The sequence below is a fragment of the Ochotona curzoniae genome, unplaced genomic scaffold, assembly GCF_017591425.1.
Source record: "Ochotona curzoniae isolate NIBS_2020 unplaced genomic scaffold, NIBS_Ocur_1.0 patch47, whole genome shotgun sequence".
NCBI classification, from domain to species: domain Eukaryota; kingdom Metazoa; phylum Chordata; class Mammalia; order Lagomorpha; family Ochotonidae; genus Ochotona; species Ochotona curzoniae.
Genome location: NW_024467025.1, coordinates 329022 through 444270, shown reverse-complemented (window position 1 = coordinate 444270; position 115249 = coordinate 329022). Strand labels below are relative to the sequence as shown.

At 45.2% G+C, this 115249-nt stretch overlaps 3 protein-coding genes and 2 pseudogenes across 7 annotated transcripts; 3 read left to right on the top strand and 2 right to left on the bottom strand.

Annotated features, from left to right (window-relative positions):
* Positions 1-37164: 37164 nt before the first annotated feature.
* Positions 37165-59241, bottom strand: LOC121168047 (thrombospondin type-1 domain-containing protein 1-like). 2 transcript variants are annotated; one of them, XM_040997817.1, is made up of 4 exons: positions 58828-59241; positions 54193-55161; positions 41897-42055; positions 37165-39838 (listed from the first exon to the last, which is right to left on the bottom strand). In XM_040997817.1, the coding sequence occupies exons 1-4, from the start codon at positions 58883-58885 to the stop codon at positions 38466-38468; spliced, it is 2559 nt and encodes an 852-aa protein (XP_040853751.1). In that variant the 5' UTR covers positions 58886-59241; the 3' UTR covers positions 37165-38465. The 2 variants fall into 2 exon arrangements, with proteins under 2 accessions (XP_040853751.1, XP_040853752.1); XM_040997818.1 differs by lacking the exon at positions 41897-42055.
* Positions 59242-63353: 4112 nt separating this feature from the next.
* LOC121168034 (vacuolar protein-sorting-associated protein 36) lies at positions 63354-94116 on the bottom strand. Of its 4 annotated transcripts, none has more exons than XM_040997798.1 (14): positions 93974-94116; positions 85895-85963; positions 82134-82204; positions 77437-77551; positions 74969-75058; positions 74347-74433; positions 71547-71579; positions 71358-71435; positions 70586-70720; positions 69602-69667; positions 68542-68606; positions 68039-68123; positions 67093-67169; positions 63354-67004 (listed from the first exon to the last, which is right to left on the bottom strand). In XM_040997798.1, exons 1-14 carry the CDS (start codon positions 94067-94069, stop codon positions 66911-66913), a joined length of 1161 nt encoding a protein of 386 aa, XP_040853732.1. In that variant the 5' UTR covers positions 94070-94116; the 3' UTR covers positions 63354-66910. The 4 variants fall into 4 exon arrangements, with proteins under 4 accessions (XP_040853732.1, XP_040853733.1, XP_040853735.1 ...); XM_040997799.1 differs by having other exon boundaries at positions 94001-94096; XM_040997801.1 differs by lacking the exon at positions 68039-68123 and having other exon boundaries at positions 93974-94096.
* Positions 79956-80091, top strand: LOC121168036 (annotated as a pseudogene).
* A 4793-nt stretch (positions 94117-98909) lies between the features above and the next one.
* Positions 98910-110938, top strand: LOC121168046 (cytoskeleton-associated protein 2-like). The gene is made up of 9 exons (XM_040997816.1): positions 98910-98986; positions 99957-100041; positions 101122-101200; positions 101305-102143; positions 102557-102761; positions 105578-105748; positions 107076-107142; positions 109215-109470; positions 110287-110938. The coding sequence occupies exons 1-9, from the start codon at positions 98917-98919 to the stop codon at positions 110537-110539; spliced, it is 2025 nt and encodes a 674-aa protein (XP_040853750.1). The 5' UTR covers positions 98910-98916; the 3' UTR covers positions 110540-110938.
* Positions 99479-99597, top strand: LOC121168052 (annotated as a pseudogene).
* Positions 110939-115249: the final 4311 nt, after the last annotated feature.

Below are 115249 nucleotides of genomic sequence, written 5' to 3'. Positions count from 1 at the left end.
GAGACAGAGAGGAAGATCTTCCGTCCGATGATTCACTCCCCAAGTGAGCGCCACGGGTCGATACTATGCCGATCCGAAGCCAGGAGCCTCTGGAAATAACCAGGCCTAGAATCCCCAACAATTTTTGGCTGGTTGTTCTCCCAGTGGTATAACACTTGCCCAGGTACAAAACAAACTAGGCAGTTGTCTACAGCTGTGGGTAACCCAACTTTCTAAACACAAAAAATGTTTAAAAATATATTTCATCAATAAATATTCTTATAGGGCTGGTACTGTGGCATAGCAGGCTGAACCTCTACTCAAGGAGCCAGTATTCCATTTTGGTGCCAGTTCAAGTCTCAGTTGCTCTGCTTCTTATCCAGCTCCTTCTTATGGCCTAGGAAGGCAGCAGAAAATGGCCAAGGCCTTGGGTCCCTGTACACATGTGGGAGACCCAGAGGAATCTTTGTCTCCCAGGTTCGAATCAGTCCAACTCTGGTCATTGCAATCATTTGGAGAGTGAACCAGCAGATGCAAAATCTTTCTGTCTCTCCATAACTCTGACTTTCAAGTAAAATAAACTTCATAAGTCATGAGAGAAATGCACATTAAAACCACTATGATAAATCAATACAGAGCTGTTCAAATGTTAACGTTTAAAAAGATTGATCATACCAAATGTTGACAAAGGATAGAGAAGCATTTCTCTATCCTTTGAAAGGAAGACTTATAGAGAGGAGAGAGAAAGATATAGAAACACATATCTTCCATCTACCAGTTCACTCCCCAAATGGCTACAACAAAGCTGAGCTGATATGAAACCAGGGGCCTGGAGCTTCTTCTTAGTCTCCCACATGGGTTCAGGGGCCCAAGAACTTGAGCCATCCTCCACTGTTTTCCCAGGGCAAAAACAAGGGGCTGGACTGGACTTAAACCAGCACACATATTGGGAACCAGCACTGTAAATGGAAGCTTAGCCTACTAGGCTGGATTGATCAATCTATGTATACATGTATGTATCCATCTACCTTTACTGTTACATTTCTATATTTTAATGTAAATAGACAATTTTTTCTTTTTTGTTTTTTAAAATTGTTTTTTATTCTTTTATTTTGATAATCTATGCATAGTTGATTCGGGCACAAGGAGTCAAAGACTACAGGAAAGTGGGTAACCACTGTTTCCACATTATTGTTATTATTATTTCTTTCTGTATCTGGGGTAAGGAGGGAGATAAAGGGAGAAGCCCCACCCAGCCTCCCACCCCATCCCAGGGTCCCCAATGTGGGGCATGCTCCCAGGGCACTGCTCAAGTGGTTTCGACAGTTCAACAGTTCTGAATTGCTGCCAATCTCACCATTCCAAGCACAGCGAAATCTCTCCAGAATCCACTGGCTGACATTGTCCACCTTAGAGTCTCCATTTGCCCAATTTTCACTGCCAACACACGGCTGGGGCAGATGATCCATTTATTCTGTCTTCCATCCTCTATTGTGGTACCAAGTGTCCTACACAGGCTCTGATGGACCGTCATTTTCTCCATGTGCACTTGGATATGCTGTCCAGTGCTCCATCTAGTCTCTTAGGAGGTTCAGCTTTGACATATGCACTTAATGGTCAGACCATGGAACCTGCAGTTCTCTTCATGATCTCACAAGAGATCAGCAGTTCAGCTGGAAGGATTCCCATAGAGGTGATCCCAGACCTGATTCTTGTGTGTGAATGCCAGTACAGGATCCAGCACAGTCTGTCGCCCAATCAGCTTATGCATATGCTGGTGGTTGCATTTGCTGGGTCAGTTCTGTTTCCAGACCTGTCTTCCACATGAACCAATGGGTGTTGCAGTCAAGCCTGATTCTGCCCAGCACACACTTGGTCCTCTCTCAAACCAGTGGGAGCTGCAGCCTAGTTGGGGTGATTCCCAATAATCCCCACCAGGCCTGCCCCCTACCCTGGTTCCCGTGCTTGCCAGTATGTACAGCAGACTGGTCCAGTTTGTCCCACATCCCATTCAGCTCTTATACATGTCAATGGTCCCTGAAGCCTAGTTCAACCCAACCAGCCCTACTTTCCAGCCTAGCCCATCCCAGCTGGCACCCCGTCCTAGCTGTAATGTGTACTGGTATGTGTTGCAATCGAACCTGAGCTGACCCACACTCTGTTCTGGTGCTTGGATTCACCAGTGGGTGATGTGAACCAGTTCAGCCTGGTCTTCCCCCGACCTATGCCAAATGTATGCTGGTGAGTACCTTTCCCTGGCCTGGTTTGGGTTGCTCTCTATTGTGGTTCTTGTGCTCACCTTCAGGGATTGTGACCTATCAGAGGAGTTGCCCAGGCTCCTCCATCAGAACCTCTCCCATTGCCAGATCTCGTGCATACCAGTGGGTCCATGAGCCAGCCCTACTTAGTCCACTTCCTGTCCTGGCAGTAACAATGGCATTTCCTGACTGACCTTCACCCAATTCCAGTTCTTACTGTTGGATGTTTCAGCCCAGCCAAGACTTGTCCATACCCAGACACAGCTCATACATGGCTCAGCAGGGGCAGAGACCTAGTCTAGTCCATCCTACATCTACCCTGGTTCTCCAGAGCACCAGATGGTGCTGGAGTTTAGCCCAGTTCAGAGCACCCAGCCCCAGTCCACACTTGTGTCAAGGGATACTGCAGCCATATCCAGACCTGGAATGCAGGCCTCAGTCCAGCCCCCACACTCACCAGTGGGAATCCCAACCCAACCAGGATGTTCTCTTAGCTCCCCAACCAGGCTTGTTCCCAGCCATAGATTACACAAATGCCAGTAGTTGCTCTGACCCAGCTTGGCATAGCCCCTCACCTATCTTGGCTTTTGCCTTAGATGCTGTGGCCTGTCATCCCTGGCTCATGCAAACCAGTAGGTGTAAAAGTCTAGCTCAGCATGACCTGTGCTCCATCCTGATTTCTGTTCTTGCTTGTGAGCTAAGGTTTGCTTGGCCCTGCCCAGTCCACCCCCTTCCATAACCAATCCACACATTAGCCAGCCATTGGAGCTACTTTGCCCAGCTTGCCCGACCCCCAGGCCTGGACCATGTGATCATCAGTGAGAGTTGTGACCCACTAGGGGAGTTTCCCAAGTTCCCCCACTTGACCCACTCCCAGACCCAGATCTCATACATGCCAGTGGGTGTTAGGCCAGTGCCCGGCATAGTCTGCCCTTCCATTTTGGCCTTGTATGAGCTGGTGAATGTTGCAGCCCGGCCCACCCCACACCCTGTTTTAGGATGCACATTCGGGTGCTGCTGCCTTGACCTGCCCAGACTGTTGATTCCTTTACCCATGAGTGATGGCCAGTTCCATGGTCACACCTAGCTCAGCCCATCACCATTCCAACTCTCGAGTTAACCAGCAGGACTCGTTTTTCCATAGGGTTTGGCCCACACATCTCCCACAGAATCTACCCCTGGATCTGGTTAGCATCATTGACCCTGCCTAATGTGATCCATCCTCTGTTCCAACACTCAGTCAGGTACTGGTACCTAGCACAGCCAGACAGGCCCCCAGCCATAGCTTTTGTGTGGATGGGTGTGTGGTGGTCAGTGATGTTCTGCACAAACAAGCCCATCTCAGGACTCAGGGCTAGTGAATCAGTCTGACCCATACAGATGTTCCAGTTTCTCCCCTCCAAACCACCAGGTCTCAAGCCCTTTGCTTACCTGCAAGTACAGTGGCCCTGTTGTTGAATGTCCCTCAGGATTCATTCCTCACCGACCAGCTCTGACATCTCCAGAGCACCTGATCCTTCAGAGCCACACGAAAAGGCCATTCACCCACGCAGTGCCCAGGCCACAGCCTTAGCACCCCACCCTGGCACGACTCAGAGCTCCAAATTCATCCTAGTCTCTCTCCAGCTCGGCCAGAATGGGTCCGAATAGGTCCTCCAGGAAGGACAGGGCATCAGGGCTTGGGGGGCCTACACTCGCCTAAGCCCTGAGAGCCAGGACCCAGCAGAGGGTCAGGGGTGTTGCTACCTGGGCTTGCTGGCACCACCTCGGTGTGGGTTCTGCACGTGAGGTAAGCTTCCGGGCTCCCTCTGACACGGGGTCACGCCAGGGCCCGCGTGGCCCTTAAAAGGCTCTGGTCTTTATGGTGGTCGCAGCGGGCAGCGCTCAGTAGGGGCAAAAGTCGCCCAGGCAGCCTGCGCAGGCCGAGAGCTCCCTCCACAATCATTAAGTCCCCTTGACCCTTAAGACGACAGGGTAGAAGCACAGCTCTCTTTCTGGAGAACCACTGGAAGTATGACTGGAATGCCATAGGATAACTGCTGGAAGCTACTTCCTGGGAATCCTCCGCCTGGTGGCCGGAAGTGGGAGTGCCCCTGGTTCTGGCCTGCTTTGGTCCCGCCCCTGCCATGGCCCCGCCCTGCTGTGCCCCACCCCCGCCGTCTCCGCCCCGCGGGCCCCTCCCCTGGCCCCGCCCCGCCCCTGGCCGTCTCTGCCCCTTGAGCCCCTCCTCTGACCGGCCCCGCCCCTGGCAATCTCCTCCCCGCGAGCCCCTCCCGTGGCCCCGCCCCGCCCCTGGCCGGCCCCGCCCCCGCCGTCTCCGCCCCGTGGCCCCGCCCCTCTCCCCGCCCTGCCCCTGGCCGGCCCCGCCCCACTGTGGCCCCGCCCCTGGCACGCTGCCCGCAGTAGGGGTAGGGGCGGGGCTGGGGAGTGGGCAACTCCTTCCAATCGGTGATGGGCGTTAACCGCCTGCTAAGCTCCAGGCGTTGCAGCGAGCTCCATGGACAAGGTCTGGCCTCTCAGAGAGGCTTTGGTGACCAAGTCACAAGTTACCTCAATGTAAAGACTGCTGGCATGGAGGACCACAGCGCTTTCTACACAGAAGGACAAAAAGTTTCCTAGAAGGTTTCATGATGAGAAGTTTCCATGAGATGGCTCTGGACCCTCTGTGAAGGGCGACTACAGCCCATTTGCTAAAGTCGCATGAGCGATTTCTACGCAGCAGACTTCCAGAAAGAACTTAAAAGGAACAACACCGATGGGTCATGGGTCAGTTAGGAGGCTACTGTGCAGCCGAGCAGACTGATGTCCAGGACCTGAGAACCAGCATGGCAGGAAGGTTCAGCACCAACACAGACTCAGAAGCAACAAAGAAACAAAATCTGGGAACCACTAGCTGGGTGGAGAAGGACACGACGGAGAAAACATGTGTCCTGGGAGTCTTCCTGGCATCGCTGAGTGCTGGGTGCTGACCCTGGAAATAAAGGAGAGTCAGGTGGGGGCAGAAGGAGACATCAGTGGAAGTTTGGAAGATTCTGGGTTTAGGGAACCAAGATAGGAATTTTAGCAAGCCATCCAGTGTATCAACCGGAAGCTCAGAGAAGAAAAAAAAAGAAAAAAGGAGCAGATGCTTGAATGAGTAACTCAGCTATGAGTATCTCAGCTAGTAGACTTGTGAGAGAAGAGAGCAAGAGCCCAAGGGCACAACCACCTGGACTGAGAGACCTAGAGTGTTACATGCTCACGGGACAGCCATGTCTCACAGGATCCTAACTGGGTGGGCATTTGGCACAGTGCTTAGTTGCCACTTGGTTGCCCACATCCCTTCTCGAGAGTGCTTGGGTTAGAGTCTCGCCTCTGCTTCCGATCCCAGGTTCCTACTCATGCACATCCCAACAGCAGGAAAGTGCTCAAATACTTGGGTCCCTGTCACCCATGGAGGAAATTCCTATAGGATACTCGGCACCTGTGATTCTGGTCTGGCTCAACCCTGGCTGCTGCAGCATTTGGAAGGTCTGTGTGTCTCTCTTTCACAATCTGTGCCTTTCACATAAGACACTAAAAAATACATAAAATAAGCCTCATCTGTTGTCTGGAGGCAGTGGAAGAGGCCGTCACGTGGGAAAACAGATAGTTTTGCCTTGCAGGGGATACAGATGCTTGGGGAATCTTTACCTTGAATCTGGTTGAGTATGAAGCAATGGCGAACAGCTGGCACCTGTCATTCTGACTAGCTCTGACATCTCCAGAGCACTGGAGCCTTCCGGGCCACATGAACAGACTGTTCACCCAGTTGCCCCACCCTGGCACGACCTTGGGTGCCGAATTCCGTGGCTCATCCTTGTCCCCCTCCAGCTCTACCAAAATGGGTCTGAATAGGCCTTCAAGGAGGACAGAGAACTGGGCGTTGGGGGGCCTACGCATGCCCAAGCCCTGAGAGCCAGGACCTAACAGAGCACCAGTGAGCGGTGGTCCAGGTGTTGCTGTCTGACCTCACTGCCTTTATGTGGACTCTACACGCGAAGCAGGTTTCTGTAACCCAGGCAGCCAGCTCAGGCTGAGAGTTCTCTACACGTGCACAAAATGCTCTTGACCCTTAAGACGACAGGGTTGAGCTGCAACTCTTTTCCTGGGAAACCTATGGAAGCTCTGGGCAGGTACAGGGCCTTGGAGGAGGAGAGGGCAGTGCCCACTGACTGAACGCCAAGACAACCAAAGGGAGGGAAGTGTCCCTTTGCTTCTCTGCCCAGATCCAGGGAGCAGACTGCAGGCTGTGCTCCCAGAAAAGAACAAGACAGCTGCTTGGAAACCCGGTGAAGACACCTCTTTATCAGCCAGGCATCTGGGGCCCTTATGCCCCTCCCTACATTCATGACTGTGAGAAAAAAAAAAAAATCCTGAAGAAGCCCAAGCCACTTCCCCTAAATGCAGTGGGACACTCTACTTCCTTACTTTTTCATGGGGCAGTGCTTTCCTGTCACTTCGCCTCCAGTGAAGATTGTTAAGTTTTGCTTGCTGGCTGGCTGGCTGCTTATTTCTATGCTAAGCTAAGGAAAAGACCCCACAGGGCTTCATCAATCACTTACCTAGCATCTGAAATAGGGCGACACTGCTTGTCCTATCCAGATGAAAGAAGACTTCATGCCATCTGTATTCCTTTCCTCATGTAGAGCCACACCCCTGCAAGGGACCCTTAGCCCTCTGTGGCTCTGCACAAATGGAGGCCCTGTGGCCAGGGCCATTCTGCGGTCCAACCTCCAGAGGGATTATATTATTTAGGTTGGTGATTTTAGGAAACGTGCTTGTTTGGGGCAGCGGAGGCTGTGATCCCCCAACAAGCTGTCTTTACTATCACCTCCCTCTTCTTTTTTAGAGCATGGGCATGAATGCCTCTGTTGAAATGAAACCTGGTGGAGGACTGTCTCTATAAAGAGGCTACCAGATGTGTGTGATCTGAAACTCCCCAACATTGTCAACAATAATGGATTCCAATTCTCCCACTTCCAGCCTATTCCTCCTTGGTGGAGGAAGACTGAGAAGGCTGGGCACGCCCGTGAGTATTCTTCTTGGATCTGAACTGACTCATGTGGCCCCTTGGATGACCCCTCTACATTTCCTAGATGACTCTGTCTCCTGCTTCAGAATCCTAGCATTCAAATGACTCCTCGACCCCCTGCCGCTGAGACCAGAGCAGCCCAGGAGAGGCGAGGGCGCCCTTGGAGCTGTCCTCAGAAGCTCCAGCAATCAGAGAGTTTCAGGCTCTGTCCCCCAATCCCCCCGTTGTCACCAGCACTGGAACTCCTTCCTCTCTATCACTTGGGAGGAAGAGAATCCAAAATCGCCAGAGAGAGGACCCGGAGTGTGCACCCTTGAAGAGCTCCTTGTCTGTAGCTGTCAGGACTTTCCTGTGTGCCCTTGGGAAGAGATCCGCAACCCTCCCAGGGATGTCCCTCTCTTCTCCCACATATCACTGAACAGGTTCCCACCAGCGTGCTCTCCACTTTGATTTGGAACATCAGGAGAGGAATTTGTGTGCCTTTTGCTCTCTTTTCAAGGCATGTACTTGTGAAGAGATAGTTTGGGACCTGCCACTTAAATGTGTAGCATTATATGTGTAGGGATTATAAAAATATGATTTTATGCTACAAGAGGAGGTACTTAGAGATAAGTTTCTGGTTCAGTTTGCCCCAGATAGAAGGAAAAAAAAAAAAAACCCTCCTCAAACCCACGATGACACTTCCCGACGCATGTGAAACATTACAAGTTCTGCCTGGATCAGTTCATCCAGGCGGCTAACACTGTCTATTGCAACCAAGACCTAGAAAAGGAGAGGCAGAAAAGTAAATCTCTGCAGAGAGATTCTGACTGCCTTGAATGCAGCTGCTTTAGGCACAACCCAATGCCAATGGGCTTGCTTTAGCTGTGGAAGCCAAGATACTTCAGATACAAGTGCCCAAAGTTAAATGCAGACTCTTCCAGGACCATGCCCCATCTGCAAAATGGGATCATTGAAAACCACAATGCCCCCAGTAGTGAAAAGAGCTAGGGTCCACAGACCAGATCTTCCCATGCCAGTCTCAGGGCCACTCCAGGTTCCCAACAGCTGGGTTCATCCTGAGAGGTTCTGGGTTTCCCCAATTGGAGGCTCACAGGCAAGTTTCTGCTCGACACTGGGTGATGGGTTTTCTGCCATGTCCTCTTCACCTGGACCTAGGTCCTCAAGAAATGAGACCATGTGGGGCATTATCAGGTCAACTTCTAGAGCTAGCCTCTGGCCTGCTCCTGGGCTGATCTCCACTTTCACCAATCTTTTAAAAAATAACCTCTAAACCCCCTATCTCTCTTTTGAAAAGGGGCATTTTAGCCAAGGTTTGTGCGAGTCCTGCCCGCTGGTGTCCGTGGTTATGTTCCTCTGACTAGAGTAGATGGCACTCTTGCTGAGCAACAACAAATTTGGTTATCGCACCTTTCACAAAAACAGAAAGGGAAAGATGCCAGAAGCAGTTTATTTAAAAAAAAAAAAAGTTAGCAGCACGACTTGATAATGAAGAACAAGTCTGTATCTACAACCTTTTTGCACAGACCACTGGTGCTGGAGACCAAGGTGAAGCTCTGTGGACTAGGGTCCACAGATGGGCAATAGTCCAAGCCCACAGATGTGTGGGCTTCAAAGATACCCTTGAGACTGAACTTGGGTCTCATTATTGCTTCCTGATCATCAAGCATTGGCAGGTTAACATAAATGAGAGTCCAGCTTTCAGCAAATATCATAGTGGATTGAAACTGTTACTTAAAGGAAACGGAATTAAAGTTATGAAAAAGCTTAATAAAATGTTTTATTATTCTTGGGTATAACCTTTGTTTTCCTAAACACAGTATATGTTTTTGAGTGGGCTAAAGTAGGGATAATGTTAAAAAAAAATAAGTCACCAGCAGGGTGAGAAGTTGCCTTCTTTTACCTTTTCCTGATGGATTCATATAAAACAGGTCCAAGAGGCTTGCAGTAAGAAAAGGGCTTCTGTGGGAGAATGGCCACCAACCCCACCCCAATTCTCCCAGAGGGCTCTTAAGTTTAGGGGTTCACGTTTTCTCATTTGTTAAATTACAAAAGTTTACTTTGACTTAAACTTTTGCATGGTCTTTTAAAAGATTTTCTCTGTTAATTTGGAGACATTGAGATTGTGGAATGAACTGAAGCAACTACTGTGTAGGAAAGAGAGTTGTAGAAAACGCTAATGGCATGAGACTTTGTTCTTACAAATGAAAGGCTAAAAAAAAAAAAAAAAAAAACCCCACCCATTTTGACAGAAAAAAAATTGACAGAGAAACTGAAACAATAAGTATGTGGCAAAAGGTTTGTGAAAGTCAAATGCTGTACAAAATTAGTTTGGATGAGACTAAAGGGAAATTTGAAAAGTCAACTCTTCTTAAAAAATAAGATTGCTGGATTCAGTCACATGACGTATGTGACTGTTCTACAAAATAAGTTTGTATTCTGATATCACGTGCTAAGTCTTCCAGCTAAAATTTTTCTGTGTTTTGCAACTTACCTAGGTAACAAAATTTAATACATTTCAAAAATGCTTTATATTTTCTTTTACATTTATTAAGTTTGACTGATTTACATATTTAAGTCTTACAGGCGTTAACTTTATAATCCATAGATTTGATTAAAATACTCAGGTGTAACTTGATTTGGCCAGATGACTTAAACCTGCAATGAGTGTTTTACATCTGATGTTCTAAGCTTTTGACCTTAAGGCTTGCAGATAGAAAACTAAAACTCTGAAAAGATAAGGCTCTCACTTAGAAAGTGTAATTGCTTCATGCCCTGTGTCATACAGAGTGCTCTAAGATGGTCCCTTCCCTGTTATCATTTCTACCCCTGTTGCTATCGAAGTGCCTGGAACAGACACCCTGACACACCACACCAAGGTGGAAAGCTAGATTGCTATCACCAAGACTTCTGAGAGCAACGCACCTACCGATTTACTTCTCTGGAGTCCACTTGCTTCCAGCCTGCAAGCCACTGGAAGGCTTAAGGCTACTCTTTAAGAAAACACCTAATGGAGAAACATTTTCTTATGTGGGCCACATCTTGTCACTTCCTGCAATTGTCTGTGTTCGCAGTTGTGGTTCTTATAACCCTTGCTGTAGGCTTAATCGCAGTCTTCCCAAATGACTGGCAGTGAAAAACTTATTAGCACTTTTTTTGATCTCTTCTGGATAGGATCTTTCTCTGAAATCGCAGTGTCTAACCTTGCTCCCCTTCCATGGAGTCTCCCATACAGCCCATCATGACTCCTTCTAGAACAATAACTTGCTCTGTACCTGTAGCTCAGTGTTGGTAATGCTATGGCCAATCTAATGCAATAGAGGTGATCGTCATCACAACCAGACTCTCAACTGGCTTTGCCCTGGAAAGACTGGAGCATTCTGCCTGCTCATCTCTAGTCTCATTTAGGGCTTTACATAGTTACCTTAAATTTTAAAGGAACTGACATAATTCCTCTTGGATAACCTGCTTCTGCCCCTTGATAGGATTTCTAATAATAATTTGTTGTGTGGTTATATTTGGCCCTTGTATATTAAATTGTCAAGTTTGCTTCTCAGAGAATTAAGTCCATCAAGCATGCAGATAATGCTCCATATGGCAGCCCAAATAAACACGACTTCCACCATGGCAGCCTGGACGGCCTGGACCACGGCTCTCAAGATTCCACATCCCAAGGGCCTCTTTCCTGATGTTGCCCCATGACAGCAGGAAGTAGCCAGACAATGTCGTCGCTCTTACGCCCTATAGCAGTAGGATGTGGGATTAGAAGAAGGGGGACTGAGTCTGGCTTCATGGCCTTGGAAGAGGAGAAGGAAGTGCCCACTGACTAAACACCATCTCACAATTCACTGTGCAAAGCAAGACCTTGGACTTGCCAAGACAACCAAGGGGAAGGGAGTTTCCCTTCTGCTTCTCTGCCCAGATCTAGGGAGCAACACTCACCAGTTGTGGGGGTCAGGTCTGGGGACAGGTCAGACATAATCATGGAATCCATCCCGTCACCCCCCGCCCCACCCTCCCAATACTCATAGTACTCAGGTTGGGAACAGGCTGGGCTGTTCCCAACTGGAAGATGTGAGAACCAGGACAGGATTTAACACAGACTGAATTGGACCACAACACCAGCCAGTTCACATTAGGGCCTGAATTATGGGCAGGACAGGCTGGACCAGGCTGCAGCCCCCACTGGCAAATGTCAAGATGAGGCAGGCCATGCCAGACTGGGCCACAGCACCCACTAGCACACATAATACTCAGTGGGGGGGGAGGAGTGAGCCCAGTATAGGGGCAGTTCTGGCTCCTCTATCCTGCTGGGGCACTACTCCTGCTGGTAAGCATGAGAACTGGAACCAGGGACAGACCAGGCTGGGCAGGGCTACAACATCCATTGGCCTGCATGTGAGCTGGGTAATGAGGAAAGCCAGGTTGGGCTAAGCAACAATATATATCCACTGGTGCATGAATGAGCCAGAGTTAAGTGCACGCTGGTAGGATTTTTCTGGAAATAGCATCAACTGGCAAGTGCTGGAGCTGGTGATTAGTCCTGTCAAGCTAAATTGCAGAATCACCTGGAAAGTATAAGATCCAGGGCTGGGAGTGGGCCTATTAAGGAAATTGTGGGCATCCCTTTCATGGGCGGTAGCTCCCTTGGTGAACATGAAAACCAATACTGGGGGTGAACCTGGCTGGACAGACAATAGTACCCACCAGCATAAATGTGGCCTGGAAAGTGGAATCAGATGAGCTGAGGTAGGCTGTAGCATGCATTGCTGCATACAAATGCTGAGTGGAATGTGGGACAGGCTGGATCAGTCTGTTGCACACACCATCATATGCAGGAACCAGGATTGGGGTAGACCTGGTAAGGGTTATTGGGGTCACTCTGACTAGGCTGTAGTTCTTGCTGGTACATGTGAGAACTTAGTGTGTGGTGGGAAAGTTTGGTCTGATCACAGTATTCATTGGTTTGCATAGAAATGGGGCTAGAGACAGAAGTGACCCAGCAACTACAAACACCAGTGTGTGTGTGTTTGTGTGTGTAGGTTAGTGTGGGTGACAGATTGAGCTAGACCCTGTACTGGCTGGCACACAGAAGACTCAGGTCTGGGGTCACCTCAGATGAGGTTTTTTTTGGGGACTCCCCTCCAAATGAACCACTGGACTCAGACCTCCAACCATGGGAAAAATCATAGCATCTGTGGTCTGACCATGGAGCGCAAGTGTCAGAACTGGGCCTCCTCAAATACTGATGATGGAGCAGTGGATGGCATGCCTAGATGCACATAGGGGACATGACAACCAGTTCACTGAGGCCTGCAGAGGATGTCTAGTACCGTGTAAGAATAAATCGGACAATTCTCCCAGCCAAGTGTTGACAGCAAGAATCTGGGCAAATGGAGACTCTGCGGTGGACTATGTCAGCCAATGGACCTTGGGAAGATTTCCTCATCCTTGGAGCAATGAAATCAATAGCATTTCAGAATTATCAAAACCACTTGAGCAGCACCCTTGGAGCATGCTCCATACAGGGGACCCTGGAATGACATTGGGCGGCCATCTCCCACCCGCAGGTATTAATACAGTTGGGTTGCTGGGTGAGGTTTCTCCCCTTCTCCCCTTCTCTGCCTCCTTCCACCAGATACAGGAAGAAGAAAAAGAAAATTGGGAACAATGGTCTCATCCACTTTCTCCTATTCCTTAATCCTTTCCACCCTAATCAGTGGTCCACACGGGCATGCATTCCTCTCAATTATGTAAACATCATCAAAAATAAAATTAAAAAAATTAAAAATTTTAAAAAAGAAAGAAGAGACCCTGACAATGCATGGGCACCTGCTCAAAGTCTATAAATATGGTTAATTCTCACTATTAATCACTGCCATTAACAACTGATGATTAACTCACTTCTATTACTAGGATATTTTACAGGTTTTAGGATATATGTGCCAGAAACTGGGGGAAAAAAGGCCACATATTTATTTTACAACACAATACAGATAACTAAGGCTACTAGCACCCTCTATTTTCTTTTGTAATTATTTTATTTTGATAATCTTTACATAGTTGATTAGGGCACAAAGGTTCAAGGACTACAGGAAAGTGGGTAACCATCATTTCCACATTATTGTTATTTTTTTTCCTGTATCTGGGGTAAGGAGGGAGATAAGGGGAGAAGCTCCACCCAGCCTCCCACCCCATCCCAGGGTCCCCAATATGGGGCATGTTCCGAGGGCACTGCTCAAGTGGTTTCCACAGTTCAACAGTTCTGAATTGCTGCCAATCTCACCATTCCAAGCACGATGAAATCTCTCCAGAATCCACTGGCTGACATAGTCCACCTTAGAGTCTCCGTTTGCCCAGATTTTCACTGCCAACACACGGCTGGGGTAGTTGATCAATTTGTTCTGTCCTCTGTAGTGGTACCTAGTTTCCTCTGCAGGTTCTGATGTAACAACCTCTATTGAATACTCCAATATTCTACTACTGAATCCTTATGCTATACCTACCATATATATTTTTATACATTAATGAAGCACTTTCTAGGCTCTCCACTTCATTTAGAAGGTTTATTCACATCTCTCTGCACCAAAACCACAATGTTTAACTTAAAATTATAATACTCATGTTTTTAAACTATTTTTTAAAAGATGTGTTTATATAAAGGCAAAGTGTGTGTGTGTGTGTGTGTGTGTGTGTGAGAGAGAGAGAGAGAGAGAGAGAGAGAGAATCTTCTATCCACTGATTCACTCCCCTGATAGGCACAAAAGCCAGATCTTAACCAAGTTAGAGCCAAATCGGGAACTTCATCTGGGTCTCCCACAAGGGTGGCAGGAACACCACTCAGATCATCATTTGCTGTCTTCCTGGTCACATCAGCAGAAAGCTGCATTAGAAGAGGAGATCTGACTGGCACTCCAGCATGCAATGTCTATCTTGCAAACAGCAACATAACCTGCTATTCCACAATATCAGCTCCTGTAATATTTAAGGGTTTTGTAATCCAGAAGGATAGCTCCCCTATTTGGGTGTTATAGTCTCAAATTTCTCTTCCTCCTCATGGATTGTAAGATCAGCTTGCCCAGTATCATAAAACAATCCTCACAAAGTCTTCATTGGAATTGCATTATAATCGTGCATTAATATTGACAAAACTGACATCATTATGATCCCATAAAAACAATGTTGCTATTGGGAAATCACGATGGACACACATTATGAACCTAGAGGGGAGAACAGAGTGGAGGGGAGGGAATTTGGGGAGGGGGAGAGGAGAGCCCACTGCCAACTAAATTGTATCAAAAAACAATAAAAAAATAACGTTACTATTTTAAATAATATCTCTGAAAATCATCTTTTCTAAGTGGTTGTTTTGTTTCTGTACATGGATTCTATATTTGGGAAATTTATCATACTCCTTTACTAATTTTAATTACAAGGGGACATAGAAAATTATGTGAAGGACAATTAAACTATAAGCTAATTTTATTTTTTTATTTGAGAGACAGAAGGAAAAGGCAGGGAGAGAGAAAGAGAGGGATCTCAAATGCCCACAGTAGTGGTTTTCTCCTGAAATCCACCAGTAATTGTTCATAACATACATTTTCATAAATTTTCTGAAGTATACATAGTATCTTATTGTATTACCACCTTGCTTCACTAGATGGAGATATGAGGCATAATAACTACACATACCCTCTAAGAGGAAAAATAATGTGGTATTTTCAATTGATTTGCAGAAAAGTTAATATTTGTATGATATTATCTTCAAAGAGATGATCCTTTATGACATAAATGATTTCCCAGGTAAAACAGTTGCTGGGGACAGTTGATGAGTAGTTCACTAGTTAGCAGTTCAGTGGGCTGGGTGAGTGGACTCTCATTTATTCACTCGCTCATTTACTCATTTTTTTGTTTTTACTACTTATTAACCAAGCACTTTTGTGGCATTTCACGTGCCTGAGGACATCTTCAAGGGCCTGGGGACACAAAGCTAAAGAACACACGATCCCACTTCTCAATGAGCTCATAGCATCCCTCAGTTTGGGGGGAAGGATAGAAACTGAACTGAAATATATTTGAGGTAGAACTATAGAGCAGGTTAACACAAGGTTTAATGGTGATCCCAGTAAAGAAATGGCTATCCATTACTATTGGGAAGCTATGTTTTACATAAATGTTAAGGGATAAATGACTCAGAGACAATCAAGGATGCACAGAATCCAGTAAGCAATGGTTAGGCAAAATGTGTTTGAAACCTGAACCAAGTGAATTGATATGGGGATGGAAAGAAGGAGATAAAAGCAGAAGTTGAGGAGGCAAAACAGGTCCGACTTAACAACTACATGGAACAGAAGGTAAGAGGATGTCTTCTGGGTGATTTGAAACATTGCAAGGTCAGGAAAGAGATTCAACATGGCAAAGGGAGGGTGAACATGATTTTAACAAAGCACCTCTACTCATATCAATTGTAAACTGCCTTCCCACTCTTCCCGTCTTCTTGAGGTCACTCCATTCTCTGTTGACTCTGGCAGGTGAAATTGCTCTTCCTGCCAAATGAGTCAGTCTCAGTCTAGATTTGTGCTGACATGTATGAACTTCCTGTAAAAGAAAGAAACTAACATGGCATATCTCTCTCTTCTTCTTGGAAACAAAACAATTGTTACCTTGAGTGTTCTTAAATTCTGGGATGGAGTACAGCCCTTACTGTAGGCATTTAAACCATTCTACATGTTAATTGCTTAAAAATGGTTTCTATTTTTTTCAATTATTACTTTCACGAAACATTAAGAGGGATGGACGTTTGTTCATATCGGTCAAGACTCCACTTGGGACACCCACATTCTGCGTCAGAGTGCCTGGGTGTCCCATATCTGCTTCAAATTCCATCTTCCTCTGATATGCACCCTAGAAGGCAGCAAGTGATGGCTCAGGTACCTGGGTCGCTGCCACCCACCTGAAGGTGTGCTCTAAGTTCTGACTTATGGCTTCAGCCTGGTCTAGTCCAGGCATTGCAGGTGATCTGGAAGCCACCCAGCAAATGGAAGAGATTTTCTCCTGCCCCATCCCAACCCTCACCTTTAAGATAAATTTTTGAGAATACTTTAGGGTACATTTAAACAAGATGGAAAATCATTAGCCAGGGTGAAGCAGAGAGGTCATAACCCCAGGAAATAGGAGAGGACAGGCCAATGGCAGAGGGATACCTGGAAATCTTTGGATATGGAGAAGCAGCAGAGAATAGAGCAGTGTTGCAGTGACCAGATAACACCAGCGGTGGTTGGCAATTGGCGATAAGAGCTACATCAGTGGCCAGTCAGGAAGCGGAGCTCATTGGGAGCTCAGGAGGTAAACCCAGGCATAGAACTGCCTGTCCTGCTGATTTGCTTGATTCGACCACAAGCAGAAGCAAAGTGGCAGAGCCCAAGCAGGCAGGTGCAGGAACAGGGTAGACTTAACGATGTACCCCACCACTGCCACACTGAATGCCATTTTGTTTACTGAGGAAAAGCCTGTGAAGTGGGCTGGAGGAACAATAGTGAGCTCCACATGCTCTAAGCTGGGAGAGAACCGCATTTGGCTTAACACATTGCATTGGTCCCACAGAGAAAATAGTACTGACTTGGCATCCTACAGGACCACTCACAATAGGTCCACGTAACCCCCAGACCTAACGGCCAACAGGCTCAGGCCAGGCCTCCACAAGTGCCACATTGGAGGCCATTTTGTGTACTAAGGAGCAAGCAGTGGAGAAGAAAAAGGCTATGTGAAGAAACATCAATGAGCTGCACAGGCACTAAGCCAGAAGAGTACTCACTCCCAGCTTAACATATTGCACTGAACTCACAAGGAAAATAGTGTCAATTTAGCATCTTATGGGTTCCACCCAAAATAGGTCCAGGTGATCTTCAGACCTAATGACCAGCAGGTTCCAGCAAGACCAGCACTGTTGACAACCCAGTGATTTAGGACAGCTGGTGTCTCCCTAATCCCGGGCACTGCTTGAACCGAGAGCAAGGAAAAGACTGTGCAAGCAATGGTACAGCCACATCACAGGATCACAGGGGTGAAAAGTAGTGATCCAGGAGCTGGGGCAATGGAGACTGTGGTGGAAGCCTGGCACAAGGGCCTAGACCTGAAACTCGCTAGAGGGAATGGTACAAGTGACTGAAAACAAAGAACCAGACACTAAATGCAATCAGTAATATTGATCTGTAGATCAGTGGCCAACACAGCTTAGAAACCTTCATTAAGGAGAAGAATCTGCTAACCAGAAATACAATGACCAAGAGCAAAAGAAGAGACAGAGGCACAATGAATATTACTGAAGACTCTCCTGCAAAGCAGCAAAATCCTTTGCCAACCTCAGAGTTAATTGAGCAAATGGGGGATAAAGATTTTAAAAACTTGTTATAAAGTTTGTTAACAACAATGAATACATTATAGGAGTTCAAGAAATTTAAGGAATATGTCACACAGGAAATAGCAACACTGAAATCAAGCAGAATTATTGGAAATGAAGGACACATGAAAGTCTCCATAATAGAATGAATGAGGCACAAGAGAAGAATCTCAGAGTTGGAATCTACTTCCTTCAACAATGGGGAAACAGCCAAAAAGCTGGAAGAGGAACTGAGTCAAGCTAAGAAAGTAGTCAAGAATTGAGGGTCACTAATAAGAACAGAATATCAGAGTTATGGGAGTTCCAGAAGGTGCAGAAAGATAAGCTAGATTTAAAAATGAATAATAGGGGAAAACTTGCCTAATTTGAAGAAAGAATTGGAAAATAAAATTCAGGAGGGGCACAGAACTCCCAACAGGGCTGATCAAAAGCAATCTTTGCTATGACACATGATAAACTGAGCTCTCTTCAGTTGAACACAGGGAAAAGGTCCTCAAATAGCATGTGGAAAAATCAATTAACATATAGAGGAGCCCCAGTCAGACTCACTCCTGACCTCTCAGAGGAAATTCTACAGGCCAGATTCTAGGAGAAAAAAAAGTCAGCTGAAAATAACGTACCCAGCAAAGTTTTCCTTTGTTTTTGAAAATGAAATAAAATTCTTCCACAGCAAGAAAAGCTCAAAGAATATGCGTCTTCCAGACCTTCCCTACAGATGATACTTACAAATGTTCTATTGACAGAGAAAAGTAATAGCACTCACCAAAACCAAAGGCAAACATGGAGAATGTCCCAGTAAAACACTAAATCAGAAAATTAACAGCCCCTTGCTAAAATGACAGGAACAAATTACTACCCATCAATATTAACCCTAAATGCAAATGGCTTAAACGCATCAATAAAGTGTCATAGAAAAGCAAACTGGATCAAAAAGCAAAATCTATCTATCTGTTGCCTACAGGAGACACATCTCACCAACAAAATAAGGCAGAAACTGAAAGTAAAATGATGGAAAAAGATATTCCAGGCTAATGGAAAAGAAAAATGAATTGGTGTAGCCATTCTTATATCAGATAATACAGACTTTACCATGAAAAATATTTTAAAAGATGGAGAAGATCTGTTTATTTTCTTCTCTCATTTCTTCATGTTTTTCAAAAGAACAAATTCAAGTGGTTAATAGACTTATGAAAAAAAGTTCTCAGGTTCCCTAGCTGTCAGGGAGTTACAAGTGAAAACCACCTTGAAGTTCCACCTAACTCTGAGATTTGCCTACATTCAGAACTCTATAAATAACACCTCCTGGCATGAATGTTGAAAGAAAGGAACTTTCCTTCACTGTTGGTAGGAGTATAGCCTAGTACAACCACTATAGAAGTTAGTATGGGGCGGGCCCGGTGGCGCAGTGGCACAGTGGTTAAGGTCCTCGCCTTGCACACCTGGGATCCCATGTGGGTGCCGGTTCTAATCCTGGCAGCCCCGCTTCCCATCCAGCTCCCTGCCTGTGACCCGGGAAGGCAGTCAAGGACGGCCCAAAGCTTTGGGACCCTGCACCCGTGTGGGAGACCCAGAAGAGGCTCCTGGCTTCGGATCGGCATAGCATCGACCGTTGCGCTCACTTGGGGAGTGAATCATCGGACGGAAGATCTTCCTCTCTGTCTCTCCTCTCTGTATATCTGCCTTTCCAATAAAAATAAAATAAATCTTTAAAAAAAAAGTTAGTATGGAGAGTACTAAGAGAACTGAAAATAGACCTGCCATATGACCCAGCTCTCCCACTTCTGGAAATATATCTAAAGGAAATGAGAAAGAGATCTGTAAGCCTATATTTACAGCAGCACAATCTACAATAGCAAAATCATGGAAGCAATCCAGATGCCCATCAAAAGAGCAGTAGGTAAACTGTGTTACATGACTCCATGGAATACTACCCAGCCATTAAAAAGAATGAAATTCTACCATTTGTAACCAAATGGTCCCAACTAAAAACCACTATGCTCAGTGAAATAAGTCAATCCCAAAAGGACAAACATCATATGTTCTCTCTAATAGATCAATAGCCCTTTCAATACTGTTTTTGCTGCATCTCATGGGTTTTGATATTTTTGTTTTTATTTTCATTTCTTCAAAATAGTTTCTTTTCTCTTATTAAATTCTTCATTGATCCATAGGTCATACAGTAGCATCATTTTCTCCAAGAAGGTTTTTTATTTCCTTTTCCATTTCTTTAGCGACACATTGACCATTCAGTAGCACATTATTTAACTTCATGGTGTCGTAAATGTTCTATTTTCTTCCTGTTGTTGATTTTGTTTTATGGCTTTTCATTTAAGGGTATATATAGTAACAGTATCATACAAATGACCATATCCAGATGTAAAGATACAATGCAGTGTGCATCTCTACTCCAAATCAAAGATGAACTTCCAATGAAACTGTTAAGTATATTTTGACAATAGGATGCTGGACTGTCTGTCATTGTCCATATCCACAGTGTCAGAATACACTTAAATAGCAGAATGATGGACTTATGACTGTTTATGTAGAACTATACTAACCAGAGCAGGTTTGCCATGATCCAGTAAATCAGCCCAGACAGTTGCTGCAGGCAGTCAGAGAGCGGCAGAGAGAGAAGAAAAGCTGACATCACCCAGAGCATTTTCCTATAAGCAGAGTAGGGAAATATCACAAAAAAATAAACTTCAAATATCTTGACTTGTTTTTGAAACTCCTGTGTTTTTTAAGGCTATTTTTTGCATGAACTATTTGTTATTTTATATATAATTTAGATATAAGTTATCACTCATATAGTGGCAAAAAAGCCAGAAAGAATTTGTGTATATCTGAGTGTGATCGAGGAATTTTTCCCAACCTCCCTATCCATGCCTTCACTGACCCACATGTCATCTCTGTCTATGTTCTGTATACGTAAATCTGCTTCCAAGTGCTCATATTCCTGCTCCCTGTGTCCAGATTATCTAGCAGCATACAGCGGATAGAGAAGCACTGGGAGTAACTACAGGTAAAATTTGAGGATTAGGATGAATCCAGCAAGCACAGATCACCTACATTTATGGTGCATATCTGAAAAAAATTCAAAAGGTCTAGTCAAAATTGTTTAAAATGTAATGTGAGTATAACAGGTTTATATAGAAAGATCCTTTTCATTTTAATTTTTATTTTTCATGATACAGTTCCACAGGCTCAGAGATTTCCCCTCCCACCCTTCCCCAGCCCCACATCCTTGCCCCTGTTTTCGCCCGTATTGTAACGGTAGTCCAGTCCCTCAGAAGCAGTCACAAACCCCTGCTTCTGCTCTGTAAGCGGATCATGGCACTGTAGGTGTAGATAACGGTAGAAAGTCGCGTATCCCGTTGTTAAGATATGTTTAACAGTTTCATTGTGAGTCCATCTATATCAAAAGGTCTTATTCACAAGGTTCCTTAGAAAATTGGTTGATTCTAGGCCTGGGCATGGAAATTTTAATTGAGCCTGAAGATTGGGTGGCATCAGAAAATAGAGAATTTTTTCAAAACAACATTAGACCCACAATGAGAGAGTATGTTAAAAGGGTTTAAAACCCCACCCAAAGGAACTTCTAAAGGCCAAAGTTGGAACAAGCTGGAAACAAAATGATATTGGATTGTAAGCCAGTAGAACAAAACAAACACTCAAAGCCCACTCACTACACCCTAACACCCAGTCCCAGCTGTGTTTGGCTTAATGGTTTAGTAGTGAAGATGCTCCCATCCCATATCAGGGTAACTGTGTTTGATTCCCAGCTCTGGCTCCCAACTCCAGCTTCCTGCTGCTGCAGAACCTCGGAGGCGGTAGGTGACAGCTGAAGTAGCTGGGCTCTTGCCACCCATGAGGGAGATCCGATTGGGTTGACAACCTCCAGCTTCAGTGAGTCCCAGCCAATGAGGACTGGTTTCGGAAGTAGGGTAGCACATGAGAGCATTCTGACTGGCTGTCCCTACTTCCTCTCCTTTCTTACTCAAAAACTATTGGCTAGCATCACAATAATTGTTGTAGGCAGGATCCACTAGTAAGTCCCCTGGGGTGTTTGGGAGGTGGAGGTGAGTTCAAGGCAAAACAGAATATTAGCACAGACTCAGTGTAACGCCTCCAAGACATAGTTCAGTTACAAAGGGAGATAATAAGCTTGACAGATGGCACCTTAACTAAACAGTCAATGTTAACATCACCAGTGATAAAGTATAACAACATCATGTGCTCCCTGCTATGGTTAGCAGGAAAGGGTACATGACCTCTGTGGCATTCATGCCAACGATCTATGAGCCCCAATCCTAACCATGAAAGAGCTTCTGGAGGTCAGCTTACAAAATACTTACTCGGCTCCGCAATGTTAAGGTCACGAAAGGTAAAAAACGGATCAATTATCTCAGATGGAAGGAGACCAAGGATTTATAACACCTAAATGCAATTGGGATTCTGGATTGCATACAGTACAGATATCCAACAAGAGGGAAAAAAAAAAAAAAACACTGGGAGAAAACTTTCACAATTCAAACAAGGTCTCTAATTTAGTGTTAATCATAATGGCCTCTATCTTACCAGTGTTCCTTGGTTACCAAGGTTTCAGGTTGTTAAACTAGGGTAACATTAGGGAAAGCTGTGTAAACGGGACATTCGAACTTGCTTCGTAAGTTGACATCCTCTCTATCAGCCCAATAGCATTTAAAGTTAAACATCTTTGACTCAAATACTGGCTCTAGCATTTATTGGCTCTGTGAGCTTGTGTGCCTCGGTTTCCTTACGAAACCATGATTGGGACAGTCAATGCTTCAGCCCATCCTGAGAACTGAGGAGTGGCTTGTTTAACCTTCATGTTTGCAAATGACCACTAATCCGCAGCTGTTGAAACAGAGAACCTGAAAAGCAGTCAGAACGTTGTACTTGAGGCATCCGTTTCTTCAGTTCAACGTTCTGACTGAATGCAAAATAATACAGGACTGGAGAACTGTTTCCAGCTTGTGTGGGGTTCCGGGGCTTTTTTCATGGGTATCACACCAAGACGAAAATTACTCACCCAAAAGTGTTGCTGAAGACAGAGAATTCTGAGGCTAGAAGAAAGCTTGACGCCGCAACCTTACCTGTTAGAGGAATCGATAGGAATCATTTTTATTCCAATGCTTCCATAACATCCCCACTGTCTTTTCAGGATTAAAAATATGTCTACCCCATTTCCAAAAAAAAAAAAAAAATTCCTTGTAATAGAGAAATGTATTGTTGAAATTCTCCACCTCTCTCTCTCTAATCCTAGCAACCAGAGAGAATATCCCTGGAATGCTTTGGCAGTTACCAAACAAATCAGCTTGGCAGTCATCATTTCCCTGGATACCCTCCCACGCACCCACACAGGCATTGCTCCTGACCACTGCGGATGTTCCAGGCTCTCTCCGACAGGATCCACGCCTCCTCTCCTCATTGTTGCCTCAGCCCTTCATGGACGCACTGCAGCTAATTAACCAAAGCAGGAATTGAGGTCAGGGAGCCACACCCACAACTCCAACAGCCCCCACCTCTCATGAAGCTCCCCAAGTTCAGCAAGACTTTCCAGAACTCACAGCTCTTGAACATTCCAACTTTTCCCTCTTTTCAAAGTCTTGTTCATCAGAGCCTCCTTAGCAAAACATCTTGCTTTTTGTTTTGTTTTTTAATTTTTCATCCCACCTGGTACAGTTATTAAGTGTTACAGGGAAGTGGAGGCATTTTTTTTTCCCCCCAGACTGGAAATTTTTTCTATAGCTCAAACTCCTGTGGAGTCAAAATTATCCAGAAAACATTCTGGGAGCCCACACAGAGTGGTTTGCTTCCAAAACTACTAGCAGGGCCTGACCACCACATGGTCCAAGGACATTGCATGCTTTCTGTCTCCCTCAGCACTGGTGGCAAGAGAGCTAGGTCAGTGCTTGGTAGGATTATCTGACCCTTTTCTATTGCCTAGAGCTTCACCTAGTTGTTTCAGGCTAAGCCATTTACTGGAAGGTGGCCCCTTAAACACCAAGCTAGAGCCTACCTTGCAGTGACTTTCTTCTCTACCTGGATGAATTCAGCCATCTAAAGTGTTACTCCTATGAGCAGCAACAGAAAAATATGACTTAAATTGTTCCCTGTGGAATTTTCATGTCCACACTTTAAATAGGGTGTCCCACATAGTTTAATGTTTCCTGATGAAGCTTGTTACAAAATTTGAAATGCTCTATGTCTAGAGACTCACCTAGCAGCGTCTGACTCTGTCTCAGCCATCCCAAGCCCACGCTCGTTGGAGTTCTGAGGTCATTCCTTTCTCTCCTTCTCCATTGGTGTGTCTGCCCACTCACTATTACTGATGTGCCTGCCTGTGTACTTTTCAACTACTCTAATCTGATCTAGGCCTGGGAATGAGCTACGTGAGATCATAAACCGTACATAAAACCAGAGTCCATAGCCCCAGTGGGAGGCATGTGAGGTAACCACTCATGTTATTAATATACATGAGCTTTGCATTTGATCCAGAAGAAGTGAAGAAATCTAGAGAGAAATTAAGATGACTCATTGGATGGGGTTCTTGAAAACATCATTTTGTCTGAATGTACATTTTACAATTGGTTCAATATTTGTATAAGCTGTGTAATATTCTAAGAAGGATAAGTCTATCTCTCCACACGTTTCTTATCCTTTCTTTCATCATTTTAAGAAATTATTTATTTATTTTGAAAGTCGAGGTTCCAGAGAGGAAAGGTGGATATAGAGAGATCTTCCATCTGCTGGCTCAGTCTCTAGGTGGCTGTAATGGTTAGCACCTGGCGAGGGTAAAGATGGGAACCAGGAATATTGCGCTGATCTCTCACATGGGAGGCAGGGACACAAACACTTGGGTCACTTTCCGAGGTGACCCAGGGTCTTTTGCAGTGAGCTGGATCAGAAGTGGGGCGTTTAGTGCACCAGGTTGGGCTGCAGCTCCAGCCAGCATGAGCTGGAATGAGAACAGGCTGGGCTGGGCAAAGGCTACAGTACCCACCAGCAAATGCTGAGGTGAGATGGGCCACACCAGACTGGACCACAACACCCACCAGCACACACAAGACTGGACCAGGGTGGAGTGAGCCTGGTAGAGGAGTAGTACGGATTCCCCTGCTGGGCCACTGCTCAGGCTGATGAGTGTGAGAGCTAGAACTGGGGGCAGACCAGGCTGGGCAGGGCTACAACACCTGTTGGCCTACATGTGAATTGGGTTACAGGGAGAGCTAGGCTGGGCTAACTGGTTGTATCCACTGGTACAGGCATGAGCCAGAATAAGGGTGGGTGGGTTGGGCTTTGCCACAGCATCAGCTGGCAAGTGCTGGGACTGGGGACAAGTCCTGTTGAGCTAGACTGCAGAAGCACCTGGAGAGAGTGAATGCAATATCTGGGTAAGGGAGTGGATCCAGTGGGGAGGTTGTGGGTTCCTCTTTGATGTGTTGCAACTCCCACTGGTGAACATGAGAACCAGAACTGGGAGCAGGCCTGGCTAGACAGGTAGTGGCACCCGCTGGCATGAGAGTGGAGTCAGTTGGGTTGAGTTAGGCTTCAATGCCCAATGATGTATATGAGATCTCAATGGAATGTGGGGCAGACTGGACCAGTCCACTGTTGATACTGGCAGGCACAGAAACCAACCAGAGATGGTGAGCTAGTCCAGTGGGGGCTATTGGGGGGTCGCTATGACTGGGCTGCAACTTCCCCTGTGGTATGTGAGGGTTGAGCGTGCATTGGGCAGGGGTGGGCTGCGCCACAGCACCTGTTGGTTTGCTGCATCTGGAAGGCTCTAGAAGAAACTGAGCAACTACTCCAGTGAATTTTGATAGCAAATTTCTGGACCAATGGAAATTTGGAGGTAGACCATGACAGTCAATCAGCCACGGAAGGATTTCCTCATCTTTGGAGCAAAAACATCAGCAGCATCTCAGAACTATCGATACTACGTGAACAGAACCTCACAAAATGCTCCACAATGGAGACCCTGGGATGATACGAGGAGGCAGTTCCTCATCCCCCAGGTAATGCGGTAGTTGGGAGACTGGGCGTGGGTTTCTTCTCTTTTATCACCTCCCTATATGGGGACAAGAGAAAAAGAAAATGTATAAACGATGGTCTGACACACTATTCCCTGATACTTGACCCTTCTCACCCTGATCAACTATGTAAACATCATCAAAAATTAAAACTAATTTAAAATAAAAAGTTAAAAATAAATTTTTTTTAAAAAGTTGAGCAGTCAGGACACCAAGTGATTCCCATACAAGATGCCACTGATTTAGGAGACTACACTGCAACACTGACCCCCCTCTTCTATCATGTTTTTGGAAATATACATCATCATATCTCTTAGTAGGGTCCCTGTTATGCAATGGAACACTTGAACTAATTTCTCCAACTGTAACTTAGTCTTACTCTCTTTTGAGAAGCCAAAGCATAAGATTATACTGTTCTTAAACTGAGCTATATTTCACACAGAATAAATGTACACATCTTCATAGTTTTGACAAATGTATTTACCTTTAGGACCATTACCTAAAGCAAGATACAGAGCACTGAGAGTTCCCTTACGAACTGTCACTCCACCCCACATACCCAAAAACAACAGATGTTCTGATGTCTACCACTTTGGATTCACTTGACCTTGAACTTTATATAAATGGTAACATGCAGTATATACTCTTTCATGTTTTGCTTCTTTTGTTCAGTATAATGTCTGGGAGGTGCAAGCTGTTATGTGTATTAGTGCTTTGCTTATTTTATTGTTGAGTCCGCTGTACAAGTGCATCATGGTTTAACCATTTTTCTGTTGGAATTTGAGTTGTTCAAAGCTCAGGGCCATCGTGAATAATATCCTATGAATATTTGAGTGGTAGGATGAGTCACACAACTGAAGCCATGTAATAGAGCTTGGCACCGTACATATATCTTACATCTATTAATTACTCACTGATGTCATAAGCAGAAAGCAAGACCCCAAAGTGAAAAATGGTGCTAGGAATCTTGGACATCTTTTTGTTTTTCTTCAAAAGCTTCTTTCACTCTTTTTTTTAAAAGATGTATTCATTTTTATTACAAAGTCAGTTATACAGAGAGGAGGAGAGACAGAGAGGAAAATCTTCTGTCCAATGATTCACTCCCCAAGTGAGCGCAACAGCCAGTGCTGTGCCGATCCGAAGCCGGGAACCAGGAACCTCTTCCGGGTCTCCCACGCGGGTGCAGGGTCCCAAGGCTTTGGGTCGTCCTCGACTGCTTTCCCGGGCCAAAGGCAGGGAGCTGGATGGGAAGTGGAGCTGCTGGGATTAGAACCAGCGCCCATATGGGATCCTGGCGCGTTCAAGGCGAGGACTTTAGTCGCTAGGCCACAACGCCAGGCCCCGCTTCTTTCACTCTTAAACAACATTTCTTTAAAGATTTATGTTTATTGGAAAGGCAGATATGTAGAGAAGAAATACACAGAGGAAAGTCTTCCATCTGCTGGCTCACTCCTCAAGTAGCTTCAATGGCTGGAGCTGTACCGATCCAAAGCTAGGAACCAGGAGCCTCTTCTGGGAATGAGATTGTGCCAGCATAACATGGCATACTGATTTATATTAAACTTTTTTATTAGTAGGACAAATACAATTTAAGGTAGTGATTAAAAGTATAGTATGTTCGGCCCGGCAAGGTGGCGCAAGTGGTTAAGGTCCTCGCCTTGCACGCCCGGGATCCCATATGGGCGCCGGTTCTATCCCGGCGGCCCTGCTTCCCTTCCAGCTCCCTGCCTGTGGCCCGGGAAAGCAGTCAAGGACGGCCCAAAGCTTTGGGACCCTGCACCCGTGTGGGAGACCCAGAAGAGGCTCCTGGCTTCGGATCGGCATAGCATCGGCCGTTGCGCTCACTTAGGGAGTGAATCATGGGACGGAAGGTCTTCCTCTCTGTCTCTCCTCCTCTCTGTCTCTCCGCCTTTCCAATTAAAAAAATAATAATAATACTAAAAAATAAATCTTTTTAAAAAAGTATAGTATGTAAATATATGTATCAGGTAACCTAGTCATTTATCAACTATTTTAACAATACTATTACAAACTATATGTAAAACTATTATAATAATTGTAGGTATTATTTGTTTTTCAATGGTGGATAGTACAGTGTGTATATATTTGATCACCACAAACATTACTCACACATTACACTATGATATTAAGACAGCTCCCATGTCCCTAGGCAACAAGAAGTTGTCATTTCTGTTATAGTTTTATGGGACCACCATTATAAATGCAGACTACTGTGGGTAAAATATTTTGCCAAACATGAATATACTCATGAAGACTGTCTTCTGTGGATATATATTTAGCATAGCAGTTAAGACTGAGACAACTAAATCCCATTGAATTTATGGGTTCTAGGCCCAGCTCTGCTCTTGAATGCCCTGGCAAGCAGCAGGCAATGGTTCAAGCACCTGTGTCCTGTCTCCCACATGAGTGACCCAGAGGGAGTCCCTGATTCCTGATTTCAGTCTGGCTCAGCCCTAGCAGGCTCAAGACTCTGTGTGTGTTTTTCCTAACCCCTCTTCTCTCTTTCTCTCTGCCCTTTAAATAAATAAAACTTAAAGACTATCTTCTTTTTAATTCATGTATCATTATCTATAAATATGAATCATTATGTTTAAATATGAATCCTCAAAATCCCATTGTTATCTTTTAAAAAGTCAAGAAGAAAATTCTTGTGATAGTGCAATATTTAAAACTGTCAGCAGGGAACCCATAGCAAGTTCCCAATGCCCCTCCTATTCGAGAAAACATTTTTGTACTGCTCTAATAAAATTTTAATCCCCCCCTCCAGGTATAAAAACTAAGCTGAATTTAATGAGTGATGATGCTGTGCTTCAGATTGAGAAAGCAAGAGAATTGCCTTACAAGTCTCTTAACAATGGATGGCTTCAAACAGCCAAAGTCCAACCAACATGAGACATAGTTTTGCTAGGACTTCCTTGGGCAACAAGTTATAGCAAAGATGAGAACATCTGGACTGAGCAATGGTAGAGCAGAAACAGATGGAGGCCCCTGGGAGCAGAGCTCTGAGCTGTGGCTCTGATGTTGAGAGCTGCCTTTTCCATAGTACTTTTCTTGTTTTCCCAGTAAAAACAGTCTGTCTCTATCTAATTACTTTACAACATAGTTGTTGTAGAGTGGTCCAAGAAAAACGAATATTTGTCTCATGGGATGCTACAGTAATAAAATGTTCGATGTCACTATAAATATCAGTAAGGATTATATCATTGACATTTTGCCAGAAACTCTTTTGTTGGATTTTGAGTGCAGTGTAGTATTTGGCTTACTATTTCCTACTTGCTCTCTTCAACCGCTACTCCATCAGTTGTCCACACATCATTGGAGAGTGCCTTGTTCAAGGCCTGCCTACTTCTTGCTTCTTGTTTTAATGTCCTGTGAGGCAGCAAATGATGGCCCAAGGACTTGGGTTCCTGCCACCCATTTGGGGGACCCAGATGCAAATCCCTGGCTCTAGACTTCTGCCTGGCCCTCCTTCAGTTGGAAGGAAACTCACTACAATAGAACTCATATGTACAATAGAGCTTGGGTTGAAATTGTGGCTCAGCTGTTCACTAAATGTGCCCAGGAGACAACAAGTTATTTAACTTCTCTTTTAGCTCATTTTCCTTATCTGTAAAATGAGACTCATATCTTAAAAGGCTTGAGCTGAGAGTTGAGTTCATACATGTTCATACATATTCCAAACCACATCAGCACATAATAGGCACTGAGTGTTAGCTGTTTTCACTGTAGTCTTGTGGCAAATCTCTGTTCAGACTGATCCTTCCTAGATCATGAAGTTTTTGTCTTTCCTTTAGATGGGCAGTAGGCTAGGATATTGTCTGTGGCTCACACACCAGTGGATAGGATGTGGGATGAGTTGAGGCCAACAAGTGCATGAGTCCTTCCTCTGCCACAGTGACTGTTGGGTACCCTTGAGCAAATCCTTACTCTTTAGGCCTTCAATGGTTCTGCAAATTCCATAAAGTACCACGTGCCTATGCATCAGAGAAGATGCATAGAAAGCTCATAGTGAATGTTCTTATTATCAAGGGGGCACCCACAAATATTTAAAAGCTCTGGATAACTCATCTTAGTGAGTCCTTCTTTCTAAAATCTTTCCCAGGTTTAGCTGTAAATGAAGTCCATGACATAGTCTAGGTAGAGAAGCATACCCACCAGCTCTGAAAGCTTGATTAAAGCTTTGAAGGCTGCATCCCACGTTCTCCCTTCTGGTCTGCTTCATCTAAAGCAATGTCTCTGCTCCAGCGGTTCTCACAGATTTGGGGAATGAATGAAGCCGAATAATAGGAAGTCCTTTGGACTGTGGACAACCATATTGCATAGACCATGTCAGGAAAAGAATTCAGGGGCAGGTGTTGTGAAGCAGTGGGTTAGGCTGCCCCTGGAACTGCCAGACTCCTGAGTCCCTGGTTTAAGTCTTGGTTACTCCATGCTTCCTGCTGAGGTCCCTGGGAGGCAGCAAATCGTGGATCAGGTACTTAGGTTTCTGGAACCCACGTGGGAGACCCAGATGAAGCTCCTTATTCTCAGCTTCTGCCTGGCACAGCTCTAGTTACCACAGGCATTTAGGGAGAGATACAGCAGATGGAAGATTTCATTCCCTGTCATTTTGCCTTTCAAATAAATCAAACTTTTGCTTGTAACAATTAGTCAGGCTAGTAGAGTTTTTGTCTAAAACTCTTCTGCAAGCTGGAATTGGTGCTCAAACAACTGAACATATTGTTTTAAAATGGTTATCTCCAAGAGGATGAGGTTTACGTTAGTAGATATTCAGTCTTTTTGTATGCTTCAAGTACAGATCTTTGTTAAACTTCCCTCACTGAGTAAATTCCTAGATGCTTACTCAGGACTGACGTTTTTCTTACACCATCATCTGGCACCCATGCTAACACCACTTACACCTTTCAGCTGTCAACAGTACAAAGTGCGATGCCCAGCTGGCCTGAGGAACTAATTAAAGCTGTATCTGATGGAGTAGCTGGAGCCATTTGACATTCACCGAATAGGTATGTACAGAGCACCTACAGTGAGTATAATGAGCAATACCAAAATGTCTCAAACAGATGTTTCCTTTTTCTTTTCAGTCCTTATTTTACAAAGAGAATCTGGGCATAGCAAATAAGACATCATTTTTTTTTTAACCTTTTACTACTTAGGTAAACTTTTTGGATGCTACAGCACCCAAATGCAAAGGCCAAGTCAGGTGAGGGACTATGCCAAACCGGGTCAGAACAGCCACTGGCAAGTGTAAGATCTGTGATTGGGAACAGGCTTGGTTGTAGAGCAAAGGGGACACCCTGGCTGGGTTGTGGTTTCCCACTGGTGAGCACAAGGGCCAGAGTGGGGACTGTGATCTGATCTGGACATGGCTGCAGTGTCCCTTGGCACAAGTGTGGACTGGGTCTGGGGTGCCAGACTGGGCTAGACTCCAGCACCCACTGGTGCTTGTGAGAACCAGGGTGGGTGTAGGATGGGCTAAATCTTTGCCCCTGCTGAGCCAGGTGTGAGCTGTGTCTGGGTGTGGACCAGGCTTGGCTGGGCTGTAACACCCAACAATAAAAACTGGAATGGGTTGAAGGCCAGTCAGAAAAGGCCACTGTTCCTGCTAGGACCAAAGGTGGACTAAGTAGGGCTGGTCATTGGACCCACCAGAGGGTGCACGATCTGGCATTGGGAGAGGTTCTGATGGAGGAGCTTGGGGAACTGCTGTGTCAGGACACAGTCCCTGCAGGTAAGCGCAAGAACCAAGAGAGGGAGCAGCCCAGACCAGGCCAGGTAATGGTACCCACCGGCATACATTTGGCACCGGTCTGGGGCGAGCCAGCCTAGGCCAGTTTACATCACCCACTGGTAAATCTGCATGCCAGAATGGAGTGTGCTTTGGGCTGGGATCAGTAGCAACACATGCCAGTTCACGTGAGGGCCAGGACGGGGGCTAGCTGGGCTGGCTGGGATGGGCTAGCCTGTATCCCCATGAGTGTAAGCTGGAACTGGGTGATGGGCCAGGCCTGGCCAGGCCAAGCTCCAGCACCAGTAGTAAATGCCAAGGTGAGGCAGGCCATGTTGCACTGGGCCGCAGCACCCAGCCAGCATACATGGAACCCAGAGGGAAGGGGATGAACATGGTAGGGATGCTGCATGGGGCTTCCCTGCTGGACTGACACTCCCACTGGGGAGCAAGCAGACCAGGCTGAAAAGGGCTACAACACCTGTTAGCTTGCATGTGAACTGGATCAGGGGAAAGTCAGGCTGGCTTGCCTCTTCTACTGGTGCATGCATGAGCCAGAGTGGGTGTGGGTGGTTGGGCTTTGCCATAGCATCAGCTGGCAGATGCTGGCATGAGGGGCTAATTCTGTTAAGCTAAACTGCAGAACCACCTGGAGAGTGCAAGATCCAGGAGTGGGAGTGGGCCCATTAGGGAAACAGTGGTTGCTTCCTTCTTGGGTTGCCACTCTGTCTGGTGAGCATAAGAACCAGGATTAGGGGCAGGCATGGCTAGACAGAGAGTGGCACCCACTGGCACATGTGTGGGCTGGATAGTGAGGCTGGTTGGATTGAACTAGGCTTCAGTGCCCATCAACATGTATGAGAGCTGAATGGGATGTGGAACAGACTGGACTAGTCTACCGTACATACTGGCAACCATGGGGAGCAGGGTGGGGGTGGAACCAGTGGGGATTATTGTGGGTTGCTCTGACGAGGCTGTAACTCCCCCTGGTTAGTATGAGGGCCGACTATGTGTTGGGCAGGATTGGGCTGGGCTCCAAAACCCATTGGATTGTGTAAAAGATGGGATTAGAGGCAGAACTGACCTAGCAATTGCATAAGGTCATAAGCCAATTGCATAAGGTACATAAGCCAATTGAGGCAACAGATTATGCTGAACCCTGTATTGGCAAGCACACACAAGCATCAAGTGTGGGATCACCTCAGATGAAGTTTCTATGAGGATCCCCCCCCCAACTGAGCTGCTGGACTCAGAACCCCAAACATAGAATTTCAGGTTCTATGGTCTGACTATGGAGTGCTTGTGTCAGAGCTGGGCCTCCTCTGTGGCTCAGATGGAGCAGTGGACAGCATATCCAGGTGCACATGGAGGATATGGCAGCACACTGGAACCTGCAGAGGACACCTGATACCATAACAGAGGACGGAGTGCAGAACAAATTGATCAACTACTCCAGCCAAGCGTCAGCAGTGAATATCTGGGCAAATAGAGACTCTAAGTTGGACTGTGTCAGCCAGTGGATTTGGGACAGATTTCATCGTGCTTGGAGTGGCGAGACTGGCAGTAATTCAGGACTGGCAAACTATCAAAAGCACGTGTCCTGGACCCTTGGAGCATGGTGTCTTATGATACTAATTCTACACCTCATCCTAATTGAATAAATTTTAAGCTCTACTTTGACAATCTGCAAAATATGTGGCAAGGATATGGCACAGCAGTTAATACGCCACTTGACTCTGTTTGCCTTTGTAGCACAGTGGATTAAGCTGCTACCTGCAACACCTGCATTCTATATGGGTGCCAGTTTGAGTCCCCGCTGCTTTAGCTCTGATCCAGATTCAAAAAGAAGATGTTCCTTGTGATACCCGCAGCCTAGGTTGGGGCTGCCTGGGCTCGAGTCTCAGCTTTATTTACTTATTTTTTAAGATTTATTTATTTTCGGGCCCGGCAAGGTGGCGCAAGTGGTTAAGGTCTTCGCCTTGCACGCCAGGATCCCATATGGGCGCCGGTTCTATCCATCCAGCTCCCTGCCTGTGGCCCGGGAGAGCAGTCAAGGACGGTCCAAAGCTTTGGGACCCTGCACCGGCGTGGGAGACCCAGAAGAGGCTCCTGGCTTCGGATCGGCATAGCATCAGCTGTTGCGCTCACTTGGGGAGTGAATCATCGGACAGAAGATCTTCCTCTCTGTCTCTCCTCCTCTCTGTATATCCGCCTTTCCAATAAAAAAATAATAAAAATAAATCTTAAAAAAATCTTTTTAAAAGAATGGACATGAGCAAGGCTGACCAAGAACTAAGAATATCCACGTAGAACCGATTAAAAAGAAGGCTTCATGTTAGACTGATGACCCCCGTAATCTTCATTTGGGCCTTTGAGGACGTCCAACGAAGCAAGCAAACAAATCAACCAACAGATGATCACAGGAGACTTCCATGCAGGCCTTGATGGCTCCTCTGGCCAATTATTGCTTTTTTGTTTTATTTTGGTTTGGTTTTTTTTTTTTTTTTTTTTGTCTGAGGTTAACCACCTTGCTAGCAGTGCAGCTGAGGACTGCAGTGGAAGAGAACTACCTCACACTCCTCCGTCTTCTCTTCCTTCCAACAGTTTGAGTCCTCACTATCTGTGATCTTACGCTGGGGTTAAGGCTCCTCTCATTCAGCATTCTCCCAAAGACCGTGCCTTCCAAGAAGTATCAAAACCATTTATCTCCTTGTTCTCCATTTTTACCCTTCCCCTGGGTAATAGCCCCTAAACATGGAAGTGTTACACCTTCCATGTTCATTAACACTCATTTTAATTGAGTGCTAGGAGAGGAAATGAATAAGTGTTCTCAGCTACGCCTTAAAACTTTAGCAAAAGTATTGTGCTAGTCCCATTTTACCTTCAGAAAGCAGAGGCTCAAGCGATTAAGCAACTCACTTAAAATGACACAGCCAGAAAGGGAAGGGCCAATATTAAATTAGATTCCTTCCACCACACGAAATTACTCCTTTTTGTCTAACCCATGACTCAGTGTGATGTGGAGAAACGAGAAACACAGCACACAAAAACTCAGAGTATTACATAGGTATGTTGTCCTTTGTGTTTAAAAAGGAGAATGCAACGTTATTTTATGGAGCAATGCATCCAATACAAAATAAGAAATTAATATATAATTAATTAATATATTTAATTAATATATAATTAAATATAATAAGACAGCAGCTTGTCAGTTCAGTTGGGTGGAGTAGAGCTCGAGGAGGGAAAAGTGTTAAGAAGAGCAGGGTTATTACTGGATAATCATGGCTAGGGCGCGGCGCCCCAAGCATTCCAGCTCTAACAAATCCACTTAGGGAGCACTTTAACCTCAAAGAGGAAGGACAGACTCAGGAGGGTAGGGGATGTGATGGAGACTGTCAGGAGGATAAAGCACCTTGTCTACTGGGAGGTGATATATATGTGCAGTAATTAAGTGACCATTGTGTATCAGATTACATAACCTCAAGACATTTTCACCCTTCTCCCGGGTAATAGCCCCTAAAAAATTAGCAGCAAGGTGGATTAGAAGTGGAGCAACCAGGACTTGAACCAGTAACCATATGGGATGCAGGCAGCAGCTTTACCTGCTATGCGAGTCCTGAAAAGGTAGAAATTAAAATCTCCTAGGAACACATCCTCATCATTTCTTTAGGATTTATTTTAATTGGAAGGATAGATTAAATTTATGAAGAAAAGGAGAGACCAAGATCTTCATCCACTGGTTCACTCTCCAAATGGTCACAACAGCTGGAGCTGGGCTGATCTGAATCCAGGAGCCAGGAGCTTCTGAGTCTTCCATGTGGGTGTAAGGTTCCAAGATTTTAGGCCATACTCTACTGCTTTCCTAGGCCATAAGTAGGAAGCTGGATGGGAAGTGGAGCAGCCAGGACCAAACTGGCAATCGTAGAATCCCAGCACTTACAAGGTGAGGATTTAGCCATTAAGCCATTGTGCCAGACCCTCATCATCATGTTTTAACAGCTAAAGTGTTAGGTAGAATTATTCTAATATAACAGATGGTCATTTATTCCACAAATTGTTATTGAGTTCCTAGCCTTTGTCAGTGCTGGGGCTAGAACCTAGGGACATATGTTGAAAAATACAATTGTTGGGGTTGTCACATTGGCTCAATTAGCTAATCCTTCATCTCCAAATAACAGCATTCCATATGAGCTCCGGTTTGTGTCCCAGTTACTCCACTTCCCATTCAGCTCCCTGCTTGTGGCCTGGAAAAGCAGTGGAGGATGGCCCAATGCATTGTGACCTTGCATCTATAAGGGAGACCCAGAGGAGGCTTCTGGCTCCTGGCTTTGGATCAGCCCAGTTTCAGCCATTGTGGCCATTTGAGGATTGAAGTGGCAGATGGAATATCTTCTCTGTCTCTTCTTGTCTTTGCAAAATTTGCATTCCTTTCCAATAATAATAATTTTTTTAGAAAAAGGAATATACAATTGTGTCTACTGCTTATTTTCCAAAGACAATGCTGACATATTTCCGTTTTCTAAGGATATGGGCTAAATTAGCCTAACTTTAACATGTAAAGATTAACCCTGGGTTAGAGCCCTGGAAAACTGGGGCTCTAGGCAGATGGTGACTGAGTTCAGTGGTGCTCTTAGTTCCTTTGATATCCACTGAAATGCATAATATACTAGGGAACATAACTATATAGAAAATCTCTCTACATCCCTCTACATTTCCCTCTAAATCCCACCTTTCCATAGCTGCGTTGGTCTCAGTCTAACATTGAAACCTGGAATGAGTGAGCACATACTCAAACGCTGGCACAAAAGCCTGTGAACTTGGAGAGAGAACAAAGCTTTTTCATATGATAAACAATGAGCATGAGATTAAAAAGCTTCGTTTCCTCTTCTTCGCATCAGCAAATACCAGTTGTCAGCACTGAGTAACCTACCCCTCCTGTTCCTGAGAGATAGGGCTATTCTTACAGCCTCTCATTGGTGTCATAGCTTTCACATGAAATGGTAGAAATGAAATGGCAATGCAAGAAAGGTTTTTTTTTAAGGATTTGTTTTATTTGAAAGGCAGAGGTACAGAAAGGAGAGAGAGATCATCCACTTTCTGATTCACTCCCCAAATAGCTGAATGGCTGGAGCTGAACCAATCTGAAGCCAGGATCCAGGAAATTTTTTCTGGGACTCCCATATAGGTACAGGGACCTAGTGACTTGAGTCACCCTATGTTGTTTTTCCAGGCTGTGAGCAGGGAGCTGGATCAGAATGGAGCAGCCAGGACATGAGATGCCACATGGGATGCTGGTGCCATAGGCATATGCTTTTCTACTATGCCATAGCACCACCCCACAAGAAACTTCTACAAGTATGACTTTTGTATTTGTGAGTTCCACCCCACCCCTACATATTTAATTCTGCTATCTCCAACAGTCTCTGAAACCTCACCATGTCTGATATCCTAAAAAATTCTCAAAGAAGAAAAAATACAATGCAAAAGACAGGGCTAGAGTGGTAGATAGTGAGGTCATCATGAGAACGAAGGGGAAATGCATGTATCCAAAGCCATGGAGGTGATTCATCAAGGGAAGGACCCGAAGGAGGTACGCAAGAATGTATAGTGCCCACATGGGCCATGATGTTAGACTTCTGGGGAAAGAGCCCAGTCTCTAGGCAAAGCATCACACAAGACCAGGCCTCACAGATCATCCATCAGTGGGAAGCTTCCTTTGGGAAAAGCCAAGAGACCTTTCTTTTTGTCTTTTTTTTCTTTTTGATTTCTTGCTGCAAGAGGAGCCAGCTTTCTCCTGGAGTTGCTGCTTTTGAGAGCCTCACACAGGCTACAGCAGGGTGCACCAGCCCACGTCCCACGCCAGCGTCTGCTGGGGTCCTTTGAGCCCCTAAGCCCTTCCTGCAGAACAGGGAAGGCGGAGTCAGCAAACAGATGGGATCCTATGTTTCTAGGAAGACCTTTCTTCTCCTCTTCTCCCCTCTTCATCTCTTTGTTCTAATTAAATCATGTATCAAAGAGAAATTCCCACATTGTGTAAATAATGCGATGAAGGCCTGTTTGCAAACACACAGGCATGAATGTTGGGACAGCAATCACCACGCTGCTGGTCCAGGGACCCACAGTGGCTTCCTGGGGCTGGGCTGTGTCCCAGTCAGCACCCACCTCCCATGTCCCAACTGGATCCTTTCACAAAACATTTTCACTACCACGATGGCTAAGGCCTTCATTTGATTCATTACCAGAAAAACCAGCTTTTTTATGCTATTTATCCAAAGCCAAATTAACTCACACAATTAAAGTCACCTAGACTTTGTGTTTCACTAAAAGCATTGATGCGATCAGAGCCAACTCTGGGCTGAAAAAGCTCAAAGCTTTTCTGGAATATTCTGCAGCATCATCATTTCTAGGTAGTTTAGTAGTCAAATGGATATTGTTCATTTATCAGCCAAATAGAATACCTGTTCAATACTGCAACTATAAGTGTTAAGTCCTAAATATGTATAACTCGATAAATTATAATTCATAATTGTGATACCAACTTAACACTAGCTGATGCTCTCGGATTTCTGCTTCAAATTGGAAACTTCATGCAATCTTCAAAGCATATCCCACTCACCAAGTCCTATCTTGGTCATCTCTCATAGCCACCCTGCATACCACACCCTCCATTTGTTTTTGTTTAACTTTTATTATCATTGTTATTAGTAGTAAGTCAATAAAAACAGGATAACAAAGCGAAAAGTTCAGGATAAATAACCACTTCCTCACAAATTAAAACACACGGGCATGCACACACACACACGCACACAGACACACACACACCCTCCTGCACGTAGGCTACTTCCTCCCCACCTTTCGTCTGATTGTCCCAACAGGTACACAAAGCTGTCCACAGGACAGTGTGTGTTTGTGGCGGACACTGAGCCGTGGGCCTTCAGCTGTGCAGGGTCCTGGGTTATTTCTTACTCTAGATCACCAGCTTCTCCACACTCAACGTGCTGGTGGTTTCATCCTCTTCGTTGGATCCAAAGTAACCTGGGAGGTCCAGCATCCTCTGCTCAGCCTCGGTGAGGCCAAAGGATGTGTTGTCATAGAAGGCAAACTCAGGCTGAGTTGGGAAGCTCTGACACTTGTCCTTCCTGCACTGTGAAGGGCTCAGTGGGCTGACCCTCTGGTAGCCATCTCTGGGGCGGGTGGGGGAGGACTGCTTCCTTGAGAGACTCCTGTGACTGGGGGATGGTCCTCTCCGGGCCCTGTGTGGCTCTGTTCTCTCAACCCCTGTCTGGCGGTGGTCACCCAGCTCTGGTTTCCTTGAAGGCTGGCCCATGGCATAGCATTTAGGAAGTGGACTTAAGGGGCCACTGCTGCCTCCTGCACCTTGCAGAGCATCCTGTTTCTCAGGAAGTGGGTGGGCCCCTCGACTCTGAGGCCGGGATCTGTCCTCTGCCTGGTCCCAGGGCCGCATCCTAGAACCGTAGGCACTGGGGACCTGGCGTGGGGTGAGCGTGGACATGCTCCTCTCCCTGAACGGCCGGGCCTGCTTGGCTTCGTGAAAACTAGCTGTCCTTCGGAAGTGAGAATTCCTGGGATGGCTCCTGTCTGCGGGTGGCCCTCTGACACCCACATGCCTGATCTGGGACTTGCGGATCAAGGTCTGGCTGGGGCTTATGGCACAAGCGGTCTGGGACACGCCTCGATCCAGCCTGGAGGGAGGTCTCTCCCCAGTACTGACCGCAGGCTGCTCAGCAAAGGGGGATTTGATGCGGAACTTGTTGGCAGCAGCTTCTTCCGGGCTTTCTAAGTCTAAGGGGGTGCCAGCAGCAGCCTCAACAGCCGTGTCCGTCAAGGGACTCTGAGATACATGGTACACTTTGGTGGTCTCTGTCAGCCCTTTCTTCTTCATCTCCTTCAACTGCTGCTGGGCCAGACGGTAACTAAACAGAGGCGGGATGATCTTCTGGGCGTTGGATTGGAAGCTCTCGCTGCCAGAGGCGTCATCCTCGGGAGATGCGGGCACGCTGCGCCGGTAGGTCAGGGGGATACCCATGTCACCAGGGCTCCCCGCGTGCCCATCGCCCCCATCCGAGAAGCTGCCCCGTGTCTCGCTTAACTCGCAGATGTTCTCTTCGTCCGAATTCTTCCGGAAGCCAGCAGAGCGGAGGGAGTTGTGTCGGGCAGGGGTGCTGCACTTGGCCGGGCGGCCGAATCTCCTCCACAGCGTGATGAGCACGGTGGCCACAATGATGAACATGCATAGCGAGATGCCCGTGACGGTCACCACGTTGTTAGACTTCACTGGACCCTGGGGCTGAAGAGGAGATGAGCTGGAAGGCCGGAGCGCTACAGAGGAAGAAAGGACATGGGATCTCAAGCGTTGCTGAGCTCAGGCGGGAAGAGGAGGGAGGGAAGATGAACTCCTTTGCTAAGTGCCCAAGTCCCTGCATCTCACCCTATTGTCAGCTCTCCTCCCCATCTTACTTTGTGTGTGTCGATGGCTTTCTGCATCCCCTTACCCCTCATCTCTAAGGCAGATAACTTTCATCTTTCCATGCCAATAACACTCCAGCAAACATGGTAAACTCTCCTAAAACCTGCCTAACCATCTGTAAAAAGTGTGGTGAGCAGCAACCTCACGCAGTAACATGCTACAAGAGGAGCCAAATCTTGATATTCCTGGCGGGGAAGGAGTGTGTTGTTGTTCTAATGGGAAGCAGAGCAGCTACAACGAGCAGACTATGCCAATTTTCCATAGGAAAGCTAAAATGGCAGAGATTGTGATGAGGCCTGAGGTCATGGAGCCCAACTGCGGGTTTAAGAGAAGGTGGGTGAACTGAAAAGACATGGAAACATTTCCAACAGGGAGGCTGTCAGGAAAGAAAGGAACTCCAGAGAACCAGTTCTAAGCTTCACCTGCAGAGTTCTTGCTCTTTCTTTTGTTTCATTGCTGCTGGTCTTTGGGAAGATAATAAATGAGTCAGGAATAAAATTCCCCTTGTTGGGTAAATTTAAGCTTAAAAACCAAAAAAGGTGGGTAGCTTAGTACAGAGTCATATCTAGTCCCCTTCCAGGGATAACCACATTAACTGACCTATTTACCCTCCCTCTGCTCCAGAAGTTATCTTTAAAGAGAAAATTGTAATATACCTATAACACAACAATGTCGTGCAGCAGATGAGGGCAGCATCCTATATGGATAAGGAAGGAACAGTAAAGAGCGATGAGGATTCATGAAGATAAGAGAGACTCAGAAACCAGCATGGGACAGAACTAAAGAAAGTGATTCAGAGTAGGGCCCAGGCCTAGGAAAGAAAACAAGCAGGCAGACTGAGGGCTTGGTGAAGAGCCTGGGTCTGAAGCTCCAAGAAGGAAAGGAAGGGAGAACCATCTCCGCAAGAGGATGGAAGGCAGTGAGCCGGGCCAGTGATCCAGCTGGGAAGACAAAACAGAAGAGGAGTTCTCTAAGGCCCCGGCTCAGACAGCCAGGGGCCTGCACTTCAGGCTTAAAGGTACTCTGAGATCGAAACTCAGAAGAACACCTAAGCCTCCGAGATCTCAAAGGAACAGGAAACTGAGGGTGATTGTCTCATCTGAAATTATAAAGCAAAAGTGGCAGGACCTGAAAGAAAGACAATCTACAAACCAGGGTCAGAGAAAAGTCAGGGAGGTGAGATGCTGCGTGGGAACAGCCAGGATTACTCATTATCATAACCTACAGGAAATAAACACGACTCAACCCCATGAACTGGAGCAAACCTTACAAAGCCCATGAGTGTCACATCCATAGACCACTCACATCCAACACCCAGGGAGCACTTTTCGCTTCTCCCCTTGCAGCTGCTTAGCAAATCCCAGGAATGGCAGTCCCCAGGAGATAGCATGAAGAAATGTCCCCACCACCTCCTCCTGCTGGACAGGAATGGTAAAATATTAAGGTCTCTCAAAGGGTAAAAAAACGTGTCTGGTCCTCACTTTGACAAATAATGTGGTCCCCTTGGGCTTCAGTGAGACGGCTAGAAGAAAAATTAAGGACAACTTTTTTTCCCCCCAACTTTTGGTGAGGGAAACTAGCAGGAGAAATAACAACCTGAAAACCTTAGGAAGACAGGATCATCTCACTCCATTTTTGCATCTCAAAAAAAATGTTTATGGCTAACTTTAATTTGCATTTATTTCTTGTCACTTCCCCATCTTCTCCAGTTTTAAATATAATCCTTTCAATGACAAGATACTCTCTCAGCTACACCCATCTTAGAAATTCTAACAAGCTTAAGGGCAATGCAGCCAGCAATCATCAAAAGGCATGAATGAGCCCACTGGACTCAGACTGGTGATGGGTTCATTGGTCCTTCAGCTGGGGGCCTCGAAGTGCAGACTGCTGAAGGAAGCAAGGATACCTACCAGCACACTCCTCCAGGGAGCACAGAGAAGTCTCCAAGGACGGTCCAGGACAGCCGGGTCTGGAGGGGAAGGAGGTGAGACACACCCGACGACGCTCTCTGACACCATCCCCACATGTGGTGCTACACTGGCTCCATGGCTGCCACAGTCCCCAAGTCTCTGCAAGGACACAAGTCACGTTTTTAGTGCTACTTCATTTGAGAAAATCTAACTTCCCCCAAATGAAGCAGCAAAACTCAAAGCTCAGGCTGTGAATAGTCAGAAAGTAACAGCAGCTCCCAGATGCAGATGGCTGGAAAGAGCATTACTCTCAGTCTTAAAGCAGTGCTACAAAATCTACAAAATTTCAACCTTCTTAGCACCCGTTAGCAAGATGAGGAAAGAGGGCAACTGACTAGTTTGGAATATAAAGACGGGCTTCTCTGAGGAAAGATGGTATGTGACACGGTTCATCTGGAGCACATAACACGTTGCTAAGAATCTACCTACAGCTATAATTGTAAGGAGTTATTCAAATATCCCACCCTGCCTGGCGCTATTGCTTCTTCCTCACAGCTCACGAAATTCGTGCCAATCTAGTCGTCCACCAATCAGATGTAACCTGGCATTTCACCTGAGAATCCCACCCACAATCTCCCAACCCCGCCCACTCACCAATCATCCCTAGACATTCTCCCCACCTCCTTGCTGTTCTCCCATCACCTCCATCCTGTTGCTGCCCCCATTGCATCTGGTGTTTTCAGCTCAGGATGAAGAACCAGGTTGCGGGAATTAGCTGTGCGTAACAATGTAAAAACTAGAACTCTTTAAAAAAAATTATTTATTGGAAAGTCAGATATACAGAGAGGAGGATCTTCCATCTGATGATTCACTCCCCAAGTGAGCGCAACAGCCGATGCTATGCTGATCCAAAGCCAGGATCCAGGAGCTTCTTCCAGGTCTCCCACACGGGTACAGAGTCCCAAGGCTTTGGTCTGTGTTTGACTGCTTTTCCAGGCCACAAGCAGGGAGCTGGATGGGAAGTGGAGCTGCTGGGATTAGAACCGGCGCCCATATGGGATCCCGGGGTGTTCAAGGCAAGGACTTTAGCTGCTAGGCCACGCTGCCGGGCCCTAGAACTCTGTTTTAAAGAACTAACAGTAATGGATTGTTAAAATCCTCACATAAACTAAAATGGGGATGTAGAACCCAGAGGAGCAACACATATCCATGGAATTTGCACAGACCTGCAGATTCTCCTCTGGGGATCTCTTCAAAGGCTCAAAAGACAGCCTAAGGGCACGTGCAAAACCAGACAAAGTCTCCTCATGGCAGAAACCTGAGCAGGGAAGGCACAGCACTAAGGACCAGACTCAGCCAAACCCTCCTCCCCATCTCTTCTACGGGCAAAAGCCTTAATCTCCAGGGAAAAAACAGAAAATCCAGATACCAGTTATTGCCAGGGAGTAGAAAAAAGGAAAAACTTCGTCACCCTTGAACCAAAAATTCCCTATGCCCAGACTAGTTGAGATCATCTACCCTTAGGGAAAGGCAAAATCATTCTGAGACTGAGGGACCTAGACTGAAGCTGAGCCAGGAAGAAAAAATGCTCGCCTTCTACTCCAGACTAGCAAATAACAAATAATAAATAATAACATACTACTGTTACGGGAGCAGTCATAGATGGGCTGAAAACTCTGTCATGCAAGCTTAAGTCCAAAGCAAAGGGGGGGACAGAGCAAGGGGAAAAGAGAAACCTATCCATCCAATGGCTTCCCTAAACACAAAGCAACACCTGATTTTTATTTTTTTTTAAAGATTTATTTATTTCTATTGGAAAGGTAGATACAGAAAGAGGAGAGACAGAAAGATCTTCCACCCAATGATTCACTCCCCAAGTGACCACAACGGCTGGTGCTGTACCGATCCAAAGCCAGGAGCCAGGAACTTCCTCCAGGTCTCCCAGGCAGGTACAGGGGCCCAAGGCTTTGGGCCATCCTCAACTGCTTTCCCAGGTTACAAGCAGGGAGCTAGATGAGAAGTGGAGTGGCCGGGGTTAGAACCGGTGCCCATAAGGGATCCTGGCACGTTCAAGGCGAGGACTTTTAGCTGCTGGGCCACGCCACCAGGCCCAACACCTGATTTTTAAATCTTCAATGCACTGAGGGCAGCCATAGCAATGGGAAAAATCCAAATATGGCTCAGTTCCTTATTATACTATCCCATTACTCACAGAAAAGATCAACAGAAAACAAGAGTATGCCCACTGCTAGGTATAAACCATAAGACTGCTAGGTATAAACCATAAGACCTCTGTGTCTGTAATTCTAAGCAGGATGTCTAACTCTCAACTGAAAATTATGAGACACATGCAGAAACAAAGAATAAACAGCACATCATCAAAAGATAAAGCAATCAAGATAACCAGTCCCAGACATTAGAATTATTAGACAATTTCAAGAATTATAGTTAATATGTTAAAGATTTTAGTAGAAAAAGGTCAACAGGATGCATAAAGAGATAAGCGATTGCATCAGAGAGCTGTAATCTAAACAGCTGAATGGAAATGTTAGAATTTTTAAAATATAATAGCATTCCTGAAGAATATCTTTTACAGGCTCATTAACAGACTTGACACAGGCACAAAGATAAAGAAGACGCTGGCCCAGTGCAGTAGCCTAGCAGCTAAAAGTCCTTGCCTTGCATGCACCGGGATCCCATATGGGCATCAGTTCTAATCCCAGCAGCCCCACTTCCCATCCAGCTCCCTGCCTGTGGCCTAGGGAAGCAGTCGAGGACGGCCCAAAGCCTTGGAACCCTGCAACCACGTGGGAGACCCGGAAGAAGCTCCTGGCTTCAGATAGGCTCAGTTCCAGTCATTGTGGCTGCTTGGGGGAATCACAGACAAAAGATCTTCCTCTCTGTATATCCTACTCTCTGTATATCTAACTTTGCAATAAAAAAACAAAATAAATCTTAAAAAAAAAGAAGACCCAAGAGCTGTGGGAGAATATTAAATAGCATCTCATATTATAGCTGGAATCTCTGGAGAAAAAGAGAAAAAGAAAAAATATCTGATCAGATACCCAGCAACTCTCTACAATTAATGAGAGAAACCAAACTACAGATCCAAGATGCGCAGAAAACTCCAAGAAGGATAAATACAAAAAAAGCAAACAACGTGGACTCATCATTTACAAAAGGCAAACAGAACATCTTGAAGGGTGTACCAGGAGGATGGATGTAGAAATGGAGCATATGTCGGGGAACAAAGGTGAGAATGACAACTGACTTCTCATTAGAGACTATGGGAAAGGCTGCAATTGTAGCACAGTGGGTTAGGCAACTTGTTAAGCCACCACTTGCAATGCCAGCATCCCATACTGAAATGCTGGTTTGAGTCCCAGCTGCTCTGCTCCCATCCAGTTCCCTGCTAATGTGCCTGGGAAGGCAGCAGATGTACTTGGGCCTGTGCCACCCATATGGGAGCTCCAGACAGTTTCTGGACCCCAGCTTCTGTCTGGCTAGATTGTATTGCTGCTGTCTTTTGTGAGAGTAAGCCAAAATATCAATGACCTCTTCTGGTATTTTCCTCTCTCTGTCATTCAGACATTCAAATAAATAAACAAATCTTTTTCTAAAATCTACATAAGAAACCCAGTGCAACAGCTTAGTGGCTAAGAGTCCTTAACTTGCATGCATCTGGATCCCACAACAGCATTGGTACTTATCCCAACTGCCCCACTTCCCTTCGTGTTCTCTGCTTGTGGCCTGGGAAAGTAGTAGAGGATGATCCAAAGCCTTGGGACCCTGCACCTGCATGGGAGACCCTGAAAAATTTCCTGGATACTGGCTTTGGATCAGCTCACTCTAGCCATTGCGGCCACCTGGGGGGTGAACCAGCAGACAAAAGACCTTTCTTTCTGTCTCTCATTCCCTCTGTATATCTGTCTTTCCAGTATAAATAATCTTTCAAAAATAATAATAAAATAATTTTTAAAACCTATGCAAGCATATCTCAAGTGCTGCAGAAAATCTTCCAACCCAGAATTCCACATTAAAAAAAATACCTTTCAAAAATGAGTAAAGAAGAAATACGTTTCCAACCAAAACTGTGAGAATTACCATGAAAGTCTTCACAACAAAGAATGTAATGTTTAAAGAATTCCCTCATTGAGAAGGCATACGATGCCAGACACAAAACTGTATCTAATCAAAGAAATAAGGAGTGTTACAAACAGTACATCTAAAAGTAAATGTAATTGTCACTTTTTAAAATGCTGGTAACATATTAGGTTGTGCATTTGCATGGCGCAGAGTGCAGTGTTTCAGCACACCAGCATGCCCAGTTCCCAATCCTGCATCCATGTCTGGATCCTGTGAGCTCCTTTCCTCCAACTCTTTATGCAGTAAAATGTATTACTATAAACCATATTCACTTCACTGGTTTTGCATCACTAGGACCCCTGTCTCAGTGTTTTTTTAGTTTTAAGTGCTCTAAAATATAACTGACAATCTAAAGCAGAACTATCACTATGTATTATCTGTTTAATCATATGTATAATAATTATATAAAGGAGGAATAAACAAGAGCATGTTATTCAAAATTCCTTATGTAAAGTAGTATACCGGCTGAAAGCACCAAACAGCATCATGTATATAACTTGGGATCTTGGGAGGAAAAAAAGAAAAGGACAGAAAAAAATCCCTAAAACACATATGTTATACATTCCAGGAAGACCATTAAAGATGTATTTTATAATAAACTAGCAGTATTGACAAAATAAATCCTAAAGATATTCACTAGCTCTAAAGAATATGGAAAAACAAGCAAAGAATAGAATGGCACAAATATAAATCCATAAAAATAAATCTTGATCCAACTAAATATAATTAATCTAAACATACCAATTAAAAGAGATTGTCAGAGTAGCTAGAAAGCATGATTTAACTGCATCCTGGGTTTTTTTAAATTTTTTTTTAGATTTACTTATTTATTTTTATTAGAAAGGCAGATATACAGAGAGGAGGAGAGACAGAGAAGAAGATCCTCCGTCTGTTGATTTACTCCCCAAGCAGTCACAATGGCTGGAGCTGAGCCAATCCGAAGCCAGGAGCCAAGAGGTTCTTCCAGGTCTCCCACATGGGTTCAGGGTCCCAAGGCTTTCAGCTGTCCTTGACTGCCTTCCCAAGTCTTAAGCAGGGAGCTGGAAGGGAAGCAAGGCTCCTGGTATATGAACTAGTGCCCACATTGGATCCCAGCATGTGCAAGGTGAGGACTTTAGTCACTAGGCTACCATGCAGGGTCCATTCTGGTTTTGTTTGTTTGTTTCTGTTTTTTTTTTTTTTAATCGCTTCTGTATAAAAAAACTTTTGTAATTTAAATATTCATTTCTCTGAATTCAGGAGTTTAGTTCCTAAAGCCTTATGTTAATGATACCAAGATGGTGCAAACAACCTAATTATGCTGTTTAAAAGTGGAGCCTTTTGGGCCTGGTGCAACAGACTAGTGGCTAAGGTCTTCACCTTGCACTTGCCAGGATCCCATATGGGCACTGGTTCTAATCCCAGCAGCACCACTTCCCATCCAGCTCCCTGCTTGTGGCCTAGGGAAGCAGTCGAGGAGGCCCAAAGCCTTGGAACCCTGCACCCACGTGGGAGACCTGAAAGCAGCTCCGAGTTCCTGGCTTCTGATTCGCTCAGCTCTGGCAGTTGTGACTGCTTGGGTAATGAATCATCAGATGGAGGATCATCCTGTCGGTCTCTCTTCTTCTCTGAATATCTGACTTTCCAATAAAACTTTTTTTTTAAAGTGGGGCCTTTCAAAGAATTTACATTGCATTAGGTTACAAGGTTGGGAACCTGATGATTAGTTCCTGGTGGTTTCATTAGAGACTGCACAGATATGGATATGAACATATATGAACATGACAAGGGGGAGCAATCCAGCGAGGACAGCGACAATTCTAAATGTAGATACACCTGATACCAGAACTCCAAAATACATGCAAATCCCTCCTAGAACAGCTAATGCTATTGTTAAATGCACGTGTCTATTCCAAACAGATATGCAACTATCACCAAATAGAACTGAACAGTCCCCTATTTAAAAAAGAATTATAGTTTTTATCAGCACCTGTTCAACCTCAAGACCCATCAGGACCTGCCAATTACAGGTATCAAAATATCTTCTGCAGAAAAGTCTCTCTTCTCATGCTGCTAAGGAAATAACAGAGCTCTACAAACAGGGAAAGTGGGTAGAGGAGATGCATTCTCTAGTGAGCCAAGTGGTGCAATCTTTGGAGTGAGTCATGGAATATGAGTCCTTTATAGCAATTAAAATTCTCCAGGGATTTTCTCAAGCATAGGATCATTACAAGCCAGGATCCTGGAGCAGCATCAACTGAGGTGTGGTAACTATGTTCCATCCGGAGGTCCAACTGAACACAATATTGGTTCTGTGCCTCCCGGATCACACTGCAGCTCCTCATGAGGCAGAACAATGGGCTGGCTTTGTCCTCATGGCTTCCAAACTGTGCAGACATTCAGCCCTCAGCGTTTGAAAAGCTCTGGGGTTCTCATGTTAAAAACTCTTTGAGTTAAAGTATCCTGATTTATTTCTGGAAAATCTACTGGGAATTACACATTAAGTCAATGTACAATTCAACCTTCTCTTATACTCATAATTAAGACTATAAAAGGTAGGACTGTAAAAGAATTGTTTTGTTATTCTTTCTGAACTACTCTTTTGTTTTACATAAATATAAATATGATTTATTTAAATACATGAAACCACCTGCCAAACTAAAAACAGAGATTCTATCAGCAGGGACCAGAAAACAAATTCAATTTTTGATAAAAATATGAATCCTAATATCCCCCAAAATTTCATTTTAAAATGCTAAGTGTGTTTGTGCCTTGAAAGTAAACCTCATAGCTTGCAGGATAATTAATAATAAGAGCATTTAAATTAATGTTTTCTTTCTCATTGTTTCTAAATCAAATTAACCATACAGGAAGTCACTCAAATGAAGCAATGATCAAATTTAATGGGGAACAAAGAAGTCCTTAGGTGATCCCTGATGAGATCTGACCCCTGAAGATCTCTGCTGGTAACTCTGAAACACTTGGCACCCATGAGAACTCCTTAAGCAATTCTATGTGTTAAGAGATGAGGGGCAAAACGACCAATGTGAGTACTTGTTGAGTCTTTTGTTTGGTCCTGTTCAGGAGTCCATGCATGCACCCACACCAACGGAACAAACCTGTCTGGCCAGGTCAAAAGTCTCTCAGGCCACTCACTACAGAACTCATTAATGCTGAGAGAGCAAGCTTCACCTGGAATGTGGAAAGGGAGATTTGTTTCTGCCCCAAGACTTCATTAGACATCTCCTGAAGACCAAGATACGTTCATGAACACAGAAGAAAATCCACCATGCCCAGACTGTAATAGTACGGAGATCTGGGATAAGCAGTTCAGATATTCTTTGCACAAAGCAAAGCTCATCACTGAATAAATTGTGTTCATGCCTGGAGTAGTGGACTCTCAGGTGGTTACAGAAGCACAAAGTGAACGAATACGTCAAGAAGGAAAATAACAGAATCTTTTTTATGGAATTTAAAATCATTAGAGGCCAGTACCATAATGCAGCACATTGAGCCACCACTTGAAATGCCAACACCCCTTACAGGCACCTGTTCATGTCTCGGCTGCTCCATTTCCAATCCAGCTTCCTGCTAATAGCCCAGGAAAAGCAGCAGATTTGGCTCCACTGCCACCCACATGACAGACCTGCAGGAAGTTCCTGGATTCAGCCTGGCCAGGCCCCAGCCGTTGTAGCTATCTTGGAAGAGAACTAGCAGAAAGACAACTCATCTATCTCTTTTTTGCCTCTTTCACCCCCCTTCTCTCTAATTCTGATTTTCAAATACATGATTGTATATATATATATATATATATTTTTTTTTTGCAAATGCCTCATATATATTTTTTCAAAAGCATTATATTGTTAATTACATGGGTTACCAGTGAACTGTGTTCTAGAACTGCGGTAAAAGCAAAGGTCAAGTTAGTCTACTTGTGTTCTGGATCTACACTTCAACATCACTGATACTGGATAAGTTACTCATCTTTTCGTCCCTCTATTTCTTCACCATAAAACTGACAACCTACTATCATTAGAGCTAAGGGACTGAACACTGATAAACCACGCAGGACAGTGCCTGGTGCAAAACGATCACTGTGTAAGTATTTACCCCACTAGGTGGGATAAGCATCCAGATCATTATGCACGTGCTCCAAGTTACTCTTCATGTAATATCCTAAGATCCTGAGACAAGTTTGAAGAAAAGCACAAATATATAAAATACACTCATTCCATTTTTTAAAGAAACTAATCAGAGATCCCCTGGCTCATGCTAGCCGTGCGAGGTTTCTGAATGACATCAATTTGCAAAAAGAGACCATTTTTACTGGTCAGAGCTATCCATGTACACAGTAAAGAACTCAATTCAGTGATAAATTTAAATACAGGCTTAGTCTGTCTTATCTGGAATGCTTGGGACCAAAGAAGTGCTTAGCATTTCCAATTTTTAAAATATTTGTGGATACCGGAGGAGACATCTTGTGGAAGGGACCCAAGTTTCAACACAAAACGCATGTGAGTTGCAATTACAACACACATGCATACTTTCTGGTTCTATGCAATAGTTTTAGTGTGTTTACATTCAGTCACACAAGGTCAGGCGTGGAATTCTCCAATGGTGATGTCACACTAGCATGTGCCAGTTTTGGAGCATTCTGGATTTCTGGATTAGGGATATTAAACTGAGTCTAACAAAGCAAAGGAAGGCAGAGTTGGAGCCGCTGTCTCCCTGCCACATGGAGGCTCTGTGGTCTCCAGGCAAGTGCAATTTCTCTGGTTCTTGCTCCTTGCCCTGCTGTGTGGCTGCGTGCATGAGGAAGCCATATGGGAAGCCCTCAGCCATTCCACAGTGTGAACATGCAGAGGACCACTCCCCTTCTGCTCCTTTCCACAGCTCCTGCCGCTGCCACAGGAGCTGCTAAGGGAAAACCCCTGGATTTATAGACACCGGATGGAAAGAAGGGCCAGCTTGGGGAACCAAGAAGGTGGCTCCCTGGCCTTCAAACATCTTTACACTGAACGGCCTGGCATTCTGGGCTTCCTTTGGGTCATTTCCAATAAATCTGGTCAGATGGTTTCTCCCTGAACAAGTGCCTTCTTTTGAAAAGTCAAGAATATACTGGATGATATTTAAATCCTTTTTGTTGTTGTTATTGTTTGAGAGAAAGAAAATTTCCCCCAAAACTGATCCACTCTGCAAATGACTGCAACATCCTGGACTGAGCCATGCTTTAAGCCAGGAGCCAGGAATTCAATCTGGGTCTCCCTTGTGGGTGGCAGGAAGCCAGTGACTCGTGCCACCACTTCCTGCCTCCCAGGGTGACATTAGCAGGAAGATAGAATCAGTAACTGGGCTGGTCCTGAAACCCAAGCACTCAGATATGAGGTACGAACATCCGAAGTATCGTGTTACTGCTATACCAAAGGCCTCCTTCAATCTTGGATAAGTAAATTAGTTCCATCTAATTGTTCTCCTACTAATAAATGCTTGAGATTAGCAAGACGTGAGTTTCTAACTTTCATAAACAAGTAGTGAGCACCCACTGATTTAACAGCCATAGTAGGTAGACCAAACAAAGCCTATATAAAGCTCTGAGGCAACATGAACAGGGTTTTGCTGCCAAATAAGCTTTCTCAATTTGCATAGGTGGAAGGGAGTGGGGAGACATTCATTAAACAAACAACAACAGAAGTGAGAAAATACCATGAAAAGGAATTCAAGATGCTGCACTGGCTTACAGCACAGAAAGTTAACCAGAGAGTTAAGGGAGAGCAACTCAAAAGAAGACATGGTGGTCACATTAACATTACTGGGGGCAAGGCAGGAGGTGGGTGTCCTGGGCCCTAGAGCAGAGCTGAAGATAGTAGAGAGGCAGCCCAGGCTGACCATGAAGGGCCCACAACTTCACACCCTCACACCCAGAGAAGTGGCAGAAAGCTGTTAAGCAGGGGAGTAGCCTCAGCCAGCCTGCATTTTCAACATTCCCTCTGATTGTGCACCCAAGGGACAAGGAAAAACCATCCCACAGTGTGACCATAGAGCTCTGGTAAGGGATGATGGAGGACACAAATCAAGTGTTGTCAGTGGAACCAGGGAGGAACAGAGAGACTCCAGCATGGAAGAGGTCGGAAGGAAGAGACTCCTGGGATTCTGGTTTGAATGTTGATTTTGGTGGTGAAGTCCTATACCAAGGAAGCTTAGGGGTAGAGATTATGAGTTCTATTCTGGACCTGTTGCTTCGGAGGTGCTTGGGAGACACAGGAGAGATGCCAGCTATTGAATAGGGCTTGGATGCAGGGGAAGACTGGGGCAGAGATGCCTTTCTGGAGTCTGCATCAAGACAGTCATCAGCATGAGTCGGGGTATGCAAAGAGCTCGAATTACAGACAACCAACACTTCAGAGATGTGTGGAGGCAAGAAGCATAGTAGACAGTGAAGGGGCAGCCAAGGGAGTTGGGAGGTAAACCCAGAGCCAAGGTCAGCGACGCCACAACCTGAGAAGGGGCCCTGGATTTGGGGGAAGCTGAGACTCATTCACTAGCTGCTCTAGTGAGAGTATTTGTAAGCTGGGTGGGAGCCAGCTTGCGGTAGGCTGAGGTGACTGTGATGCAAGGAAATGAACCCCACCCAAAGCATAAGCAAGGACTTCAAGCCACTGTGCTAAAAAAGGAAAAAGAGAACAAGTACAGGGAAATCTCAGAGAAACTATGTTTGGGTGTGGTTTTTTCTTTTGCTTTTACATAGAATTAAGCACATTTCAAAGCTGATGAGAATGTGCTGGAAGCAGGGGTCAGACCAAAAGCTGAGAGGGCGGATACTGATGAACAGCTTCCTGAACTGAGCAGAGGGGCCAAGTGTCACAGTGCAGGGAACAGGTTATCACATATCAGAGGAATGGCACAGCTCTCCTGGACACAGGAAAGGAGTGGGATAGCATGGCTCTAATGCCCGGAAGCTCAGTGATCTGGTGGGCGAGACTCTCCTCCCAAATGGCTTCCAGCTGCTCCACTGGGTGGGTGGCAAGAGCAACTTTGAGACTAAGTAGATAGCAGCAGATGGATGAGAGAGGGGCAAGAACTGCGGTTAAGAGGAGCATGAACCTGCACACTGGGAAGCATGCAGGCCCAGCTGAGAACCAAAACATGATCTGTTCTCAGTGGTGCAAGTGAGTGTGCCTGGGTGTGACCTCGCCGTGCAGACTCAGCAGCAGGGGTGAAGTGGGTGGCTGGCAGATGACTGGATCCATGAGGAGCAGCGGTGTGGCCTGGCAAGTGCACTGAACGGACAAGATGGCAAAGGAGTTTAGGATGTGAGTAGGAGGCTGGTTACAAGGGACAGGTCATGGAATCTAGGCTGGAGAGAGCAGTGAGTGTAGGCAGGGCAGTGAACACTGGAGGGCAGAAGGGAGAAGCTGAAACAAAAGGCCCTCTAGGGAAAGGAAGTGGGTACATTTGCAACAAGGAATTCTGGCGATTACAGACAACAGTGACAGGTTGGGGCTGCCAAGAGGCTGTGGACTTTGTGAAGATCAGACCGGCAGGTGGTACAGACCATCTTGGTCAAGTTAGAATGCTTGCTAAAGGTAGCCCACACTGCGGCAAAGGGAAATGCGAGGAGCTGCAGAATCATCAGATCCAACAAGGCAGGACACAAATGCAGAATCGCAAAACATCAGAAAGCCTGCTATGACATCTCACGAGCACAGCTTCATTCCTGTCATGAACAACTTAAGAGAAAAATCATCATGCTCAGCTAAGAGCAGGTAGAAGTTACTAAGCACAAGTCAGGATTTAGCTTTGACTTCCCAAGTCACTACCTTATGATGTCCTACTGGGATGTTTATCCTACACTAACAGCTGCTACTTCCTGGGTACCAGGACACCATGCGAATAAGGTGACATTTTCTTCTAGTCCATCTCCACAGCTCTCTGAGGGAGTTCCTTTCATTATTCCTATTTTACTGATGGGGAAACTGAGGCTTGAAGAAATTCAGTAAGTGGATCTCTTTCACAATATGTTTACTTTTTTCAGACAGAGACAATAATGCTAAATTAGTACATCATGGGCAATGACTATCAAAAGGACAGCAGAGTTCACCTAAGTTCTAAAACAACTGGTGACATGAGGACATCCACTTGATTTTTAAATGCTGAAAAATCTCAGTACTCACCTATATTTCTCTGAATGAGCATGCACTCCTTTTCCTTTGCAGAAAGCTGGCTTTTTCTTGATGCGCCAAACTCAAAGCAGTATTTGTTTTTCCCCACATCAAACAACGTGCAATTGAACGCGGTTCTCCTCTCTCCCAGTGGCAGGCTGTTCTGAGCCAGCTGGACGGTCCCCTCCCCTGGGCGCCTGGGGGCCTCCTTGAACACAGCCATCACTCCTTGGACAAAGATGCACGGTGGCGGCAGCACCATGACCTCCACCACAGACTCGCATGTGAGTTCTGGCGCCATGACTAGGTTGTATCCAAACTTCTGGGCCAGGTCAATGGGCCCTGTGGTGGCCATGACCGAGTCCCTGCCAAGCAGTTTCAGCACCACGGTAACATATGCTTCTGGCCCCACTGGTGCACAGCCAAACTCAACCCACTGGCCCTGTGCGAGTCCCGTCCTTTTGCTGGTTTTTATCTCCAGTGGCTGTCCGGGACCCGTTCTTGTCTCAGGAAGGCTATTGGCGAAGGTTACATCCACCAAGACATTGGGCTGGTCCACAGGAAAGGGGCACAGGGGCTGACTGGTAGAGAAGCCCACCTGGAAGGTGCCTTCTGCTGCCCAGGATGTCCTGTTTAAGTCAATGTGAAAGATGGGCCACTCCACCTTCAGCAAGGCACCTCTCTCCCACCACGGGAAGGGAGTGCTGTTGTCTGTCACTTCTGGAGCCATTGTCAGGAACCAGTAGTCACCAGCCTCCTTGAAGCAGAAGCATTCAAACTCCAGCGTTCCCTGGGACTGGTTGGTCAGGAGGGACTTGGTAGTAACAGTCTGATTGGTGCTGGCTTCCCAAAGCAGGACAGACACATTCCTTAGGGTGCCATTACCCTCATCAAAGTACCGGAAATCCACAGACACCGTGCTGTTGCTCAGGGCTACATGGCCTGGTTCTCTCAAGAAGAGATATTCAGCTTCACCAAGAACTGAAATGAGATAGTCAGGGTTGGCTTTGAAAGTTGCACTGGAAGAGCACTACCCATGACATCGATTTTTTTAAAGATCTACTTACTTATTTGAAAGTTACAGAAGGAGAGGGAGAGAGATATTTTTATCTGCCAAGTCACTCCCCAGATGGGCACAAAGGCCAGCAGTAGGGAAGGCTGAAGCTTATCCTGGTTTTTCCCATGGATAGCAGGTATCCGTACTCTTAGGCCATCTTTCTCTGCTTTTCCCAAGCCGTTAGCAGGGAGATGCATCAGAAGCAGAGCAGCTGCGACACCAACAGACACCACATGGGGTGCCAGCATTGCAGGTGGCAGCCTTACGTGCTATGCCGCAATGCCGACCCCATTTCAGACATGTGAGAAGTTGGAATTGGGATAAGAATGACATAAAATGATATACAGGTCCTGGGAACTGGACATTACTCTTTTCTTTGTTTTCTCACAATCACTCTTGCTTCTGGCTGAAATATTCAAGTGATAAGCACTGCTGTGAAGTCACAGTGTTCAACAGTGTAATCCATCTGTAATGAAAATCTACAAAGATGGAGCAATTGATAATTTTCAGAGTTAAAAATTTAAGACCTGGTCTGGCCTTGTGGCATAGCAGGTAAAGTTGTGTTATTTGGCACCAGCATCCCATATGGGCACCAGTTCATGTCCTGGTTGCTCTGCTAACAGCCTGGGAAAAGGAGATGGCCCAAGTGTTTGTGCCCCTGACACCAACATGGGAGACCTGCACGACGGGATGGCTTGGCCCAGCTCTGACTGATACAGCCTTCTAGTGAGTGAACTATCTCCCTTTCTTTGTAAATATGATTTTCAAATAAATTAATAAATCTTTAAGAAAAAATGCAATACTTTCCATTTCTTATTTTAATCATACTTTGGTGTTTAGGTATTTAGAGGAAATGGATACATGGAGTAAAGGCTGAGAAATCTCGTTTTGAATAACACAAATTGGTCTAGGTTATTTAAAATCCAAAACTCTAAATTGTCTCAAAGTTTTTTCTTTAATATTTGGGATAAGCTTTTAGGAGTTTTGAGCAATAATGGAGCCAATATCCTCAGTTTATGTGAGGCAGACATTTTTAGATGGATAAGAAATGTTGATACTCTGCTTTGAGAGGCTCACCCAGGGTCCACAGTGGACACTTTGGGCTTGGTTTATTTTAAGGGCATTACAGCAACCAGCACTGTCCTAGACACAACAGATGACTGCTAGCCTCCCAAGTATCATTCAGCTGGGATCAATCACATCTTTTCAAGCGAGAGCCTGCACAGCAGCTGAAGTGAATAGTGCAGATCCAGACACACAAGAACCCTTGTTTCTATTTTGAACCCTGTCCAGACACATATCAAAGGAAGCAGAATTTGGCAAGGCAACAGTCAGCTGGCCCACAGCTAGGGTAAGAACTATTCTAGATTTAAAGAACTGTAGCATCCTTTTGGCTTGAAGAATAATGTCAAGTATCTACCGTTCTTGTTAGATATACCACACGCAAAGATGACACACACATCACATATGTTCAAAGGTTCTGGCAGTCATGCTTGCTTATGCTAAATCAATGATTATTAGACTCAACACATGCATATATTGGCACATGTATGTTCTCAATCAGTAAAGCAGTTTACCTATTTCATATGAAGGCGAGGTGAAACAAAACATAAAATTTAGATAAACCCAAATGCCCAATCACCATTTGCTTGGAATCCATAATAGCAAGAGGCTGTTTTTCTCCCCACCTAGGACGAATGCAAATCTCGAGATAATTCCCTTTTGGATGAAGACAACTCGAGGTTGGGGAAGGTCCCAATGCTGGGGGAGTCTGTGGGCTGGCTCAGGGCTGACCTGATACTGTTCATGGCTAAAGAGACTCCAGTGGTCACCACAGCCCATGGAAGCAGTTATAACTGAGTACAAAGTCACAGCTGTTCAATTCTGAAGGAGGGCAGAGTGACCACGTGGCACATCTTAAGATAAACCACTTAATTATCCAAAGATCTAGTATGAATGACAGGGACTGTCACTGAGGCAGATGAGATTCAGATTTGGTGGAGAGTCAATCCATAAGCACCCCATTTCTAGTTGGAAATAGAGAACAAAGATGTGGTGAAAAATGGGCTCTAGCAGCAGACAGGAGGTGCGTGCTGAAGGTCGATGTTGTCACTTTAACCTAGAGCCCTTATCGCCACAGACGAGATCACGTCCTCACACAGAGAACTACCATTTGGCCCCACGAACCTGATGACTTGCATAAAATTTTCTTTCCCTTTATATGTCTGCTATCCCCTTTCTTTTAAAATTTTATTTATCTGAGAGGAGAGCATAGAGAGAAAGTTACTGGGTAAAAGGTATGGAAGATGCTGCTTCATTTAGCTGGCTCTTCCACTGGTATTCATCAGTAGTTTATGTATTGCGTTATAACAGTCCATCAGTTTTGAAAAAAATTTCTACTACCATATCATTAACTGCTTAAATAACTACAAAAGATATGCAAATTGTAAAAGATGGTTCATTTTGCATGTTATTTTAGCATAAGGATTAAGAGAGTAGTCTGAAAACACACAACCAGTAGGTATTACAGGCAGACTGGTTTAAAAGATATCCTAGCAGCAAAACTTTCTGATCAAGCAAAATCATATATAGAACTCCATCATTTAAAATGTCATTATGGGACCCCGGGTGATAGCCTAGTGGCTAAATCCTTGCCTTCAACTGCTAGGATCCCATATAGGTCTTAGTGTGTATTCTGGCTGCTCCACTTCCCATCCAGCTCCCTGCTTGTGCTCTGGGAAGGCAATAGAGGACAGCCCAAAGCCTCAGGACCTTGCACCTGCATGGGAGACCTGGAAGAAGCTTCTGGCTTCGGGTCAGCTCAGCTCCAGCCACTGCATCCTCTTGGGGAGTTAACCAGGGGAGGAAAGATGTTTCTCTCTGTATATCTGCCTTTCCAATAAAAATATAAAATAAATATTTTTAAAAATATCATTGTGTGTGTGAGTGTTTAATACAGAATTATTGGGAAATCAATAAAAGATAACTCTGGATAACATGCTTCTCTGCACTTTGCTAAAATCAGAGTAAGGTTTGCTTTTAATTTTTAAGAGTAAAAAAAATATTTAGGACCCACTGCAATGACTCAATTGGCTAATCCTCTCCCTTCAAGTACCAGGATCCCATATTGGCACTGGTTCATGTCATAATTGCTCCACTTCCCATCCAGCTCCCTGCCTGTGGCCTGCGAAAGCAGGAAAGGATGGATCAAAGTCTTGGGACCCTGCACCCACATGCAAGACCCAGAAGAAGCCCCTGGCTCCTGGCTTTGGATCAGCTTAGCTCCAGCTGTTGTAGCCACTTGGGGAGTGAACCAGCAGACAGATCTTTCTCTCTGTCTCTCCTCTTTATAAATCTGTCTTCCCAGTAAAAATAAGTCAATCTTTGAAAAGAAAAAATAAATTGAAATTTGAATGAAACATACAAAACTGGGGAAGCACATTAGGCTTACAAAGACCACAGTGTCAATGCCCCGCACCGCAGACCCTGCCCTGAAGCTGCCTGTAGGGTCCTGGAGTTCAGTGCATGGAAACTTCCCTTGTAGGTTTCACTGCCAAAACCCACTGCCAACCTACACTCAGGATACTCACCGTAGTCACAGAGCACCACCAACAGCAGATTGGAAAAATCTTGCAACATTGGTTTCATTCTGATCAGCAAAATCCCAGGTCTTTAGTCTCCTCATGTCCTTCTTCTCACATCCAAATTGTGATTTTCTTCTTGATCTCCAAAACACCTGAAAGCAGAACTTCAGACATGATGATGCTGTTCAATGCGATTCATAAAATCATGAAATGACAAAGCCATTCTGGGAACTCAGACTTCCCAGGAGACACTGAAAGGAAATTCTTCAGAACATGAACTTTCCCTGTGGGTGAACAAGTTTCTCTTGCTCCATTCCAGCTTACCTGTCGAGAACATTCAGGTGTGCCCAACCTGGAGCTAATCTTTGCATAATGCCAAGGTTTATCTGTACAACACACCCTTAAGTGAATTTATTGTTATTTACTTAATTGCATCAAAACTAGTAGTTAATACGGATGAAACATTTTCACACATTCAGCTGCTCAGCACTTTGCATGATGAGTCAGGCCAACTCTCACTTAGCATCACGCAGTATGTAGACCAAACCCTCACTGCTTCCCATCTTCCACAAACGGGCTATTACCACTTCCTTGCACAATTGGTGCATTATCTAGATGTCTTTGACATTCTGAGGAGCCACATCCAAATGATGAAATCTTTGGGGAAAAAATACCCGGAATATTATACTAAACATTAACTCCATGTGGTCCTGACTTTCATGACAGATTAACAGCAACTGTCACCTTCTATCAGTCTTCCACTAGTTGCAGCTAGCATTCATGGGGAGACAGGGTCTTCCTGCAGCCATCTCCCCAGGGCGCCTGGGAGGGCAGGAAGGCTTTGTTAGCTTTAAGTTCAAAATGACTTGCGGGAAGAGACCTCTGCTTTGATATAAATAGAATAACACGCAAGGAATTTGAGCCAGTTTTTAAAAACTAGAGTCCGCAAAAAGACATGAAGTTGCTGCTCCCAACACCTGAACCCCCCCCCCCATGGAAGTGTCCGGTTTCAGTCCCAGTGACTCTGCATCCAATCCAGTTTCCCCGCTAACGTGCTTCCCACTGCGAAACAGATGACAGCTCAAGCCGCTGGGTGGCTGCCTCGTAGGTGGGAGACTCAGCTCGAAGTTCAGGCTCTAGGCTTTAGCCTGGCCCAGTCCCGGGTGTTGATGGCATCTAGGGAGTCAATCAGTGGACAGTAGAACTCTGTCTCCCAGTTTTTCAAATAAAGTGAGAAATATTTCTTCAAAAAGACAACTATAATACATTTTCTTAATGTTTACAGTTCCCTGTACTGTTCATTCTTAATGTAGTTTTAACAAGCAACTATACTGTTTTCCAAATACATGTTACATTCTCTACACGAGAACAGAAATTCATGAAATTAAGAGGATTGGTTGAAATAAGCCACAATATACTGGGAAGGAAACTGGTGTGTCTCTATTAACTCTCCTTGGGTCAGTAAGAGTTGGTTCCACAAAGGAAACACTGTATTTCCTGAAAGGAAGACAGGGATTTGAAGTAATCAGGCAGGTGATTAGGGATCCTCTGCTGAACAAATGAAAAAGAAAACTCTTGTTTGGGGAGAAACAGCCCCCTGCACCTGAATGGCATAAGTCAGCCAGAGCCAACAGGTGAAGCCCTGGCATCAACCCATCCTCACAGGTAAGCATGACCACTTCCTTTAAGTCACTGATACACAGTGGCGCAAGGAGAAGCCAGCTCCCCACCTGCTTCCCCATGATAACCATGTATTTTTTTTTAAGTTGATCTACTGGCCCACACTCCAGTTGCCTAAGATGACTGGAACTGGACAGAAGCCAGGCACTCCATGCAGGTCTCCCATGATGGTGACAGACACCCAACTGAGTTATGCCAGGGCCAGGGATCGAACCCAGGCACTCGAAAGTAGGAGGCAGGCATTTCACCCACTATGCCAAGGCCCACGCCAACAAATCTGATTCCCTCAACCACAGTGGATTTTGTAACTTTAACACAGTCTTCTCATGAAAATGAGCAGTAAAATGGACTTGAACTATCATCTATATTCTAAGCTGGATAGCAACAGAATTACAGAATAAATCAGACTATAAATTATTATCCTAATTTGAATACCATAATCTTAACATTTCGCTTTAATTCGATTGTCTACCTTGCTTGTGAATTTTCTTTCAACAAGTTGTACCCAATGCCCTGCCTATCTATACACAATGCATCACAGAGTATCATTTTAAACAGTCAAGAACTTACACACACTGAAAGATACCTGTGCTTTGGCTCGGCCTTGGTTGAGGCATCCCAAGTGCTCGCAGCCCTTCTTCAACGCTTGCCAACTCCGGCCCTGGCACACAGCTCCCTTCCCCACACCGCTTGTATCCCAATGTAATACTTCGTCTTTCAAGCAACAACGCCTGGTATTCGCGGTCCCAAAACTTTGGTTCAGTGCCGCTCACGGCCCACTCAGCCTCCTGGCAACACCTGCTCCCGGACAGCCGGTGGCGCAGACGGGGAGTCCGCAGCGCGCCCTCGGGCTGCGGAGAGGTGGCAGGGACCCGCGGCGGCAGAAGGCTCTCCTTACCTCTCGAGACGCCGGGCCGGGTGACGGGACCCAACGCCCAGTGCCAGGCGCAGCGGAGGCCTCAGGGCCGGCGAGGCTGCGCGCCCAGCATCCCGCGTCCGCGGACTGCGCGCCCCGCCCGAGCCCGCCTCCGCCTCCGCTGGCTGCGCGGCGAGGGCGGGGGTCATTCCGGACCCGCCCCCGCCCCTTCGGGGCCGCGCATCCTTTCCTGCCCGCCTCCAGAGCACTGGGCCGGGAAGCCCGCAGGAAACGCGGCGGCCGGCGGTGGGGAGACCCGAGCGGGCGGTGCGGGGTGCGCTAGCGACCTCCGGCGCGCCCCAGCCCGACCTCACTTCCCCAGGGTCGCTTTCTGATCTAGACCCCGCAAAGTGGCCTAATGCGTTAGGAACTGTAAACTTGTCTTCCGCAGAGCCACGGAAATTTCAGTAGGAACAGGTAAAAATGTTTCTTCCTCTTTTTTTATTTTTTTCTTTTCTTTCCTAGGAGCCAGAAATAGGTCCATTGAGTCAATCACAAGGAAGCATGTGAAAACTGCTCCGCAAGTGTGAAAGCTGCCCTCCTCAAAGACTGCGGGAGGAGCGAGTTCCGCCGGGCTCCACAGCCTGTTCTTGCCGCAGGGAGGTGCTGTCAGGTTCGCCCCAGCCGTCGGGCGACAGACCCCACGAAGAGACAGCTCCTGTGCTGTAAGGGACACTGGAGCCGAGGGCCTCCCGCGAGGCGGCCACCGGAGCACTTTGGAGAGTCCTGTCGGCTGGCATGTGAGTTACTTCTGCGGTTTACACTTGTCAAGGCTCAGGAAGCTCACTGCCTTTCACTGTGATTTTCAACTTTTTTCACTCACTTAACAACATGCTGTTGGCAGGTGCCTTAAACCCGTCACTTTATCTTTTAAAAGATAACCCAAGTGTTCGATTCTAACTATTAAAGACACCTTATTTTCCTAAGTTCCCATTTTGTCAGATAGGAACTAAGTAAATTCATCTAATGTTCCAAAGAAGCTTTAAGGCTATTATCCAGTTTTATTGCCAGCATAATTGTCTGGCACTAACCATTCATCAACGTAAGTCGGGATTTCTTGACAAACGCCTGCCACGGGGCTACCTCCCTGACGTTTTCAGTTTTGAGTGAGCCTGGAGCTGATTCAGATCTGCACAGATGCAGGGCAGTCTGTGTTGTCTGTGGCAAAGCCCCTGTGGGACCTAGCCCTGCCCTGGGTGGCCTGCTTTCCCCCCGGTTTCCCCCAGTGTGGTAACCAAGTGCACCGACCTTTCAGACACACTTGTTCCTTCCAAAGTCTCCAGGGGTGAAAGGACTCAAGTCCATTTCCAAGTGGTTATATCCATATGCCTGGCCGTTTTCAAAATAACTTTATTGAGCTGCTTGGTCACTTTTGTCTGAATTAGAATTCTTGCCAAACTGTATCATTAATGTCTTTATTGATACAATTTAACCTTTTCTAATAAAACCAAGAAAAAATCCAAAAGAGGAGTGACATGCCTTTGTCAGTACTGAACTATCGCGAATCCGGCTTTCAGACACCTTGCATTCTTTCTGGGTCAGATCCTCTGTCTTTGCATAGATCTTTTCAAAAGATCTTTTACTATTGCCCTCACAAAGTCTCTGAGATGAGTTATAAGGGCTCAGGATAGCGTTATCAGGAAACAAGGAAAATGAGTGACCTAGTCTTCCTCTACAGAACAGAACAGACTCTTGTGTGTGTGTGTGTTTGATCTAGTTGTCCTGGAGTGATTCCCTGAGCACAGATAAGGCAGGGGGCCTGGAACTCCAGTAAGACGAGCCCATGGTTGAGGGTGTCTCTTGAGAGGGGGGGAGAGGACAGACAGGTTTGCCTATCAGTCCTGACACTATGCAGTGCTAGCATCCAAACTCTCAGTTCAATCACCTCCCACGTGGCACAAGAAACCTTCCACATGGGCAGAGCTGAGAATTCAAAAAAAGCATTACAGGACAGTCTTTGAACTTAAAAGAAATCCACTTTCTCTGTTTTCTTTGGGCTTCAAAATGATCATTAAAGCAATCAAGTATATAGGATGACAGACAGTAACTCCTACAGACTGTGGAAACAGCTGTGTACTGGACACATTCTTTTCTAGAGCAAGTGAATCTGATTTGGGTTAGTTGGGGTGAGGTGGGTAAGAATGTGAGAAGCAGTGAAAGGAAGTCTGGACAGCCAAGGGCAGATGTGTCCAGGAACAGGAAGTCTCTCTTAGACTCTTCCGTGACCCCATGCCTTCCACTGTCTCTCGGTCCTTGTGTGCCCAGTTTATAAGGCTCTTGCTGTCCACCACACCTTTCCAGAACTCTCCAGCAGAACTGAAAGCTCCTCTCTCCTTTTCACAGCATGGCACCTGGAACCCTTCTACGTGCACACTTCTTTCCATCTTCAGTACAGGTTGCTCACGTGGCTGTTTCCCCGACCACGTCAACCCTGCAAAGTCTACATTATGCAAAAAAGTGTGTTTTCCCTTCGTAAACGGAATTGAATGTGAGCTAAGGTGGGATCAAGTGGAGCCAGGTTGTAAATAGGCATATATACTGGAATTTGCTAATTCAGTACACACTGATTGAACGCCGACTGTGTGCCAGGCCCTGTTCCATGCTCCAAGAATGCATCCAACACACCCAACAAAAATCTCTGCCCTTGTGGAGGCTTACTTCACATTGATCATAAGGGATGAAGTCAGGAACAGATTCACAAAAATTCAACCCTCACTCCAACATACACTTACATATGTAATTATGAATACTGGATTTATTGTATGTACAATGTATTCATGCCTATGTTTCATCCCATGAAGATACAAACAGTAAGACTATGAAAAGAACTTCACTGGCAACTTTGTAAGAGATTGTCAAAGATCATTTTTGCATGTGCTCGAGTTTGTCCCTGGACAGTCTTTAAGCTGTGAGTCCACTATTCCAAAATGAAGCTCTGAGACGCTGGGCAGGAGGAGCCACTGTGGTTATCCAAGCATGAGGGTGAGGTGAGTCCACAGTCTGTCAGGCTGGTGACAGGGAACAAGACACAGCACATTCACACGAGCACATGAAGTCACAGCAAGAATTAACACAGAAAGCAGGGCATGACTCATTTCACATCCTTTAAAGATAATGAAAATAGAACCTGACACCATAAATATTTATAAGCAACTCTTAGTATAAAATCTAAAAGTTCTTAATGTATATGCCGAGTGTGGCTATCACTTTCATAGGTGTTTCAGAGTGTTTAAAAAGAACACTAAGTCAAGAAAAACCACTTTAAAACTTTGTAATTATTTTATTCTATAGACATTAACCAATCATTTAACCCTGAAAACAATCTTCACTTTACACAATGTAAAAAATTTTCTCTTATCAGCAAATGAATAGAAATATTCCATACCATAAAGCTACCAAGAGATTCATATTTCTAAGAATAAAGTTAGGGAAACAAAAATAATAATTATAGCAGTGATAAGCACCAAGACAGAACTTTTTTGCATTTAGGGCCTGATTGGTTGCATCTGAACATAACTCTACTAATAGAGGACCAAAATAACACCTTTAGTTAGCAAAGAAAAAGAAGGACAAAAATTCATTAAGACACCTGGAAATAGTGAGGAATGTTTACTTTAAGCATAAAATTTTTTAAAAAGAATAAAATAATAAAGTGAATCGTACTTGTTTTTAAATCAATGTGACATTTGCAAAATAAATTCATGTGCCACATTTCTGTATGTTTAATTTATTTTACACAGTTCTGACTGCTGTTTCTATGTTACATAAACAAGTACAAGAACACGTTATGTATGCCTGCTGCAGTGAATCCACGCCATCAGAGCCAGATCGGCAGCTCCAACAGTCCTACTCACCATATTCCCAATTGGTGAAATGTTTATTTTTCTAGTGTTTAAAGCCTTAACCAGATGAGATAGGACATACGAGGGCAGTGTGCACGTGTGTGCAGGTTTTCCAGGGCAGGGAGAGTAAGGAACCTGGACAAAGACAAGACAGACAGGTTTGTGCAACTCTCACCCCTCAAAAACTTGAGCAGCCAGATGCTGGTTACCCACAAAATAAACCAGAGGCTAAACTGAATAGTCAGAGATGGGTGTGGGAAATGAGGACTAAAGCAGGATGCCTGGGAACACCAGAGGGCATGGTGCAGCAACAGACGCTTTCCCGGCCAGGATCAGGGACTGGCATGCCCTGGGTGGGTGGCTGAGGGCCCTGGTGCTTCTGCAGTGGCCATCTGTGGGAGTGAGACCATCTGGGGAACCGGGAATGCAAGCCTGGGCTGTCTGTGCCAGGTCCTGGTGGCTCTCCTAGCATGGATACTGCCCGTTCCACAGGCTCGGCTAAAACCACCACTTCCCTTCCGCTTCCAAAGGGGTGTCCTCTTCCATTCCACAGGTCCCCGCTTTGTTCCCTGAGTTTGAGTTGACGCCGACCTGGAACACGCCACACAGCAAGTCACACATGAAGTCGGATGGGCCACCCAAACAGTACACAGGCAACATGAGTTGTGTGCTGTCATCTCAAGAACACTTCACTGAGGTGTTTTATCCACACAATCTCTAATGTGGAGGGCAAAGAAGAAAAAATACTACTGGAATATGACAGAAAGATTTTTTTTAAAAAATTTAAGTGCTGAAACTCCTTAAGGGAGGAGGAAAGGAGTCATATTATTTTTCATATTCTATTTCTCATCCTTGGCTTTGAGGTAAAAGAACGCTGTGGTTGCCTGGGACCCAGTACATGTAGAACAGTCCTAGGGCATTCCTGAGCTGCCCACCTCCCAAATTTGTAATCCTAACTTTGGGCATGTTGATGCAGCTCTTTAACTCAGTTTCAAAATCCACAGCATTTTTTAAAAACATGACAACAGTTGCATTCTTCAAATGCCAACCGTGAAATCAGCATTTTTCTTAAAAAATGAAAAACTAGTTGGAATAAAAATATGAAATTCAAATAAAATTCTCTTTTTAAAAGGCGTTTTAGTTGGTCTGGTGAAGACATGCTATGACTGCCTCTGAAATACAGCCCTAGGAGGAACCCCTGTGGCAATCGGCAGGTGGGCATTCTGGTCAGGTTTTTAACCTGTAGTAGATATGACTTGTTTCATAAAAATCCCCCCAATTGGGCACAACAGACACAGAGAAAAACTTCATTTACATTTCAGTGAATTTTAGTCACACTGGAATAATAACCTGTCTAAGCATGCAGCTTCTCTTTTTCTTTACCCAAGGTCAAGATAAAATCCATCATCTTTCAAGTCTGAGGATTCTGCACAACTACAGTATAATTTTAAGTCCATGTTGGCATTCCTACTCTGTATTTTATTATGTGCATCTTCCTGGGCCATACGAGTCAAGGAGAAATTTAAAAAGTTATAGATTAGATTATGAAACTCTAAGAAATCCTCAGCCCATGGGTGCCTATCTTAGCTAACTTCATACAACCTCTACATGATGCAAGTACATGAAGAAAGGTGTTTCAGACACACAGCCCTTAGCTCTGAGTCATGAACAAATTTGGGTAAAATCGCAAGCCTTCCACTGAGTCATCTCGGCAAAGATGGCCCATTTTTTCTGCAAGCAGCAACCTGGGAACAAGAAGAAACAAAGGCAGTTACCTCATTGTCCAGGGACACGGACCCCAATGTAATGATGCAGGGCGAGCAGCTAACCCACCTTTCCTTGGCCAGGAGCACAGACATCCCCACGAGCTTAGCAAACTCTTCTGAGGTGAGGGATCCCTTTTCTGAGACCTGACGGGAACACAGGTGAAGTGTGAGTGAGGAGACCTAACCGGCTTCTGGCCTTAGGCCGCATGTCTTTCAGCAGATGCCAGAAATGATGTATTGCATTTTCCACTAAAATTCCACAGTCACTGTACAACTTAAGTCTTAATCAATGTTTAAATCTACAAATCTGAAGGACCTAGAACCAAGGTAGTGAGGTCTAAAATATCAAAATACAACTCCTGTGTGAAGCCTACAAAGTATCATTCAATACCCTGAAAAGAACATGTAATCAACTCTGACTGCATCTCACACGCCCCAGGGAAGGGAGCAAACGCAGGGCTAGCATAAGATACATCATAGAAGCTATAACATAGTCTTGAGGCTTGCATCCAACTTCAAATGAGTTATTCAAATTACATACTTTCATCATGGGACTATTTCAAGTATCCCAACGATTAATATTGGCTGTTTGGGCAATATTCTGTTGGGCAGAAAACTGATGCTTTTCATATTTTCTGAGCAATTATTTCACAGAACAACTTGTGCTGTTTAAAAATGCTACTTATGTAGGTGTTACTAAAATTGAAAGTTCAATTGTGTATCATTTCTAATTAATAAAGTTATAAATCTGTTCTCAACACTGAGCTTCAACAGAAAAGAAAACACCTCACCAATTTAGCTGTCCTGACTTAGGTTAATTAAAACTACCAATAAGTTTCACAAAACTTTGAATGTACAATTTTGCTGAATACACCTTCATCGCTAGTGCCAGCCCATATTTAATTGGGCCTCTGAATGTTAACTTTTTAGTGACGGGGAAGGCAAAAGGAAATCCTGTTTCTCAAGTTGCTAAGCTCTGATGACTTCACGGCAAGGAAGCGGGGCTCACATACCGTCTCCAGGGCTGAGGCCAGCATTTCCTCCTCCTTGTGGGACTGGAGCTCGATGACCATGACGCCACTGTCAAAAACTCGGAGCCTGAAAACCGCAGATACCAAAGCCGGTCAGCTGGGATGTCTGCTGCCGAAGAGAGGCACTTAGTTCTTACTTTCTTCTATGCTCACGTTTGGGAGCAACAGGGACACAAGACATAGCAACCACAAGCAACTACACAAAACCAAAAAGCTCGAGAGTAAATGAGAAACTAGAATCTGCACAATGAAAAGAGTACAGCTTGCTACTCTCTTGTCAGTAAAAGGAAGATAGAAGTCACAGCCGAACCCCATGCTTCCAAGTCCTCCGAGACCAACACGGAAGGCCGTAGGGAGCCCGATCACTCTGGCCTCCAGAGAGGAGTCCCCTGCTGTCCTCTCCAAAGGGTGAATCTGGCTGTGCTCCCCTGCCTGTCCAATGTGGGAGTGTAGCTAAGAGGGCTAACCTCGGGCGCTTCCTTTACCTGAGAGGTAATTTCAGCGATTCCAGCATCTTGCAGGCATTCACTAAATCTTCTGGTGACAGCAACTAATGGGGGAAAAAAAGTTCCACTGCAAATCAATAAAGCAATTCTACAAAGCTGTCAAAACCACTAAAACAAAAAGAGGAAATCAAAACACCATCCATGAAGGAAGCGTTATACAGAAATGACCCAATTACTACAGGATCCTAAGATTTGTATTCATGAAAGCAGTGCCATCCAAAGGAATATAATAAAGTCACATTTTTTTAACAAGTGAAATTAATTTGAACATTTTTCAATTAATTCAATAAAATCAGTGTAAGAATCATATAATTAGTATAAAATGAGCCATGAGATATGAAGCATTGCTTTGGACAACGTCTTCTAAGGCAGTGTGCATTCTACACTTCCAGCACATCTCAGTCTGGATTCACCACATTAAATCTGGCTGGCGGGTACCTTTTGGCAGCACAGCTCAAGGAATCAGATCAGGGCAGTGGTGGGGAACACGGCATGGAATCACAGAGGACGGTCCCAAGCCCTGTCTTTTGCCTGGCCTTGGTCAAGTTGCTGAATCTAAGCATCTACTGCCTCACCCCCCAATTATTCTCCAGAAGAGAATAGGCAAAGCAGCCATCTCGCCCAGTTACTGGCAGGATAAATGAAGTATCACATGAGGGGTGTGAAGGGGGCCAGAGCACTCCGTTCACTCTGCAGGATCTACAGGGTCACGTGCATACAGGGCTTTGTGTCTGAGCTCATGCATCACAGTGCATACACACAGCAGAAAAGCCTGGGGTCTCGATCTGAGCGCTTCTTTCCAGATAAGGGAGGGTAAGTGAGCCACTCAGGGTCACTCTGCGAGGCACCGACAGAAGGAGGACACCACCCATCTCCCAGATCCCAGGGCCCTGTTCTTTTCCCCTGCACCACACGGTGTCTCAAAGTAGCATCACATTCATAACCCCTTCTCAGACTGCAACTAGCCACTACAGGAGAATTTCCATGACACTGCAAGGAAGTCTAGATTTAGTTTAAAAAGCAATGATTCTAAGCTTACTTCCATTCCTCGAGCCCGGTTCACTAAGCAGTACACCTCCGTGAGTGACATTATTCCCCCTCGTTCCTAATAAAATATAAAATTTGCAAATAGTGTTAGAATTAGAAACAGCATTTTTTTTTAAAAGTTTTATATACATACACAGTGTTTCCATCCATTGGTTCACCCCTCAAATGCCGCAACAGCCAGGCACGGATCAGGCCGAAGCCAGGAACCTGGAGCTGGACTGGGGTCTCCCACGGGGGTGGCAGGGATTTAAGCTCCTGGCTCATCTGCTGCTTCCCCTCAGGGTGTGATCAGCAGCAGGCTGAGTGGGAAACACAGGCAGGACTTCATCCCAGGCACCCTTACACAGGGTGCAGGCCTCCTAAACCAGCCCTACGATACCTGCCCCTATTTTTAGTGTTTTGGGTGTGAAACGGGCTTATGGTTGTGTTTAAACCAGTCTTTATTATAGTTGCTGAAATATTTGCAGCTAAAATGATGGAATGTGTTCTAAAAATGATTTTGAGTGGAGACTGATTTATAGGTAAAACTAGATGATGGGCACATGGATTCATTATATTATTTATTTTGGTATATGTTTGAAATTTGTCTTTAATGCCAGAGCCTTAATAAAGTTTTGACTGGTGGGATGCTGAAAGGCTAGATGAATCTGTATTCTGAAATTATTAACAGTATGCTATATTAAAGACTAGCTGCAGCATGAAAATACAGCTACAGAAAGAACATACATACACAACTTTTTGAAGACAAGAAAAAGTTCACATTAAATAGAGTTAGAAAGCTATAAATATCAGAAATGGAAACTAGAATTCACTTAGAAGATTACAAAGATTCACTGATATGACTATACTGAACTAATTTATTATTCTTAAAACATGTTGTTTGATAATAACCACATCAGGCAGAGTTCCGCTGCTGAGATTTCTGAGGACTCAGCCATGACTGCAGTTTCCAAGTGCACTGAAGTTTGGTTCTCACCTCCAAAGGTGCCTGCAGTATCCCGGCCAGCTGTTTAGCCAGCTGCATGTGGTACTGTGTGCCGGAGCCGTAAGTTTCCCTGGTCACTGGGTTAGCTATTCCCATGCTCAGTAAATAGGATTTAAACCTGATGGTCTAAAAGAAGAAAGAAGAAAATTCACCAAAAAATTGTCACAATTTATCTCTCCACCTACACATATGAAATCCTTCCATCATGAATTCAAATCTGCTCATTCATTTTTACATACACTCATTTCTTCTATTGTATTTCTGTACCGTGAGCTATAAGGGACCCAATTTCCAGAAGTTCCTTGCAAAAATAGTTCTTGCTTCTTCTGTCTTGGTCTCTTATTTTGTAAGTTGGATGGGAAAAGAGATTAGATACTACCTAAGCTAAAATTACTGCCAGTCATATGACAAAATCAAAAACTTAGAAAGCAAAAGGGCTCTGACCACAGTATAAACAAATTTAATGAGACACAGTCATACAGATATATGAAACATCCAGTCTTTTTACATTCGATCTCTCTCTTTTTACACTCCAAGGAAAGCCAATGAAATAACCTTTAACCCTACTACAAATAAATGGATTTTTATGGCTCATAATTTTTTCTTTAACTTCTTGTAAATATATCCTCAAACTCTTAAAAAGGAAAAATAAAACTACAACATCACAGTAAGAAAGCAAACTGGCAAACCCCAGGACACTACACTACTCTGCACTACTTCTGTGTGTAGTTTCTAATGCTTTTAGAAAAAGGAACCAACTTACTTCATCTTCTGTGATGTCACCTTGTTTGTCTTTAATTTTATTAGCAATTGATTTTGATAACTCCACCATTTCCTTAGCCTGTCCAAAGAAAAGCACAGAAAAAAGAAATGTCCCCAAAGAATCAGTTAACGTATATTTTCCAAGATGGATCATGAACGGTATACACTTAAAGAGGCAGAAATGATATACCTTGATCATTAGCTTGCTGAGGTCTTCAAAAGCCTGAAACGAGAAATAAGTTTCTGTTGGAAGACTTTAAAGCTATAAAGTACCATTTGTGTTTTTCTGTGTGGGAAAAATACATGAAATTTTTCTTATAAATACCAATGTAGTAATATATTTATTCCAGTAGTGAATCTCTTATTGTAAAAATTCAGTTTAGTAAACCATAAATATTCTAAAACAATGGCAAAAATCCCTTCAAGTTTTCAAAGAGAAAAATGGCTATTATTGATTAATCATTCAGAAAATGAATAGTATTTGAGATGATAAAAAAAAAAATCTTTGGCCAGTACTGTGGTTAAGCCTCCCCTTCAACACTGGCATTTCAGATGTGCGCCACTGTGAGTCTCAGCTGCTCCACTTCTGATCCAGCTCCCCGCCAATGCTCCTGAGCACCTGTTCTCGACCTGCAAGACCCAGATGGAGCTCCAGACTCCTGGCTTTGGCTGGCCCTGGCCGTTATGGACATGTGTGGCAAGCACCAGCACATGAAAGATATCTTTTTCCATAATGCTGTTTTACAAGTAAACAAATCTTAAAAAAACAAAACAAAACAAAAAACAATTTCTTTTACTGGTTTTTACTAAAATCATTTGCTCATGGGAGGTCAAGAATCCAAAGTGCTAGAAAGCTTTCCTGGTCTCCCATCTGAGCTCAGGGACTTCCGAGCTGGTATGTCCAGAGATTGCTTTCCTGGTGGAGAACAGAGTAGGTGGCTGCAGGAGGACTTCCTAGGCACAATGCGGGCTTTAATAGCAGGTATGATTTAACTGAAAATAGCAGGCTCTACCTTGGAATTGAAACACTTTCTACTTAGAGCTTTGACTATAACTCCAGAAAAGCTCTCCTAGGACCAACAAGTGATTCTAAAGAATAGCCATCAATTGTTCGGTTTTCTACAATAAATATCCAATTCAAAGGCATCTTCAAACTGAATCAGTCTGTCCACACAGACCATCTGCAACAGGCTCTGTTAGAACAGTGCCCTGCAAGAGTCCAAGCACAGCTCACCAAGGCTAACGCTGAACAAAGGGGAGCGAGCACACACCTAACAGGAATTTCCTCAGATAAACAAAAGGCCTAACCCTGGGTTCTTATCAGCAACAGCCAGCAGATGCAGGAAGCCCTTTGTGGGAAACTGTGGGCACCAGCTCTAAAACGAAGCCTGTTACAGCGCTGAAGGAGAGGGCAAATCACACAGCAACCTAGCTTTCCCAAAGAGAGCGAGCGTTTACACGCTTAGATTTATTTTTACTCTGAACATGTAACAAGCACCTCAACCGATAAGCAGTTTCATGTTTTACATGGAAAATTGCTTCAATTTTTTACATTTTCATTGAAAATGCATGCTATAATAGTGAGCCCATACATAACACATAAGTTAGTCCTATATAGACATAAAAAAAGAAATCTTCTGGTGCCTTGGGGTTATTTATAAAATATCAAATAATAACAAAATGCAATTTTCCACACATCAGTAATTACCCTAAAATTTGGAATTAGCCAACCATCAGGAAAAAAATGGGCAGAGAAGCTGGCAGCGGAGTCCAGTGGCACTGCCTGCGATGCTGGCATCCCATAGAGCACTGGTTTGAGCCGCAGCTGTTCTGCCTCTGGTCCAGCTCCCTGCTCCTGCACCTGACAGAGCTGCACCAGATGGCCCCGTGCAACGGCCCCCACCCAGGCGAGGCGTTCAAATGGAGTCCTAGGCTCCTGGCTTACCTCTCCTAAAAACAATCAAAACTTACCTACAATAAAAATTACAGCAAAATAAATTCCCGTGTTCCTTATATAATTCTATCTACAGAATCTTCGGTCCCTCTAACCACAGCCAAAGTAAAATCTCACTCCAATTTAGAGAAAAATGCCATTTGTTGAAAAACTGAAGACGACTGATGACAACATTTCTTTTCAGTCCTTCGGTTATTCGTTTCAGTAACTATTACTACATTCTTGAATTTCTGGTTTCAGTACTCTTAGTTCTGTGCCTTTGTATGTCCCAGTCTCTCCCCAGCTGCTGGCCGCTTTGAATTCCCGGCTCCTGCTGTACTCAAGCCTTCCCTGTAATGTGCTCTCACTGCAGCACACCAAGTACAGACCCTGGCTGCTTGCCTGCCTCTAGCTGGGGGCATCACTGCCGTTCCAGCAGCATCCTGGGCTGGGCCCAGCACACAGCAGAAAGCAAATCAGTCATCTGAATGAGACACGCAACAATGCAGAGTTCTTTCAGCCACGGCCTCAGTGAAACTTACACTGAAATAAACTAAGGAAGACATTTTGAACATATCATCAAGTTAGAATGAGTAGCATTTATGAAAGAAATAAGTGCAGACACCTCTGCCACCCCCAAAAGTCTCAACACAAAGTGAGGTGACAAGGTGGCTGTTGTAAGTGCTCAGAAACAGCACCTCTTGTGACTGTAGGATGCAGTGTACTGTGAAGCTGCCCCTGGTTCCAATCCAGCCAGTCGCTCTAGGTCAGTTTCTTCTCTTCTAGTACCAAAGTACTGGAATTTTAGGGGAACAGAAGATTCTTAGAAGACGGTGGCTACGGTGACATAGCTTCCGCATCTCTCTGTAGCACAGCATGAAAACCAACAGGGCAAGCGGTGACTATCGGTACCTGCACCATCCCATCTCAGTGCTTGGGTCGACATCAACAAAGTATTTTACAAATTATAGAACAGAATTGGTCACAGCTATATCTAAAAGAACAAATACGAGGGTTTAAAAAAAATGGCTGAGCAGTTCGCATGTCTAAGGGATACCTCAGAAATGTTTTTGTCAGTCTCTTTTCTTTTTTCTTCCAGTTTCCTTTCAATGCCCACAATTCCTACTGCCCTTATTCTTCCTGGCTGGAAAACAAAAAGTAGAAAATAAAACATACAAAACAGAAAGGAAATAGTGTCTCGTCACCCGCCGCATTGTATTTTCAATGGTGGGAAAGGACCCACAGTGAACCGAGGGGAAGCAGCACACAATGACACCGACACTTCCTTCCAGAACACGGCTCTGCTGCCGGCTGTGCACCGTGACCTCCACATCATGAAAGAGAAACGCAATCTATACTAAACGGCATATAGGCTGGTTTTTTTTCTTTTTTAAGTGTTAGATATAAATTAAATTTCCTGTTGACTTCTGTTCTTTGGTAGGTTATCATGTACCAGGTAAGTACAGTCTTAAAGTATAAATGTACTTAAAATGTTGGTACTTGCCAACTTTTAGCCATGTGAGAGCCTGTCTGCAGTGGAAAACTGAATCAGACGAGGTGCTACGACTCAAAGTACCATTGGTCTGTTTGGGAGATAGTTCTATAGTTAGAGTCTTATTTCTGCTGATGTCAGTGCAAAGTCGAAAAATACTAGATTAGCAAACAGTCTTTAAACCTACCTGGGGGCCTCGTCCTGTCTGTAACGACTGGGAAACCGGCATAGTCTCCCATCTTCTCTGTATCATTTCTTCTGATAAACGCCTGTGAAACTTATACAAATACAGAAAATTTAAGTGAGACCACTTGGTGGTGGCATGTTTGTATGAATCACTGTTTACATTTCTTCAGCATAAAGATCTGTTCAGTCATTTGCAAAAAGCCTAAGATTCCCACAGACATCAAAGGAAATCAAAGGAAGTTCTTTTCTTGGAACAACCTCACAAATCAAAAGAAAGGGAAAAAAAGGAACAGATCTTCTGTATAAAGAGAGTTATTCTCAACAAAGGGATGAATGACAATGGAATAAATACTTATTTTAAATAATCTCGCATATGTGGGTTATTTTCAATCTGTAGTAAAACATACACAATGCCAGGAAAAATACACGCCCATTTTCCATGAAGGCAATACAGAATAATTTGTCCGGTTAAAATCTGAAGTCAAAATCTAGAGCCAAAACATGCCTATTTGCAAAAGGTAACCAAACATATTTTTAATTTGCCATAAGAATGATCTAGTCAGGGGCCCAGTGCAGTAGCCTAGTGGCTAAAGTCCTCGCCTTGCATGCAACAGGATCTCATATGGGTGCCAGTCCTAATCCCAGCAGAGCTACTTCCCTTTCAGCTCCCTGCTTGTGGCGTGGGAAGGCAGTGGAGGACGGCCCAAAGCTTTGGGACCCTGCACCTGTGAAGGGTCAGATGAAGACCTAGAAGAAGCTCCTCGCTCCTGGCTTCAAATTGGTTTAGCACCGACCGCTGTGGCTACTTGGAGAGTGAACCAGCAGATGGAAGATCTTTCTGTCTCTCCTGCTCTCTGTAAATCTGACTTTCCAATAAAAATAAATAAATCTTTAAAACAAATGATGTAGAGCCCGGCACTATAGTGTAATGATTAAGGTCCTCACCTTGAGCATGCCGGGATCCCATATGGGCGCCAGTTCTAATCCCGGCAGCCCCACTTCCCATCCAGCTCCCTGCTTGTGACCCGGGAAAGCAGTCGAAGACGGCCCAAAGCCTTGGGACCCTGCACCCGCGTGGGAGACCTGGAAAGAAGTTCCTGGCTCCTGGCTTCGGATCGGCGCAGCACCAGCCGTTGCGCTCACTTGGGGAGTGAATCAGTGGACAGAAGATCTTCCTCTCTGTCTCTCCTCCTCTCTGTACATCTGCCTTTCCAATAAAAATAAATAAATCTTAAAAAAAAAAGGTCAGGAGGTACTAATGAGTCATTGAGTTCCTGCTATCCACATAGAAAAAAAAAAAAGATTTAGTCAGGCCTGGCTTGATGGCTTAGTGGCTAAATCCTCACCTTGCATGCTCCAGGATCCCATATGAGCGCCGGTTCTAATCCCAGCAGCCCTGCTTGCCATCAAGCTCCCTGCTTGTGGCCTGGGAAAGTAGTTGAGGACAGCCCAAACTCTTGGGACCCTGCACCCAAGTGGGAGACCCAAAAGAAGCTCCTGGCTCCTGGCTTCAGATCAGCTTAGCTCAGGCTGTTGCGGCTACTTGGGGGTGAACCAGCGGACAGAAGCTCTTCCTCTCTGTATCTCTTCTCTACATATCTGCCTTTCCAATAAAAATACAAAATAAATCTTAAAAAAAAAAAAGAATAACTTCAGTGAGTCACTTATTTTTGCTTGGTAGCTACCATGGGAGAAGCACTGAATGAAGTGCTATAGAAAAGAATACAAAGATAATAACGACCGGATGGGGAAAGAACACACAGTTGCAAATGTCTTGAGAATGCTTACAAGGGATTTGTTAGGTAGGATATTTACATCACTGTGCTACAGAATAAGTACTTAAGGGATTAAATTTGTATGGCGTTCATAAGACAAGCTGCCAAGTTAATGCTAGTGAGCTTTCCAATGCAGCAATAAACATTTCCCTGCATTGTCCAGGCATACTTAAAAATTTGGGGAAAATGAAATTGAAAGATTGCAAAATATTTTGAAACCCATGCACACTTTGTTCATAGTACACATTTCTCAGAAGCTTTCTGTAGCACCTTTGTATGCATGGATTTCAAAGTATTTTCAACAAAATGAATTTATGTTATAATTCTGTTTTCCAGAAAATTTTCTGAGTACTGAGTTCTCTGTCCCTTTAGTTCAGCTATTCCTTTGAAAATCCTACTAGCAGCTAGGTAGCATGACTGAGCACACTCCCGGACACAGCTCCCCCTGTGACAACACCCTTCTGCTTCCCATTCCCAACCAAACCCAGAGTTCATATTCTCCACTTTCCTTCATAAGGTTTAAGATACAACATAAATCTAATTTGAAAAATATAGTAAGACTTGGTATGTTGTTTAATCCTGTTTTATCACATTAACAAATGACAACAAAAACAGGTGTGTTTGTGCTCACACATGCACACATGTGGGTGTGTCTGTACAACTGCACTCCAGTTTCCCCCATCCAGGGACTCACCTCAATCTGACCATGCTCCTTGAAGGAGAGCTTGATGTAGGAGTTCTTGCTGCTCTGGAATGGGCCCGGTTCTTTGCTGGAAGGAGCTGGGTGAAGATGAACCACTATCTTGGCACTTAAGGAAGAGCAAATATCAGAGACTTAACTGCCTGTCAGACACCACCAATTCCGTACTCATTAAGTTAATATGTTTTCATATTCATGCAGAAACAAGGAGCATCCTGAAAAGCATAGTTTTAACTTTGCATCAACTGTAATGAAGCTTTCAGAAGCTTCTCTTTCCAACTTCTCAGTTATTAACCCCCAAAGTTTAAGTTACTTTATCAATTCAGTTCAAAATATGGTTTTAGAAAATAAGTTCAAAATAAAATGCAAAATTTTTAAAGGCTTAGGATTATGATTTTCCACATACACGTCATCCCAAGGTTAGGAGGGGCCTAAAATTTCTGCCAAAGTTAACTTACCTTAGTCATTTGAAAAGTAAGATGTGAAAACTTATCTAGACACCTGGCCAGCTGATGTTTTGTTAAAACTCCATCCAAAACCAACATTCTACAGAGTCATCTGTTTGAAAACACCCCTCAGTCAACACCATGATCCAGAAAGATAACCAATCACAAAAACACGTCTCAGAACCTGCTGCTTGAGGAACACTAAGCTACCGTTATCTTTAGGACTGCTATTATCTTTCACATTATTAAAAATACCATTGTGTTTGTTCAGCATTACAAGTCTGCTTTCCTCTCTTTTTTCCAATCTCTTCAATAAACAGTCCTCCATAAAGATGAGCAAAATGAAATGGTCACAATATCCCCGTTCCGTAGTTTAGGATGTATTCTTTGTGGTCATTTTATAACTGCACACATGATTTAATTTTGCTTTGCCTTGTCTGGGCCCCTCGGGCTGTCTGAGTATCACTGAAAAACTGAAACACCAGAGGTTGAGCTTAGTCAGATGGGCCAAGGCTTTGGTTGTGAACTGAGGCCAACCGTGCGAAGGCTTCTTCGATTCTTTATGGTGAGCATTTTCAAGTCAGGTATGCAAATGCAAGGGCACTTCAAAACAGATTGCAGAAATGAATTAGAAGATGGCGCAGGAGTGAAGCCACCGCTTGGGGTACCCACGTCTAACACGTAGTGCCTGGATCAAGTTACGGTCAGTATGTGTCCCAACAGCTTCCAGCTACCGTGCACCGTGGGGGGCAGCAAGTGATGGCTCAGGTACCTGGATTCCTAGCACCTACAAGGGAGAGTGGGATGGCCTTCTAAGCTCTCGGCTTTGGCCTGGTCCAGCCCTGGCTCTGTGGGAATTTAGAGAATATACCAACAGATATGAGACTCATGTCTGACTCCATCTTTCAAACAAAATGAAAATAAGTAAGTTAAAAAATTTTTTTTTAAATAACTTTACTTTGGTGCAAAATATTTTTTAAATTCATGCTTAATTTTTTGTTTTGCTTTGTTCTGTTTTATCGTTTAAAAAAAAAAAAGACTCCAGGGCCCGGTGCAGTAGCCTAGCAGCTAAAGTCCTTACCTTGTACGTGCCAGGATCCCTTATGGGCACCAGTTCTAACCCTGGCAGCCTCGCTTCCCATCCAGCTCCCTGCTTGTGGCCTGGGACAGCAGTTGAGGATGGCCCAAAGCCTTGGAACCCTGCACCTGCGTGGGGGACCCGGGGGAGGCTCCTGGCTCTTGGCTTCAGATCAGCTCCAGCTGTTGCAGTCACTTGGGGAGTGAATCAGTAGACATATGATCTTCCTCTCTGTCTCTCTTCCTCTCTGTATATCTGACTTTCCAATTAAAAAAAAAAAAAAAAAAAAGCCTTCTCCCTGAATTGAAATACCTTCATAAATGGCACAAGCAGATGCACAGGACTGAAACAGATCTTCAACAGTGCAAGAAGTTATGACAATTATGGAAAACTGACAGCAAAAGTATTTTTGCAGTCTGTGAAGTCAGAAACCTAGCCCTACTCTGATATTCTCTCAAAAGAAACCCAACGAAAAGCTGACTGCCTACAAAACAAAGTAACTTCCAAAGCAGGTGCTCAAAAGCCAGGCCAATTTTGCATATTTTTATTAAATCATTCAGTTACCATATTTCATTGGCTTAAAATAATGAATTCAGAGAATATTAACAGATAAAACCAAATTCATATTCGTTAAATCAGTGTGATAAAGTAACTGCTTAATGGGAAAAGTGGGAACTAAATAGAACATTTGAGAAAAGTTAAACCGGCATATTACAACGGAGTTGTTTTAAAAAGACCCTAATTTGAACGTAAATATTCTAAATCGTTTGTTATTCTGGTCCAGAGTAGAACACAGAAGATGAAAAATTCAATGATCTGCTATGCCCATACAGCTTTACATTCTAGAAATGATAAAGGGAAAACATAAGTAATAGGAATACCCTACTCTAAAAATCTATGGCTCACTGGGGCCTGCGCGAGGGATGCACCGGAGAGAGGCGGGAACCGGCAGCGCCACGACCCGCAGTGACAGTGTGAACTCTCCCGCCAGAAAAACATGAACAAGCAGAGCGACTCGGTTAACGGAAAGCGCCGAGATGACGGGCTTTCCGCTGCCACCCGCAAGCAGAGGGACTCGGGATCACGCGGCAAAAGCAGAAAAACGAGAAGGAGGAACCCAAGTAGCTTGTGGCTTCGTGTCCAACCCTCTTGCCCTCCGCCTGAGTGCCTGCAGCCAGTCCCACCTGCTCGCGTGTCCTGCACTGCAGCGCTGATGGCATTTCCCTTGCCGCGAGTCTGTAGTGGGTCCCTGTTGTGCTTCATTGTCCTCAGGTAGCCTCTCCCCCCGCCACTCTGGGGAGGTTGCCTCTTCCCAGTGTTTTTTATTCCTGTGGGGCACACCCCAAAGTATTAAAAGTAGCTTTATTTAAAAAAAAAAAAAAAGACCTATGGCTCATTGATCTATTTAAAATGTTGGTTGGTAGGCTATTGGTTGTGACGCAATGGGTTAAGCCATCAATTACAATGCCAGCATCCAATAGCAGTGAGCCAGTCCAAGTCCTGACTGTCCTTCTTATTATTCTTTTTTTTTAAAAAAAGATTTATCCATTTTTATTGGAAAGTCAGATTTACAGAGAAGTAAAGACAGAGAAATATCTTCCATCTGCTTTCCTACCCAAAATGGCTGCAATGGCCAGAGTTGAGTCAACTGGAAGTCAGGAGCCAGAGTCACCTCTGGTCTCCCATGTCGGTACAGGGTCCCAAGGATTTGGGTCATTCTCTACTGTTTTCCCAGGCCACAAGGAGGGAGCTGAACGGGAAGTGGAGCATCTGGGACATAAACCAACACTCACAGGGGATGCTGCACTTGGAGATAGAGGATTAGCCAGTTGAGCCACTGACCCAGCCTTCCCGCCTCCCCAGCCAACTCTCCCATCTCTGATCCAGGTTCATGCTAATGTGCCAGGGAAGGCAGAAGACAATGGTCCAAGTACTTAGGCCCCAGACACTGATGTGGGAGACCGAGATGGAATTCCTGGCTCCTTGCTTCAGCCTGCTCCAACCCCAGTTATACCATTTGGAGAGTAAACCAGTATAGATGGAAATTACTTCCTCATTCTCTCTCTCTCTCTCTCTCTCTCTCTGTCCGTTTCTCTCTGATATTCTGTCCTCCAAGTAAGTAAGTAAATAAATAAATCTCTTTTAGAAAGTAATGGTTATGGGCTGGCATTGTGTGTAACAGTTTAAGTTCCAGCTGCGCTACTTCCAGTCCAACTCCCTGTCAATGTGCCTGGGAAAGAAGCAGAAGACAACCCGAGTGCTTGGGCTCCTGCAATCACTTGGGAGATCCAAATGAAGCCTCTGGCTCCTGGCTTCAGCCTGGCCCAGCCCTAGCCATTGCAGCCATTTGGGGAATAAGCCAGTGGGTGGAACAACAATCTCTCTCACTCAGTTGCTCTCTCTCACCCTAACTCTGCTTTTCAAATAAATAATCAAATCTTTTTAAAAATTATTAGTTTACTTCATGTCAATAAGCAATCATTTACAGTATGTGTAATATTGTTGTTGAGGCCTGCATGCCACTTCCAGGGAAGTTCCATACTGTTTCACTCCCATTCAAGTGTTAAACCATGCTGCACGCTAGGCCTTTCAGAAAAACAACTCCATGCTAATATTCTTTGCTGACAAAATACTTCAAACATCAACACTCCAGTGCACGTCTAAACCCAAGTCTTTACAGCACAATGGCCACAGCTCCTGCTGCCTCTGGAATTACTGCAAATTTATGTTTATTATCTGGTCTAATAATTATCTGTCTCCTATTACCTATAAATGCCCCATTTTGTACAGTAACTAGCATGAAAAACTATCTAATCCCACTATCTAACTCAAACTTGAGAACTAAACTGGATGATCAGCCAAAAGTAAGAACAAAGCTATTTTTCTCAGATGGTTCACTTCTGACTTTATGTATGGAATGACAGACACGCAGACATGCAAAACATCTGTGGAAATACAAACAGTGACAGCGGGACTTGTGTATGTTAACCCAACAATAGTCAGTAAGCTTTAGTGCTTTACTGATGCTTTTACGGCTGACTTCAGACACCAAGGAAAAGAACATCCAAGAAAAGTTAGGTGGGAAAATAACCTTCAGAAGCCTTCCGACTATCAGTGGGACAGGAGGAGTTTTCTTGTGAATGAAGCCTGAGCCAGGCAGAGCTCACCTCTTCCCAATGCCAGCCGCTTGTTCCTCAATGAACACAATCTGAGAAAGAGGAATGGCCATGCAGCACTCCTAGGGTAGAGAACAAGAGCCACAACACTCGTCAGCGCAGCAGGTGCCATTTGACTGTAAGGTGCGTGATAAAAATAACCTTATTCTAGGGCCCGGCGCGGTGGCGCAGTGGTTGGGGTCCTTGCCTTGCACGCCCGGGATCCCATATGGGAGCCGGTTCTATCCCGACAGCCCCGCTTCCCATCCAGCTCCCTGCCTGTGGCCTAGGAAAGCAGTCAAGGACGGCCCAAAGCTTTGGGACCCTGCACCCGCGTGGGAGAATCGGAAGAGGCTCCTGGCTTCGGATCGGCATAGCATCGGCCGTTGCAGCTCACTTAGGGAGTGAATCATCGGACGGAAAATCTTCCTCTCTGTCTCTCCTCTCTGTATATCCGCCTTTCCAGTAAAAAAATAATAAAAATAAATCTTTAAAGAAAATAACCTTATTCTATTCCCTGAAGGAGCTAAAAAATTAAATTAAATTAAAAAAAAAACACTGAGGAGTCATTTTTCTGTGTGTGGGAACACATTAAGTTAAAAAGTAGCTGTCACTACTTTGTGTTTATAGCAGGCATATTTTCTAAAAGCTATATTTACATGTAACATTTCCCCATATAGAAAAACAATAGGCAAATCAAAACAATTTTAAGAAGCACATTAATGGGTGATTTCTCTATGATTTTCCATACTTGACCCATACACACACATACACACAAGTTAATAGGAAATAATGTTGTGTCCCTTTATGAAAAACTATGTGATACATGCAATTTTCAAGTTACTGAATATAACTGGGGTATAACAGGTCTTAAGCATGTGTAAAAATTGGCCTCTTTATATGATATTCAAAAAGTTATGCTAAGATTTATCACGGTCAAAGGACAACTCGTCATCCCTCAAAAGCTGTCTTTCCTAGATGTCCATCACATGACCACCAGGGGAGTGAGTCTCAACCTTCACGGTTGAGGGGCTGGTGTTGCGGCAGCCATCACACTGCCACGTGTGACACCAGCATCCCGCATCAGAGCATCGGTGTGAGTCTCGGTTACTTCACTCCAATGCAGCGCTCTGCTAGCCTGCCTTGGAAAGCAACAGAGGATGGTCCCTCTGCGAGAACCACATGGAGTTCTGGGTTGTTGCATTTGGCCTGGTCCTGCTCTTGCTGTTGCAGCTACCTGGGAAATGAACCAGTATTTCTCCTCCTCTGAAACTCTGCATTTCAGATCCTAAAATAATACATAAATCTTTAAAAATATATATAAAATAGTTAAAACAACACCTCAGTGGTGGGCCTTTGACAATGGTTAGGATGCCGTCTAGGATACCAGCATCTCTTAGTGAATCCAGCTCTGCTTCCAGTTCCAGTTTCCTGCTCACGTACACCATGGGGGCAGTGGGGAATGGTTCAAGCAAATGAGTCCTGGCCACTCTTGTAGGTGATACAGACGGAGCTCTTCGTTCCTGCCTCTGGCTGTTACGAACCAATGAATAGAAGATGTCTTTTTTTCAAAATACAGATACATATTTTTTAAATCATAGAGTTAAATTTAAGGGGCCAGTACAATAGCATAGCAGGCAAAGCCAATATGTGCAGTGCCAGTACCCCCATATGGCTGCTGGTTAGAGTCCTGCCTGCTCCACTTCCAATTCCGCTCCCTGCTAGTATGCCTGGGAAACAGGAGAGAAAGGCCCAAGTACTTGGGCACCTGCACTTATGTGGGAAACCCAGAAGAAGCTCCTGGCTCCTTGCTTCACCTGGCTCAGTCACAGCCACTGTGGCCATTTAGGGAGTGAACCAGCAGATGGCAGACCTCTCTTATCTCGCTGTCACTCTATAACTCGGCCTTTCAAACAAATGAATAAATCTTTAAAAAAAATTAAAAGTTAACTATTTAAAACAGAAAAATATCATTGATAAAGCAGAGCAACAGAGAGAGAGGGAGGATGCCATATCTTCCATTTGCTGGTTCACTCCCCAGATGCAGGCGGCAGCCAGGACTGAGCCAGGACTGAGCCAGGACTGAGCCAGGACTGAGCCAGGTTGCAGTCAGAAGCGCAGAATTCTATCCTCATCTTCTGCAAGGGTAGCACTGGAGCTACCACCTACTGGCCTCCAGGATGCATTAGCAGGCGGCTGGATCCAAGGGCAAGAACCAAGAATCGAACCAGTGCTCTCACGTGGGATGTGAGCACTCCACGTGGTGGCTTACTCTGCAGTGTCACAATGCCTCCATTCAGTACAACATGCTCAGTGTGAACACTGATGTCCTATGCCGTAGGTCCCTTAGCATTCACTGACTCACCAAAGCAATGTCCAGTCCTATGAGTTCCATGCACGTTAAGTGTCCTGTATTCCAATTTTCATCTTTTATATCATATTTTCGCTGTGCTTTTTCTGTGTGTAATTATATTTAGATATACAAATACCACTACATTACAACTGCCCTCAGCATTCAGTAGAATAACATACTGCACAGACTTACAGCCTGGGAGCAGGTGGGAAGTAGGCTATCCAGTCACGGCTGTGGGTATGCAGCCCATGTGTGCACAACACAGCCTAACCATGCGTTTCTCAGAACCTACCCCTATGGTTAAACGAGGCAGAGAGTAAGCCAACATTAGTAATCTAAGACATTATCAAATAAGCAGTAATCATCCCAAAAGGGGCAAAAATTGGCTCTCAGAACAAAAAAACTCAAACACTGCAATGGTTGGTGGCCTTCCAAAAGGCCATAATAGAATATGTAGTTATCTGTGGGATTAAAATTTCATGGGAGAAGAAGTGACTAGGAAAATAAAAACATGAAAGAGACTTCATTTTACCAGCAACACAAAAATTACTATATCATACTTTTTAAGTTAAAGCTTTTTAGAATAAGGATATCAACTCTCTTCACATAACCCACTCTTATTTTGTGGTAATTTTAAAAAAAAAAAATGGAGAGCAGGGAGGGGGTTCTCTTCCTTGGTGACTCGAGGCAGAGCGCAGCGTTGAGGCAAAGCGGGTGTTTCTGCAGTTGCCACTCTGAGCCTCGACAGTAACGGTGGGCCAGGTTGTCTGAAGGATTCTTTGCCTCTCACAGGAGAATTATTCCTCGCCTGGAAGCAGGATGCTCGGGCGTGATGAAGCAATGTTTGATTAGTATTTTACAGGGGGCCAAGCACAATTCTCAAGCCAGTAACTACAGACTTTTCTGGATCTGACTGAGGGACAACACCCTCCCTCCTCTTTGTATTTCACTGAGTCCACACAGGACACATTCTTTGAAAAAAAGAAAAAAATGTTTTTTAAAATCATGACTTAAGGGAAAGAGAGAGAGAATGGGACAGATAGATTGCCATTCACTGGTTCATTCCCCAAATACCCATAACAGCCAGAGGGGGAATAGGGAGCTAGGAACTCAGCCCAGGTGTCCTGGGCAGGTGGCAGGAGCTCAGTGGTCAGGTCATCATCTGCCTTCTCCCACAGTGCCCATTAGCAGGGAACTGGAATCAGCAGCCAGAGCTGGGAATTGAACCCAAGTACTCTGATGTGGACTGCAAGTGGCCCACTTACAGCTAGACCAATCATCTGCCCCTCACTTGGCATCCTGAATAGCCAGGTATATGGCATCTACTGCTAGTCTTGCCAAGAGGAGGCCAAAATAGAAAAAGGAAAAACTTCAACGATTCAAAGCCCAGACAAGACAATGAAAACTGAATCTCACTTACATGATTTTTCTGATCTCTCCAAATCAGTCGATGTGTACTAAGAAGGAGGGTCCCAGCATCAAATTTTATCTAGAAAGATCATAACAAAATATTAATATTTCATCCAGTATTGTAGATCTACCATGCTACAAATTGTACAACACTAAATCACATAAACATTTTATATGTACATTTATCACAAATTAAAAACAACTAACAACACACTTCATAAGTCTAAGCTACAAATGCTGCTATAACTGGTTTAGGGAAAACTAAAAACAATCTAGAAGTGTAACAAGAGCTGAGCAGTTAATGAAGTAGCAGATTCACGCAAAGGTTAACGGAAGGATGGGCAGAGCCAGAAGCTTCCACCACCTTTTTCCGGGTCAACAGTCACATCTGTAAATGATGAACTCCAGTTCTTGGAAAACACCAGTAAAAACTGCTGGAGAATCAGGAAGGACTTCATGCCCAAATATGTAAGCTGAAGGGATTTTCTATGTGAACGATAACCTGGAAAGCTAATGTTGGAAGAATGAAGGAAGGCCTGTTAGGGTGTTGGGGGCTTCCTACCAGCTGTACAACAGAACAGCAGTGAGGCAACCCTGCCTGCATTGTTCACCCATCTGCTGGACATCCTTGTGTCCGTTCAGGCTGCAGGCCTGCCATTGGGAGTATCACACCCTTTGAGATAAAAGAGCCTGAAGCAGTGGTATCCCTGGGGTTGCTGGATTTGACAGGAGCTGTGCCATCTGCCAATTTCAATGAAAGTGACATTTACCCTGTGGAGGAATCACTTGCCCAAGCTGTGTCTGAACACACTCCAATGAATGTCAAAGACATGGAGAAGGTCTTGGCACTGGATGTGAACCAGTCCCTACAAGATAGCTATGCCTGAGCCAATACAAAGACAACTGGGAGGAGTGGAGAAGGATAACACAAGCTGACACCAATAGAGTTTTGTTTGCACAAGGACCAAAACAAGAAGCCTTTCTCAGGTTTCCTGGGAACCCCAACCATCCTGTAGAACACAGGTTACAGATGAGATTTTTTCAATAAGTATGCTGCTAAGAAAAGGGGCATCAGCCAGAAGGAACAAGTGTGTGTGATGACCCCTGGTGGCAGCAGAGGCATGGATCAGCACATAGCCACAAACGCCCTGGTAGCTGTAGGAAAGGTCACAAAGAGATGAGGTTATAGCCAACGACCATCAGTTGGGTAGTGCTTGAGTCACTTCTACAGGTCAGGACTGCTGGAAGGGCAGCAGCTGGGAACCAGGCCTGGCCAACTCATCAGGCCTTTGCCAAGGTCACCAACACAACCTTGACAACTTGGACTTGCATAAGAGATCTGTGCTAGCCCTCACAATACAGCCACAGGAGAATAACTGCATGTAGTAGGCAGTAAGGAACTATGGGCACACAGGAAGGGGTTCACCCAGAGTTCCCTGCTCCCCATCCCCACGTGACTGCTGCCTGCCAGCTCCCTGACAAACAGTGGCACCATGAGAATCTGCAGTTACATCCTTGTTGGCACACAGCATGGCATGCTGAGACCTCTGGGATAATCTGTCATGGAGCAAGCCGTGATCCAAGCAAGACGTCAACATAATGCAGACTCCCAGGATGTCTTCAACAAACTGGCAGGTGTGGGGATCACCGTCAGTATTCCAACTCACACTGGTTAAGGGAGAGGTCCCTGCATCCTATAGGAACGCGACCAATGTGGGAACAACCTGCCTAGTAGGCTGCACGCGGCGTGAAGGCCATCCAACCAGGGCTGGCCGCTGCTATGGCAGGGGATAAGCAGATGTGGAATCGGGCTGGACGGTGCTTTCAGATACCAAATTTAAGAGCTGGCAGGTTGACAAGCATGCAGCTCTAAGTGCTTGAGTCAAACAGCCTTCTAGCAGGAGTCACACCGCACCTGCTTAGAAAGGAAGGCACGTGGTCTGCTCTTGCAGATTGTCAACAAAATCCACTGATGGATCAAGAAAGTGTCCTGCTCCATCATGCGACTCTTGGATCATCAGAAATAACTTCACGTCAAGTTCTGTTTACAGCCCAACACACGCCCTGAAGAACGTTAGGTAAGAAGGACGAGACTGTGTGGCAGTTACGGACCTCTAAGACACAACTAACAAGGACAAAAAACAATCTGTAGTATACTACATACAATTTAACATGCAGGTAATGTATGCATGTATACACATCTATACGTAAGTAATAATAAAGTCTGAAAGACATACCCAGCACCACACTAACACTGAGACGTGTGAAGGAATAGGAGAAAAGCAGTAAGTAACACTACATATACTTCACTGTTCTTTCTACAGTTGTTCTTTTAATTTTCAAGTAACATTTAGAGACAGACACAACTACAATAATGGTCACGGGCAGAGATCTGATCAATGGCACTGAGAAAAATGAGTTGCCAGGTAGGAAAAAAAAACACTGGATTTGCTTCTAGCACAGTGCAGCAAAGTGCACATGGGCAGGGTGCATCATGTGTCAGGTCCTTCTGTGAAGAGAAGGGGACACAGAGCTCTTTCCACATGCACGCCCCGAGACTGGACCCGGGGCTGCCTGCAAGCACCAAGGGACGACCTTGAGGGCCCAAATCTGCCAGCACCTTGATCTTGCCCAGGGAACTGTGGGAAATAAACGACTGGCGTCCAAACTACCCAGTCCACAGTGCTGTTAAGGCAGCCCAAGCTAAGACACGCCCAGCATTGACGTCCACCCAGCTCCAGCTCCTGACTCCAGCTCCCTGCTGCTGCAGACCCCGGGGCCACGCATGACAAGGACCTGGGCTCCCACCTCCCCCGTGGAAGGTCTGGGCTGAGCTCCTGGCTCTAGGTTCACCCCGCAAGTCCAACCCCACAACTCTGGGCATTTGGGAAGCTCTCTCTCTCTCTCTCTCCCCCTCTCCTTTCCCCTGCTCTTTCTAGCAAATAAATAAAACAAAAATAGAGCTAAAATACATCAACTAAATTACCAATTGAACATCATTATGTCATTCTTTACAAAATCACAAATTATATACACAGTTTATGCTTAACATATTACAAAATATTCTTGAGGTTAATAGTATGTTTCAAATAATACATACAAACTTATGCAAATTCTCTCTCACACACACACACACACTGTGCCAAAGGCAACTGCTTAACACAATCACTGATTATTCCAGTGTCTTCCATTTTATTATTTTTCTAATAAAACAAATGCATCTCAGGCACACACAACCTTCTGTAAATCTGAAATGCGTACACATTATTTTTTGTTAAATCGGGCACATGAACACATGGGTAAACAATATCACGTAACAGGCAAAGCTGCTGCATATAACGCCCATCCCATCCAAGCGTCAGGTCAAGTCCCGACGACTCTGCTTCCAATCCAGCTCCCTGCTTATGCTCCTGGGAGGGCAGTGGCGGACGGCCCGCTGTTCACCAGAGGCCTGAGGAAGCTCCTGGCTCCGGTCTGGCCCAGCCTTGGCCGTTGTGGCTACTTGGAGAGTGAATCAGCAGGTGTTAGACCCCTCTCGGTCTCGCTCTTTGTAACTCTGCCTTTCAGATAAATAAAATAGAACTTTTTCAAAAATTCAAACACACATAAGTACATGTGTCAATAATGTCCTTGAATAATAAATAAGCCATATACTTTTGACATAATTCTTTATCAGAATAAGGTTTATTACTTATATATTAACATGTATTCAATAATATGGCTAATGAACTGTAATGATGAGAGCTACTGACGCATTTAGCTTAAATACACTCACTGAGAGATTATTCCCTCCCAACACTTAATGCATCAAAGAAAACCCTCAGGGCTTCCATGTTTTCCTCCAAATGAGATGTAAAACACAGACATTCCCTGCACCCAGTTCACAGTCTGATTTCAAATCATTTTTTTCTTCAAAATCAAGCAACAGAATTTAAGATGTTTTAGGGGTGGGCATTTACAAACCTGGCAGTTCTGATGCCCAAGCCTCACAGCAAAGCTGCTTTTCTACCAGCTCCGCGTCCTCACTCCAGCTTCCTGCGAACACAGCCTGCGCAGGCAGCAGCATGGCTCCAGTGGCCGGGTTCCTGCCACCCGCCCCTCCTGCTCCCACCCTGGCCTCACCGGCCATCTGCAGACACTGGGGAGGGGAACCAGCAGCTGGCAGGTCGCTCCCTATCTCTGCCTCTCAAATAAACAAGTCATCTTTTACTCTCCCTTTCCAAAGGCATACAGGCTATTAACTGGAGAGTACATGGCGCTGTACTGAGAATAAGGGTTCTCATTAAGAAACTTGTGCTTTATCTTAGTGAAATCCAAGCCCAAGGATGTAAATTTCACGTTGAAACCACAGTACCTTCCATTGCCATGTGGATGAACACTGGGGCAGACGCAACACACTGCTGCTACGGCTGGAGATTGTGTAATGGCCCCCTGCAGGGTTCCAGCCATTCTGCTGTAGACCTGATGGACAAGCTACAGCTGGCTGGCTTCTTTCTACCACTAGGATGAGCTTTAGCTACTTAAAAATTTGCCAAACTTAGGCAATCACTGAACAAGCCACCTTTTTTTTTTAATTTTTTCACAGTTCTTGTTATAAAATAAAAAACAAAATCATTCCTAACCCAGCAGTTTACACACACAGAGAAGTGTCCTTACGCACGTACACCCCTCAGCAATGAGACCGTGATATTTATAGCTTCACAGCTTTTTTCACTGAGCAATCTATCATTAGCAATCGCCATGCTAATTAGGGCGTGTGGTAATGTAATTAACCCGTCTCTACAGCAGGCTTCCCTGTGTCCGATGGTCACCCACTGGATCCAGTGCTGAGAGGAACATCTAAATGTAGTTATTGTTACACATCCCTGAATCTTTCCCAAGGGTAAATTCCGCAAAGTGAAACAGCTGACAGGGAACGAACACTTTTGTGAATCTACTGGCAGAGGCTGCCAACTCGCCCCCTGACGCATTACTAATCTTCTTAGCATTGTTTCATAATTAGCTGAGGCGAGAGAAGTGGCTGTGCATGGAAACAAATGGCCTGTCTACACTGCTGAATACCACACATTATGCAGGCACGACTGGCCCAGGGAAGCTGTGCCTGCATAGACAAGCAGGCACATACTGATTGGCACCTGAGCGTGACCAGGCCACCGGATCTGCTTGTGCGACCTCAGCCGTGGACCCTCGGTCCCAGTCCCCACATCTTTGGGCTAAGTCGCTGTTTTAAATGTTTCGTCAAGCATCTGGCGGGGTGACTGGTCTCTGCTGATGTGTTACAGCCCCAGGAACAACTGTCCCACCTCCCCTGCTCCACTCTCAGGCTAAGTCATGCTGTCTCATCAACATATTCAGCTCATATACCTGCTGAGCGGAGTGAATGACATCAGAAACATAAAGCATCTGGTCAAGGCGGCTACTTCAATCATTCAGTTCTTAAAGAACGGGTTTTCCACGCACAGTGAGCCAGAAGGCATGCTGTCTGTCAGGGAGAGCGCTGGGACGCAAAGCCCACGAAGGCTTCGTGTTCCCCACAGCCGGCCCTACGCCGAGGTGGCCAGCAAGGCCCTCGGTGCAGGAGGCTGGCTTGAGCAGAGCTGGACAGCAACGCACAGGCTGCCAGGGCCTGCGGCTTCACAGCACTCCCCCGGGAACCAGGCTGACCCTCGCCCTCCCCAGGGACAGCTCAGCAAGTGGCCGAGTGTGTCGGCCTCTCCCTTGAAGAGCTCCAATCCCTGGGGGGTCGGTGCAATGGCAAGCACGTCAGTCCGGCGCTGGCACCCCTTATGTGCATCGGTTTGTATCCTGGCACTTCCAGTTCCCATCCAGCTTGCTGCTAATGGCCTGGGAAAGCAGTAGAGAATGGCCCACCCAGAAGAGGCTCCTGGCTTCAGATCAGCTCTAGTCATTACAGCCATTTGGGGAGTGACCCAACCAATGAAATATTTCTGTCTTTCCTTCTCTCTGTAAATCTGTCTTTTCGTTGAAAATAAATAAATTTTTGTAAAAAGCGGTGGGCAGCACTCCCACTTGAAAGCGTTTACATTCTCCCACACCGCACTCATCTTCCAGAAGTTAAGAATTTCTGCCTCAAGCATCACAAACTAAGCCCTTCCCTTGATCATTTTTTTTCTGACACCTGCAATATTTGCCTGCTAAAGCAAGCAGTGAACACTTTGAAGGCAAAACAAGGACCTAGTGGCTCTCCCATGCTTCTTTCGCACACAGGCTGTGATTTGAGGGCACTGCAAACACAGTAGGGCCACACCACCTGCCAGGAAAATGTTCCTGGGTTGATTTTTGTGTTCCAAAGAACAAAAGAACAAGGTGCAGGAGACAGAACAGCTGTCCATCACTGTCAGCACTCCCTTCACCCTTACAGCCGGGGCAGAGGCAGGACCAGGGGACAAGGCGTGGGTGCTCAAGGTGTCCTGTGTGAAATATGCTAAAGATGCAAACTAGATGAGAAAGGAAAAAAATAACATCAGCCAGCTGTTGTGGCACAGCACACTAAGCCGCTCCCTGCAGAGCCGGAATCCCCTATGAGCACTAGTTCCAGACCCACCTGCTCTGCTTTCAATCCAGCTCACTGCTAACATGCCTGGAAGAACACCACAAGACAGCCCAAGTGCTTGGGCACCTGCACTGATGCGGGAGACGGGAGGAAACTTAGGGCTCTTGGACTCAGCCTGGCTCAGCCCTGGTCTTTGCGGCCATTTGGAAAGTGAACCAGCGGATGGAAGACCTCTCTCTCGGCCTCTCCCCCCGTCTCTAAAACTCTGCCTTTGCAGTTGATAAACTAAGTCTTTAAGGAAAAACGAAATTTAGCCTGTCACTGCAATCAAAAGATGCAAGGCCTAATTTGAGATCAGGCTAATCCAAGCGCCAGGAGCAGTCAATGAAACAGGGGCAAGCCAGGGCTCCGAGGACAGCAGCCTGACTCCACACGGGGGGACAGACACGCCCGGGGTCCCGGGATGGCTGTGCGCGCCCAGCAGGGCACACAGGTCAGTGCCAGGAACCCAGGGAGCCGGTGACAGCAGCCGGAAACGAAGAATGTGGCCAAACCAGTTCAAAAACAGTTGGTCCACTCCATGCAAGCCAGGCCACGGCGAGGTTTCACCCAACACTTCCTTACACTTCCTCTTCCTTCTCTCCGGAGAGCGAGGGGGCACGGCCTCACTGCAGCACCGAGCACGGGCGCCAGCCCCGTCCACGGAGAACGCACACACTGAAAACCCGAGCCTGCGGACACGGCTCTTCCGGGGACCGGGGGACGAGGGACGGGGACGGGGGACGGGGACGGGGGACGGGGACGGAGACCGGGGGACGGAGACCGGGGGACGGGGACGGGGGACGAGGACCGGGGCCGGGGACCGGGGGACGGGGACGGGGACCGGGGGACGAGGGACGGGGACGGGGGACGAGGACTAGGGCCGGGAACCAGGGGACGGGGACCGGGGGACGGGGACGGGGACCGGGGGACGAGGGACGGGGACGGGGGACGAGGACTAGGGCCGGGAACCAGGGGACGGGGACCGGGGGACGGGGACGGGGACGGGGGACGAGGACCGGGGGACGGGGACGGGGACCGGGGGACGGGGACGGGGGACGAGGACCGGGGGACGGGGACGGGGACCGGGGGACGGGGACGGGGGACGAGGACCGGGGGACGGGGACGGGGGACGAGGACCGGGGCCGGGGACCGGGGGACGGGGACGGGGACCGGGGGACGGGGACGGGGCCGAGGACCGGGGGACGGGGACCGGGGTGGCCGGGGGAGGGGGGACGGGGACCGGGGGACGCGGCCGGGGACCGGGGTCGGGCCGGGGGACGGGGGATCGGGGAGGGCCGGGGACCGGGGGACGGGGACGGGGGACGAGGACCAGGGGACGCGGCCGGGGACCGGGGTGGGCCGGGGGACGGGGATCGGGGTGGGCCGGGGACCGGGGGACGGGGACGGGGACCGGGGTGGACGGCCCCGGAGGCCGGCGGTCAGCGTTGGGCCGTCCCGGGCACGGCGGCCCTGGGCGCCCGCTGCCCTGCGCCGGCCTCTCGCCGAGCAGCCCGGAGCCAGCGGCCGCCCTACCTTCTCCTCGCCGTCGTAAATGCGCACGCCGCGCTGCTGGATCACCAGGGTCTCGTTCATCTCCAGGAGGCCGCTGGTCCACACGAAGCGGTCCATGGCCGCCGCTCGCTCCGCAGCCCGTCCGCGCCGGCGCTCCCCGGGCCGCGAGCCGGCTGTGCGGCGGCGCCCCCTGGCGGCCGGCGGCGAGGGCGCGGCGCCCCTGAAAGACGGGCGAGTAGCGCCCCCAGGCGGCCGTGGTGGGCAGGGCGGCGCGGGAAGCCCCGCCCCAGCCACCGGCTAGACTGCACATCTTCATGAAACGCTGTACATTGTCTTTTCTTCAAATAAGTGTTGATAACACTCATTGTTTTTATACAGCTGCGGCATGTTAAGTAGCACATGCGCTCCGTTTTCTTTCCCTTCTAAGAATGACTTGCATGTGAACATTTCCAGCGCCCCTACAGGCACCATGAGTTAATACCAATAAATAAATAGATCTCCAGTCGTGGAATCTATTGGTTGCTGCGTACAAAGCCCATTTGTGACTTGTGCCTGCATAACCTGAGCCCACTGACTGGGCAACAATCGTAAATGAGCTTGGCCACATGTGTCCCTCCACCGTTGACATGCATATTTGCAATTCAGGATTCTCTGAGAAGACAATCTGCAGACAGATTTAACCCGAGTGCCAGGTAGCCCTTGCTCTGTTAGATGTTCCCGTTCTGTTCATTTTTGCTCACTGGCAGTTGTCTTTTTCATTTGCTGACGAGGCCTTTCCTTAAAGTTTGCTTTTTGTTTATTTTTATTTGAGACACACAGACACATAGAAACGTGGAGAGAATTCTCAAGGAACAGCATTGTAGCACAGCAAGTCGTGCCACCTATAGGCCCCATCAGGGTCTCACAAGGCAAGAACCAACAGGTGTTTTGTTTTGTTCTCCAGGAGACCGGAAACTGCTGAGTCATGTCAAGACAGTTTTCTGCAGACTCATTCAATCAACAAATTGAAAATCCAGCCATCTGTTAAGCACCTACCAGGTGTCTGTGACCCTCCTGGGTGTTTTAACTCTTCTCCGACACTGCCAACAAGAAAGCCAGCAGATTGCTTCTAAACTGGGCAAAAGGAGACCTAGGCTGAGAGAAGTGAGCTATTCCCCTCAAGTGTAACATTTAAGGAGATGCCAAAAAAAAAAATCATTGGGAGAAATGACATTTTTTTTTCTGGTTCCAGTGTTTTTTTCTTCCTTCTTAACATTGTTTACATAACTGAGAAGATGAGCACCCATGTGGGTCTCTAATTAGGGTGGGGAGGGCCAGGTATGGAGGGAGGTGGGTAGGACAAATGTTTTAAATTTTTTTTTCCTCCTGATCCACAGGGAAGAAGGGTGAGAGGGCCATTCCTTGCTATCTAACTATATCAGCACCTGTGTTTTGCAGACGGTCATTGGATGACTCCTGAGACCCCAATGTGGGGAAGAGTGTTCTGCAGGTGTTACTTGAGTGGCTTTGACAGTTCTAAGAAGTTGTTGGTTTCATTGATCCAGGGTTGAAAATCTTTTCCAAGGTCTATTGATTAACAAAGCCCACTTTAGTTTATCCTCTACCCAGACACATGCTGCACAGCTTGGCCAGGAGAGTTGTCCAACCTGTTCTGCATTCCATCCTCTGACAAGGCACTCTGTGTCCTTTGCTGGCCTAGATGAGTTGGTGGCCATGTCCCCTGTGTGCATCTGGACATGCTGTCCACTGCACAGGCATCAGCAACTGAGGAGGCCCAGTCCCAATACATGCACTCCAAGTTCAGACAACGCATCTGGACTCCTGGCTCCAGATTGGTGCAGCTCCAGCCATTATGGTCACTTGAGGAGGAGTGAATTATGGGATGGAAAATCTTCCTCTCTATCTCTCCTCCTCTCGATCTATATCAGACTTTGCAATAAAAATAAATAAGTCTTCAAAAAAGGACACAAAGAAAGGGATCTTCCATCCTCTGGTTCACTTCCCAAATGGTCACAACAGCTGGAGCTAGGCCTGTCTGAAGCTGCTCGGTATGAACTTCTTGCCTATCTCCCACACAAGCACTTGGACTGTCTCTGCTTTCCAGGCACATTCAGGGGTGGAGCATCTGGGACTTGAACTGGCTCCCCTAAGAGGCTTAACATTTATGTTACAATGCCAGCCCCAACTTAGTTCTCGTTTTCCACCCCCCCTTTGGCTTATTCTAAATCCTTGTGTTTCCAGTTATGTTTAGAATCTGGATGTCAGCTTCTACAGAGAGACCCTCAAAGGTGCTGATTGGAATGGGATTGGAGAAAAGGGACAATGTAGAAATATGGGCTCTTCTGATTCGTGAGTGTGCTATGTATTTTTTTAGGGTTTCTTTCAATAATGTTTTGTGCTCCCCTATGGAATTTTGTTTTTAGAACCCCCAGACTGTTGATACCCAGGGATTTCTTCTTACTCCAGCCCTACTTGACCTCCCCAGGATCAACGGTGTAGTTTGAGCTCCTCTCTCTTTTCTGGACTTGGGCATCCGCACCTTCCCCCCACAGTCTCCTCAGTGTGCCCTCACCAGCATCCCACCTGCTTCCCCGGACCAGTGGGGCCTGTAGTTCCATGGGCAGCGATGTCAAGGAAGATCTCTCCTGGAAGGAAGCCTTTTTGGGTCTTTTAGAAAATTGCCTGCCGTCCCTAACAAGGGTCACATGATGTTAACTTAAAAATGTTATTCTTGGACTGTAAAACTATGGAGGTTAGGAGAGAATTTTCATGTTGGAAAATCTGTTTTTCAGACTTTTCCACCCCCATCAGCTAGTTGAGGTCTCCCTGTTTTCTAAATCATTTTTTTTATTATGCTCCCTTAAAATTATTGAAGTGAGATTCACATTACATGTAATTAACGCTTTTTAAAGTGAACAGTATACGTACTTAGCTCCAAAGCATCCTCATACCACTCCAAAGGAAAAAAAAAATCCCTGAGCGATTAAGCAGGCAGTCTCTCCTTTGACTACCAAAATGCATCAATCCTTGTGTTTCTGTGAAATCATCTATTCTGGGTATTTTATTTACCGCGTAACCTCACATGTCCGGCTTCTTTCACAAGCATGCGTTAGAGGGTCTTGAGTCTCTTGTTTTAACTGTTCTAATCACAAAAATGTTCCCTGTCCATTAATCCATGGTGACCTGTCTGACAAAACTTAAGAATTAACAATTCTGGGGTGGGTTCCGTGGTGTAGTAGGTGAAGCCTTTACCTGCAATGCCAGCATCCCGTATGGCTGCCAGTTCAAATCCTGGCTGCTCCACTTCTCATCCAGCTCCTTGCTTATGGCCTGGGAAAACAGTGGAGGATGGCTCAAATCCTTGGATCCCTACACCCATGTGGGTGACTCGGAAGAAGCTCCTGGCTTTAAACTAGCCTATCTCCAGCCATTGCAACCTTCTGGGGAGTAAACCAGTAGATGAAAACCTCTCTCTCTCTCTCTCTCTGTTTTCTATAACTCTGCCTTTCAAATAAAAATAAATTTAAAAAATACTGACAGCAGTACTTAACCAATGGTAATATCATAAGAATGACTGATGATGATAGTATGTGGTTGTTTTTTCTCCCAGAGTTAAACATAAGTATAAATTATACTAAAAATGGACTTCAAAAATTATTTTTATTGATAAGGCAGAGTTACAGAAAGAAGAGACAGAAAGATTTTCCATCTGCTGGTTCATTCCTTAAATGGCCACAACAGCTAAAATTGAGCCAATCCAAAGCCAGGAGCCACAAGCTCCTTCTGGGTCTCCTATGTGGGGATAGGATCCCAAGGCTTTGGGCTGTCCTCCACTGCTTTCCCAGGTCACAAGAAGCTGAATGGGAAGTGGAGCAGCTGGGACACGAACTCATATGTGATGCCGGTGCTTGGAGGTGGAGGACTAGCCAGTTGAGCCAACACACCATCTCTAAAATGAGACATTTAACATTTAAGTGAAAAAAAAAAGAACAAAAAACAACTCCATACCAAATTTGTCATGTGCAAGCTGTTACCCTAAGAGATCTGAAGAAAAAAGTGGCAAACTCTGACTGCAGCGTCGGGTTTCTCAGCGCTGGGCAGGGAGGGCTGTGGGGGAAATCTAGGCCTCCCACCTCCGTCCCCAGCCGGGCTGTGCCAGAGCCCAGTCCAGCCGGACAGCGTTCACCAAGCAAGAGGAAGAAACGCCAGCCAGGCCTCTGCCTAACTCCGACTCTCACCCTAAAACCTTGTGGTTGTGAATTATTTAGGTTTCTCTTGTGGGTTGGGTGTCGGTGTGGCTTGCTATTTTTAGGGGAGGAGCACTGAGATTTATAGCAGCACACTAAAAGTGTCTCAAGTAAATGCTATTTATACAACTTTCAGAAAGGGAGGGCGCATCTCAGGTTATGCCTCTTCCTCCTGTCCTCTCCCAGCTCCCCCTTTTTTTGCAGCTGATAACTGTACAGCATACAAGTATTGAAAATGGGGTCTGATGTCCGTTCCCTTTTGCAATCTCGGCAAACGTGGGAAAACTATTTCTGAGCCTGTCACCTCTGAAACCGAGCTATGAAGTTCAAGAAATACACGTGCTTTCGGTACGCAGCTCACTGCTCCTTTTGCAAGAGGCGCGGCCAAACCATACTTGTTTTCCCTCTCCTAGTGGCAAAGGACTTGTCCAACCTCCCACCTCCTTGCGCTGTTTCGTAAGGCTTGAGTACGCCGACTCCTCTGAGGCTGCGCGCCCGGGCTGGAAAACGCCGTTGCAGTTTGAAACCTGCAGGATCGGCTGGCTGTGAACCCGCTCTCGGAAACCGCGGCGCACGCTCCGCCCCCTCGGCGCCCATTGGCCCATTCAATTTACGCCGGCACCAATGGGCGGAGGAGGCGCCCGCGCTGTCATAAACCGGCGCCGGGGGGCGCGGTGCGCGCGGTGCGCAGTGTGAGGCCCGAGCCCACAGTCTCCAATGAGCACTCCTCCGGTGCCCCGAGACCTGAAGCTGCCCCCGAGTCGGAGGAGCCAGTCGGAGTTCAGGGGTGAGGGTCGCGGCGGCCGTACTGCGCGAGCCGCCCTCAGGGGGCAGCGGGCGGGCGGGAGGGCGTGGGGCCAGCCCCGGGCAGGGCCTCCGGTCCTCCAGCCGGCTGTGCGAGGATCCCGGCGGGGCGGCTCTGGGCGGTGGAGAACGAGTCCTCTCGTGCAGGTGCCTCAGGCCGGGACGAGGCTGGGACCCGTGGGCGTTGGGGGTCCCGGGAGTGACTTTTGGGGATCCCGGGAGTGGCGTTGGCGTACGGGAGTGGCTTTTGGGGTTCCCGGGAGTGGCATTTAGGGTCGCGCGAGTGACTTTTGGGGATCCCTGGAGTGGCTTTGAGGGTTCCCGGGAATGAATTTTGGGGTCCCGGGAACGGCTTTTTGGTGTCCCTGAGGGCAGCGGGGACAAGGGTCCACCACGCCTGCGCCATGCCCATCTGTAGGCCAGGGCGCAAGGCTACTGACCAAAGTGGGCCGGCCTCTTCTGATGTTTCCAGTTTATCGCTTCTCAGCCTTTTGGCTAAGATCAAGTGTAGTACCTGATGTTTCCAATTTAACTTCTTCAGCTTTGACTTGGTGACAAATTTGAAGTAGGGCTAAACAAACACTGTCAATTTCTTTGTTCTGCACCTAAGAAAATAAAAAGTAAATTCTCCCCTAAGCCAGTTCTGCTGTTAGAACTGGGCAGTGTAGTGTCTCTTCTCTGCCACTTGATGGTTCCTTGTCAAGCTTGCCTCCTGGTCACATGGAAATTGATTATTTGCCCACACAGTGCAGAAGGAGATTCTTATGCAATAGTGGTTTGGAGGCCTTTTGGTCCCTCTCTCTTATTAATAGAGCTATTTCTCAAAAACAAGACTGTTCAGGGCCATTTTGTGTTCCATGTAAAATGTGATCTGAACAGCAGTTTTTGCAAGAAGAATCTTCACTTAACAGTGTCTGCTGTTTTGACTAACATTGTTCTGTTTTATGTTTTAGAACAAAGGAAACAGAAACTCAAGGAACATTTGTTAAGAAGAAAAACCTTTTTTTCATTGAAGCAGGAAAATCGAATATTATCCAGGTGAGTTCACGTTTTTCATTTTTATTTTATTTTATTTTGGCATCCTTTCTGTGTATACAGTTTTCAAGTCTGTGGGCTGTTTCTCACTTTCAACACATTTCCATGGGACTATTCCATGTCAGGCCACCTCAGTGGCCACATGAGGCAGGTGGCTACGTGACTGGGTGGTGTATACTGTTAGATTATTGTTTTGTATCTAAACTGATGTAGACTATTAAACACACACACACACACAAACACATACTTGTTTTCTGTGAATGTGGTGGCATGGGGATTTCCAAAGTATGGAAATTTGAAGGTTGTTTTGATCTCAATACCCTAGAAAAACCTTGGGATTATTTTGTTTAAGTTTTTCATGTCACATGGTTGTGGCGAAAGCAAAGCTCATGAAATTATGTGGAAGTGGAAAGATGGAAGGTTCCTGCGCTCTGAAATGTTAACCAGCAATAGCATCCTTCTAGACAGGGCTGGAATCTGGGTCTGCCATTATTAGTGCAGCCGTCAGTCAAAATGTGTGATCCCAGCTTGTCCAAACCGCACAGCCAGGTGGGAAAGGCAGTGTAACCAAAACTAGCAACTCATACAAATATCGGAGCTTGTTGATTCTAAATGTTAAATTTTATTTCACGTTTTAACAATCTCTAAGTTTGGGGTCAGTTTTTAGAGTTGATGGCGTGTCTGACTCCTCGCACCGCCACACCATCTCCTCCCCCACTTCACTTTAGAATCACCTAAAAGATTCTCGCAACCTTTACTGGTCAGCCTAAACTTATAAAGGGAGATGAGGCTGAGTTAGAGAGAATATTGCTTTGGATCTGTGATGTAAGTGCAATGCAACCAAGAAATTCTTTATTGTAGTAGAAAAAGCTGTGCGTGGATGTGAGGCATAAAGTTTGGATTTCTTTTGGCAAGGCTGTACAACAATTTTTTTTTCTGTTTAAAAAATCTGTTAGTGCTAAAACTAACCCAATGAAATATTGTTTGATAACTGTGATGTTGGTTAATTATTATTGTCCTCCAGTTTTAGTGAGATGGGAATCTCCTTAGTATAGGATTGATATATTTCTTTTCTTTTTTAAGTTGTGGAAACCAAACAGTGATGATATCTGAGGACCAGATCCAGAAAGGAACTAGAGCTCCGAATCTTAAGGTGAAAATGGTAAGACAGAAATAGAACACTGACGGTTGCTTGCCCCCTTTCCTAAGCTCTTTCTGAAAGAAATGAATCACAACTTACTGATGTGTCTGCAATTATTCTCTTAGGCTGATAAAGAAAATATCAATAGACCTATAAAGAACAAAAATAATGCAGCACAGAACAAGGATGGCATTCCTTTGAAGCCGTCTAATGAACTGAACAGTTCAGCTGCAGTAATTGGTGGGAAACCTTTACATGATGAAAATCAGGCTGTACAGCTACCAGTTAAGGACGACTGCCACAGTCAGCATATGACATTGAGCCAAGCATACCACCTTAAAAACAACAATAAGAAGCCAGTGACTGTGGAAAAGACAAAACAAGATTCTAACATGCCCAAAAAGCCTGTGCTTGGAGCTTACCGTGGCCAAATCGTCCAGTCTAAAGTTAATTCATTCCGGAAACCACACCCTGGCAAAGATGTGAGTTCGACAACAACAAAAACACTCATGAGTGCCATCTCCAAAGTCCCAAAGCCGCAGCCTGTAAACACTAGCAGTGCAACAGTGAAAAGTGAGCAGGTTTCACACAAGACAGCTCAGGGTACGCAGCTGGTACGACCTCCTATCAGAAGTCACCAGATCAAAACCCACCACACCAGGGAACCAGGCGTCGCTAGAAGCTCTGCCAGTGTTACCATCCGCAAAGGGCCTCAGGAGAAACAATCATTACAGTCCAAAGCAGCCTTCCCCAGCATTAAAGCCAGCACTTCTCAGGACATAAGACGAAACCAAGCACAGTCCCGCGGTGTGGTGCCCACGCTGAGGGCGAAGCCTGCTGCAGCTTCCACTACCAAGTTGGTGGAGAAGCCCAAGCCCACAGGCCAGCAGAGACCTGCTGCAAGCGCAAAAGCAGCTGTTAGCAGTAAGGCAGGTCAGCCCAAAGAAACTGCAGAACAGAGAAGGTAAGTAGCTGTCATTCCCGTTATTTGATTATGTTAATTTTCAGTAGGATTTCCCTTTTGGATTTGGTTTGTGATGTCCTTGGACGTGCTGGGTTTTTCGTGTGTTGTGTGGTGTGCGGGATGTCGTGTGTCACGGAACAGCATGATCAGCAGTTAATGTCTTCAGGTGTTTTCTTACGTGGCATTTGGTGACCCATGTGCAGGGTAGTTGGGCAGCACTTTATGCAGCCTCTCCATTTAAAAATGAATTCTTGGGGTCTTTGAGTTGATCTCAGTGTATTCAGTCTTTTCCAACTGCGAACCCCTCGCATGGAAATACTTAAAGACCTGAAGTCCTTTTAAAGTTCTCCATCATTTGTTCGCATTCTCTCCTCAGTGTCACAGTGATGTTTCTGTCCTGCTTCTCCCTGCAGATCTCGTCTGAGTGAGTGGAAAGCTGCTAAGGATAGGGTGCTGAAAAGGCCTCCTAACCCAGGGGTCAAGCAGCCTGAGCCCAAAGAGCAGGAGGAAACCCCAGTCGGGTCCTTCTGGACAACCATGGCAGAAGAGGATGAACAAAGATTATTCACTGACAAAGTGAACAAGACCATTGCCGAGTGCCTCAACCTCATCAGTGCGGTACAGTTTGTTTTGTACAACTTTTGTAGAACATGGTGTAGTTTGAAAATTACCTTTGTAAAGTTTACAAATGATATTGTTCATCTTTTTGACCGAGTAATGTCTGTGATTTGCTGTTGAATTAATGCTGTGAAGTTTTCTCGCTGTAATTGAGTGTAAGATGCACTGCCTTGCTTGTTAGTTGGGAGACTGTTAGTGTTCCATGACTACATTTTGCGTTGAGTTTACGTAAGTTATGTCAGAAGGCTAATTAGGTTGTTGGGTTTTGGTCTTTGGTTTTTGTTTTTTAAAGTTGTATTTATTTGAAAGACAAATTTACAGAGAAGGAGAGACAGGGACACAGAAGTCTTCCATCACTGGTTCACTCATCAAATGACTGTGACTACCAGGGCTGGGCCCAGCTGAAGGCAGCAGGAGCCAGGAGCTTCTTCTGGGTCTCCTGTGGGGGCGGGGCCAGGCACTGGGGCCATCTTCCACTGCATTTCTAGATGCAATAGCAGGGAACTGAATCCGAAGTGAAATAGCCAGGTCTCTAACTGGCGCCATATCAGCTGCTGGTACTGCAGGTGGTGGTTTAAGCCATTATGCCACAGCACTGGCCAAAAAAAAATTTTTTTTAACTTGAGGTACAAATATTGTGAGGTGTTAACATCCAGTGGATGGGGTAGATATTTACTTTCAACTCTAGTTTTTTGGTTTCTTTCCTCTGTTTAACATATTTAAAACATTTTATACTCACATGTTTTACCAAAGGGTAGTTACACAAGTGTTATTAATCATAGTCATTATATGAGCCATTATCACAGATTAAATTCAAATTTGTGAAAATAATTCTCAAAGTTCGTTGCAAGCCAATATCGTTTCTGCCTTGAACTTAATGTAAAATGTTACTATTTGGATTAGAATCCTCTGGAATATTAAAATCAGTTCTAGAATACTTTCATTACTTGGCTGCTCTCTAACTTTGTCTTTGTGACCCATCTATAACAATCCTGAATATAGGATATGACAGATGAGCATCTCTAAACCCTTTGTGGTTCTGAAGACTTGTGAAAACTAGGAAAACTCTGATCCAACTTATTTTTCTGATATAAAGTTTTTGTGTGTGTTTTTTTTTTTTTGCTTTGATGGTATGAGATTTTTTTTTTGACTTGCTGTTTAATTAAATATGCCTTACAAATCCATTCTACATTAATTTTGACCTTCATCTCAAAACCCAGCAAATATGGAGGAAAAAACCCTGTGGCTGTTCTCACTCAGACATTTGATAGATGCTGTGTGGCACAGTGCAGTAAGCTGCTGCTTGTCACGCTGCCATGACCATGACTGAACTGTGGCTCATGACTTCAGCCTGGCCCAAACCAAACCCTTATAGCCATTTGAGGAGTGAACCAGCAGACAGAAGATCTCTGTCTCTCCCTCTCGTTTCAAATAAATAAAAATAGAACCTTCCTCAAAAATTCTAAAGAAGTTATTGACTTGGAACCATACTGTATATAAGCAGATAAACACCATAACCAAGTGAAGTGGTAGAATACTTTAGAAATGTCCTAGGGGGCCTGGCAGCGTGGCCTAGTGGCTAAAGTCCTTGCCTTGAACGCCCCGGGATCCCATATCGGTGCCGGTTCTAATACCAGCAACTCCACTTCCCATCGAGCTCTTCGCTTGTGGCCTGGAAAGTCGAAGACAGCCCAAAGCCTTGGGACCCTGTACCCGTGTGGGAGACCCGGCTCCTGGCTCCTGGCTTGGGATCAGCATAGCATCAGCCGTTGCGCTCAGTTGGGGAGTGAATCATTGGACTGAAGATCTTTCTCTTCCTCTCTGTCTCTCCTCCTCTCTGTATATCTGACTTTCCAATAAATAAATAAATAAATCTTTAAGAAAAAAATAGATATGTTCCTAGGGGAGTCATGTTCCTGGTGCAGCGGTTAAGTCCCTACCTAGAAGGCCCATGACCCAGATCTGAGTGACTGGGGCAAGTCCTGGCAGCTCTGCTTACAGCCTGGCTTCCTGCTTATGCTCCTGAAAGCAACAGAGGGTGGCCTAGTGCTTGAGTCCCTGCCACCCACTTGGGACAGCCTTGGCTGGTGCAGTCCTCACTGTTGCAGACATTACAGGACTGAACCAGCAGGTAAAAGCTTGCTTTCTGTCTCAAAAATAATAAAAATAAACATTTTGCTAAGTGTTAATGAAAATATAGAATTAAGCAATTAGTTAATTTGGATGCAGAAAGATTTTAAAATCCATATGTAATTTTTTTTAAAGATTTATTTTATTTTTATTACAAAGTCAGATATACAGAGAGGAGGAGAGACAGAGAGGAAGATCTTCAGTCCGATGATTCACTCCCCAAGTGAGTGCAACAGCTGATGCTATGCCGGTTCGAAGCCAGAATCTAGGAATCTCCTCCGAGTATCCAACATGGGTGTAGGGTCCCAAGGTTCTGGGCCATCCTCGGCTGCTTTCCCAGGCCACAAGCAGGAAGCTGGATGGGAAGTGGGGCTGCTGAGATTAGAACCGGCGCCCATATGGGATCCCGGGTGTGTTCAAGGCGAAGACTTTAGCCGCTAGGCCACGCTGCCGGCCCCATACATAATTTTTTGTAATACACATTTTCTGTTAGTTTTTTGAGGATTCCTTATATATATACCAATCTGTGTTTCATTATACTCAAATTGATGATCTGCTTCTTGTTGGTGATTCAAAATAAGTTTCGAGTTAGGATGACTTTGATATTGATAAATTTAGTTTTTATATGTTCATAATTTTCAGGTTAAAAAAAAAAATTCCACGCACTTTATTTTTTGCTGTTTTAGGGATGCCAAAAAGAAGAAATATTGGCCACATTGAATGACTTGATTAAAAATATTCCAGATGCCAAAAAACTCGTTAAATATTGGATTTGTATTGCAAAACTGGAGGCAGACACAAGCTCTGTTGAAGAGATTATTGGAATCTATGAGAAAGCCCTTCTGGCAGGGGCTCAGGTGGGATGAAAGTTTGTCTTTATTTCTACAGTGTAAAAGATACAGAACACATCACAGTATACCTTGATCAAATTGTGGTTTTATTGTATAATTAGTATATTTGGTAGTAAGGTCAAAACCAAGGAATTGGATTACAGAAGCTGTTTTTCAGCCTTCTAAAACTGTTCCTCCTGTACTAGGGATAATCAGACCTTAGTACAAAGGTGGGGAATTCATGGGCCGTGCACAACTTCCAACTTAAAAATTAGGCTGCTATAGATTTCCCGATTTCTGAATCCCACCTTCTGTGTCCTTGGCAGAACCAGACAGTCCACACTCCACCTTAATGCAGGCATACTTCCATAGAAGTTGAAATATGAATTTGCTGAAAGTATTTTTGAGGAATGTCTTAGCTCAACATGTCATTGTATACATTTGCAGTTTGGGACATTTACTGTGAAACTGATTTGAATATCAAGGTTTTTACTGAATATAAAGCAAATAAAACTAAATCACCTTTTACAATGCAGTCAAACTTTGCCAGCCTTGTGACAGAAATCTGCCCATAAGTTTGCCTGAATGTACTTGGCATTTATACACTGTGAAACGGTCCTGCCCACATGAAAATCTGTGGACACAGGAGGCCCTGTGTGCAGGTTAAATCATTGCTCAAGAGTTCCCCTTGGATTGATGACTTTTTGTTTTTTATAGGGAAATGTCTAAAAACGTAATTCCTGTCGTCTAAGACCCTCAGAAATACACTTGGAATTGTTTGTGTTAATAATTCTGAACAATTCCTTCTTGGACTTCCCTTAAGAAAGGTTCGTTCTCAGCAAAACCTATAAATGCTGAACTCGACCTTTCACCTGAATCAAAAATCAAATATTGGACAGATATTCCTGATTGTTCATTACATGTGAAAACACTTTCCCAAAGCATTATTGTATGTGGCAGAATGGATTGGAAGGGAGTGTTAGGTCTCCGCTCGGTGAACCAGAAAGGACGCTGCCTTTCAGACAGCTTCCTGCAGTGTAGTCGGGATGTGTAGTGAGAGCCACTGCTGGGCAGAGGAGGCGGCAACGTGAACAGGAAGATGGGATCCCAGAGCAGAAGGTGGAGAACAGGGATCCAAAAAACTGGAAACACAATGGGAATTCAGGAATGCTAAGTTATCCGGGACTGCTTACTTGACCTTTGAAATAAAGTCATTAAAAAGAAGAAAGAACACTTCTATTTTAAAATAGGAAACCTTAATCACTAGTCTCAGTGCTTAATTTGGAACATCTAGTGGATGTCTGAGAAAATAAAACTAATGGCTCTCCTTTCTTCATTAAAAAACACAATTAAGCCCATGGAAGAGTTGCGGCATGTAATCGCAGACATTCTAACAACGAAAACTCAAGAGGCTAATCTTGGTAAGTTTTCATTTCTTTTCTTTTGGTTCTTTCAAATGAGTTGTGATTTTGTTCATTTGTTTACAAGTTGTTTCCTTTACCCTTTTTAACTTAGTAAATTATGTAAGCTGTTTCTTTCTGTTTATCCATTGCTGTGATAAAGTAGCCTTGTGTATAATAAAGAAAAAATTATAGTTAGGAGTTCTGGGTCAGAATCCAAGTTGTCTTCTGAGGTCCCTACCATGTGATTGGGAGAGGGCTGGTCTGAGTTTGCAGTTCCTGGCTTTGGCCCGACCCAGCCCAGGCTCTTGTGGGTAATTTGGAAAGGGACCTGGCTCTTTGTTTCTCTATCATTCCAAACAAAAATAAAAAATAAGTAATTTTTTAAAAAATTGGGACAGTTAATTGGCTCATCTCTAAAGACTTCACCTATTAAATCCTGTTGTCTGTTCTGTGCTCTAGTAAAGTTCATTCAGGATAGAGATACCAAAGGGATTTATAGCTGTCACATATATAAACTGGAAAACAATTTTTGTTCAAATATGTTGTGTCAACATTAGACAAAAACTCACTTGGGGAGTGAATCATCGGACGGAAGATCTTCCTCTCTGTCTCTCCTCTCTGTATATCTACCTTTACAATAAAAAATAATAAAAAATAAGTCTTAAAAAAAATTAAATCAAGAGACTTTTTCAGCTTAATGGATTCGCCAGTATGGCTCACAGATATTTTCAATCTAATGTGTTTGGTTAGGACTCTTTATCTCCTCAAACTGGTTTTCCATGCCCATTGTCCTCTTCTCCAGAATGGAAATCAAAACAAAAAACAAACAAACAAACAAAACCATAAACCTCCTTTCTAAGGCCTTGTGTGATAGCATCGTGGTTAAAGTCCTCATGTTTAAAGTACCAGGATCCTATATGGGCTCCGATTGTAATCCTGGTGGCCCCAACCCATCCAGCCCCCTGCTTGTGGCCTGGGAAGGCAGTCAAGGACGACCCAATGCCTTGGGACTCTGCATCTGCTTGGGAGACCCGGAAGAGGCTCCTGGGTCCTGGCTTTGGATTGGCTCCACTCCAGCTATTGTGACCGCTTGGGGATTGAACCATGTAATTGAAGATCTTGCTCTCTGTTAGACCTCTCGTCTGTACAACTGCCATTCCAATACAAATAAGGTAAATCTTAAACAACAACTCTCTTCTGGCATCAGAAAAATCAAGAGAAAAAACAATCAAAAGAAATTAGTACCTCCGATTTCTAAGCCAGAGCTTAGAAGGGAGGCCCTTATCTGCATGCTTCTGACTTTCTGACTCAGAAGTATTTTTCCATTAGGCCCTTCCTTTCCTGACCTCTACTCCCTACCTGGCTTAGGTTGCTGCAACAACTTTGTCTTCTTACCATCATAGATCATTCCTTTTTATTCTCTGCTATTCTAGACAGTCTTTCACGTCCACCAAATATTACGTCCTTCTTGCCAGTGAAATTTTTATCAAACTTGTGGTGTACATTCTTGCCCATGCCTGCCTATGTGGGCTCCTCCCTCCCACACTGCCACTGTGCTCATTACCCTAAATTATTAGCACATTGACTCTTTAATGTTATATTAATAGTCCTTTTGGATATCATGCTAAGACTTCTTTCTTGGTTTGTTCCATACTCATTTTTCAAGATTCAGCATAAATACTATTTGTGAGTCCTTCCCTTGCCAGCTCTATGCACCCTGAACACAATTAGTTGTTCTTTCTGTGGGTTCCAATAATCCTTGGTTTTTGTTTCATTTGTAGCAGTTAGTTTTTGTAGTTACTTTTTCCCCCAAATTTTACTTATTTGAAAGGCGGAGAAGCACTATTGGGATTGGAAGCACAGCCAGGACTGGAACCCTGGCACTCCAGGACGAGAGATGGGTATCTTTACCGCTGTGCCAAATGCCCACTCCCAAGACAGTGCTCACTTAGAAGTGATGATTAAGAAATGGCAGTTAGCTTTGGTTCTTTGTTTTGAAAATATGGGTCAAATAAGAAAACCTTTAATGGCTTTTGGTTTTGTTCCTCAAATTTAGCCAACAGCCTAAATTCTCAATGTATTCTCTGTAGGAGGAAAAACTGAAGAGGCTTGTGGAACCAAGGAAGAAACCCAAGAAGACGACACTGAAGAGAAAGGCCTTAAACAGACACCAGTAAAACAGGAGGCGGAGAGCAAACATCACAGCAGTGTGGCATTTGCAGATTGTGAAGAAGAACAAGATGACAAAACGAAAGATTCAGCCAGTGATGTCCTAACCCCCAGTACAGAAGCTGGATCAAGTAGCATAATTAAATACAATGTATCTACCACACCATTCTTGCAAAGGTACACTTTAGAAATGTGTGTGCTGTGACTTGTTTCAGACAGAGATGGTCACTGTGACACTTGGAAATGTCTAAGGTCACTCCAGATTACAACTGTCATTTACTAATATAAAAAGAGCTTTCCAGTAAATTAAATGACCAAATGCCATTAGAACATTTCACCTTTTAAATACTCTATCTGCTTTGCTTTTTTCTAAATACTGCCATTTTGAAAAGGAAACTGTTATATCATTTTACGTATTCTGAGTATATTAGTAATAGGTGCTACTTTGTGGGCATTAGCCATTCTGCAGATACTCAGGCAATCACTGTGTGCGAGCTTTATCAAGGAATGGAAGGGACTAAGTCCCTCACTCCAAGGAGCTTATAGTACCTCTGCCGTTCTGCAAGGGAAACACTCACATGGCTGTAACATGTAAGTGTTAGAATGTTAAAGAGCATAAAAGGTTAAAGCAGAAATGTTAACTTCTGGGATTGGTGCTGTGATATAGCAGGCTAATCCTCTGCCCATGAGCTGGGCGTCCTATATGGGTGCTGGTGTAAGTCCCTGCTGCTCCACTTCCAATCCAGCTCCCTGCTAGTTACCTGGGAAAGATGACTCCTGTGCTTGGGTCCCTGCCACCCAGTGGGAGATCTGGATGAAGTGCCTGGTTCGGGTTTGACTGGTCCAGTCCTGGGGAGCGGCCCAGCAGATGGAAGACCCCGTTCTCTCTGTTGCTCTTTGAAATAAGTCAATAATTAAAAGAAGAACTTAACTTTGTTTTGTAACTCTGGGGATAATTCTGGGTTTTTTTTTTTTTTTTTTTTTTTTTTTCAGTGCAAAAAAGAAGATGCAATTTGATGAAACAAATTCTGTGTTTAAAGAATTGAAGTTTCTGACACCAGTGAGACGTTCCCGACGTATTCAAGAGAAGACCTCAAAATTGCCAGACATGTTAAAAGACCACTATCCTTGTGTGTCACTGGAACAGCTGTCAGAGTTGGGAAATGAAACTGATGCTTTTGTCTACCGCCCCAATGCAGCGCTCTGGCCGATGTACTCGGAGACAAATGCAGCAGAAGAGGAATAAAAGAAGCATGGGTTTGTAGAGTTCCCGAGTATCGTGTGGCTTTGTATTTCCTTTGGTCTAGAGATGGCTAAGTTTTGAAGATCCGAAGTATTTGTGACAACTCCTTGACTAACATTTATACTGTAGCAGGCATTGCCTTTATACAGTGGAGACATGATCTTATACCTTGGCAGTCTCAACACTTTGTCTTTAAAATAAAGTCTTGTCAGCTGGTTTGCTGTGCTCTCTGAGCAAATGGAGATTTTATTGTGTTTGATTCTTTACTAAATCTAAATATGGTTGAAATTCATCAGAAAATAAAATGTTTTTGAAGAAAATTCTAGTTTTGCACTGACATCTTAGAAAGTTAAATAACCCTCTTTGGTTAGTATATACTGCATAAACCCAACTCCCTTCAAATATGCTGACACACGGTTGGGCTGTTATTCCACCCAGGTCAGTTCCCCATGCTGTCATGCTTGTTGTGTCTGCTGCCTGTGGTTCTTCACAGTCACACTTCATCAGGGTTGATCTGTATCTGTGGTCTCCTGGCCTCTTCTAAGATCACCAAAAAGGATAAATAACCTGTTCCTAAAAGAAGGTATTTTATAAGAAAAAAAGCCTCACTTAGGGGATCATTTGAAAGTTTAATCAGTTCTGTTTATAACCTTCCTATCTAAAACATTAACTTCCATAGCTACGTTTTATAATTTATAAGCTATTGGCAAGTATGTATGACTTAATAAATGTCAATCTTGTTGTTATCATTCCTAAAGTAATACTTATACCTGCTTTCTCCTCCATGACTTAACAATGTCACTGCTCAGCCATGGCTCCGTTAACAAAAAAGTTACAGTAAAGTGTTTCTCCTCATGAATAAACCCGCCAATAGAACTGTCTCATATAAGCCTGGGATTGACCATTTCATGGCATCCATCCTCTCCTAACGCTAGAGTTTCAGATAAGTGAATTGTAAAGCTTAGTTTTAAAAACTCTGATATGGGTGTGGTTAAAGAGCACATACTTAAGTCTTATCTATGTTCTTTACATTTGTATTGTATAAATCTGTGTCATGTTCTGGAGTGTGGTATTTTTATTTTTTGACTGTACCTAATACGGATACAATAAAAAAGTTGTCTATGTGGTTTTGATGACATTTATTTTAACAAATATTTTGTGAAGAAGAATTTACAGCAAATGAATTTGAACTTTCTGTTTGAAGTAAACTAAGATTTTGGCTTTCGACAATTACAACATTACCTTCTTGAAAATAACCATCAAGCTACTTATCGAATTTTATTGATTTTTCCTCCACTTTAATAGAAGGAGCTATTTTATTTAGACTTCATCAATAACCCAAAATATACTACTTTGAAAGAAAATTCAAGCTGTCAACATACTCTCAACTTTTTTTTTTTACATTTTATTATTATTGCTATCATTTTTTTTTTAAAGATTTATTTTTATTATTTTCTTATTGGAAAGGCGGATATACAGAGAGGAGAGACAGAGAGGAAGATCTTCCGTCCGATGATTCACTCCCCAAGTGAGCGCAATGGCCGATACTATGCCGATCCGAAGCCAGGAGCCTCTTCTGGGTCTCCCACACGGGTGCAGGGTCCCAAAGCTTTGGGCCGTCCTCGGACTGCTTTCCTGGGCCACAGGCAGGGAGCTGGAAGGGAAGCGGGGCTGCCGGGATTAGAACCGGCGCCCATATGGGATCCCGGGCGTGCAAGGCGAGGACCTTTAACCACTTGCGCCACCGCGCTGGGCCCTATTGCTATCATTTTATGATACAGTTCCATATACCCTTATCCCCTCCACAATTCCTTCCCCCCCGATCTTGTTCCTTTATATCATTACTAACATATAGTTCTTCATACCTAGTCATATGTCCATCATTGCGGGCATGGACAATGGCACAGAGTCCAGAATCCTATTGTCAAGATATAGTAAACAGTTTCATTCTAAGTCCATCTTTGGAAACAGAAATGCATACCACGGTGCATCCTCACATCTGGATATTAGTCTCCATTTCACAGCTACTGTACATCCCGTCAAAGTCATGATACAAAATCAACAATAGAAAGAAAAATAGAAATTTACAATGCCATGAAGTGAAATGACATGTTACTAGATATGACAGTCTCCATTACACAACTACTATACATCCCCTTAAATGAAGAGCCACAAAACAAAATCAACCTCAGGGAGAAAAAAGAAATTAACAACACCAACAAGTTAAACAACATGCTATTAAATGACTAATGTGTAGCTGAAGAAATGAAAATCAAAAACCTTGAGTAAAATGATGCTACTGTATGATCTACGAGTCATTGGATGATTTAATCAGAAGAAAGTGTTTTGAAGAGCTGAAACCAACAGAAAACCACAAAACCCATGTGATACAGTTTCCGCTGATCTTTGTTGGAGTGTGTCTCCTCCAGACAATAAACCTGGGTTTTGTTTTTTTAATCCAGTCTACTAATCTATGATGTTTGATTGAGTTTAAGCCATTTACATTCAGAATTAAATATACATGGGTGGTACTTTGGTCTTGTCATTTTAGGAATGGGTTGTTCATTGATTTATTCTTCTGTTGTCATTTTACTGGGATTACTCTCAACTTTCTAATATCCAATATCCAAACCAAATGGCTCATTTGTCCATATAGTATAAGTTGAAATACCTCAGTGAATACAAAATATTCCAATTTTATGTTTGGACAAGTCTTTTTAAGGGTGACTTTTTTACATTTAAATTTATTTTTATAAGACATATTAATTTTTGCCAGAAAGGCAGATTTACAGAGAAAAGGGGTGACATTCATCTGCCAGGTCACACCCCAAATGGCTCCAACAGTTAGAGCTGAGCTGGTCAGAAGCCAGGAACTTCTGGATCTTCCAGGTAGGTGGAGGGTCCCAAGGCTTCGGGTCATCCCATGCGGCTTCCTTTCATAGGCAGGGAGCTGGATGGGCAGTAGATCAGTCCGGACAAACTTGCACTCTTATGGGTCTGAACTGACCCAGGCTGGAATCGGGGACTGGTACAGGTCTCCTCTGGGGGTTGGCAGGGACCCAAGCACTTGGGCTTTATCTGCTATATTTCAACCTCTACAGGAGCTGCAAGTTTATGTAGACAGGCCCATGTGGGAGGCCTGTCAGCGGGTAACTCAACCCTGGCCCACCTCCCTTATTTTAAAGTCATGGTTCCCAACCTCACTTCCCCCTGCACTGTTCATTCCCTTTTTGCCACATAAAGGAACGAATGCACACGTTGCAGGCAACAGAAGGGGCAAGTTTGAGGTATACCTTCCACACTTACGATCCTACAGTAAAGTAGTTAGATGTTACACTGAGCACACGTCTTTAACTCGACAGAGGGCGCGTTTTTACTGGAAGGCACTTTTCCTTCCACAGGATTCGCCTTGTTTCAGAGCAACAGCTTTCCCGTGCACAGGCCGGCTACTCCGAAGGACAGCGCCTCCCGCCAGACTCAGGCGGCTTCCTGGGCCGACAACCCGGGAGACGCCCGGCCGGCCCGCCCTCCGGAAGCGCGCCCGGGTCGCTCGGAGCCGGCGTGGAGGCGCGGGGGCCGTGGAGGCGCGGGGGCCGTGGAGGCGCGGGGGCCGTGGAGGCGCGGGACGCGGGTGAGCGGCCAGGGCGCGCGTCGGTGGGAAGGAGGCGCGCGTGGTGGGGGTGGTCTCCGGCGTGGGTGCTGGACGACAGTGAAGGCGCCCACACGGCTGAGGGCGAATGAGAGACTCGCTCTGACCATGCCTGGGCCCCAATCGCCGCTCCCGTCCGCCCCTGCAGCCCTCAGGTGTGCGGGGGACGCAGGTGCAGCGCAGGTGGGGCCGGACCCTGCAGAGAGGAAAGGATGGATGAGCCGGTGAGAGGAATGCTTCGTCGCCCGGCTACCGCGGGCGTAGCTGCCGGACCTAGCCTGTGTGTCGCTGGGGGAATCTAGCCTGAAAGCGTTCGCAAATCACTTTATGCTTTTTAATTGTTGTAGGCAATGAGCCGGACCTCAGTCAAAGCCTGGTCAGGGCTTGTAAGGGCCTTCAGGATGTAATATGATACGAACAGGGCCTTGTCGGCACAAAGGGCGGGATCTGGCTTTCAACTAAGAAAAATCTCCTGGCTGTAGTTTAGCAGTCACTCTCAACAGCATGGAGTAAAGGCCCCGAGGGAAGGAACAGGACAGACCCTGTTGAGTCTGCAGCAGCGGCTTCCTTTACAACACTGGTAGGGACTGTGTTTCTTTCACGTGGGTCAAGCTATCCTGACACCTTACCATTGGAGTTACTTTTGCTGACAATGCATCAGATTCGATGGGAAAAAAAATGATTTCTAGACTTTCCAGAGAATTCTGTGGTAAACAGCAATTCAACCTGGAGTTTTTCATGTCACTATATTATATTACAGGTTTTAGTTTGTGATTTCTCTTTACTGGTCATATCCTATATGATTTTTTTAAACTCGTATTTTTAATGTGCACTTAATATTTATTTGAAAGAAGGGGATAGGGAGGGAGATCTTCCAGTCTGCTGGTTCACTCCCCACATGGCCTTAGCTGTTGAGGGGCTGAGCAGAGTTAGCTCGAGAGCACAGAACACTTCCAGAAGTGCAGAGGCCCAAGCACTTGGACCGTCTTCCAGGGCTTTCCCATGCGCCTTAGTAGAAGTGGGATTGGAAGTGGAGCAGCGGGGACTTAGAACTGCTCCCTAGA

Coding starts and splice junctions, on each gene's coding strand:
- LOC121168047 (XM_040997817.1), bottom strand. CDS start 58,885: ATGAAACCAATGTTGCAAGATTTTTCCAATCTGCTGTTGGTGGTGCTC. Junction 55,162..58,827: donor GGTGGTGCTCTGTGACTACG/GTGAGTATCCTG, acceptor ATCTCATTTCAG/TTCTTGGTGAAGCTGAATAT. Junction 39,839..41,896: donor CTCCCTGGAGGAGTGTGCTG/GTAGGTATCCTT, acceptor CTTCCTCTGTAG/CGCTCCGGCCTTCCAGCTCA.
- LOC121168034 (XM_040997798.1), bottom strand. CDS start 94,069: ATGGACCGCTTCGTGTGGACCAGCGGCCTCCTGGAGATGAACGAGACC. Junction 68,124..68,541: donor TCGCTGAAATTACCTCTCAG/GTAAAGGAAGCG, acceptor TGCGGTTTTCAG/GCTCCGAGTTTTTGACAGTG. Junction 67,170..68,038: donor TGGCCTCAGCCCTGGAGACG/GTATGTGAGCCC, acceptor TGTTCCCGTCAG/GTCTCAGAAAAGGGATCCCT.
- LOC121168046 (XM_040997816.1), top strand. CDS start 98,917: ATGAGCACTCCTCCGGTGCCCCGAGACCTGAAGCTGCCCCCGAGTCGG. Junction 100,042..101,121: donor GAAAATCGAATATTATCCAG/GTGAGTTCACGT, acceptor TTCTTTTTTAAG/TTGTGGAAACCAAACAGTGA. Junction 102,762..105,577: donor GCCTCAACCTCATCAGTGCG/GTACAGTTTGTT, acceptor TTGCTGTTTTAG/GGATGCCAAAAAGAAGAAAT.